At 35.3% G+C, this 144,179-nt stretch overlaps 1 protein-coding gene across 4 annotated transcripts; it reads left to right on the top strand.

Annotated features, from left to right (window-relative positions):
- Positions 1-31,148: 31,148 nt before the first annotated feature.
- On the top strand, positions 31,149-105,187 carry LOC140017006 (uncharacterized). 4 transcript variants are annotated; one of them, XM_072071346.1, is made up of 3 exons: positions 31,149-31,741; positions 34,177-36,612; positions 104,488-105,187. In XM_072071346.1, the coding sequence occupies exons 2-3, from the start codon at positions 36,583-36,585 to the stop codon at positions 105,079-105,081; spliced, it is 624 nt and encodes a 207-aa protein (XP_071927447.1). In that variant the 5' UTR covers positions 31,149-31,741; positions 34,177-36,582; the 3' UTR covers positions 105,082-105,187. The 4 variants fall into 4 exon arrangements, with proteins under 4 accessions (XP_071927447.1, XP_071927446.1, XP_071927450.1 ...); XM_072071345.1 differs by having other exon boundaries at positions 31,171-31,741; positions 33,609-36,612; XM_072071349.1 differs by lacking the exons at positions 31,149-31,741; positions 34,177-36,612 and adding an exon at positions 103,858-104,132 and having other exon boundaries at positions 104,500-105,187.
- Positions 105,188-144,179: the final 38,992 nt, after the last annotated feature.

Genomic DNA, 144,179 nt, shown 5'->3' with positions numbered 1-144,179 from the left:
GCTGGTATCTACCGCCTATCTATTATATGGTCGGTTATACCGCCTACTTTGTGCTAACTTGAGTTTGTCTATTTCCTGACCCGGTCCTAACAAATTGGTATCAGAGCTGGTTGTTATATTTTGCAAGACAGGTTCATCTGGTGGGGCCCGTTCATCTGGTGGGGTCCGTCCATCCTGTGGGGCCCACTCATCCTGTGGGATCCGTTTATCCGTGGGGCCCGCTCACCTTGTGGGCTCCGTTCATCCCTGTGGGCCCGCTTATCTCGTGGAGTCCGCTCACCCTGTGGGGCCCGCTCACGAGACTTGCATATTTGTTTGGCCAGTTTTTTGAGACAAATTTCAAGTTACAGATTTTGTGGCAACAATGACGATAACAAAGACGGTTGTCGAGAAATTCGACAGGAATGTCAACTTCGGCATGTGGCAGCTCAAGATGGAGGCCATTCTTGTTCAAGACGGAGTTGATTTGGCAATTCAAGGAATTGAGAAAAAGCCAGAAGATGTGACAGATGCAAATTTTGCTGAGATGGATAAGAAGGCAAGATCCAGTATTATCCTAAATCTCTCCGACGAGGTATTGCGTGAGGTAGCAACGGAGACTTCGGCCAAGGCTATGTGGGATAAATTGAAAGCCTTGTATATGAAGAAGACAGTCGAGAATCGGCTATATTTGAAGCAGAGTTTGTACATGCTTCGGATGTCTGAAGGTACATCTATACTCTCCCATCTTAATAAATTTGATTCTATTATTATGGATTTGGAGAATATAGATTCGAAAATTGATGATGAAGATCAGGCCCTATTACTTTTGTGTTCCCTTCCCCAGTCTTTTAAGCATTTCCGTGATACTATGATATATGGAAAGGAAACAATTTTGTATCGGGAAATTAAATCTGCGTTAAAATCTAAAGAGCAGATAGATAGGGATATTACTGGGGAAACTAGTGGGAGTCAAGCTGATGGCTTGTTTGTTCGGGGTAGATCTGAAAAAAGAAACACAGAAAATAAAAGTAGATCCAAGTCCAGACATAAAAATGTGGTGTGCAATTATTGTAAAAAGAAGGGCCATGTTATCTCTGATTGCTTTAAATTGAAAAATAAAGAAAAGCAAAAGGGGAAATTTGTTGAGAGAAATACAGAATCCGCTGAAGCTAGTATTGCCGTTGATGAGAATGATGGAACTATTTTCTGTGCAACAGAAAATAATTTTAGGTCTAACAATGAGTGGATTTTAGATTCGGGTTGTTCATATCATATGTGTCCCAATAGGGACTGGTTTTCAACATATGAACCAACTGAAGGTGGAGTTGTCTTAATGGGCAACAACACTGTTTGTAAAGTTGTTGGTAAAGGTACAATCCAGATTAAAATGTACGATGGTATTGTGAGGACGCTCACAAATGTTAGACATGTTCCAGATTTGAAGAAAAATCTCATCTCTTTGGGCACTCTTGAGTCTATCGGGTGCAGGTATTCAGGTGGAGATGGAGTTCTCAAAATCACTCGAGGAGCTCTTGTTGTTATGAAGGCACACAGATCTGGTACTTTGTATATTTTGCAGGGATCTACTGTGACAGGTGCTGCTGCTGTTTCAACATCATCTTTGTCAGATACTGACATCACCAAATTATGGCATATGCGTTTGGGGCACATGAGCGAAAAAGGCTTGGGCATACTGAGCAAAAGAGGACTTCTTTGTGGACAAAATACCGGTCCATTGGAATTCTGTGAACATTGTATTTTTTGGAAGCAGAAAAGAGTCAGCTTCAGTTCACCAGCAATTCACAAGACAAAAGGTACTCTTGATTACATTCATTCAGATCTATGGGGTCCTTCTCGTGCTCCTTCTAAAGGTGGTGCCAGGTACATGTTGACTTTCATTGATGACTATTCAAGGAAAGTTTGGGTCTATTTTCTTAAGCATAAAAATGATGTTTTCCTAACTTTCAAGCAATGGAAAGTTTTAATTGAGAAACAAACAGGAAAACATGTTAAGCGGTTGAGAACAGATAATGGCATGGAATTTTGTGAAGGTGAATTTAATGAATTTTGTAAGAATGAAGGAATTGCTCGGCATCACACCGTCAGGATGACGCCTCAACAAAATGGTGTGGCCGAACGTATGAACAGAACGCTTTTGGAGAGAGCAAGATGTATGATCTCCAATGCAGGGTTGACAAACGACTTTTGGGCAGAGGCGATCAATATGGCCTGTTATATTGTCAACCGTTCTCCTTCTGCATCTCTTGATTTCAAAACTCCTGAGGAAGTTTGGTCAGGTACTCCTGCTGATTACTCCAATTTAAAAGTTTTTGGGTGTCCAGCATACATGCACGTGAATGATGGAAAATTGGAGCCTAGGCCTAAAAAGTGCATTTTTCTTGGATATGCTTCTGGGGTGAAAGGATACAGATTATGGTATCCTGATCCCAAATCCCCAAAATTTGTAATCAGTAGAGATGTTACTTTTGATGAATTATCTATGTTATCTTCCAAGAAGGAGTCTTCTAGTTCTTGTACTACTGATAGTACACAGAAGTAGGTGGAGCTTGATATTGGCAGTTCTGGTCCTTCTCAATCCAAATCTTCTATTCAGCAAGTGCCAGTAGATGCACCTGAATCTACTGTTGAAGATAGTTCAGAAGAAGATGAGTATTCCATAGCCAGAGATAGAGCAAGGAGGGACATTCGACCACCACAAAGATATGCAAATTTAGTTGCATATGCTTTGTCTGTTGCAGAAGAAACTGATGCAGTTGATGAGCCTTCCACCTATTTAGAAGCAGTTTCTTGTGATGATTCTGCAAAGTGGTTGATTGCGATGAATGAAGAAATTGAATCTCTTCATCAGAATGAAACTTGGGTTCTTGTAAAGCCGCCGTCAGCTAAGAAAATTATTGGTTGCAAGTGGGTTTTCAAGAAAAAGGAAGGTATTCCAGGGGTTGAAGATGCAAGGTATAAAGCACGATTGGTTGCAAAGGGCTATAGTCAGGTACAAGGTGTTGATTTTAATGATATATTCTCACCTGTTGTTAAACATAGCTCTATTCGTGTTTTGCTTGCTTTAGTTGCCATGTATAATTTGGAGTTAGAGCAACTTGATGTTAAGACAGCTTTCTTACATGGCGAACTTGAAGAACAAATTTATATGAGACAACCCCAGGGTTTTGAAATTAAAGGTAAGGAAGACCATGTTTGCTTGTTGAAGAAATCCTTATATGGATTGAAACAGTCTCCAAGACAATGGTATAAAAGGTTTGATTCCTTTATGTTGGGTCATGGTTATTTGAGGAGCATGTATGATAGCTGTGTTTACTTCCGGAAGTTAAATGATGGTTCTTTCATTTATTTGCTGCTTTATGTTGATGACATGCTCATTGCTGCCAAGAATTTGTCAGAAATTCACACCTTGAAACTGCAGTTAAATAGTGAATTTGAAATGAAAGATTTAGGAGCAGCGAAGAAAATTCTTGACATGGATATCAATCGAGATCGAGGAGTAGGAAAGTTATTTTTGACCCAGAAAAATTACCTTGAGAAAGTCTTGGAACGTTTTGGCATGAAAGATACTAAACCAGTATCTACTCCTCTTGCTAGCCATTTTCGGCTATCTGCTGCTCAATCACCAAAATCAGATGAAGAGGAAGATTATATGGCACGGGTTCCTTATTCCAGTGCAGTCGGCAGTATTATGTATGCAATGGTTTGTACTCGTCCAGATATTGCACAAGCAGTCAGTGTTGTTAGCAGATATATGTCTTGCCCTGGTAAAACACATTGGCAGGCTGTGAAATGGATTCTCAGATACTTGCGAGGTACTTCAAATGCATGTTTGGAGTTTGGAAGAAATAATAATACTTTGGTTGGTTTTGTAGACTCAAACTATGCTGGAGATCTTGACAGGAGAAGATCGCTTTCAGGCTATGTATTTTGCATTGGCGGTTGTGCTGTTAGTTGGAAAGCTACTCTACAACCTGTCGTAGCTTTGTCTACTACAGAAGCAGAGTATATGGCTGTGACCGAGGCAATCAAAGAAGCCTTGTGGTTGAAGAGTTTATTTAGCGAGCTAAGTCTATATCAAGGTGTTACTGATATTCACTGTGATAGTCAAAGTGCCATACACTTGACTAAAGATCAGATGTATCATGAGAGGACGAAACACATTGATGTGAAGTATCACTTCATTCGGAATATCATTGCTGAGGGAAAAGTCCTTATTCAGAAAATCAATACTAAGGACAATCCAGCCGATATGTTTACGAAACCTCTTCCAGTTTACAAGTTCAAGCAGTGCTTGGTTTTGGTTGGTGTTCATTGTTCGTGATTTCGGCCCATTGGGGCTTATGTAGCGAAGGTGGAGAAGATTTGTCGATGTTGGGACCACGCCAAGGTGGAGATTTGTTGAATGTGGCATTTGTCCCACATCGGACAAAGCCAGAGGAAGACGGCTCATCAGGGCCTATAAATATATGGCCTTGGTGGTGAAGACATTTGCACCATTCAAGAGAGTTATATGGGCTATTAGCTTCTTGAGTCATCTAGCCCATTCAGTTTGAGTTTAGGAATATTTTCTAAACTCTTTTATAAGTGCCTTATTGGCCTAGGAACCACTTTCCTACGGCTTTTATATTTCTTATTCATAGTAGAAATATTGCTCCTCCCTCGCCCGTGGACGTAGGTCAATTTGACCGAACCACGTAAATCTTTTGTGTCTTTTATTTGCTTTGTTATCCGTCTTTATATGGTCGGTTTTACCGCCTAATTATTATATGGCTGGTATCTACCGCCTATCTATTATATGGTCGGTTATACCGCCTACTTTGTGCTAACTTGAGTTTGTCTATTTCCTGACCCGGTCTTAACAAATTGGTATCAGAGCTGGTTGTTATATTTTGCAAGACAGGTTCATCTGGTGGGGCCCGTTCATCTGGTGGGGTCCGTCCATCCTGTGGGGCCCACTCATCCTGTGGGGTCCGTTTATCCGTGGGGCCCGCTCACCTTGTGGGGTCCGTTCATCCTTGTGGGCCCGCTTATCTCGTGGAGTCCGCTCACCCTGTGGGGCCCGCTCACGGGACTTGCATATTTGTTTGGCCAGTTTTTTGAGACAAATTTCAAGTTACAGATTTTGTGGCAACAATGACGATAACAAAGACGGTTGTCGAGAAATTCGACAGGAATGTCAACTTCGGCATGTGGCAGCTCAAGATGGAGGCCATTCTTGTTCAAGACGGAGTTGATTTGGCAATTCAAGTAATTGAGAAAAAGCCAGAAGATGTGACAGATGCAAATTTTGCTGAGATGGATAAGAAGGCAAAATCCAGTATTATCCTAAATCTCTCCGACGAGGTATTGCGTGAGGTAGCAACGGAGACTTCGGGCAAGGCTATGTGGGATAAATTGAAAGCCTTGTATATGAAAAAAACAGTCGAGAATCGGCTATATTTGAAGCAGAGTTTGTACATGCTTCGGATGTCTGAAGGTACATCTATACTCTCCCATCTTAATAAATTTGATTCCATTATTATGGATTTGGAGAATATAGATTCGAAAATTGATGATGAAGATCAGGCCCTATTACTTTTGTGTTCCCTTCCCCAGTCTTTTAAGCATTTCCGTGATACTATGATATATGGAAAGGAAACAATTTTGTATCGGGAAATTAAATCTGCGTTAAAATCTAAAGAGTAGATAGATAGGGATATTATTGGGGAAACTAGTGGGAGTCAAGCTGATGGCTTGTTTGTTCGGGGTAGATCTGAAAAGAGAAACACAGAAAATAGAAGTAGATCCAAGTCCAGACATAAAAATGTGGTGTGCAATTATTGTAAAAAGAAGGGCCATGTTATCTCTGATTGCTTTAAATTGAAAAATAAAGAAAAGCAAAAGGGGAAATTTGTTGAGAGAAATACAGAATCCGCTGAAGCTAGTATTGCCGTTGATGAGAATGATGGAACTATTTTCTGTGCAACAGAAAATAATTTTAGGTCTAACAATGAGTGAATTTTAGATTCGGGTTGTTCATACCATATGTGTCCCAATAGGGACTGGTTTTCAACATATGAACCAACTGAAGGTGGAGTTGTCTTAATGGGCAACAACGCTGTTTGTAAAGTTGTTGGCATAGGTACAATCCAGATTAAAATGTACGATGGTATTGTGAGGACGCTCACAAATGTTAGACATGTTCCAGATTTGAAGAAAAATCTCATCTCTTTGGGCACTCTTGAGTCTATCGGGTGCAGGTATTCAGGTGGAGATGGAGTTCTCAAAATCACTCGAGGAGCTCTTGTTGTTATGAAGGCACACAGATCTGGTACTTTGTATATTTTGCAGGGATCTACTGTGACAGGTGCTGCTGCTGTTTCAACATCATCTTTGTCAGATACTGACATCACCAAATTATGGCATATGCGTTTGGGGCACATGAGCGAAAAAGGCTTGGGCATACTGAGCAAAAGAGGACTTCTTTGTGGACAAAATACCGGTCCATTGGAATTCTGTGAACATTGTATTTTTGGGAAGCAGAAAAGAGTCAGCTTCAGTTCACCAGCAATTCACAAGACAAAAGGTACTCTTGATTACATTCATTCAGATCTATGGGGTCCTTCTCGTGCTCCTTCTAAAGGTGGTGCCAGGTACATGTTGACTTTCATTGATGACTATTCAAGGAAAGTTTGGGTCTATTTTCTTAAGCATAAAAATGATGTTTTCCTAACTTTCAAGCAATGGAAAGTTTTGATTGAGAAACAAACAGGAAAACATGTTAAGCGGTTGAGAACAGATAATGGCATGGAATTTTGTGAAGGTGAATTTAATGAATTTTGTAAGAATGAAGGAATTGCTCGGCATCACACCGTCAGGATGACGCCTCAACAAAATGGTGTGGCCGAACGTATGAACAGAACGCTTTTGGAGAGAGCAAGATGTATGATCTCCAATGCAGGGTTGACAAACGACTTTTGGGCAGAGGCGATCAATATGGCCTGTTATATTGTCAACCGTTCTCCTTCTGCATCTCTTGATTTCAAAACTCCTGAGGAAGTTTGGTCAGGTACTCCTGCTGATTACTCCAATTTAAAAGTTTTTGGGTGTCCAGCATACATGCACGTGAATGATGGAAAATTGGAGCCTAGGCCTAAAAAGTGCATTTTTCTTGGATATGCTTCTGGGGTGAAAGGATACAGATTATGGTATCCTGATCCCAAATCCCCAAAATTTGTAATCAGTAGAGATGTTACTTTTGATGAATTATCTATGTTATCTTCCAAGAAGGAGTTTTCTAGTCCTTGTACTACTGATAGTACACAGAAGCAGGTGGAGCTTGATATTGGCAGTTCTGGTCCTTCTCAATCCAAATCTTCTATTCAGCAAGTGCCAGTAGATACACCTGAATCTACTGTTGAAGATAGTTCAGAAGAAGATGAGTATTCCATAGCCAGAGATAGAGCAAGGAGAGACATTCGACCACCACAAAAATATGCAAATTTAGTTGCATATGCTTTGTCTGTTGCAGAAGAAACTGATGCAGTTGGTGAGCCTTCCACCTATTTAGAAGCAGTTTCTTGTGATGATTCTGCAAAGTGGTTGATTGCGATGAATGAAGAAATTGAATCTCTTCATCAGAATGAAACTTGGGTTCTTGTAAAGCCGCCGTCAGCTAAGAAAATTATTGGTTGCAAGTGGGTTTTCAAGAAAAAGGAAGGTATTCCAGGGGTTGAAGATGCAAGGTATAAAGCACGATTGGTTGCAAAGGGCTATAGTCAGGTACAAGGTGTTGATTTTAATGATATATTCTCACCTGTTGTTAAACATAGCTCTATTCGTGTTTTACTTGCTTTAGTTGCCATGTATAATTTGGAGTTAGAGCAGCTTGATGTTAAGACAGCTTTCTTACATGGCGAACTTGAAGAACAAATTTATATGAGACAACCCCAGGGTTTTGAAATTAAAGGTAAGGAAGACCATGTTTGCTTGTTGAAGAAATCCTTATATGGATTGAAACAGTCTCCAAGACAATGGTATAAAAGGTTTGATTCCTTTATGTTGGGTCATGGTTATTTGAGGAGCATGTATGATAGCTGTGTTTACTTCCGGAAGTTAAATGATGGTTCTTTCATTTATTTGCTGCTTTATGTTGATGACATGCTCATTGCTGCCAAGAATTTGTCAGAAATTCACACCTTGAAACTGCAGTTAAATAGTGAATTTGAAATGAAAGATTTAGGAGCAGCTAAGAAAATTCTTGACATGGATATCAATCGAAATCGAGGAGTAGGAAAGTTATTTTTGACCCAGAAAAATTATCTTGAGAAAGTCTTGGAACGTTTTGGCATGAAAGATGCTAAACCAGTATCTACTCCTCTTGCTAGCCATTTTCGGCTATCTGCTGCTCAATCACCAAAATCAAATGAAGAGGAAGATTATATGGCACGGGTTCCTTATTCCAGTGCAGTCGGCAGTATTATGTATGCAATGGTTTGTACTTGTCCAGATATTGCACAAGCAGTCAGTGTTGTTAGCAGATATATGTCTTGCCCTGGTAAAACACATTGGCAGGCTGTGAAATGGATTCTCAGATACTTGCGAGGTACTTCAAATGCATGTTTGGAGTTTGGAAGAAATAATAATACTTTGGTTGGTTTTGTAGACTCAAACTATGCTGGAGATCTTGACAGGAGAAGATCGCTTTCAGGCTATGTATTTTGCATTGGCGGTTGTGCTGTTAGTTGGAAAGCTACTCTACAACCTGTCGTAGCTTTGTCTACTACAGAAGCAGAGTATATGGCTGTGACCGAGGCAATCAAAGAAGCCTTGTGGTTGAAGAGTTTATTTAGCGAGCTAAGTCTATATCAAGGTGTTACTGATATTCACTGTGATAGTCAAAGTGCCATACACTTGACTAAAGATCAGATGTATCATGAGAGGACGAAACACATTGATGTGAAGTATCACTTCATTCGGGATATCATTGCTGAGGGAAAAGTCCTTATTCAGAAAATCAATACTAAGGACAATCCAGCCGATATGTTTACGAAACCTCTTCCAGTTTACAAGTTCAAGCAGTGCTTGGTTTTGGTTTGTGTTCATTGTTCGTGATTTCGGCCCATTGGGGCTTATGTAGCGAAGGTGGAGAAGATTTGTCGATGTTGGGACCACGCCAAGGTGGAGATTTGTTGAATGTGGCGTTTGTCCCACATCGGACAAAGCCAGAGGAAGACGGCTCATCAGGGCCTATAAATATATGGCCTTGGTGGTGAAGACATTTGCACCATTCAAGAGAGTTATATGGGCTATTAGTTTCTTGAGTCATCTAGCCCATTCAGTTAAATATTTTAGGCTCTCTTGTTTTGAGTTTAGGAATATTTTCTAAACTCTTTTATAAGTGCCTTATTGGCCTAGGAACCACTTTCCTACGGCTTTTGTATTTCTTCTTCATAGTAGAAATATTGCTCCTCCCTCGCCCGTGGACGTAGGTCAATTTGACCGAACCACGTAAATCTTTTGTGTCTTTTATTTGCTTTGTTATCCGTCTTTATATGGTCGGTTTTACCGCCTAATTATTATATGGCTGGTATCTACCGCCTATCTATTATATGGTCGGTTATACCGCCTACTTTGTGCTAACTTGAGTTTGTCTATTTCCTGGCCCGGTCCTAACATTGACAAGTTTTAGGGGAGAACCCCAAAAAAAACAAAAAAGTACATTTGCTCCCCCTATTTACTGGTAGCTTTTTAACTTGTGCTTTCCCCCACCGTTGCGTTTGTCCTTTTCTTTTCAACTTCATTTTATTTTTCATTATTTTTATTTTGTGCTTTTTTTTCTTTAGTTCTAAAATATTTAATTGGGAATCAACAAATTTTATTCTTAAAGATAACATGTCTGTCTGATGGTGTATATGAGATTCAGCATAATATGTAACTGGGTTCAGGTACCATAATAGTTTGGAAAATGCCGTGGACATTTTTAAAGTCAAATTTCAATAACTTTCATTACTGAATCAATTTTCTACTGTAATTACTCTCGGTTGTTCCTGGCAACATTCAACTGTGTATTTACCGATCTAGTCTACATAATACTGCAAGATTAAAAATGCAGCCATCAAAGCAAGTTCCATCAAATCTCTAGCTCAAAAAAAAAATGTAACAGCCATGAATTTATTTACTGGTTTTTACTGACTAAACAGCATTAACGAGTTTCCAATAGAAAAATAAAGCACTGACATGTTGAGATCCGAGATATTAAAGTCTTAGGTTGAAATTCCCTCTCTACTTCTTGTCTCCAAGCCATCCCCTTTTGAAAACAACCAACAAAAAAAAAAAGGTTTTTTTAAGCACTGAAAAAGAATGCTAAAGCATAGTTGTTCTGTATATGAAACATTGTCCTGCAGATTTGACTTCCAATTTTCAGCCTTTGCATTTTTTCGGATGAGGAATTTCTTCTTGCTCTTCTACTCTCATATTGAGTTCAACATTGTCGGTGCTAAGTTTAGTTATCATCAAGAGTTAACCTTATGTTCTCCAAACCGGTTCCTAAATTTTAGTGGCGGATCTAGAAAATTTCTTAAGTGGGGAACTTTTTAACTCATCTCTAAAATCTTTTTTGCTAAAAATGAAATTTTCAAACACTGTTTTGTACGCTTCAGACTGCATAAGGATCCTTGCAAAGCATTCCCAAGTGTACTATTCCAAAATTCAAAACTTTAAATTGATTTTAACAATAAATCAACTTTTTACAAGCGTAGGAGCAAAACAATAGTAAAAACAATGTTACTGACAATATAAATAAACGAGCTCAAATTCTTTTAGATATTGACTTGGTAAATGAGTTTTTAGATTTAGGCTATGTTTTGTAAAATTTAAATTTAAAATCTGAAATTTGAATCTATTAAGTTATTGAGTTGTCAAATACTAAATCTGATACATTTGAATATATATCACAATAAGTGACAAACGAATGGCTAATTATTTATTTTTTAGAGCAAGTTTCATTTAAAAAATTTAGTGCAATTTAATTAATTTAGATATTCGATTTTTGTCTATCAAACACATCTAAACATATTAAAATGTAAATTTATTAAGTTTAGGTATTGAATTCAATTATTAAATAGGGACTTAATGTTGAGATAATAAACATGAACCACTGGGTTACTAAAAGAGAATAAAGAATTTACTCTAAGGTTTCTACACTATAATATCATCCAATTACAGCATAATAGAGGTATAGGTTAATATCTGCTAACTACATGCACAAATATAATTGATATGCAAAGGCCGCGAATATATTATTGAGAAGTTTGAAACGTTTTTTTTTTCCAACACAGTGGGTATTTGGACCCATGGACTGATTACCGTACGGCCCAACTAATCCCACTGCGGGTTGGGAGCGGCTCGCCCCAAGCATCACCAGCCACGGTAGAACGGGAACTCGATCCCGGGACGTGACTCTCCCCCATCTGGGACTACAACCACTGAACCAAACCCCGAGGGGCTTGAAACGTTAAATAAGATATGCATGAGAATACCTATTCAACGATTTTATTTATTTTTTCCTTTTTTTTCTTTCTTTTCCTTTCCTTTCTCTTAATCTACGAAGGTTTCCTTTACTTGAAGAATTTTTTTGCTTGAGCGAAAGGAAGGAGGGAAAAGAAAAAGAAAGATTGATATTCCTCCTTTTATCTTTTTCCTCCTCTATGAAAGTTTCCTTTCTCTCAATCTATGAAAGTTTCCTTTTCTTTTATATAGAAGAATTTCCTTTTCAATTTGTCATGTTGGCCGAAAGAGTGATTAACGAATGAATGGTGTTGAAGATTTCCTTAAAAGCTTGCACAATTACACTTGAAGCAAACCTCTTAGTTTCCATTTTAGCCCTAAGACTTGCATTCATGGAAATAAAAACTAGAAAGTATGAAAGAAACCAGATGAATAAAAATATTCTTCGAATATGGCAATTCCCAAAGACTTAACAATAAATAAAGAAAGAACCATAATATGTCGTGGAAAATTAATAACACAATAAATTAGAGATTCAGTTTACTAAAATACAAAATTAAAACACTTATCTCTTACCCTTTTCTTGCAACCTTTTTTCTTTCCTTGTTCAAAAAAATCCCAAACTTCCATTTTCTTTCCCCAGTTGCTCCTCAACTTCAGTATAAACATACATCAATGATCATACATATCATTAATAGCTTTTTCTTTCTGAGTATTTTCTTTTATTTTGCAATTGCTATTGCAATGAACAAGCCATCTAATTCTAGCCCTTACTCACCTGGCTATAGATTTGATACAGATGATCAAATATGATTGTATTACTTGAAGCAGAAAATTTTCAACGAAAGTGTGGCAGACATAATTCCAAACGCCAGAGTCTATGATGTCAACCCTGAGGACCTCCCATTTGGTAATGTGTCTAATTGAACAAATATTCATATATGCTTCATTGCTAGTAGATTAGCATCCAGTTTGTTTTGGTTGGTTCTTCTGATAATAATTAAAAACAAAAACAAAACATACATGCATTAACTTCATATAGGGCTTGTTCTCAACTGATTTTTTGGACATGTTTTTAATTTGTAATTTAAGAAAATCATTATTGATGTGATATTCTCAAGTGCTTTCTCTAAAATCCTTTTACTTCTCAATTGCTTTTTTGGATACAAATTTTGGCATTTTACAAAATAAGATTTTGCCAAAAAAATTAAAAACCATTAAGAACATGCCTGTTTGATTTGATTGGCTTTTCTCATGAAAATTAAAGAAAATAAATAAACACTTGCATCAACTTGGTATATGCATGGATAATAGTTTTAATTCATAAAGTTGATGGACTCTGTACCATGTGCATCAAAATTTGTATCTTTTATAAAGTACAGGATCATAAAGTTATCGTTAACGGGCAAATACTAAATAAGGCCTAATTACCAAATTATGCTGTCATGCATGTTTGGTTTTATCTTTGGCATGTGAAGAGGAATGTTTTAGGTACTAATTTTTAGAGCTTTTATTCTGTGAATTTATACTTGTATCTTCTGGATTAAAAGAACAAGAATTTTAAGCAAACATGGACATTCTAATGTCATCAGCGTACTTGATTAATTCATTGCTTAGTCTTCTGTAGAATTCATGCTTATTTAATTCCAACCATTATAAGAGAGTTTCTTAGACGCAAAGACAATGTAATATAGCTTGTTACTGTTAACTTATGTTTACCATTCATATGAATGATAGTACATTTGTAAGGGCAAAATTCACTAATTGTATGCATTTATCTCTCTATTCGAGTTCCTAAAATTTTTCTCTGAGATTTATAGCTTTTGCCAAATTGAAAGGTATTGTGATTTTTGGTGTTAAAAGAATTTGTTATGACTGAATTGGTTTGTTATTAATATTTTTCGTTCTGTGCTTCATTCAGTGGTTGCATACAGGGAACATTTATTTGTTTCCCTGACAAAAACTAAAAGTTGAAATATTTTTTGAAGTCTTGAAACTTTATCCTAAATTCTGTTTGCTCCAAGACTTTTTTAATTTCTTTGAACTACATACACCCATTGCAACCCCAGGCACATGAGATGTCCTGCATTTGGTATTCAAGATTTTTTTGGCTTAACCTTGTACTTCTATTTGAAATTCTATTACGTGTCCCAAAAATTTTTATTAATACGTAAAATAACAGAATAAATTGCATAACAAAGAATTAAAAGAATGAAAACTGAAATTTAAGTAGTCTAAAAAAATCTGAGGATTTAATATGGATAGTTACGGGTCTAGATCATAGATTCTCTTTTACAGGTTTAATAAGCAACCCTAATCTAGAATTCTTCCGCCTTTTTTTTCTTTTATTCTTCTTTTCTCATTCCTGCTGAAAAATTACTGGAAAAACCTCGTGAATATTGACGGGTTTTTTACATACGTGCAAGCTAAAAAATACCGAATTACACCCGTTCACTGCAAGTATACAGATCAACTAGTAGTTTAGGGTATATATCGGGTCGATCCCACAAGGAAGAGTGAACAATTACCGGTATTACTAAAGCTTCTCTATTATTTAGACTATCAATAAATTATAACAAATTTAACCTACTGAAATTATACAAAATAACAAATAAAAGCTCCTTAGGTTGTGGTATCCCTAACTATTCATGCAAGTGCTATATTTGGATCATTGAGTACTACATCTAAGCTAGTTATGGTGTAATTTCCTTATGCATTTGAATCCTACTTTCGTAGTGAATCAATTATACTAATAACCAATCCATACCTATTTTCATGGTTATGAAATTAGCTACAAGTTCATTTCTTCAATGAAATTACATGAAATTAATCACCAAAACCCCATAGGTGCACCTCTACTCTCGTGAGTGTACTCCCCATGTTTAGCACTTATTGAACTAATGTTAAATCTCAATTTTCATTGCAGAAATAACACCTTAGATAATCACAATTAATGGTACCAGATTAATCATGATTTAAAGAGCCAAAGTGCTAAATAACTTGCTCAAATACTAGCAGTTAAATAGCCAAATAATAAATACTAACAATCATAGGAAGTTCAACCAAACCCAAGGCATAAACTTTAGAAACACATAATAGACATAAATTCCAGAACTTGCATATTAACTAAATTTGGAATTAAGTACAAAAGATAAAGAGTTGGAAAGGAATGTAACCCATGTCACTTGAGCTCATCACCTTGCCTTCTTCATCTCCATCTTAATCCTAGTCTAGCAATATACAAGAATAGATGAACTACACTAACTAAACTATCCTACACTAAGGAAATGAAAGAACTACATTTCTGCACTTCAAGTTCTCTCCCCCGTATGTCCTGAATGAATGAATGTCAGACCACCCAAATGTCTCTGCATATAAACTGATGAAGAGCTCTTCTCCAGTCAAATTTTGCTGCTATGATTCTTCAAATCTCCTTTTGTTAAGATAGTCAAAAACCATTGTTTTTGACTTGAAAATAAGCCACCTTTATTGCCCTTTTGTCTTCTGAAGCATGTGCACCGAATTCTCTTGCAGATTGTAGTTGGAAAGTAGTTTGAACATAAGAGAATTGACTGAGCAAATTGCAGAATCGCAGCCAGAAAACGCGCCTATACAAAACGCGGTTACAAGTCACGTTTTGTGCACTCGCGTATTCACTTTTTCCTTACTTCAACTGCGATTTTCTCTATCATAAAGGCTGAACTGGCTTTTGTGCAAAACACCAAAATTGTAGCCCTTTGAGTTAGCTTTCCAATGCTTCAAGAATCATCCAAATCGGAGCTTTGTATACTGAGATATGATCAAAATACTAAACACTAGTCGGAACTCTGTTTTCCACTTTGGACAGCTGAGTTGAATTTCGGTATTTCAACTTTTGGACTATGAAAACGGCTGAATTGGACTTTTATGTCTTCATACCAAATGTAGATCTCTTTCTTAGCTTTAAATTGGTATAAAGATCACCTCAATCCGATCAGTGTATCTCCATATATAGTCGAAATACTGAAGAGTGTCAAAACTGTCTTGACTTGCATTTCCTTTCTTAAACGTTTTTCACTTCATTTTTCTTTTTACCACTTTGAATTCATCACCAAATCTCTATTTTTCACTTCACTTGACATCCTTTGGTGGTTGAATCATCATTCCTGCATAAAAATGAAGTTTTTACTATTAAAATCAATAGAAATGCAATATTAGCCATTTTAACATAAAATGTAGTTTTTTACCAAAACCTTAGTTATTTTAGTTATAAAACTAAATAATCAAACCAAAATTAACTAATAAAACACACTAAAAATACGTAAAATAAACCCTTGTCAAATACCCCCACACTTGAATCATTGCTTGTCCTCAAGTAATAAGAAATACAAACCAACAATGATCCAAAAGTTGAAAATAAACATATGTAGCATTTCAACTTCATTTCCTCAAAACAAAGTAAATAACCATTATGCAATTATTCAATTAAGTTCAAGTACTCATAATATCAAGTAAAGGAGAGCCAATTATACCGTAATTATAACAGGTTCAAATCCATTTTTCATCCTTACCCAATCTTACAAGTAAGTAACTCATATGGTCAATAATATGCTTTCTAAACCCATGATCATCTTCTTATTTAACTTAAAGAGGGATTTATTTATATAATATAGCTAATATTACTTAAGTTGTGAAAGTATATTTTTACGCGAGGATCAACATTTTTAGATGAAGATCACCGGTTACTCAACACTTCACATACTCAAGTTGCTTTGCATACTCTTAATTCAAGTACCGTTTTACGCGAAAGTCGACATTTGTAGATGAAGACTCCCAGTTACTAAGTACAAGAATCATTGGAGTAGAATAAATAAATTTTTTTTTTCTTCTTTTTTTTTCACTTTTTTTTTCTTTTTTTCTTTTTACAGCAAAGATAATAATAAATTCCTCAAAAGAATAATCATGAGAAGAGTATTGCACTTATTGACCATATTTATCACTTAACTTATAAAATCAAATAAAGCGAAGAAATTTCATCAAATATGCAAAAAAATATAGGCATAATTTTCTCCACTTTAAAAGATATACTTTCCTACAAATGCAAAAATTATAATCACATAATAGTCATTTCCAAGTTAAATGAGAAAAGAAGTGCTTAAACCACATATATTTATCTCAAATGTAGAAGGAATTTGAACTACTAATGGTATGGAACTTTGTTACCCCTTTGGATGAAATTTAAATTTTTAAAATTTTTGGGGCAAATTTGCAATTTTGGACAAGATGTTAGAAAAATTTTGAATTTTAACACAAGTCCAATATTTGCAACTAATAATTCAATCACATACAATGTATATAATCTCAATTCTCCCCCCACACTTAACATGCACATTGTCCTCAATGTGTAAAAAGAAAAATCAAGATAAAGAAAAGTAATACTCCCCTATTGTTGCGATTGAATATGAAGCTTCAAAATCCATTGTCCGTGTATCTTCAGTGCTTCATAAGTTCCATTTGGTAACCATTAGTGATATAAACCTAAAAATGGAAAATGAGAAACAAAAGTGATAACAAAGGCTCAAGACATCAAAACGGCGATCCGTAACTTCAAGCCCTTGTTTTGGTGATGTACCTATAAAAAATACACAATAAGCAACTCAAGGTACAAGAAAATATATGAGGAAAAGAAGAAAAAGAGAACCAAGGAACCTGCATTTTTTCTTTAAAAAAAAAAAATGCTCAGAAAACGTGAGTAGAAACGCGCCTTTAACTCGCGGTTTTGAAGGCGCGTTTCTTCCCAAAAGTTGCAGTACTGAAAACGCGGTTCTGTGAGAAAACGTGACTTGAAGTCGCGTTTTTATTGGCACGTTTTCATCTTTGATCCAGGCAACAAAACGCGACTTCCTTCAAAACGCGATTTAATGTCGCATTTTAATGGCGCGTTTTCTGTTTTGCAGGTGCAGAATTGGAAACGCGATTCTGTGAACACGCGACTCAGAGGCGCGTTTTCTTGAGAAATGCGTTTTCTGCTGCGAATTTTAACAGAAATTCAACTTTTGAAAATTTACAAATAATTCCCCAATCACTCAAAATGCATCATAAATCATTTGTTTGTAAAATTTATCAATGTGCACACATGTAAAACATTAAAAACATGCATTTTAGCCCCTTTTAACGGATCAAAAACAACAATTACTCAAATCGAGGGGTTGAGTTCCTTGATCAAATTTCGCCTTTTTCACCTCATTTGGTCACTTTTGCTTCCATTTCCAATACCTACAAATGAAAAATAACAAAATAACTCAAACACATACTTTAAACATAAAATCACCCCAAAATAACATAAACTTAAACAAACATTGGGTTGCCTCCCAATAAGCGCTTCTTTAAAGTCAATAGCTTGACTATTTCACCTCATTTTTCAAGGAGGCTTAGTTAACGAATAATCCACCATTTTTGGTCGTGGTGGATCATTAAATGGTGACTTTATAGCAAAAGTCACATGATCTAATGATAGGAGAAATGGAATTGACTTACCTATCCCAAGTGTTTCATAAATATTACCTTGAATATGCACCACTTGAGAACTTACCAACGGAAATGCCATGAGAGTATCCTGGGCAGCAATACCCTTAGAACCTATACTTTCAATGCACTCCTCAAGAGGGGTGAAAAATGAGTCATTAAAACTCACCTCTTGAGGCTCAAAGTTAGTTCCAAAGATATTATCATGTGAAATGGATATTTGCTCATTAAAACACAATTGAAATTCATCATTTTCATCAAAATGCAACCCATTTTCACATACAACATTCCCACCATTCATGCTAGGATCATTTTGCAAATTATTAGAGGAAATAACTTCACACAATGCATTTACACTTAGGAGTTTAGATATTCATGTGGGTGGCTTGTTATTGTTGGAAAATTTTGAATGTGGGCTCTATGAACTCTCACTCTTGGGTTGATAGCTGATTTGGTGCTTAATGATGGATTTAATATTGGTTTAGTGCTCAAAATGGTAGATTAATAGTGCATAGCTAGTATAAACTTCAAGGAGTGCATGAAAGAAAAAGTTCCAATTCTGCCCCTGTTTTGATCGTGCCCCTTTTTGTAAAATTTTGAGGGTTTAATGACTTGTATATGATGTTTATATATTTTATGGATAATGTACAAAATTTCATGGAAAAATATTGAGGTTTGGTGGTCAAAGGAATTATTTTCGTGAAGCTAGTAAACCTGGAAACTGTTCCCGTAATGCTCAGACCAGCTTTCTTGTTTTGTCCATAACTCTATGCTCCAATGTCGAAATTGAGTGCCATAAGCGGCATTTGAAACTAGACATTCCCAAATTTCCAACGGTATAAAATGAACGTTCTGGTTCCATGTGTGTGAGCCGAACCAACCATTTAAAGTTGGTTGTTCTGTTTCTCTGTTTTCCTGGAATGAAATGCTAAAGCTGCGACTTGAGCTCGAATTCGAGCTAGTTGTGTGCTGAATTTCAGAATGATTTCTTCTGTGAAATTATAGCTCTATGGATCTATTTTCTAACGCCATAAACTATGCTCAATTCTGAGTTAAATTGAGTGAGTTGTGATCAAAATATGGAGCCTGCCTGCTCTTGAAAACCCTTACTTTTGGACAGAATTGATGCAAGGCTTGGTGTAGACTTGCTAATTGAATTTCTTGGTGTTAATCACCCAAAAATGTTGTTTTGGGATGCCCTTAGACCTTTTCTATGTAAATGGACCATGTTTGAGGTACCCTCTAGGTTAAACATTTTGAAAACGGCACAACGGAACTTACAAGTTAAATTGCCTTGGAAACTTTGAAACTTTGGTGATTTAGTTCACCAACTTCCCGTGCATATTTATTCATGAAATTTGGTAGAGGAGTAACCCTCATATGGTAGTATGTCCATACCAAATTTGGTGCTATTCCAAAGACGTTTCAATGTTCAATCAAACTTCCAAAGTTCATGATTTAAGCTGAAAAACCCTTGTTTATCAAGGAAATTTTGGTAACTTTGGGTCACCATATATCGGTGCTCAAAACTCCATTTATCATTCTGCTTGTTTTGTTATACTCTTGGATTGCAACTCTAATAGAGTTTAAAATTTCAAAGGCTAGTTCAAATTGAGTGAAATTTGTCGAATTTCCAAAGTTGGCCAAAAACCAACTTAAAACTACCTTGGTAACTCAAGTTACCAACTTTGAGCCAAAATTTGAGTGCCTTCCACTTAGATTCATGGAAAGGTGTCTTCTAGGAAATTTTAGTACTTTGGAAGACGTTTCTAACGGTGCCAAATTTACCAATTTTTGACTTGTATAAAATAAGTTATGATTTTTCAAAGATTGCACCAAAAATCGAAAACTTTGGAACTTTCAAAAGAAATCCGCGCGGGAACTATTCTACCAGAATCTGGCCTTGAATCCGGCCAGTTTCTGGCCAAATTAGCGGCCTGATTGGTGATGGGATTTTAAAAAAAAATGGAGGCTAGCCACTGCCTCCAACCCGGCCAAGAATCCGACCGGATATCCGGCTAGGTTTCGTCCGGATTGTGACGTGGCCCGCCTCCTTCTGATTCCAATTGTTCGTTTTGCAATCTTTTTACTCGTACTTGCTTCCATCTAATGATTTCAAGAATAAAAATCTGATTTTACTCGAGTCTTGTACCCTTTTGTGAATCCAACTTAAAGACAAACTCAAACGAAATTACCAAAATATTTCCAAACCCTACTCATGTTCAATCTTTCTCACAACTTGGGGACCTGTAGTAATGGTCTACTATTCGTTGTTCAGGCACGCACGAGGACCTCAAGAGGATCCTACGGTGGAAGTTTGAACTCTCGGTTGAATCTACTTGCTCGCATAACTTGGTGAATGTCAAGTGTGTGTCTACTTGAATTCTATGGACTCGATTCATGCTTGGCTTGTCGAATTACATGCTTAGCCTCCTTGGTTTTGAAAAAAAAATGGAGTCGGGTGTGTACTTTATCGCACTCGTTCTCATTTGAAACAAATGACTCATGCTTAACATGATTTACCTAGTTTACATGACTTGAAATACCTGCCTAGACCTGTCGAATGCTTTATTACATGACATGGTGTGCTATGGCTGCATACGTCATTGGAGTGAATCTCCTCGACACTTACATGATACATGGGAGATGCCCAAACTCATAGGCTGACCTTGGGACTCAAGCCGGTATGGGCTTGGTCGGAAACCTTGGGGAGCCATGAGAATCACATGATAAGGTTGATCTATTTGAGAGATCTTGCTTGGCATACTCGTGGAGTATAGCCTTATAAATGTCGTGCGGGTCTGAAGCGATGTAGGGTGGACGGATGAGAAATAAGCGGTGATCTACGGTTTGGAAATATCAACCCGGTTGACGGAGAGTCATCGCGGGAAGATATACGAATGAACTGGCAAAGCAAGTGGAACTTAGCTCCTGAGAGCTACTATATCCTTGAATTGTTTCTGTTTACATTTCGTTGGCTTTATGAATTACTTGTAATTTATCACTTGAACTATTATTTGGGCTTGTTACCTAAACAACATGCTTGCATGTGTGTTCTTGGCCTCACGAGCATTTTGCTCACCCTGTAGATTTGTTTTCTTTAACAGGATTGGACTTGGAGAAATGTTGGAGAAACCCCTCTTGGCATACTCTTGTTTTAGGGTTTCCGTTGCACTTTGGGGCTAGACTTGTGATTGATGTATATTTTGAATATTGATGTATTTCGAGGTCCCGATGTAATGATTGGGCAGATGTTGAATATTGATAAGCTTGAATGCTTACGCACTGATTGTATTTATGATATTTAATCGTAACGTCTAGTATTGTATTAAGGTTGGACGGAAATTGCTTGAGTCCTGGCGAGAGCTGGGCAGGCGTCCCGCGGATACCCTTTCGTTCGCCTTAGGGAGAAGTGGGGGCGTCACAGTTGGTATCAGAGCTTAGGCTTTAGATCTCTGTAGTGTATCCTAGGCTTAAACGTTAAGGATGCCGGACTGTGGAATTGGATTGAAAGTTAAGTGACTGCTTCTGAAAATGAAAATTAGATACTAGGTTCGAATTAGTGGATGAGAAGGAGTCTTGATATGGTGTGATACATGTGGGATAGTATGAAGTGATCAAATCTTGTTTATTTAGTGTATCTGGACCTACCTGAGCTTTTACTCTGGAGTGTAAACTATAGAAGGTAATGGTGATATTAAATTGTCTTGGGGGCACCTTCCGGTGGTCCACTATCGAGAGAGTGACCTAAGAGAGCATTGGAGAAATGGTCCGATTTGCTGGACTAGGATTTCATGTGAATTTCAAAGGACTTGCTCGAGCCCAAATAGTGGGGTGTTAATAGTGGTCAATCATTGGAAGTGACTATCCGAGGAAACTAGAGTGATTCGAAGGGATGATCGAGAACTGAGGACAATTGCGGATGCCTAGACTACTAGAATTCCTGAAATTGAAATTGAAATACTTAAGGAGCGAGGGAGACAAAGGCTCCTAGTGAGAAGCTTCAAAAGCTAAGAACCGACTTGTTAGGGTAGTGCCCGAAATTAAAGACATGATAGATGAGTCGGTGGCTGGGTGTGTTACCTTGGTTGAATGAGTGAAGAATGACAAGATATTCGATAAGGGACATGAGATCTAAAACTCCTAGTGCTAGAAATGAAATTGATCCTATGGAGGTAGTGAAGACTTTTGGGTTCTGCCAATCACTAATTTAGTGATTTAAACTATTTTAATAGTTTTTACCAAAGATAGACAGGGTGACGCTCGCTTAAAGGCCATTGTATTTTGTGTTTGGTTTCAATATGTTTCCTACCTTTTGAGGCAATTAAACATTTCTCATGACATGTTTGACCTTACTGCTTTATGATTTCAAATCCATGATTGGAGTTATACGTATTTGCAATTATCTTAGCGTCTTCCCTTTTATTCTCATATTTGTTTAGCGTGATTAAAGTCTCACTTTTCAAACTTCGTTTAGGTGCATTCATTTCATGCCATGTTTATATGACTGTTAAAGTTATGAGTGGCCAAATAAGTAAAAAGGGACCGAGGGCAAGGGGTTAGGCCACCCCCAAGCTCCAGGGGATAATTAGGGAACGATTACTGGATTGAACCGAAACCCTAGAAATGAAGGAAAACACCTACATAGCTCCCACTATTGACCATACGACTGATATCCTAGAACGGTTGGTTGAGTACCAAAGCTCTGAACCAATAAGCCAACCTAAGAACCAGGAGAGGTGTGAAAATGAAATGATTCTTGAAGGTCGTCTATCTAGGTTTCATGGGGGACCTAACCTTGAAACAGTAAGATTGATTTGAAAGGATACAATAAGGCACTAATAGGACTACGAGATTTTGATCACTTTTCGAACAACTTCATAGACAAGTATCGAAGATTGAAGTAAGACATGAAAAACTTTATATCAAGGAATAAAGTCCCCGTATCTGGTTGTAATTGGAATTAATGGTAGTGATTTTATGGAGACTTAAGAACTCACCCATGTTTGGCAGAGAATAGCTAAGATTTATATTTCGGGGTGACCTATAAACAAAAGAATGAAAGAATAATCTGGCTCGAACTTCCATTATGCATAGCTACTCTTTTGATCCTTTGATTTGCTTGGCAGGTTAGCATTTGACTTAAGCCAACTAGTAAGATGACAACTTTGGAAGAAATGCGTAAGGAATTGGACCTTCTTCGAAATGAGGTAGAATTTCAAAGAAAATTGGCTGACTACTGGGAAGGATGGTGGAAACAAGAATATGCAAAGAAAATTGAATTACTACGCCAGAATGTAGAATTAGAGAAGAAATGCAAAGAAAATCCTCGAACTGGCCAAGCCGCCACTTCTCATGCAAATTGTGGATACTGCGGCAAGGTTAACCACGTTGAGGTCGAGTGCTGGATGAAGCAAAGAAAGTGTTTAGGGGGCAGCAGTACCAAGCATAAGATTTCGGATTGCCCTAGAGCTTTTAAAAAGAGGAAGTACTCAATAGCCAACTAGGTCCACCGCAAAGCGATCAAGTGCCAGATGGGAGTAATTAGTACTAATGGCTATGAACGGGGTCCTAGTAGTGAAGGTTTCACAGATTGAGATGGTTTGACTTCACTTGAGGAATAGAGGTTGTAGTTTTACCCTAGACTAGGCTAGCACCTTTGGAGGTTGTGATCTTTTGAAAAAGAGAAAAGTCTTTTGTTGTTTTGTATCCTGGTAACTTGACATGTTTTGTTACAATCCTGTCGTTTCTCCTTTTCCTTTTGAGAGGATTTGATAAACCTCTTCCAACTAGATGTAATTATTATGATCTTTATGACTCATGAAAATTTACGTAGCTTTTAATTGTTTTTATGACTTACACGTATGTTTAAATCCTGCCCCACGCCCTTAGAATTATAATAAGACACGAATGGTATTGGATGTGATCGAGATTTTGCTTGAGAATATAGACCACCTGAGGTCTTGATAGTGACTAGAGATCGGGACCGAAGTAAGGACTTAGCGTTGAAATGGGATTCAATGTTTGAAATGCCAATTTGAGATATTAAAATTGGTGGATTTGAGTTAGTGAAAGGAAATAATTAATGGATTCAATGTGCCTAACGATTAAGGACTAGATATCGTATTTGGAATGAAGGCTAGAAGCTATGTATTTATAGATTATAGAGTCTGGAGCGATGTGACCATTAAGAACAACTACCCTTTTGTCTTACATGGATAAGAATTCGATAATTTGTAAGGAGTCGTGATCCTATTTAAGTTGGATTTAAAGTAGAGATATTACCCATTTGGGAACCCTAGGAACTAATGTGGTTAATACCGCTTTCAAATTAAGACATGGACACTCTAAAATTTTCGATACACCCTTCGAGTTGACAGATGCAATAGAAGCATTTATGGACCCAAGGTATCGGAGTTAAACCGTATTTGGACAAATCGGTGGAGGCATTTATTGATGATATATCGATATACTCTAGTGTTTGAGAAGGTCATGAAAGACACTTGATGGTAGTTTTACGAACCTCGAGAGAACGCCAACTTTTGTTAAGTTCAATAACTGTGAGTTCGATTGGAAGAAATAGTCTTTCTAAGTTATACAGTATCTAAGGAAGGAATTATTATTGACTCAACTAAAATGAAAGATTGCATAAGAGAAAATGACCAGAAAAGCATATTGAAATTTGGAATTCTCGGAGTTAGCCGAATACTACCTTTGGTTTATCAAGGATTTTTGTAAGAGTGCAAGACTTGACAAACCATTTGAGATTCTAAATGTAAGGGAAAATCTTGAGATGAAGAATGTTAATCGGTGTACATGTGTAGGAGGTAATTTTGTGATTTACACAGATGATTCAAAGGATGGTTTAGAATGTATATTAATAAAACATGATAAGGTGATTGTATATGCCTCTAAGAAGTTAAAATATTACGAGAGGAAGTAGCCAACTCCTGATTGGGAGTAAATAACTACAATATTTGCCTTAAAGAAGTGAAGATATTGCCTATATGAGATAGACATGAGGCCAATTAAGTTGCTCTATGACTCGGAAGTTAAAATGCCTATTGAAGAAAAAAATCAAGGTTTGATTGCTAGTCGAATGAATGGAAATTGTCAAGTATAAGTTGGAAAAACGTAAGTTGGTGATCGATCTGATAGGCTTAACCATGAAGGAAATGATATTTTCTCAGGTGTGAATTTCGAGGACGAAATTCTGTTAAGGAGGGGAGGATGTGAGGACCCGAAAAATTTCTTATTTTTATCGAATATTAATGGTTTAATTAAGTATTTATCCACCTGTTTTCCCCAAATAATTTATTACGACCATTTTAAATCCATTCGTATGGAATAATGTCTTCATTATGCTTTTAAAACGTCCCGTTAACAACTTCAATTTTCAGAGGATTGTTTAGGTGAGAAATAATAAACACGAGTGTTTCAAGGTGATATTATATTCGAGAGTATGATTATCCTGGGAAAATTAAGAACGGACAATAGCAGATTAAGAAAAGTTAATCGAGAATTAAAGGTGAATAAGTTCTAAGTGAGCATATACTACTCATGCGTGGATAGTTTTCCAAAAGATGCATGGATACAAATTTATTGGAGATTTGAGGAGTTAATACTCGACTCATGTGAGAACTCGTAAAACTCCTATTAAAACCCTATTTTGAGCTTATTTAATTATTTACTTGTTCATTTATTCCGAGTATTATTTTCTAGACCTATTGAACCTAATTACGTGGAAATATAGCTTCATTATATTTTTAAAGTGATTTGTTTTAAAAATTAATTTCCGGGAGCGCGTTTAGTGAGAACAGTGAATAGTGCTTGGAAATTTTACCCGATTGAGAGTACAATAGGCTAGGAATATTACAGACTTATACAATGGACCTAAATTAGGTATTTTAACGATTAAATACTCAAGTGATAGTTATTAGTAATATCGTTATAAGGATTTCTTGGAAGTTTCGCGTTATCGCGCTTAAATTGGTGGTACGCGTTTTAACACGCGCAATTTTAATTGAGAGACTTTAGACCCTTATTTTGTGACGAATAAGAGTGAATAATATTTACATGAATATAAGTGCATTAGAGGTTTAGTGTACTAATGAAACAAATGCGAGAGAAATCAAGCCCAAACGCACCCTACGCGCACTATTGAGAGTTGACTTTTGCTCCGTTTTACACCACACAAATGAAGCTTCTCTTGGAAGCTAAAATTGAATCAACTCTCTCTCTCTTCCTCACTAGAGCAGCCGGCCAAAGGGGAGCAAAGAATAACACCCAAGTTCTTCCATTTTCTTCTTCATTTCCCGCACCAAACTTGCACCATTTCACATCAAATTTTCACCACACTTAGCTTGTTACTTGGAGAGTTCATCTAGCTATCAAAGGAGCTCACTTACCACGGTTTTCTTGGAGTTTCAAGGGACCGAAATTCTGCTCTTGTACACCCACCAAAGTAGGTAATGATCCAAAACTCTAATTTTGGCCTATGGAGGTTGTTTTACACTTAGGAGTTTAGATATTCATGTGGGTGGCTTGTTATTGTTGGAAAATTTTGAATGTGGGCTCTATGACCTCTCACTCTTGGGTTGATAGCTGATTTGGTGCTTAATGATGGATTTAATATTGGTTTAGTGCTCAAAATGGTTGATTAATAGTGCATAGCTAGTATAAACTTCAAGGAGTGCATGAAAGAAAAAGTTCCAATTCTGCCCCTATTTTGATCGTGCCCCTTTTGTGAAATTTTGAGGGTTTAATGACTTGTATATGATGTTTATATATTGTATGGATAGTGTACAAAATTTCATGGAAAAATATTGAGGTTTGGTGGTCAAAGGAATTATTTTCGTGAAGCTAGTAAACCTGGAAACTGTTCCCGTAATGCTCAGACCAGCTTTCTTGTTTTGTCCATAACTCTATGCTCCAATGTCGAAATTGAGTGCCATAAGTGGCATTTGAAACTAGACATTCCCAGATTTCCAACGGTATAAAATGAACGTTCTGGTTCCATGTGTGTGAGCCGAACCAACCATTTAATGTTGGTTGTTCTGTTTCTCTGTTTTCCTGGAATGAAATGCGAAAGCTGCGACTTGAGCTCGAATTCGAGCTAGTCGTGTGCTGAATTTCAAAATGATTTCTTCTGTGAAATTATAGCTTTATGGATCTATTTTCTAACGCCATAAACTATGCTCAATTCTGAGTTAAATTGAGTGAGTTGTGATCAAAATATGGAACCTGCCTGCTCTTGAAAACCCTTACTTTTGGACAGAATTGATGCAAGGCTTGGTGTAGACTTGCTAATTGAATTTCTTGGTGTTAATCACCCAAAAATGTTGTTTTGGGATGCCCTTAGACCTTTTCTATGTAAATGGACCATGGTTGAGGTACCCTCTAGGTTAAACATTTTGAAAACGGCAAAACGGAACTTACAAGGCAAATTGCCTTGGAAACTTTGAAACTTTGGTGATTTAGTTCACCAACTTCCCGTGCATATTTATTCATGAAATTTGGTAGAGGAGTAACCCTCATATGGTAGTATGTCCATACCAAATTTGGTGCTATTCCAAAGACGTTTCAATGTTCAATCAAACTTCCAAAGTTCATGATTTAAGCTGAAAAACCCTTGTTTATCAAGGAAATTTTGGTAACTTTGGGTCACCATATATCGGTGCTCAAAACTCCATTTATCATTCTGCTTGTTTTGTTATACTCTTGGATTGTAACTCTAATAGAGTTTAAAATTTCAAAGGCTAGTTCAAATTGAGTGAAATTTGTCGAATTTCCAAAGTTGGCCAAAAACCAACTTAAAACTACCTTGGTAACTCAAGTTACCAACTTTGAGCCAAAATTTGAGTGCCTTCCACTTAGATTCATGGAAAGGTGTCTTCTAGGAAATTTTAGTACTTTGGAAGACGTTTCTAAGGGTGCCAAATTTACCAATTTTTGACTTGTAGAAAATAAGTTATGATTTTTCAAAGATTGCACCAAAAATCGAAAACTTTGGAACTTTCAAAAGAAATCCGCGCGGGAACTATTCTACCAGAATCTGGCCTTGAATCCGGCCAGTTTCTGGCCAAATTAGCGGCCTGATTGGTGATGGGATTTAAAAAAAAAATGGAGGCTAGCCACTACCTCCAACCCGGCCAAGAATCCGACCGGATATCCGGCTAGGTTCCGTCCGGATTGTGACGTGGCCCGCCTCCTTCTGATTCCGATTGTTTGTTTTGCAATCTTTTTACTCGTACTTGCTTCCATCTAATGATTTCAAGAATAAAAATCTGATTTTACTCGAGTCTTGTACCCTTTTGTGAATCCAACTTAAAGACAAACTCAAACGAAATTACCAAAATATTTCCAAACCCTACTCATGTTCAATCTTTCTCACTACTTGGGGACCTGTAGTAATGGTCTAATATTCGTTGTTCAGGCACGCATGAGGACCTTCAAGAGGATCCTACGGTGGAAGTTTGAACTCTCGGTTGAATCTACTTGCTCGCATAACTTGGTGAGTGTCAAGTGTGTGTCTACTTGAATTCTATGGACTTGATTCATGCTTGGCTTGTCGAATTACATGCTTAGCCTCCTTGGTTTTGAAAAAAAAAATGGAGTCGGGTGTGTACTTTATCGCACTCGTTCTCATTTGAAACAAATGACTCATGCTTAACATGATTTACCTAGTTTACACGACTTGAAATACCTGCTTAGACCTGTCGAATGCTTTATTACATGACATGGTGTGCTATGGCTGCATACGTCATTGGAGTGAATCTCCTCGACACTTACATGATACATGGGGGATGCCCAAACTCATAGGCTGACCTTGGGACTCAAGCCGGCATGGGCTTGGTCGGAAACCTTGGGGAGCCATGAGAATCACATGATAAGGTTGATCTATTTGAGAGATCTTGCTTGGCATGCTCGTGGAGTATAGCCTTATAAATGTCGTGCGGGTCTGAAGCGATGTAGGGTGGACGGATGAGAAGTAAGTGGTGATCTACGGTTTGGAAATATCAACCAGGTTGACGGAGAGTCATCGCGAGAAGATATACGAATGAACTGGCAAAGCAAGTGGAACTTAACTCCTGAGAGCTACCATATCCTTGAATTGTTTCTGTTTACATTTCGTTGGCTTTATGAATTACTTGTAATTTATCACTTGAACTGTTATTTGGGCTTGTTACCTAAACAACGTGCTTGCATGTGTGTTCTTGGCCTCACGAGCATTTTGCTCACCCTGTAAATTTGTTTTCCTTAACAGGATTGGACTTGGAGAAATGTTGGAGAAGCCCCTCTTGGCGTACTCTTGTAAATTTAGTGTATCTGGACCTACCTGAGCTTTTACTCTTAAGTGTAAACTATAGAAGGTAATGGTGATATTAAATTGTCTTGAGGGCGCCTTCCGGTGGTCCACTATCGAGAGAGTGACCTAAGAGAGCATTGGAGAAATGGTCCGATTTGCTGGACTAGGATTTCATGTGAATTTCAAAGGACTTGCTCGAGCCCAAATAGTGGGGTGTTAATAGTGGTCAATCATTGGAAGTGGCTATCCGAGGAAACTAGAGTGATTCGAAGGGATGATCGAGAACTGAGGACAATTGCGGATGTCTAGACTACTAGAATTCCTGAAATTGAAATTGAAAGACTTAAGGAGCGAGGGAGACAAAGGCTCCTAGTGAGAAGCTTCAAAAGCTAAGAACCGACTTGTGAGGAGCTAGTTGTGTGCTGAATTTCAAAATGATTTCTTCTGTGAAATTATAGCTCTATGGATTTATTTTCTAACGCCATAAACCATGCTCAATTCTGAGTTAAATTGAGTGACTTGTGATCAAAATATGGAACCTGCCCTGCTTTTGAAATCCCTTACTTTTGGACAAAATTGATACAAGGCTTGGTGTAGACTTGCTAATTGAATTTTTTCGTGTTAATCTCCCACAAATGTTGTTTTGGGATGCCCTTAGACCTTTTCCATGTAAATGGACCATGGTTGAGGTACCCTCTAGGTTAAACGTTTTGAAAACGGCAAAACGGAACTTACAAGGCAAATTGCCTTGGAAACTTTGAAACTTTGGTGCTTTAGTTCACCAACTTCCCGTGCATATTTATTCATGAAATTTGGTAGAGGAGTAACCCTCATATGGTAGTATGTCCATACCAAATTTGGTGCTATTCCAAACCCGTTTCAATGTTCAATCAAACTTCCAAAGTTCATGATTTAAGCAGAAAAACCCTTATTTATCAAGGAAATTTTAGTAACTTTGGGTCACCATATCTCGGTGCTCAAAACTCCATTTATCATTCTGCATGTTTTATTATACTCTTGGATTGCAACTCTAATGGAGTTTAAAATTTCAAAGGCTAGTTCAAATCGAGTGAATTTTGCCGAATTTTCAAAGTTGGCCAAAAACCAACTTAAAACTACCTTGGTAACTCAAGTTACCAACTTTGAGCCAAAATTTGAGTGCCTTCCACTTAGATTCATGGAAAGGTATCTTCTAGGAAATTTTAGTACTTTGGAAGATGTTTCCAACGGTACCAAATTTACCAATTTTTGACTTGTAGAAAATAAGTTATGATTTTTCAAAGATTGCACCAAAAATCGAAAACTTTGGAACTTTCAAAAGAAATCCGCGCGGGAACTTTTCTACCAGAATCCGGCCTTGAATCCGGCCAATTTGTGAGAACCCGAGAAAATTATGTGTACACCTTAAAATTATTTTTATTTTATTTACTTTGATATTAGAAAAATTATACATAAACAGTTACGTTAAATGCCTAATTGGACCCCCATAAATTGAGAAGTTAGAAAAAAATAAATAAATTCAACAAGTACATGTCTAATAAGTTTTTTTTAAAGATAAATGTGTCAAAATCAATGTAAGAAATTTTTAAGGTAAATGCAAATTAGAACACACGAAATTTTGGGTCAAGGTATGAGACAATAAAATTACGGACTCGTGGCAAACAAATGAACTAAATTAAAAGACCAAACCAACCTTAGAATTTTGGTTAAATTACCATGCAGCCATCACACACGAGCTATCAGAATTTAGAAGCCAACCGAGAGAAAGGAACACACTTAATTGAACCGAATGCAAGCTCTGTTAGACTAAGCGGTGGAAATGAAACTAGCTGAGATTTGGGGCGGTGAGTGACTCTCATTTGGACAGCTGCCGAAGTGAACCTGCTACCAAAATTGCTGAGTAAGCAGTGACCGAATGAGAGCTGGAATGATCAGCACCGAATGAAGAGGTTTGAGTGGTCGGCTGAGTGAAGGAAATATGTTCATTTCTCTTCTTACCAACCCAGTATTAGAAACCAAACTGAGGGAGAGTTTCGGTCACACCATGCATTTCCAAATACCACCGAGTGAGAGGAAACAGAGAGATTGAGGAAAGAAAGCAAGATAGAGAGAGTGAGAGCAAGACCGAGAGAAACTAAGACATATTGCTCTCATCTCAGTACACAATCAAAAGGGAGAAAAGGAAGCATTTCTGATTTTCTCTTGCTTCCAGTGCAACCGAAAGAGTGAGGAGGAGAGAGTTAGACAGTGTTAGCTGCATTCATCTAGCTTGTGACCTTAGAACGGCGAGCTAAGAGCGAGTACAAAGAGGTGAAACCAGTCTGCAACTCATGCATCAACTGCATCAGTGAGGGAAAAGAGTGAGAGCTGGTGCAATCTGGCGGAACCGAAGCTTAAAAACTGGAGCAGTCTGCAACTGTTGAATTCTAAAGGAAAGAGGTAAAAAAAAAATTGTGCAACAAACTCCTACTTATTTAGTATAATTAAATGCCTAAGCTGCATGTTAAATTTTAACTAGGAAAAATGAGTTTTAGTTGAGGAAACTGAATAGCTGCTCGAAAGAAAAGTAGTTAGGAACCGAGAGGAGTAAGCTGGAAATGATAGAAATAGCTGCTGGAATTCTTTCCACTTCAACCGAGAGAAGGGAGAGAAACTTACCAGGTTTCTTTACGAACTTTGGCTCTAAAAATTCCACCTTGAAACCTGATTTGTTGCATAGTATGTTAGCTGCAGCTTGCATGGAAGATTGGTATACAACTAAAAACACTTTGAAGAGCTTCATGTTGTATAATTAGCTGCTGCATGCGTTTCTTTCAATTTGGCCGAGTAGAAGGCCTGGTTCAGCTATGGTTTCGGCTCCTTGACTGTTCCCTGCAAAACCTTAGCTTCTAAACTGACTTACAGAGTTGAAACCCTGTACTAATGCCTCTAAACTTTAACCAGAAAAACAGGAATGAGTAGGAACTAAACTGAGTGATGAAGGGGGGAACAAGTTCACTGATTGCAGGATGTCGGCCGAGGGAATGAAGCAGAATGTGCTTCTGTCCGGCCATTTTTGACCCTGAAAATGCGAGAAATGGGTATCGATATCTTCATAAGAAATGTAGGTCTATATCTTAGCTTCGAAACGCTATAAAATTTGCCTCAATCCGATAAGCGTAACTCTAGTTATGATCGAAATACCGGAGGATGGCAAAGCTGCCTTTCTCGTTGCCTTTCGTTTTGTTTCCGAATGCACTTTGCTAAGATGCTAGCCGTGAGGAACTAGTTTTAACCAGCATTTCTTCTAATTTCCAACCTGTAAGCTTTTATAAATGATAGCTATGATTGTTCTGAGAATTAACGGCTATGTCCATGAGTAGAGTTAAACTAAGACGATTGAGTGAAAAACTCACGATAGTTATATACGAAAAGTAGCCTCTAATTATTTAATATTGTCTTCACAAATATTTTAAAGGCTATAAAATTTGAGTGACTGGTGTAGTGGAATAAAATCTAATTACCAAATAACCTAGGGATTCATTAATTAAAAAGGGACCAATGGAGTACTTGTAAGCCTTAATTCTAGAATCTTGAGTGGAAAATGATTTAATTCTAAACTAAATATTTTATAAATTATTAACTCGAAAAATACGTATGTATCTTGATTTAAGATAATAAAGTCAAGGAGTTTCGAACTAAATTGGAAAATAAATATTGGGGTATAAATATCGCGTATATTTTGCATTTAGGGTCAAACTTGATTTTAATAGTTTAGACAATAAAATAGAATAAATATTGAATATGTTATAGTTATATTTAAAGTCAAACCTAATTCAAATGATTTAATTGATCAAGTGATATTGTAAGTGTGCATGACTATAAGCCGTGTGTGTACTTTGTCACACCGGCTGAACTGGGCCCCAAAACCCTCTGTTCAACGGACTATTCGAGTTAGAAAAGGGTTTGGTCGGATAGGACGGTAGCTTTGGATAAGTGTTTCGATATGCTCGAGTATTATCACGGAGTAGCAGATTACCAATATTGATATGGTCATCTAAGTGAGGGAAGTGTTTACTGTTTTGGAGGTTATAAGGAGGAGTTCGGCGGAGTGTGTAGTGCATTGAAGTGGCTCTAATGCGAGCACCGTATCCTTTAAAAGTGATTGTTTAGTGAAGTGTTTCCTCAATTGTTTAATGAAAGTGATTGTACAGTGAAATTTGCATTACTTGCTTAATTGTACCGATTTCAGTGTTTATTAAATGTTACTTGCTCGGCAAACCTCACTGGGCTTTAGCTCAACCTTTTAGCTTTGTTTTCCTTATAGGAGTTGGAGATTGAAAAGTGATCCGATAAAATTGGAAAGTTATTTTGGGAAGATCCATCACTATGTGTATATATTGAATCTCCTCGACACTTACATGATACATGGGGACGCCCAAACTCATAGGCCGACCTTGGGACTCGAGCCGGCATGGGATTGGTCGAGAACCTTGGGGAGCCATGAGAATCACATGATAAGCTTGATCTATTTGAGAGATCTTGCTTGGCATACTCGTGGAGTATAGCTTTATAAATGTCGTGCGGGCCCAAAGCGGTGTAGGGTGGACGGATGAGAAGTAAGTGGTGATCTACGGTTTGGAAATATCAACCCGGTTGACGGAGAGTCATCGCGGGAAGATATACGAATGAACTGGCAAAGCAAGTGGAACTTAGCTCCTAAGAGCTACCATATCCTTGAATTGTTTCTGTTTACATTTCGTTGGCTTTATGAATTACTTGTAATTTATCATTTGAACTGTTATTTGGGCTTGTTACCTGAACAACGTGCTTGCATGTGTGTTCTTGGCCTCACGAGCATTTTGCTCACCCTGTAGATTTGTTTTCTTTAACAGGATTGGACTTGGAGAAATGTTGGAGAAACCCCTCTTGGTGTACTCCTGTTTTAGGGTTTCCATTGCACTTTGGGGCTAGACTTGTGATTGATGCATATTTTGAATATTGATGTATTTCGAGGTTCCGATGTAATGATTGGGCAGATGTTGAATATTGATAAGCTTGAATGCTTACGCACTGATTGTATTTATGATATTTAATCGTAACGTCTAGTATTGTATTAAGCTTGGACGGAAATTACTTGAGTCGTGGCGAGAGTTGGGCAGGCGTCCCGCGGATACCCTTTGGTTCGCTTTAGGGAGAAGTAGGGGCGTCACAGTAATTTAAGTACTTAAGTCTGAATTTGCTGAGATTCATTCAATCAAATAAATTTAATAACTTGCTAAATTTGAGAATTGAATTATAAAATTTGATTATATGTATATTATATAGTTTAATACCAATACTATGTTTTACTATTGAATCGCATTAATTCTGTATATATCACTTGTTAATGTTGCTAAAATGAAATGCCAATATGATGAAAAGAGAATTTGCATGTGTATTTATGTATGCAAATGTGTCCTTGAAAAGAAATATTTGTGTTTTTATGTGTATAATAAACAAATTATGTTTGAAAATGTGTTTGACAAAATAACGTGCATATGTGCATGATTATGTGTGTGTGTGTGATTATGTGTGTGAGTCTATATGTATATGTATGAAAGCGTGTGAGGAGAAAGATAGTGTGCGAGAGAGAGAGAGAGAGAGAGAGAGAGAGAGAGAGAGAGAGAGAGAGAGAGTGTGTGTGTGTGTGTGATTGTGTGTGAGATTGTATATGTATATTTATGAAAGTGTGCGAGGAGAGAGAGAGTATGGGTGTGTGCATGAAAATATATCATTATGTGAAATTAAAATAATTTTGAATGAGTAGTATTATCACACTGGTATAAACATTCAGCAAATTAAGTTATCTACCTTTCGGTTAAAATGTTATAAAGAAATTAAGTGGGTCTTAATTATTAGGGATTAGAAAATTTTGTTATCAAACAAACTTAATAGAAAAATCAATTAATGCATTAAATTTAAGTACTTAATGGATTTATCAAAAAATCTGGTCTCAATATTAATAAATTTAAAATTACTGGCCTGAGTTTGGATCATGTGAATCCAACTTAGTCCTTTCCTATTGATATGCTAAGGAAAACCAAGAATGTTTCCCTAAGATTGAGTCTAAAACTAAAGGACAAAAGTTGTCCATAGCTCAAATTCAATAGTATGAAAATGAATAACTAAACAAAATTTTCAAGAAATAACAAGGAAAAAGAAGAAAACTAGGAGGTTGCCTACATAAAATTCATCCGTATGGTGCTTTAGCTTTTAATAAAAGTAATACAATTAAAGGGAAAAGATTTTAGATCCCAAGGTTGTAGATAAAATAAAAATTGATGAGTGGAGACAATATCTGTACGAATTTTACGAGTAAAAAAAAAGTGCAATATGAAAATGTCCAAAGATGAGGACAACCCCTATGGAAAAGTATTAAATTTAAAAATAATAAGTTGCAGAAGGAGACGCAAGACCGTAGGAGTTGATGGATATTAACATATTTGTTTCTTGCACCCTACCATCGCCCGCCCCGCCCCGCGGCGCCCATTTTCCTTACATTAGAAGCAATGACAGAAAAACCTTTGAAAGAATGTAAGGGGCAAAAAATTAAAAGATGATTGCAGGCCAAGAAAATAAGGAGCACATTGATGTCGTAATAACACTTTTTCTTTTAATTTTCTGGGGTCCACTTTTAGCCCAATTCGCGGGACAGGTGGGATGAAAATCCATAAGAGAGGATTCTAGAAAATGTAAAAGGAGAAAGAATTTTGATTGATTAGGGAAATAAAAAAAGATCAAACAATATGTCAAATTTACGCTTTCTTGCTCTTTGGCAGCAGAATCAGTGCCAAAATTTTAGGAGTTTATACTGTAATCTAAATTTATTTCGAGAATCAAGAATCATGGCTAATATTTTGTCAAGAGGGAAGACAAGAAAATGGGCCAAGACTAGGATTGGACCAATACACCTACACCAATCCACTTTTCTTTTTTTCTCTCTCTTTCCCTTGGAGATTGATTCATGTTGCCTTTCTTACTTTCATTGCTGTTAAATAGCCATTTGCAGAAATGATTGTTGCCCAAGTTTCTTTTCCGTGAAATTAATTCATTAGCAAAGTTGAGATACAGATATATAGAAATTAACCACAATTAGATTGTGTAAATATTCTATTACAGCACAAGCCTAAGATTTGGTTCACTATTTATATACGTGGATTACCGCAGCCTACATTCTCTTGTGCCTCATTCGTTGTCTCCCTAGAGCCCTTGAAAACTCTTCTTTCAAGGGTTCTTCCAGAACTTCCGGGCATCCCACCATGAAGTACTCCTTCAAACTTCTTCGTAAGGTAAATAAATAGGATTCAATCTTCTACATGACTTTATGTTGGTTAAGCATGGTTTTAAATGGATGTGCTCGTTATTGAATCGATGCTTTTTTTTTTCTCTGTTCACAGAAATTTCTTAGTTTTAAAAAAGACGAAGTTTGTCTTTTTTGTTTGCTTCTTGAATTGCCATCACTCAATATATTTAGAAGCAGTATATAATATTTTGTATTCAACTTAAAATTATGCTGAACTTTATGATTAGAAACTTTAGCACAATAACTATAGTTTCGTCATAAATCCACCCGTCTTTGTTTTTCCTTTTTTTTCCTTGTCTGAAATCCACCCTTGTCATCAATGCATAAAGTTGGATCTATAATAAATTGTGGTAGTTGGCTTGGTAAATCAGAAAAATCAATTTTCTTGTTCAAAGTTCCGAGTTTTTCTTTTTACTTTCCAATAACAAATTAAATTATAACTTTTTTCCAGTTGCAATAGTGTATAATATTGTTGATCCATTCCACAATCTCTGATCATCATTTTTTCCCCTTTTATTGTATCATGATCCCCCATTGAAGTGTGCAAAGAAGTTCTTGAGCAAAATAAGGATGGCCAAGTCTCGCGCAAGCAAGAATCATAAGGCAAAAGCAGCACCGCCATTGCCTCCGCCCACACCTCGGGCTGCTCCACCGTCTCCACCACATGAAGAAGAGGTTCACGTTCAGGTTCAGGTTCACAATGGAGAACATGAACTGTGCAGGGGCGGAGACTGCAATTGCCTCAGTGAATTTTTTGGCAAACTGTGGACAATCCCGGGAATGAAAAGTGTTGGTGCTGTCAACATGGCAAAGCCAGGAGATCGTATTGATGTGGAAGAATTCTTTGACAAAATAGAGAACTCCAGAACTGGAAAGTATTGAAGTGGTCAGCATGGGGAATTCGGGAGCTCATATGGATGATGAACAGATTCTGCTGCCACTGTCCATGCCTCTAGTTGCTCCACCATCTCTGGCACCAGCTTCACCAAGTGAAGAAGACGATCATCCGGACGATGGACCGGTCGACTGCGATCGCCTCGGAGAATTTATTGACAAACTGTGGACAATTCCAGGGATGCACAACATCGAAACTTTCAATCTGGATAAATCGGGTTTCCAGATTCCTGGTTAATGACCTAAGTGTGTGGTGGCTACTTATGAGAACCCTATTATCTTTATTGATTGGTTTTTCGCATTCTTTTGGTAATAATTTTACTGGTGGATGATTTTTTCGTGGGAAGTTCATTTGCTTTCTTAGGTACTACGTATCACGTTATTGTTTTCTTGGATGAGAATGCAATAAGAGTTTTTACTCACTTTCTTTGGATTTCCTGATGGAGGTTTTCTTAAAATAAATTGATTACTACTTACCTTAATTTTTTCTTGCTTGAAAATGCAATTAGGGTTTTTATCTACTTTATTTGGATTGTAGTGTTTGTTGTTTTATAGCACTTGTTGTTGCCATATTAGGATCTTATGGGTCTTTGTTTTCACACATTATGTTTGGTTTCGTATAACGATTATACCGATTAGCGCGAAGGTCTTTTACTTAAAAAAAAAAAAATGTGCTTAGGCACTTGATATAGGAAAAAAAAAAATTATACCGATTAGCGCTTTCAAAATGATTTAAAATATGTCAGGAAAAAAAAAAGATGATTGTAAATACATATCTTGCCCTCCACCAAACATCACCAAGAAAAAAAAACCACTGTCTTGTTTTTTAATCAATAAAATAACATAAGTAAGCTAAGAATTTTTTTGGGTTCATTTTTGGCTAGGAATATCTTTTCCTTATGAAGGCCAATTTTATTAGTCCTGTCCATGTCTTGTCCATGTTTTTTAATCGTATACTGAGATTTGTAGCGTAGAATGTAAGGATGGGAAGTGTCTAGGAAATGTCTTATTAGTGTTTTTCCTTTGACTAGCTGCTGGCTAATTAAACTTCTTTTTTTCTGATTTTAAATTGTAAATCTTTTCCCTTGCTAAAGTTAACTTTTGTTAGTTAAATTATTTCCCATTTCAATTTCGGTCTCAGTTCTTTCGCCTCATAGACGTTATATCATCATGGCGAATTCTTTTTCATGATGGTATATTGTTTCCTTCACTGGGTCAACACACCTTGGGAATGAAAAAATGACACAAGTAGACTAGTTATACGTATATTTTACACAAATCCTACTTAGGTTATTCAAACTTGATTATAATTGATAAGTGACTAATTTACGTAATAATTGTATGACATTTTATATTATTTTTAGTCACTTTGGGTATATTATTGGAAGAAAATGATTCATTTTGGCTATAATTGGTGAAAAATGCTTTTAAGTGATTAAATGAGGTTTTTATCACTTTTTACGTGGATTTTGTGTATTTTGACAGTTTTGACACATTTTCGTATTTCGGCTATAACTTGAGTTACAATGATCGGATTGAGATGATTCTTGAACCCATTTGAAGATAAGAGATATATCTACAACTTTGGTGAAGACATCCGAATCCAGTTTGAAGGTTTTCAAAATCAAAAAGCCGAATTACATTAGCTAATTTCTGTTGGTCGAAGCTGAAACAGGGCAATGAGCAGACAAGGGTATTTCAGTCATATCTCAGCCTACACAGATCCAAATGAGGTGATTCTTGATGCATTGGAAAGATAACTCAAAAGGCTACAACTTTCGTGTTTTACACATGAGCTGGTTCAGCCTCTAACATCAAGAAAAGATCAGTTGAAGTTGGGCCAAAAACAGAGCAAGTGATCCACACTCGGATCCACTATTCATCCGAACCCTCGGCTGTTTCTGGGTTAGTGGATCCGAGGCACTGTAGCAGCTCGGATCACTGGTCAGAAAAGGCTGCTTTATACGCGTAAAACTCAATTTCACCTCTACCAACTCACATGTGATGCTAGACATGTGAGAAACATTCCCAGCTGTAAAAGGGAGTTGAAAACATCATTTCTTGACCAACCTTTCATCATTAAATAGCCAAATTCATTGCAAAAGGAGTAGAAAAATTCATTGCAAGAGAGAGGATCCAAGAAGAGAGCAAGAGAGACATACGGGAGAAGCTTGAAGTCTGCAGAAATGTAGCTCTTTCATCTTCCTAGTATTAGTTTTGCTTAGTATAGAGTAGTATAGTTCAACCATTCTTGTTTATTATCTAGATTAGGATGAAGATGGAGGATGAAGATGGCAAGGAAGAAAGTTCATGTGACAAGGGTTGTATTCCTTCCAAACTCTTTATCTTTTGTATTTGATTCCAAGTTTAGTTAATATACAAGTTCTGGATTTCGTGTGTAATATGTGTTTTTAAAGTTTAAGCCTTGGGTTTGGTTGAACTTTCTATGATTGTTAGTGTTTATTATTTGGTTATTTGATTGCTATGATTTGAGCAAGTTATTTAGCACTTTGGCTTCTTAAATCATGATTAATCTGGTACCATTAATTGTGATTATCTAAGGTGTTGTTTCTGCAATGAAAATTGAGATTTAACACTAGTTCAAGAAGTGCTAAACATAGGGAGTACACTCACGAAAGTAGAGGTGCACTTATGTGGTTTTTAGTGATTCATTTCATGTAATTTCATTGAAGAAATGAACTTGTAGCTAATTTCATAACCATGAAAATAGGTATGGATTAGTTATGAGTATAGTTGGTTCACTACGAAAGTAGGTTTCACATGTTTAAGGAAATTACACCATAACTAGCCTAAATGTAGTATTCAATGATCCAAATGTAGCACTTGCATGAGTAGTTAGGGATACCACAACCTACGGAGCTTTTATTTGTTATTTTGTATAATTTCAGTAGATTAAATTTCTTATAATTCATTGATAGTCTAAATAATAGAGAAGCTTTAGTAATACCGGTAATTGTTCACTCTTCCCTGTGGGATCGACCCGATATATACCCTAAACTACTAGTTGACCTGTATACTTGCAGTGAACGGGTGTAATTCGGTTTTTTAACTTGTACGTATGTAAAATACCCGTCAAGTTTTTGGCGCCGTTGCCGGGGAAGATTTGGCAATATCGGTGTGAAGAGCAACTTTATTAGTTTAGACATATTATTAGTTACACTGTGAATGTTATTTTCTGTGTTTTATATGTGTATGTGTTTTATCACCTATTCTTCTTACTAATTTTGCTCTTAAGTTGTTTAAAGGCAATTGTAGGTGATGAGAAGGATAGGTCAATTTGGAGGACAATGCTTGAGAAGTGGAAGATTGGAAATGGATGGTTACCAAGTGCAAAGCTCCTTCAACAGAGGTAACCAAGAATTTACTGAATGTATATCTTTTGAAGATGGTTTAAGGTGCTTAAAGGCTAAATTTGATGTTATGATGTTACAAGTTCAAATGGACACAATTATGCATGAAATTGAACAAAGGAGGAATGCTAATGTTTTTAATTCTTATCAAGTGATTTGTGACTTGTGTGGAGGATATCATGCTACTAATACATGTATGCAAGCACAAAATGTGGATTATTATGATGAATTAGAGCATTACAATCCTTGTTTTGATCAATATAGTGCTAATTGGAGCAATTCTCCTGCTTATGGTTGGAATAATCAATGTACTTATAGTGATAATTCATGTTTTTATGATTACCAACCTGAAAGTGTCCAATATGAATCAAAACCATCTTGGGAGTTGGCAATAGAGAAGTTAGCTAATACACCTCTACCTTGGGAGTTAGAAAGTGAACCATTAGCTAATGATTCTAATGCATCTTGGGAGCTAGCTGTAGAAAATTTTTCTAATCAATTTGATTTAGCATTAGAAAAGCTAGCAAATGCAACTTCAGATCGTTTTGATAGGATTGAGGAAAGAATAGATGAATTAGCTTCTCACTTTGGTAGAATACATGAGCAATTGAATGTATTGTGTGAAGTTATTTCTTCTAATAATTTGCAAAATGATCCTAGCATGAATGGTGGGAATGTTGTATGTGAAAATGGGTCGCATCTTGATGAAAATGATGAATCTCAAGTGTGTTTTAATGAGCAAATATCCATTTCACATGATAATATCTTTGGAACTAACTTTGAGCCTCAAGAGGTGAGTTTTAATGGCTCAATTTTCACCCCTCTTGAGGAGTGTATAAAAAGTACAGGTTTTAAAGATATTCCTGCCCAAGATACTTTCATGGCATTTCATTTGGTAAGTTCTCAAGTGGTGCATATTCAAGGTAATATCTATGAAACACTTGGTATAGGTAAGTCACTTTCATTTCTCACATCATTAGATTATGCGGATTTCGCGATAAAGCCACCTTTTAATGATCCACCACGGCCTAAAATGGTGGATTATTCGTTAACTAAACCTCCTTGAAAAATGAGGTGATATAGTCAAGCTAATGACTATAAAGAAGCGCTTGTTGGGAGGCAACCCAACGATTTCTTGTTTTTAGTAAGTTTTGGTTGTTTGATTAATGTTTTTGTGTGTTTTGTAGGTAGCAATGACAAGGAATCATGCGAATTATTTCAAGTGCAAAGGAGTTTATAAGGAGTGGAGACTAATGCGAAAAAGGGAAGCTTAACCTTTATTTTTTGAGTTTTACAATGCTTAATTTTATGTTATGAGGTTAAGTTAGTCATTTGAATGAAGTTGAAGTGCATTCAAGTGTTTAAATGTGTTCATGACCTATTTGCACTCTTTTGAACCATTTGAGCACCATCATGTGCTTTGGAAGTGTCGAGGGGACTATTTAATCCAAGAACTTCAACCCTCAATTTGGATTCTACATGTTTTTTATTTGATTTGAGGTGTTGAGATTCATGTTTAAGTCACTTTCCATGTGTGTAAAGTGTTGAATTGTTCAAAATTTCATTGTAGAGCACGAATTAGAGAGTGTGTTTCAAGTTGGGGCCAAACTGAAAATTGCAGAAATTTCTGCAATAAATGCAGAATCCACGGATCCGAGCTCGGATCCATATGGATCCAAGGCCTCGGATCCACTTCTGCAATCAGAATTTTTTTTTTTTTCCTCTCTTCTTCAACTTACACACGCACTCACACCTAAAACACACACTACTCACTAAACTCACTCTTTTCACCATCCAATCTTCAAACCAAGTATACCAAAACACTCCTTTTTCACTTGAGAGATGATTTCATAGCTAAAAATTCTTCAAAAACAAGTCTAAATTCGGATTTGAGCTTAGCAAGAACAAGGGTTTCAAATTTTTGAACTATCCATTTGAGGCCGAATTGGAGTGAAAATTTTGGGGGTTTCTTCACCATTTGCATCCATAATCATCAACCAACAAGTTTGAGGTAACAAATCTTCACCAAATGTTGTCATTTGAATTTTGCCAATTTTTATTTTTTTTTATTTTTTGGGGCAATTTCGAATTTTTTTCATTTTGTGAAGTTTGGTGCTTTAGATTGTGCTTATTGAACTTATTGATGATTATTGGTGATGTTTAACTCATGAGTTTGTAATTATTTGGTGAATTTTTGCTAAATTTATGCCTAATTTGGCTTGGTGACAAAGTTGCATATTAAGTGGCCAATGTAGCATTTTAATTAGCTTTGTGGGAGTTTATGATATTCATGTGAGTAATTTAGATTACCTAATGAATGAAAAGGGGCTTGGTTGAATAATTTCTTGAATTCTTAGGTAATTCTAAAAGAAAAGGTGAATTGAAGATGACCTTAATTGATGAAATTCATAAATGCGCTTATAATCCTTGTGGTTCAATGGTTTCTAGTATTTCATGAATTCTCAAGAAGGTCATTTATATTTTGGCTTGGTGTGTTCGCCTCCATTTTGAGATTGCTTTTGTACTTGCGGGGATTTGATCATTGATGACAAAATGTATAAATGGAACTTATTTTGTTCATGATTGTGGATTTTTTTGTGTGAAATTAGCTTCCCTTTGCTTTGGATACTAATGCATATATTTGATTAGCAAAGATTAGCTCATTTCATGTTTTTATCCCTTGAACATTGTATGGTTCCACATGCTTGATCATTTTTCCTTTTTCCTTGAATTGCATGATTTTGTTGATTGCAACCTTTTATTTTTAAGAAATTTATTTGTTTTGATTTTGTCTTTTTCAGGGTGCAATAAGTGAACTCTCCACTCTTTCTTAAATACAGTTGGAAATTCATCACTTGGACATGGATTCGGATTGCGCAAGTTCAATTGAGCAGTATTTTCTTTTACTCTTTATTTATTTTCCTTTTCTCACATTGAGGACAATGTGAAGTTTAAGTGTGGGGGAGGAAATTATTGAACTTGCATTTTAAGCCTATGTGATGATATTTTGTGGATTTAAATGCTTAGAAATGTTGGAATTGTGTTTGAAATGTTTGCCATGTGGATAATTTGCTTGAAATTGGGTTTGTTGGCAGGGAGTTTTCATCCATTTATAAGGAGAAACTCTGTGAAATTTTTTCTAAAATCTTTTCCAATATTTCACTATGGCCCAAAAGTTCTTCAAATTCTTGCATTTTCATTCAAAAAGGGCTAATTGTTCCAACCTTATTCTTCCAATTGTTGAAATGTTATATGTATTTTGGAAGGTTTAGCCCTCATTTAACTTGGAAATGGTTATTACGCAATTAGAATTTTTACATTTTAGAAAGTATATTTGGTAAAATGAGGAAAATTATGCCTATGATTTTACATGTTTAATGAGATTTCTTCTCTTTACTTAATTTTGCAATTAAGTGATTGATATAGTCGATAAAGGTTATATTCCTCCTTTGATTATTCTTATATATTTTCTAAAAGGGAATATCTATTTATTGTCCTTTATTTCTGAAAAAGAAAAAAAAAGTAGAAAAAAAAAAGAAAAAAAAAAGAGAAAAGAAAAGAAAGTAAAAATTGTTCTACTCCAATGATTCTCGTACCAAGTAACCGGGGGTTGGCATCTACAAATGTCAACATTCGCGTAAAAAGGTACTTGAATTAAGAGTATGCATTAGCAACTTGAATAAGTGAAATGTTGAGTAACCGGGGATCTTCACCTAAAAGTGTCGATTTTCGCGTAAAAAGGCATTCTCACTATTTAAGTAAATATTAGTATGAATAAATCCCTCTTAGTTATAGAATTTTGAGAAAAAGATGATTATAGGAGGAGGAAAGCTATAAATTGACTATGTGATTTGCTTATTTGTAAAATTAAGTTAGGGTAAGAGATTAAGTTTAACTTGTTGAATTTAGGGTATAATTATCTTTCCTTTACTTGATATTATGAGTATTTAGTGTAAATTGAATAATTGTATAATGATTATTTTCCAAGTCTTGAGGAATTAAATTGGACAAAGTGCATATATTGTTTCACCTCTTGAATCATTTCATTTGATTATGTGTGAATTGCTTGAAGACAAGCAATGATTTAAGTGTGGGGGAGTTTGATAAGTGACTAATTTACGTAATAATTGTATGACATTTTATATTATTTTTAGTCACTTTGGGTATATTATTGGAAGAAAATGATTCATTTTGGCTATAATTGGTGAAAAATGCTTTTAAGTGATTAAATGAGGTTTTTATCACTTTTTACGTGGATTTTGTGTATTTTGACAGTTTTGACACATTTTCGTATTTCGGCTATAACTTGAGTTACAATGATCGGATTGGGATGATTCTTGAACCCATTTGAAGATAAGAGATAGATCTACAACTTTGGTGAAGACATCCGAATCCAGTTTGAAGGTTTTCAAAATCAAAAAGCCGAATTACATTAGCTAATTTCTGTTGGTCGAAGCTGAAACAGGGCAATGAGCAGACAAGGGTATTTCAGTCATATCTCAGCCTACACAGATCCAAATGAGGTGATTCTTGATGCATTGGAAAGATAACTCAAAAGGCTACAACTTTCGTGTTTTACACATGAGCTGGTTCAGCCTCTAACATCAAGAAAAGATCGGTTGAAGTTGGGCCAAAAACAGAGCAAGTGATCCACACTCGGATCCACTATTCATCCGAACCCTCGGCTGTTTCTGGGTTAGTGGATCCGAGGCACTGTAGCAGCTCGGATCACTGGTCAGAAAAGGCTGCTTTATACGCGTAAAACTCAATTTCACCTCCACCAACTCACATGTGATGCTAGACATGTGAGAAACATTCCCAGCTGTAAAAGGGAGTTGAAAACATCATTTCTTGACCAACCTTTCATCATTAAATAGCCAAATTCATTGCAAAAGGAGTAGAAAAATTCATTGCAAGAGAGAGGATCCAAGAAGAGAGCAAGAGAGACATACGGGAGAAGCTTGAAGTCTGCAGAAATGTAGCTCTTTCATCTTCCTAGTATTAGTTTTGCTTAGTATAGAGTAGTATAGTTCAACCATTCTTGTTTATTATCTAGATTAGGATGAAGATGGAGGATGAAGATGGCAAGGAAGAAAGTTCATGTGACAAGGGTTGTATTCCTTCCAAACTCTTTATCTTTTGTATTTGATTCCAAGTTTAGTTAATATACAAGTTCTGGATTTCGTGTGTAATATGTGTTTTTAAAGTTTAAGCCTTGGGTTTGGTTGAACTTTCTATGATTGTTAGTGTTTATTATTTGGTTATTTGATTGCTATGATTTGAGCAAGTTATTTAGCACTTTGGCTTCTTAAATCATGATTAATCTGGTACCATTAATTGTGATTATCTAAGGTGTTGTTTCTGCAATGAAAATTGAGATTTAACACTAGTTCAAGAAGTGCTAAACATAGGGAGTACACTCACGAAAGTAGAGGTGCACTTATGTGGTTTTTAGTGATTCATTTCATGTAATTTCATTGAAGAAATGAACTTGTAGCTAATTTCATAACCATGAAAATAGGTATGGATTAGTTATGAGTATAGTTGGTTCACTACGAAAGTAGGTTTCACATGTTTAAGGAAATTACACCATAACTAGCCTAAATGTAGTATTCAATGATCCAAATGTAGCACTTGCATGAGTAGTTAGGGATACCACAACCTAAGGAGCTTTTATTTGTTATTTTGTATAATTTCAGTAGGTTAAATTTCTTATAATTCATTGATAGTCTAAATAATAGAGAAGCTTTAGTAATACCGGTAATTGTTCACTCTTCCCTGTGGGATCGACCCGATATATACCCTAAACTACTAGTTGACCTGTATACTTGCAGTGAACGGGTGTAATTCGGTTTTTTAACTTGTACGTATGTAAAATACCCGTCAATAATCGTATTCATAGGTGGTAATTTTTGACACGTGCAAATAGGACACAAACATGATCTAAAAATTGAACAAAATATGGTAAAGAACAATTTGTATAAAAAATAGGTCAAAACAAACACGATACACAAATAAAATGAGTTGTAATGGATCAATCCATGGGTTGACATGACTAATTTGTTACTAACATGTTAAAATATTTTTTTAAAAAAATGATACTCGTATTTCCTTCTAAAACTACACCAAAAAAAATAGATAGTTTCACTTGTAAATTTAAAGTTTAAGAACTAAAATAATAAAATTAACCAGGTTTATATAGTATTTTTATAGCATTATTGAAAATCCAAACTCCACAAATCCACGTATACAACTTTTGTGATTTCAATTTTTTGCTTTTTGCTTTCATTCTTCTTTTGTCAAATTCATGAATACGCAATCTCTATGATTTTAAATATTTAATTCCCGCCTTCATCCTTCATCCTCAAATTGCCGAGAACTTTCCTTTGGATCAATTATTTCTTATCTATTCTTCTTTCTTTTGTGATTAAAAATTCTTTTCTAGGCTAATTTAGTACTCTCAACTCATTTTTTTGGAGATATTCTTACATATACTATTCTTCCCTTGCATGATTTTGCCTATTCAATTCTTTGAAAGTTTTTCTTTCTTTGTGAAATAAAAACAAAATTAACTCTTTTTTTTTTTGTATTTTTAATGAGGTGATAATGCATTCAAAACTCATATAGGTAATATTTAATGAAAAGTTACAACTGAAAAGATTAAAAGAAGAACATTTTTTTTTTAAAAGAGACTCATGTTTTACTCTTTACATATAGTGATTTTTATGCAAAATATTAAATGGGTCAAACTGGCTTAAAACACAAAATGACACTCCAATAAGCAGATTTTAATATGAATACGACATGAAAATCAAATATGGCATATATATAAAAGTTTGGACTCGTTTAACATGAACATGGTTATGACAGGACATGAACAAGACCCAACGTGAGTCTAAGTAACTTGGTTCATTTAAACCTCTACTCCTACTATTATACACGAGGAGCCAAGAGCAAGCGTGTGGCAAAGAAATTATATATTATTTATTATACAGCTTCCTAAAAAGTTGTAGCCCAAAAAAATGAAAGGTTTTTTTTCTAACGGGTGTCCATAAGACACTCATTAATATACATAATATTCACCTAATCAATTATGTATATACATATACTAACAATTGTTATCCTCCTCAACTTTTATCTACTTTCCCTCTTTAATCTTATCAACCCTATCTTGCATTTATTTACTTTTTTAAATTAATCTTATATTTTAAAAAAAATATGATATCTGAAAATATATCTTAACAATTGCCCATGGGCACCCGTTGGACAAACCCAAAATGAGATGAAATCCTCAAAAATTTTAAAATGTTAAAAACACGTGGGTTCAAAGTACGAGCTTCAAATTTTCTGTTTGAACTGCTTATCTACATGGATGTCATATTAGTTGTATAATAGTACACACATAAAATATTATTCTACTAATGTACAAGCTTATAGTGCAGTTTTAGATAAACCTCTAGTAATCACAATTGCTATTCCCCATGTTGGCACTGTAATTGTTGAATTGACACCCAAGAGATTTTGGACTTGATAATGCTCTACAAAATTAAATAAAGGTCCCTACATGAAGAATAAGTTTACAGCTCCTAGTTGTGTCGCCAATTAAGTTCCTGCAATCAATAAGAAAATTTAACTAATTTGTATGTCCTCAGGAATTAAAAATGGGAAGTTGCCATGCCCTCATTTAATTTTGAATTTAATTTTGGTGTACTACCAAATGGGCTTGAACATAATGAATGAAAAAAATGCAGGTTTGAGTTCCAACCATTTGCCTTAGGCTTCTCGAGAAGAACGATTTCCCCTTGTTCTTTTATCCTGTTACAGTCTCTCAAAGGCGAGTATAGTTGCCATGCCCTCATTTTTCCAGCATCATGAAGTCTTAATATTTTTGGTAGAAATGTTTAAGAAAAAGCCCTTGCATGAGGCACTGCTCTCTTTGTGTTTTTTAGTGTTTCTATATTTGCTCTATTGTATAAGTACAACTTTTTTACCCGTAAGTACAACCATTTTTTCCCCTACGTACAACATTTTTTTTTCTTTTTTTTTGGAAAAATTCCAAATAGATTGTAGCACTTAAAATGACACTAGAAAAGCCCTGGTTCCTTGGTTGCTTCATAAGTATGGGCTCCTGGGGAGTTTCTTTTAGTTTAGCATAAATGCATAATTGGAGAAAAAATAAATAAGCAATACAAATAAGTAGAAAAAGAATCTAGAACAAAAGATTGTAAAGGAAGAACAGAACTATAGAGGCAATATCTTGACAAGTTTTAGGGGAGAACCCCAAAAAAAAAAAAAAAAAAAAATGCGGCCATCAAAGCAAGTTCCATCAAATCTCTAGCTCAAAAAAAAAAATGTAACAGCCATGAATTTGTTTACTGGTTTTTACTGACTAAACAGCATTAACGAGTTTCCAATAGAAAAATAAAGCACTGACATGTTGAGATCCGAGATATTAAAGTCTTAGGTTCAAATTCCCTCTCTACTTCTTGTCTCCAAACCATCCCCTTTTGAAAACAACCAACAAAAAAAAAAAAGGTTTTTTTAAGCACTGAAAAAGAATGCTAAAGCATAATTGTTCTGTATATGAAACATTGTCCTGCAGATTTGACTTCCAATTTTCAGCCTTTGCATTTTTTCGGATGAGGAATTTCTTCTTGCTCTTCTACTCTCATATTGAGTTCAACATTGTCGGTGCTAAGTTTAGTTATCATCAAGAGTTAACCTTATTGACGGGTATTTTACATACGTGCAAGCTAAAAAATACCGAATTACACCCGTTCACTGCAAGTATACAGATCAACTAGTAGTTTAGGGTATATATCGGGTCGATCCCACAAGGAAGAGTGAACAATTACCGGTATTACTAAAGCTTCTCTATTATTTAGACTATCAATGAATTATAACAAATTTAACCTACTGAAATTATACACAATAACAAATAAAAGCTCCTTAGGTTGTAGTATCCCTAACTACTCATGCAAGTGCTATATTTGGATCATTGAGTACTACATTTAAGCTAGTTATGGTGTAATTTCCTTATGCATTTGAATCCTACTTTCGTAGTGAATCAATTATACTAATAACCAATCCATACCTATTCTCATGGTTATGAAATTAGTTACAAGTTCATTTCTTCAATGAAATTACATGAAATTAATCACCAAAACCCCATAGGTGCACCTCTACTCTCGTGAGTGTACTCCCCATGTTTAGCACTTATTGAACTAATGTTAAATCTCAATTTTCATTGCAGAAATAACACCTTAGATAATCACAATTAATGGTACCAGATTAATCATGATTTAAAGAGCCAAAGTGCTAAATAACTTGCTCAAATACTAGCAATCAAATAGCCAAATAATAAACACTAACAATCATAGGAAGTTCAACCAAACCCAAGGCATAAACTTTAGAAACAAATAATAAACATAAATTCCAGAACTTGCATTATAACCATAGTTAAGAATCCAATACAAAAGATAAAGAATTGGAGTAGAGATAACCCATGTCACTTGAGCTTCAACTCCTCCTTCTTCATCTCCATCTTCATCCTAATCTAGCTATTATACAAGAATGGATTAACTACACTTACTACACTATCCTACACTAAGGAAATGAAAGAACTACATTTCTGCACTTCAAGTTCTCTCCCGTATGATGAATGAATGAATGAATCTCTGTCTCTGCATATAAACTGATGAAAATTTCCTCTTCTCCCAGTCCAAATTTGCTGCTATGATTTTTCAAATCTCCTTTTGTTAAGATAGTCAAAAACCATTGTTTTTGACTTGAAAATAAGCCATATTGTCTACCATTTTGTCTTCTGAAGCATGTGCACCGAATTCACTTGTAACTTATAGCTGGAAAGTAGTCTGAACACAAGAGAATTGACTGAACAAATTGCAGAATTTCGGCCAGAAAACGCGCCTACACAAAACGCGGTTACAAGTCACGTTTTGTGTACTCGCGTATTCACTTTGGCCTTTCTTCATCTGCGATTTTCTCTATCATAAAGGCCGAACTGGCTTTTGTGTAAAACACAAAAGGTGTAGCCCTTTGAGTTAGCTTTCCAATGCTTCAAGAATCATCCAAATCTGAGCTTTGTAACCTGAGATATGATCGAAATACTAAACACTGGTCAGAGCTCTGTTTTCCACTTTGGACAGCTGAGTTGAATTTCGGTATTTCAACTTTTGGACTATGAAAACGGCTGAATTGGACTTTGATGTCTTCATACCAAATGTAGATATATCTCTTAGCTTCAAAATGGTACCAAGATCACCTTGATCCGATCAGTGTAGCTCCAGATATAGTCAAAATACCAAAACATGTCAGAGTTGTCAAACCTGACTTTTCTTGATTCAAATTGCATTTTTCCTTTTTACACTTCATATTTTATTTTCACCACTTTAATCCATCTTCAATCATCCAAATATCTTCTCAATGCACTTCATTTGATGATTGAATCATTAAACCTACAAAATATGAAGTTTTTACCATAAAAATCCATAAAATGCAATGTTTAGCCATTTTAACATAAAATGTAGTTTTTTACCAAAACCTTAGTTATTTTAATTATAAAACTAAATAATCAAACCAAAATTAACTAATAAAATACACTAAAAAATACGTAAAATATATTCTTATCAAATACCCCCACACTTGAACCATTGCTTGTCCTCAAGCAATAAGAAATACAAACCAACAATGATCCAAAATTTGAAACTAAACATATGTAGCATTTCAACTTCATTTCCTCAAAACAAAGTAAATAACTATTATGCAATTATTCAATAACCTCAAGTACTCATAATATCAAGTAAAGGAGAGCCAATTATACCGTAATTATAACAAATTCAAATCAATTTTTCATCTTTACCCAATCTTATAAGTAAGTAACTCATATGGTCAATAATATGCTTCCTAAACCCATGATCATCTTCTTATTTAACTTAAAGAGGGATTTATTTATATAATATAGCTAAATATTACTTAAGTTGTGAAAGTATCTTTTTACGCGAGAATCAACATTTTTAGATGAAGATCACCGGTTACTCAACACTTCACATACTCAAGTTGCTTTGCATACTCTTAATTCAAGTACCGTTTTATGCGAAAGTCGACATTTTTAGATGAAGACTCCCGGTTACTAAGTACGAGAATCATTGGAGTAGAATAAATCTTATTTTTTTTTTCTTTATACTTTTTTTTTCTTTTTACAGCAAAGATAATAATAAATTCCTCAAAAGAATAATCATGAGAAGAGTATTGCACTTGTTGACCATATTTATCACTTAACTTATAAAATCTAATAAAGAGAAGAAATTTCATCAAATATGCAAAAAAATATAGGCATAATTTTCTCCACTTTAAAAGATATACTTTCCTACAAATGCAAAAATTATAATCACATAATAGTCATTTCCAAGTTAAATGAGAAAAGAAGTTTCCAAATCACATATATTTATCTCAAATGTGGAAGAAATTTGAACTACTAATGGTATGAAACTTGTTACCCCTTTGGATAAAGTCGAAAAAATTGAAACTTTTTGGGGCAAGTTTGCAATTTTGGACAAGATTGTAGAAAAATTTGAATTTTAACACAAGTCCAATATTTGCAACTAATAAGTCAATCACATATAATGTATATAATCTCAATTCTAGCTCAAAAAAAAAAAAATGTAACAGCCATGAATTTATTTACTGGTTTTTACTGACTAAACAGCATTAACAAGTTTCCAATAGAAAAATAAAGCACTGACATGTTGAGATCCGAGATATTAAAGTCTTAGGTTGAAATTCCCTCTCTACTTCTTGTCTCCAAGCCATCCCCTTTTGAAAACAACCAACAAAAAAAAAAGGTTTTTTTAAGCACTGAAAAAGAATGCTAAAGCATATTTGTTCTGTATATGAAACATTGTCCTGCAGATTTGACTTCCAATTTTCAGCCTTTGCATTTTTTCGGATGAGGAATTTCTTCTTGCTCTTCTACTCTCATATTGAGTTCAACATTGTCGGTGCTAAGTTTAGTTATCATCAAGAGTTAACCTTATGTTCTCCAAACCGGTTCCTAAATTTTAGTGGCGGATCTAGAAAATTTCTTAAGTGGGGAACTTTTTAACTCATCTCTAAAATCTTTTTTGCTCAAAATGAAATTTTCAAACACTGTTTTGTACGCTTCAGACTGCATAAGGATCCTTGCAAAAGCATTCCCAAGTGTACTATTCCAAAATTCAAAACTTTAATTTGATTTTAACAATAAATCAACTTTTTACAAGCGTGGGAGCAAAACAATAGTAAAAACAATGTTACTGGCAATATAAATAAACGAGCTCAAATTTTTTTAGATATTGACTTGGTAAATGAGTTTTTAGATTTAGGCTATGTTTTGTAAAATTAAAATTTAAAATCTGAAATTTGAATCTATTAAGTTATTGAGTTGTCAAATACTAAATCTGATACATTTGAATATATATCACAATAAGTGACAAACGAATAGCTAATTATTTATTTTTTAGAGCAAGTTTCATTTAAAAAATTTAGTGCAATTTAATTAATTTAGATATTCGATTTTTGTCTATCAAACACATCTAAACATATTAAAATGTAAATTTATTAAGTTTAGGTATTGAATTAAATTATTAAATAGGGACTTAGTGTTGAGATAATAAACATGAACCACTGGGTTACTAAAAGAGAATAAAGAATTTACTCTAAGGTTTCTACACTATAATATCATCCAATTACAGCATAATAGATGTATAGGTTAATATCTGCTAACTACATGCACAAATATAATTGATATGGAAAGGCCGCGAATATATTATTGAGAAGTTTGAAACGTTAAATAAGATATGCATGAGCATACCTATTCAACGATTTTATTTATTTTTTCCTTTTTTTTTCTTTCTTTTCCTTTCCTTTCTCTCAATCTACGAAGGTTTCCTTTACTTGAAGAATTTTTTTGCTTGAGCGGAAGGAAGGAGGGAAAAGAAAAAGAAAGATTGATATTCCTCCTTTTATCTTTTTCCTCCTTTCCTTTCTCTCAATCTATGAAAGTTTCCTTTTCTTTTATATAGAAGAATTTCCTTTTCAATTTGTCATGTTGGCCGAAAGAGTGATTAACGAATGAATGGTGTTGAAGATTTCTTTAAAAGCTTGCACAATTACACTTGAAGCAAACCTCTTAGTTTCCATTTTAGCCCTAAGACTTGCATTCATGGAAATAAAAACTAGAAAGTATGAAAGAAACCAGATGAATAAAAATATTCTTCGAATATGGCAATTCCCAAAGACTTAACAATAAATAAAGAAAGAACCATAATATGTCGTGGAAAATTAATAACACAATAAATTAGAGATTCAGTTTACTAAAATACAAAATTAAAACACTTATCTCTTACCCTTTTCTTGCAACCTTTGTTCTTTCCTTGTTCAAAAAAGATCCCAAACTTCCATTTTCTTTCCCCAGTTGCTCCTCAACTTCAGTATAAACATACATCAATGATCATACATATCATTAATAGCTTTTTCTTTCTGAGTATTTTCTTTTATTTTGCAATTGCTATTGCAATGAACAAGCCATCTAATTCTAGCCCTTACTCGCCTGGCTATAGATTTGATCCAGATGATCAAATATGATTGTATTACTTGAAGCAGAAAATTTTCAACGAAAGTGTGGCAGACATAATTCCAAACGCCAGAGTCTATATGATGTCAACCCTGAGGACCTCCCATTTGGTAATGTGTCTAATTGAACAAATATTCATATATGCTTCATTGCTAGTAGATTAGCATCCAGTTTGTTTTGGTTGGTTCTTCTGATAATAATTAAAAACAAAAAAAAAACATACATGCATTAACTTCATATAGGGCTTGTTCTCAACTGATTTTTTGGACATGTTTTTAATTTGTAATTTAAGAAAATCATTATTGATGTGATATTCTCAAGTGCTTTCTCTAAAATTTTTTTTACTTCTCAGTTGCTTTTTTGGATACAAATTTTGGCATTTTACAAAATAAGATTTTGCCAAAAAAATTAAAAACCATTAAGAACATGCCTGTTTGATTTGATTGGCTTTTCTCATGAAAATTAAAGAAAATAAATAAACACTTGCATCAACTTGGTATATGCATGGATAATAGTTTTAATTCATAAAGTTGATGGACTCTGTACCATGTGCATCAAAATTTGTATCTTTTATAAAGTACAGGATCATAAAGTTATCGTTAACGGGCAAATACTAAATAAGGCCTAATTACCAAATTATGCTGTCATGCATGTTTGGTTTTATCTTTGGCATGTGAAGAGGAATGTTTTAGGTACTAATTTTTAGAGCTTTTATTCTGTGAATTTATACTTGTATCTTCTGGATTAAAAGAACAAGAATTTTAAGCAAACATGGACATTCTAATGTCATCAGCGTACTTGATTAATTCATTGCTTAGTCTTCTGTAGAATTCATGCTTATTTAATTCCAACCATTATAAGAGAGTTTCTTAGACGCAAAGACAATGTAATATAGCTTGTTACTGTTAACTTATGTTTACCATTCATATGAATGATAGTACATTTGTAAGGGCAAAATTCACTAATTGTATGCATTTATCTCTCTATTCGAGTTCCTAAAATTTTTCTCTGAGATTTATAGCTTTTGCCAAATTGAAAGGTATTGTGATTTTTGGTGTTAAAAGAATTTGTTATGACTGAATTGGTTTTGTTATTAATATTTTTCGTTCTGTGCTTTATTCAGTGGTTGCATACGGGGAACATTTATTTGTTTCCCTGACAAAAACTAAAAGTTGAAATATTTTTTGAAGTCTTGAAACTTTATCCTAAATTCTGTTTGCTCCAAGACTTTTTTAATTTCTTTGAACTACATACACCCATTGCAACCCCAGGCACATGAGATGTCCTGCATTTGGTATTCAAGATTTTTTTGGCTTAACCTTGTACTTCTATTTGAAATTCTATTACGTGTCCCAAAAATTTTTATTAATACGTAAAATAACAGAATAAATTGCATAACAAAGAATTAAAAGAATGAAAACTGAAATTTAAGTAGTCTAAAAAAATCTGAGGATTTAATATGGATAGTTACGGGTCTAGATCATAGATTCTCTTTTAAAAGGTTTAATAAGCAACCCTAATCTAGAATTCTTCCGCCTTTTTTTTCTTTTATTCTTCTTTTCTCATTCCTGCTGAAAAATTACTGGAAAAACCTCGTGAATATCCTTGGATTATGATAATTTTTTAAATGATGTGCAGATAGCTATAAACACGGAGATGGGAAGACATGGTTTTTTTATACCATAAAGCCAAATCACCAGGTCATGGCAGGCAATGGATATTGGATCGGAGTCTTCCAACTGAAGAGATTGCTATAAGGGGAAATGTGTCTGGTTTCAGGAAAGAGTTGGTATACTGTGATAGTTGAAGGCAAAAGACTAATTGGTTCATGCATGAATACAGCATAGACCCTAGTGAGATTGCACATGCTGCCCTTGAAGAAAATGATAGGCGAGAGGTGATAATTTTCTTTCTAATTCAAATGCAATTGCCTATGCATAGTCTAATTCCCTCAATTGCTAAGTGATCGATTAATTAAAAAATTTTAGCCAGTACTTTTTTTTGGGGGGGGGGGGGGGGGGGGGGGGGGGAGGCATGGGGGGATGGCGTACCACAGCATGCATAAATAATCAGGACTACATTTGTAGGGGTTGTTCTTGGTTAATGTAGAACTTGCAAAAAATTTAATCAGATTTAGTTAGAAACTATTCATGGGTAGATTTTAGATTTTAACTTTTTATCTTATTTACAAATATAATATTTAGGGATGAAAGAAATCGATGACATAAAAAAACTGATTTTTCAAAGTCAAAGCCCAAAATCAAGTAAAAACGACAAACACCCAATACTAGTGGTATATTATAAGTAAGTGTTATATTGCTATTATTTTATATTGTCATTATTCTTGCAGGCATTGAATATTGTGATTTGTAAGATATTTCGCAAGGGTGCCTCCAGGCGTTCATCCAATGCTGGCTCATCCAGGAGGGGCTTATGATATGATAACTAGATGAAACGTTCCATTGAATCTTCTTTTTCACTTTCTAACTAGTATTCTATTTTGGCTTCAACTGGATATTGGTGCTAAGAGATCGGTGAAATTTTTGTTATGATACCAACATTTGGCTGGTTACTTTCACATTTGGTAAATTCTGTGTTAACCATAAATTTTATATTGTTTTCTAATTTTGTTGCGTTTACATTTACAAAACCAATCACGTTTAGATTTATGATATTTGGCCATGTGTGTATGTGCATTATTAACAATTAACAAATAATGAGCAAGAATTCGATTATTTAGATTTGATGTCTGAACATTGAAACAGATGAGGGATAAAATTGATTTGGCATTAAAGCAGTTGCAACAGATGAGGATTAAGCTGCCTCCTGTGCATCTTTTTTTTCCCTATTCTTAAGGGCTGCTTTTATTTTTCATCTTTTTTGCTGCAAAGATTTATTTCTTTGTGGGTAATTTCTTTATTTGAGTGGTAAATTAACTATAAAGTGTGATAATTTTTTTATTTGAGTGGGCAAACACTGGGTTTGTTTGTTGCCTTATTTATAATTTCATCCCCGACTTGATTATTTCTTTAGTCCTTACTGGTTTCAAAAGATGCGTGGACTTTGTTCCCCATATGATAAGCCTGTTCCCAAGTCACACATCACCCCGCCTTGGGGGGCGGGGAATGTTAAGAGACTGAATGTTTCACATTGATATTTCAAGAATTTCCAACCACATTAATAAGATCTTGGAATATTTCACTCACAGTAAATTAGTTTTGAGATGAAAATTCAAGTTCTTTGTCATGATATTTGTGCGGCTCTTGAGTTTGTCTGATACCCGATTTATAGTTTATATTTTAACTTGTGATTTGGTTTTAGTTTAACTTGTGAGTTGGTTATTTCTGTACTGGTTTTGAGGGAATTGCTTTAAGGTCACGAGATAATAATGTTGCTATCTTACTAGTAGTTATTAGATTTAGTAAAAAGTGAATTCGCCTTTTTTTTTCCTATTACCATGGCGCTTTTTAATTATTAGCGGCTGATCTTTTGCCCTATCTAGTGTTCCTTATTCCCTTAAGCGTATTTGGTCCCAAGAGTTACTTTAAATTTTGGGGAAATTTTTTGGTCATGACTCAAAGATTTTGAATGGTGATGCATTTCCACAACTAAAAATTATATAACAATCATGAATACTCTAAACATTCGTACTTCTACTGTTCTTGTTTGCAAATCTAGGGTCGATTCCTCCCTCGTCTTTGGACTACATTTTTTACCACCAGTATATATGAATAGTTGATGGAGAAGCAATATTGTAAGAAATATGTACAATTAATTTGACGGAGCAACTTAAAGAAAAAATTACAGGCATCAAATATGTGAAAATTATGTTAATAAGCTAGAAAAATCTGAGTTGATATTTAGTAATTTAAGCTGTACCAATAAAATACGCCCAAAACTTATGGAAGCATCTTTTACTGAAACTTCATGCCTTCCTTGCAAGCCAAATTTTATTTGAAAAGAAGGGGGAAAAAATGGTGCACTGTAGTTCTCCGGGAAATGCTTAAGTTTAAAGTGTAATGACCCCATCTTCCCTAGGGTGTACCTCAGGGTTTAACGGACCGCCTGTCCAACTCTTGTCAGAGCTCGTTCATTCGTTTCAAACAAAATAAGGTATAACCTCGAGAATAAGGAAAATAACAGTTCCCAAACTTGGATCATATACATACATACATTTCTATCTCAAACAGTAATACAATCCCAAATAAAACAAAAGTTAATACATTAAACCCTAACCAAGCACTAGCGCAAGTATAATCGCAAAATTCAAAAGAACTAGACTAGGCTAGTCTGTACCAGTCTCACGCTCTCGCTCGCATCCCCTGTAAGGAAAACAAAACTAACGGAATGAGCTAAAAGCCCAGTGAGGTTCCTATACACATAATCGAGCAATTAAATCCAGGACATTAATCATTTGATAGCAAATAATCCAGAAAACATTTAACATATAAAAGCAATAATAACCCACTCATTAAAAGGATACATACTCACGAGGAGCCATTCGTTCATTCGTTCGCCAAGCATTTTCCTTATTCCTCCAACATTAGAAAACATTTGCAAGTGAAAACTCCTCCAATGTTCTTGACATTCATTCATTCATTTCATTTCCCCGCCACTAGCCAATTCTCTGGCCAGTCTCTATCAATTTTCGTGGACATACTCGAGTATACCAAATATTATCCCAAGGTCACCAATCGCTCGACCGAGTCCGCTTATGGCTCGAGTCGATTGGCAACGAAGGGCAACGGTCCAGTTCAGCTAAAAGGCTTACATTCATGCATAAGTAGCATTTAATCATTTAATCATTGAAAATTTCACATTCATTTAGGTCGAGTGCGATAAAGTACACACTCGCCTAGCAAAATTCATTTTTTAGCAATCACTGAAAACATTTAACATATAATTAAACATTCACAACAATCCACAATGTCATTGGAAACATAACGTACAAAGAACACTCACCCGTTTAAGCAAAGTAACGTCCAAATTTCCTTCCGGATAATACCCTCAACTACTGACAAACCCTAAGAATAACCAACAGAAAATATTATGGTTCAACCATCCAAAGTTTAGGTGAATCAAAGAAAATCCGAATAACTATTAGTACAATGTATAAAGATGATTTCTGGAGTAAAAAGAGTACATTTAGACCAAAGGACATGAGTAAAATATTTGTAAAACTCATGCTCGTTCTTAAAACTTTTGAAATCTCCATTTGAGTCGAAGTGACGAGGAAAATGTATTTCTATTAGTCGTTACTTTCATTTTTTCAAGGGTACAAGTTTCGGCCGAACTCTAGCTTATATACCTCTACAAAAGAGGACTCGAATAACCTAGACAATTCGAGTTAGATTCGTCCTCATATCCTTACTCAAGTCGCGAGTATATCTACCTAACCCTCGAGTGAAAATTTGGGCAGCACGCCCTTTGTGTTTACCTATTTTTCAGCCATTTATGGCTTCATTATTTTTCTCAATTCAGCCCCAAAATCTAACACAAATAATCTTACCACAATAGCCTTTCAATAGGTTCAATGTCATTCAATTACAAAACAATGCTAGCAAATTGATCGGAACTAATGTATAAGACAAATAACAAAATAATAGGTTTGACGTCTCTTAGCGTTTTGGTCACAACTGAAGTTACGCTTATCGGATTGGGGTGTAATTTATACCGTTTCGAAGCTAAGCCAAAGGGTTACAAATTTCATGAAAACAACTCAACCCAGTTCACAGTTGATCCAGGTCGAATTTGCAGATTACAGAACCAGAATTTCATTGTCAGTCTGGTTATCAGCACTGGGTTTAAATAGCAATAACTCAAACTATAAAATTCCGATTGAAGCGTTTTCAGATGCGTTGGAAAGGTAAAATGTAGGGCTAAAATTTTTAATTTTTTGGCCAAATGCTGATTTGATACGGATCAAAATGAAAAACGAAACCAAAAATGTGAAATCTCAAAACTGCCCACGGAAAAGAACATCTGGCAGTCAGGGGTATTTCAGTCATTTTACATGATACAGTGCTCCGATTGAGGTGAAATTTTACAGGAAGCTATATAACACCATTTCCTACAACTTTTATGTTTTGATCTAAGCCTAATTCAGCCTCTAACATGGACGAATGAAGCTGGTCAGAAGCAGGGTAGAATTCTCTACTAAAGCTGGAAAATTCTTAGTTGGGAGCTAAAAGGCATATTAAAGCTAGAAATCTTCATATCAGCTCTCTCAAGTCTATAACAAAGCTGGATATAACCATCTCATGGCTGGAAAAATATGAATCAAAGCTAGAAAAGTTCCACTAACTTCACAACCCATGAAATTTTCCATAGAATCTACCACAAGCAATCATTAAATCTACTAAAATGCAAGTTAAAAGTGAAGAGATGGTTTCTAAACATGATTACCTTTAAACTCTATGAAAAGAGCAACCATAAGCTTCCTTGTCTCCCCAACTTTCTCCACCAAAAGTCTTCTTCCTTCCTTAGAGTCACTTTCTATGGTTTGGATTACAAGCTTAGGATGAAATCTTGAAGATTCAAGCAAGGGTTGAAGTTGTAGTATGAAGTGCTCTTCCTTGTTTTTCCTCTCACCATTTTCGGTCAAGACAAGGAGAAATGGAGCATCTTGGTCGGCCAAAACAAGAAGAAAATGAAGACATCTTTGTCAAATTTTTGTTTTAGGAAAGTTAAAACAAGTTGGTTAAAGTCCAACTTCTATAGGTTTCATGACACTTGGCTTTTTCTAGACTTTTCTCTTATTTCTTTTGGTCAAAAATTGTGGCTAATTTAAGAGATATTTTAGGGTTAATTAACTGAAATACAAGCAAGGCTATTAAGGTAATAAGATAGTGTTCAAGTGTTGCACTCACTCGGTAACAAACGGTACCCGTCAGTTCCAACCGTTTTTCCTTAACTCGCACGTACTAAGGTTTTCACTTATAATTCACTAACTTATTATTATGACTTCTAATCTGTAAGGCCCAAAGACAACCTAAGAGGGGGGTGAATTAGGTTGATTAAAAACTTAATTGAGTTTATGCACTTTTTCCTTAATAAAAAATTTACCTTCTTTTCTAATAGTGATCAATCAAGTAAATTTAAAGAAGAGAACAATGTTGATCAGAATTAAGAATATATATAAGCAATGAGAATTTTATTAAACAAAAAGAATAAGATAGAGTATCAAACCGACTGTCTACCAAGCTTTCCTCAAACTTGAAGACCAATCACAAGGATGAACACCTTCTTTTTGATGAAAAGAAATCAACTCAATGTACAATGGAGAGATCACTTCCTCCTTGCCCCAAGCCTCACTTAGTCAAACTAGGAAGTTTTACTATCGCTCAGATAACCCTCAACAAAGCTACACTATTGAAAATTTCAAACACAAGAGAAGTGCTTACAAGAAATTCACACCACTTGGAGAACAAATCTTGCTTAGGAGACTATTTTCTAGCTAAAATATCTCTTGAGATCTTGTAAACAAAGTGTGCAAAAAGTTCCTTCATGGTTCAGAATCGTTTGTATTTAAAGGGGACCAAAAATGAGTTTCATTAATGCTTCCAACGGATAGAAGGCAGATGAAGAGTTAGCTAGCCGTTGGGGCTGTCGGACGTCCGACCGATTATTCATCGTCCGAAAAATCAGCCAAGTTGTCGTTCGGACGTCCGATGGGATTTTATCGTCCGACAGATTCTGCGTCCGAACGTCGTCAGAGAGTCATCAAAACTTTGCGAAATTTTTAGGACGTCCGACGCGATCGATGTGCATCCTAAACGTGCGTCCGATCCTCCCGGACGTCCGATGCTTCCTCACGAGCGTCCGACAGAGTTTCTTTCTTGATGTCCTTCATCCTTTCGGACGTCCGACAGCTTCCTTTCGGACATACGACATGAGTGCCCTGATTTTGCTTCTTCTTTTGGTTGATTTTCTTTCCTTGACACCTTTGTACCTGATTCTCTAAAAAGCAAAACATTTATATTTGAAGAGAATTAGATAAACATTTCAAAGTGCTTTGTGATCATCAAAATCAAGAATAACATTCTCCCCCTTTTTGATGATGACAAAACAATGGTTTGAAATGAAATATGATGATTACAAATTACATGGATTTTTTTTTTGAATACTGGCAATTGGGCTAGTTCATATAGTGATTCCTTATAATGATAATGAATGTATTTGGATAGGTTGGAGATTGTTTAAAAATATTATTTGAAATAATATTGTAGTATTTTTTTTAATAATGTGATGCATGTGAAATAAAAAACATAATTAGGAATATAAAAAATAATTAAAAAATGTGTTTGCAGCATCAAATTTTTTTTTTGTGCAAATAAAATCTGTATCCAAATAGGCCCAATGTTAGAGGAAGATCCTTTATATTTGAGGAACAATTCAGACATGCCTTTATTATTTCTTTTAATTTGAAATCATCATCTAGAAAGTCGATAATAATCTAAAGATTAACGGAATACATCTTTTAATGGACTCAGTACATTATATGCTTATTTTATACACTCTGAAAAATAGTCACAAATACAACACCCAACAATAAATGAAATAAGTGATTGCGTCTTTTTAAGGGCTAATTTTTGCCATTGTTAGGTCAAATGATCCGTAAGTTTATGAGATCAAGCAAGTTTTGGTTCACCACAAAAGAGGAATATTTTATTTCAATGTTAACATAAATATAAAATGATTTTCTAATATAGTAAAGAACTGACTTCACGATAAATTGGATTACCTTGAATTAGTCAATGGTTTATCGTCAAAATGAAATAGTCAACGTTCTCTAAATACAGCCCTCAGGGGCTTGGTCTGGTGGTTGAGGTTGCTGAAGATGGAGCTTCAGGTCCCTGGTTCGAACCTTGCTGCCAGCAAGTTGCTGAGGGTGGTGAATAGTCTGCGGGGTCCACTCCCTGCGGGACACACCTAAAAAAAAAAAAAGTACCAAAAAAAAAAAAAAAAAAAAAAAACGTTCTCTAAATACGAAATCTCTATGTTTGATGCTTTGACATGAGAAAACCCAAATTCGATTTGGTTAATTGGTTCGTGGCACTGAGCAAACGAACTAGAAAACAGGCAGCTGAACCTATTTCACAAGAATCAATTCGTCGTTGAAAATGGAATAATACAATATTGGAAGCTCTTTTATCCACAATCGAATTTCAACCAGTATTCCTGACCAATCTCTAATTCCTTTATTTGATTTTGTTCGTTTTTTCTATAACCTATCCTCCGCCTTTCATGTATAATAATTTGATCAAGTATCGGTTACCAAGTAATTGGACATGATTCAGCTCACCCACTCATTTAGCATGACGTTCATAACAAAGTCCTAATGTCCGAGCTACACCCTAAATAGGTACACAAGTTGGCTAGAGAAAGTATATATAAATAAACAAACTGAATTGGACATCACGAAATTCTAGGAGGTTCATTCTAAGAAAAAGGGGGGAGATAGCACATATTTGTAGTCAAATTACGATAACAAGAAAGAAACAACTTTAAGTCATTAGGAGACTCTGGTCCTTTTAGTCTTCGTATTCTATTCACTATTGATTATTGATGATTAGATCCATTTTCCGCTACTGGGTTAGAATTGCTCTTCCCACTTAGTCGGTTGATGGTCCATCATGGTCTTCATGAACGGCAGGTAGATGATAGAATTTCGACCAACGAAAAACTAAACTTGCCCCCCAAAGAAATATTCCATTTACCTTCATGCTCTTAACATTCCAAACAATTTTTCTAGTTTTCCTACTTAAGAACTCAGACGGGAAAAAAAGGGCTTAGAACTTTTGTAATGGCTGCAAATCTCGAATCCCAAATTTTCGAGCCCAAAATTAGGTTTCAAAAAGGGTAAAATCAGGGTTCAAGAAGGGGATTGGCTGTTAGCATCTTTCATATCTCATGCTTCAAATGTGTATTTCGAGGACACTTGAATTATGGTTGGGATGTAGGTTGTTTGAAGGGCTTTTTGCCGATTGATTTGGTAAATACCATATCAAAGCTGCGTTTAGATCTTGATGAAGAGGATAAAATGGTCTGGCTACCGTCTCCTATGGGAGAGTTTTCCATCACTTATGCGTGGAGTGCCTTGCGGCCAAGGAAGGATTCAACCATGATTCATCAGATTGTTTGGTGTCCAATCCTCTCGCTAAAGCTGTCTTTCTTTGCTTGGTGATTGGTTAGTAATTATCTTCCTGTGGAGTTGAACCTAAGAAGGTTTGGGGTACGCTTGGCGTCTAAATGTCTGTGCTATAACTTGGAAACAGAGGGGTGTTCGTATCTTTTTTTGTCCTACCCTATTGGTCGACAGGTATGGGAGCATTTTGGAAAATGTTCGGCTTGTACAATTTGAGCTTCAACACTGTCTCTGCTATGTTTCGGGCCCGGTTGTTATCCGTTCCAGGGTCCAGTAAAGTTCATATTCGGATGGCAATGACCGTAATTATTGGCTGGTTCTTGTGGAAGGCTAGGAACCATGCATATTTTCAAGACATTAAAGTGTTTGTCAGGTAGATTATTATGCAAATTGATAGTTATCTGCATCAGTTAGGCATTGCTGGAATTCTTCACCAGCAATTTTTCGTGGGGAGGTAGATTATAAGTTCAAAGACTACGCTCCCTGAAGACAAAAAAGGGTCTGCTGTCCGGTAATTTGTTGGACAAAGCCTCCCTTCAACTATGTTAAACTTAATACAAATGCTAGTGTGCGTAATGGAAAGGCCTTTGGAGGCGGGATTTTGAGGAGTCATGAAGGTACTTTGATAGCTGCTTTTTACAAAGAATTTGGCGAGTTTGATGTCTTGCAAGCGGAGGGATTGTCTTTGCTTTATGGTCTCCAACTCTGTACTCAGCGAGAGGTTGGCAACCTGCTAGTCGAAGTGGATTTAAAAACATTGGTGACCTTAGTTAATTCACCTGCTATAGGTCGATGGCCGCTGTGTAATTACATTCATCAGATTTGTTGGCACCTACTCTTGTTGTCAGCGTCATTTACTCATGTGTTTCAGGAAGCAAATCCAGTGGCAGATGCATTGGCAAGCTTGCAACTCGATGCGGACAGGGTATTTACTACAATTCGGCAACTTCCAGATAAGGTCCGATCCCTAGTATATATGGACTGTATTTCTTTTCCTTTTGTGCGTAGTAGGGTTATCATAAGGTAGCTCCACTATTTTGTTGTTTTAAGCCAGGTATGAGTCCTTAAAGTTTTGTAATTTTTATACTTTAAATAAATTGGGACTGGCATCCCTCCCCCGTGAATAGGGTTCGCAAAAAAAAAAAAACTATAGGAGAGATACCTAAAAGAAATTGATTGTTTAGGGAGGTAATGTAAAAGGAATGAGAATTTCTCATAACATAGGAGGACAATATAAAAGGAAAAGGGTATTTTTTTTCAAAAAAAAAAATTGAGGGAGCGCAATTATAATAGAAACATAAAAATTTGTAAAAATTTCAAGGCTATATTTCAATTTCAAAAATTTCTCAACATAATATGGCTCCGCCACTAGCGTTAGTGGTCCAATTTAAACTTGAAAGATAAATTTACCTTACATAATTATGTGAACTATCAAATTCCGAAAGGCTCTCTTAAACTTTTCACCCACCACTATGACGACTACTCAAGGTAAGAGAGAACTTATCTTTCTCATCTAGTGTTTTCTTAAATTATTTTCTAAACTTATAGAGATGAACTAATTAAATGCATTGATTAACAATGTGCATGTATTTAAAAATATTTGATATTTATTTCCAAATATATCCCAAGAAAAGACAGGCTAAGTTTTCTAGCTTGGAGGCTGTAATTTTGATGAAATAGCTATCATGAATATGATGGCAAAAACAATGTGTTTATATGTGCAAATATTTGGTACAAAATTGTTCATTTTTATCTCTGCCTTCTTCTGAGTGTATAATTACTAACGTGTCTTTGTCAGAATTTTAAGGATATTGAGAGAGAGAGAGAGAGAGAGAGAGAGAGAGAGAGAGAGAGATTTTGTGTATGCTTGATGGAAAAGAAACAAAAAAGAAGGGACCATGGATATGTAGACCGTGAAGGGACCGTGAATTTAAACTTAATGTGTTCAAATTTTAATATATTCAGACATGTTTGATAACTAAAACTAGAATATTTGAATTTATTAAGTGGTATTGAATTTTTCAGACAAAATTTGCTCTAAAAAATAAGTGATATACACTCAAATATATTAATTGAATACTTAATAATTCACTCATTTAATGGATTCAGATTTCAAATTTCAGTTTTCATATTTCAGTTTTATCCAACTCACCCTAAGTTCAGGGACAATTAACATTTTACTTAGTTGATTCAATCAGCAGTGAATCGACTTAGAATACATTGCAAAAATTTGATAACTTGAGAGTTTATGGCACTGAAATTAATTCTTTGTTGGGTAATTTACAACCCAAAAAAAGTTCATGTGGGTACTTTGCAATTAATTCAAATAGAAAATGAGTGCATCCAATATTTTAGATGAAAAATTGTGTTTTACGTAAATTCTCAAAAAAAAAGAAGAAGAAATTTAAAAACGTAAAGTTCAAACAATTCAACGAGCCAGACACGTAAGAACATAAGTAAATGTCCACAAAAGTTAAACCAAAAAAAGGCCTCGCAGAACTGCAAGTATTAAAAAGTGTTATTAAGTTGATTTATATTGGCTCTTTACTTTTCACTAATTGCAAGAGATGAACTTTTCTCTATTCTTATGCTTCTAAAATAGGGGTTAATTATATTTCTAAATGTAATTAACCCTTTATTTTTTGGAATATACAAGGAGAAACGACACTTCCATTGCCTTTATTTAAATTCCATTACCTTCATGACTAAATTGGCATCAACCTTAACAAGTTTCTAACTATGGGAAGTGTGATTTTCATGCCAATTAGTAGGGGTGGGCGCGGGTCGGGTACCCGTCTCATTCACCATTTGACTGACCGACCCGCACCTTGCGGGTTAGCCATTTTCTGACCCTTACTTGCCCCGCATATTAGTGGGTACCCGATTATAGGATATCCGCTGAGATAGGGTCGGATCAGCGGGTATCCGCCCAACCCCATTTATCATTTAATTTTTAAAAAAATAAATTATACTAATTTAATTTTATATTTTACACATTCATCTAAGATTTAATAATTTTTTTTCTCGAAAAAGGTTTCCCACTAAGAAACAAGCATGTGAAGAGAATATAAGATAAAGGCAAAAAATTAAAAGAATTCAAAATCAATAAAAGTTTGAAATAAGTAACACAATTTTTAATATATATGTTCCACATTAATTAAACTTTTTTCTATAAAATATAAGATCATGACCTCTACAAATGAATTTTGTAAATAAACTACAGTCTCTCATATTTGTAATGCAATTTGTTCAATAAAATTACTTATTTAGTTCTAAATTATTATTTTATAGTGTGTGTGTATAAAAATAAAAATAAAAAATTTATATATGCGGGGCGGATCGGGTACCCGCGGGTTTTTAATTATGTGACCCTAACCCGCCGCGAATCTTAGCGGGTACCCGACCCTCTTTTGATCCGATCAAATAATAAAAATCGGATATCCTAATTTTCGGATCGGATATGACAGGTTTTCGAGTTAGCGGATAATTTTAATTAGGCCTTAACAATTTTGGAACCTTAACAAGTTTCTAAATAGGCTTAATTATATTTCTAAATGTAATTAACCCTCTAGTTTTTGGAAAACACAAGGAGAAACGACACTTCCATTGCCTTTATTTGAATTCCATTATTTCCATGACTAAATTGGCATCAACCTTAACAAGTTTCTGACTATGGAAAGTGTGATTTTCATGCCAATTAGGCCTTAACAATTTTGGAACCTTAACAAGTTTCTAAATAGGGGTTAATTATTTCTCAATGTAATTAACCCTCTATTCTTTGGAAAACACAAGAAGAAACGACAATTCCATTGCCTTTATTTAAATTCCACTATCTTCATGACTAAATTTGGCATAAACCTTAACAAGTTTCTGACTGATAAGTGACTAATTTACGTAATAATTGTATGATATTTTATATTATATTTAGTCACTTTGGTTATATTATTGGTAGAAAATGAATCATTTGGCTATAATTGGTGAAAAATGCTTTTAAGTGATTAAATGAGGTTTTTATCACTTTTTACTTGGATTTCGTGCATTTTGACAGTTTTGACACATTTTCATATTTCGGCTATAACTGGAGCTACATTGATCGGATTGAGATGATTCTTGAACCAATTTGAAGATAAGAGATAGATCTACAACTTTGGTGAAGACATCGGAATCCAGTTTGAAGGTTTTCCAGGCCAAAAAGCTGAATTACAGTAGCCAATTTCTATTGGTCGAAGCTGAAACAGGGCATTGAGCAGTCAAGGGTATTTCAGTCATTTTGCAGCCTATACAGATCCAAATGAGGTGATTCTTGATGCATTGGAAAACTAACTCAAAGGACTACAACTTTTATGTTTTTGTCAAGAGTTAAATCAGTTTCTATCATCAAAAAATGTTCAGCTGAAGTTGAGGCAAAATTGGAGCATCAGTGAAGTTTGAACCGAAAGTGCACAAAAAGTCACTGTAGCAATCCGGCCAGAAATTGGCCGGATTTATGGCCGGATTGTGGTAAGAAAAGGCTGTTCTCTATGCGGACAACTTGTTTTCAACTCCAACAAGTCACAGCTAATGCTAGACATATGAGAACCACTTTAAAGCTGTAAAAGGGAGGTGTAAGCCTCATTCCTTGACCACCTTTATCTTTATATAGTCAAAACAATTGCAAGATTGAAGGAGAGATCATACAGGAGAAGCTTGGAAGTGCAGAAATGTAGCTCTTCCATTTTCTGTGTGCTAGATTAGTTTAGTATAGAGTAGTATAGCTCATCCACTCTTATATATTGGCTAGATTAGGATGAAGATGGAGATGAAGAAGGAGTAGTTGAAGCTCATGTGACAAGGGTTATCTCTTCTCCAACTCTTTATCTTTAGTACTTGATTCTAAGTTTAGTTAATATACAAGTTCTGGATTTTATGTTATTCACGTGTCTCTAAAGTTTATGCCTTGGGTTTGGTTGAACTTCCTATGATTGTTATTATTTATTATTTGGCTATTTGATTGTTATGATTTAAGCAAGTTATTTAGCACTTTAGTTCTTTAAAATCATGATTAATCTGGTACCATTAATTGTGATTATCTAAGGTATTGTTTCTGCAATAAAAATTGAGATTTAACATTGGTTCAAGAAGTGCTAAATATAGGGAGTACACTCACGAGAGTAGAGGTGCACCTATGTGGTTTTAGTGATTAATTTCATATAATTTCATTGAAGAAATGAACTTGTAACTAATTTCATAACCATGAGAATAGGTATGGATTAGTTATAAATATAGTTGATTCACTACGAAAGTAGGTTTCATATGCATAAGGAATTACACCATAACTAGCCTAGATAGTAGTACTCAATGATCCAAATATAGCACTTGCATGAGTAGTTATGGATACCATAACCTAAGGAGTTTTCATTTGTTATTTTGCATAAGTTCAGTAGGTTTAATTTCCTATAATTCATTGATAGTAAAATAATAGAGAAGCTTTGGTAACACCGGTGATTGTTCAATCTTCCTCGTGAGATCGACCCGATATATAATCTAAACTACTAGTTGACCAGTATACTTGCAGTGAAATGGGTGTATTTCAGATTTTTTAACTTGTACATATATTAAAAACCCGTCAAGTTTTTGGCGCCGTTGCCGGGGAAGATTTGACAATATCAGTGTGAAGAGTAATTTTATTAGTTTAGACATTTTTTTAGTTATAGGGTGAATGTTATTTTCTGTTATTTTAGTGTTTAATGTGTGTGTGTGTTTTATAACATATTCTTCTTACTAATCTTGCTCTTAAATTGTTTAAAAGCAATTTTAGGTAATGAGAAGGTTAGGTCAATTTGGAGGCCAATGCTTGAGAAATGGAAGATTGGCAATGGATGGTTACCAAGTGCAAAACTCCTTCAATAGAGATAACCAAGAAATTACTGAAGATATGTCTTTTGAAGATGATTTGAAGTGCTTAAAGGCAAAATTTGTTGGTCTCATGTTACAAGTTCAAATGGACACAATTATGCATGAAATTGAGCAAAAAAGTAATGTTAATGCTTTTAATTCTAATCATATAACTTGTGACTTCTGTGAAGGTTATCATGCTACTAATACATGTATGCAAGCACAAAAAGTTGATTATTATGATTAATTAGAGCATTACAACCTTATTTTGATCAATAGAGTGCTAATTGGAGCAATTCTTGTGTTTATGGTTGGGACAATCAATGTACTAATAGTGCTTCTTCTTGTCTATATGATTACCAATCCGAATGTGTCCACTATGAATCAAAACTATCTTGGGAATTGGCAATAGAGAAGTTAGCTAATGCACCTCTACCTTGGGAATTAGAAAGTAAACCATTAGCTAATGATTCTAATGCATCATGGGAGCTAGCTGTAGAAAATTCTTCTAATCAATTTGATTTAGCCATAGAAAAGCTAGCAAATGCAACCTCCAACCGTTTTGATAGGGTTGAGGAAATGTTAGATGAATTAACTTCTCACTTTGGTAGAATACAAGACCAATTAAATGCATTGAGTGAAATTATTTCCTCTAATGATATGCAAAATGACCCTATTATGAATGGTAGGAATGTTGTATGTGAAAATGGATTGCATTTTGATGAAAATGATGAATCTCAATTGTGTTTCAATGAGCAAATATCCATTTCACATGATAATATCTTTGGAACTAACCTTGAACCTCAAGAGGTGAGTTTTAATGACTCATTTTTTACCCCTCTTGAGGAATGCATTGATAGTATAGGTTTTAAAGGTATTGTTGCCCAAGAATGTCAAGCAGACGTTCCTTTGGTGAGTTCTCAAGTGGTGCTTATTCAAGGTAATATCTAAAAAACACTTGAGATAGGTAAGTCACTTTCATCTCTCACATCATTAGAACATGTGACTTTTACTATAAAGTCACCCTTCAATGATCCACCACGGCCTAAAATGGTGGATTATTCGTTAACTAAGCCTCCTTGAAAAATGAGGTGAAATAGTCAAGCTAATGACTATAAAGAAGCGCTAGTTGGGAGGCAACCCAATGATTTCTTTTTTTTAGTAAGTTTTAGTTGTTTAACTAATATTTTTATGTGTTTTGTAGGTTGCAATGACAAGAAATCATGCTAATTATTTCAAGTGCAAAAGAGCTTATAAGGAGTGAAGACCGATGTGAAAAAGGGAAGCTTAACCTTGTATTTTTGAGTTTATAATGCTTAATTTCATGTTGTGAGGTTAAGTCAGTCATTTGCATGAAGTTGAAGTGCATTCAAGTGTTTAAATGTGTTCATGATCTATTTGCACTCTTTTGAACCATTTGAGCACCATCATGTGCATTGGAAGTGTCGTGGGGACTATTTGATCCAAGAACCTCAACCCTAAATTTGGATTCTACATGTGTTTGATTTGTTTTGAGGTGTTGAGATTCATGTTTAAATCACTTTCCATGTGTGTGAAGTGTTGAATTGTTAAAAATTTCATTGTAAAGCACGAATTGGAGAGTGTGTTTCAAATTGGGGTCAAACTGAAAATTGCAGACACTTCTACAATAAGTGTAGATTCAATGGATCCGAGCTCTGATCCATATGGACCCGAGGCCTCAAATCCACTTCTGCAATCAGAATTTTTTTTGCAGCACAATCCGGCCAGAAATCCGGTCAAATTTTGGCCGGATTCACCGCCGGATTAACAGGGGAGGGCGAAAAAATTTTTTCCAGCTCATTGGCCAGAATCCGGTGGCAGCTCTTCATCTTCAAGAACGGATTCCTCATTTCTTCTTTCCCTTCTCCTTTAACCTGTACACACACTAACACCTAAAACACATACTACTCACTAAACTCACTCTTTTCACCATCCAATCTTCAAACCAACTTCACCAAAACACTCCTCTTAACCTCAAGAGTGGATTTCATAGTTCACATTTTTTCAAAAACAACTCTAAAGTGGTTTCAACCTTACCATTAGTTAGGGTTGCACCTTCTTGAATTACTCAATTTAGGCCAAACTGGAGTAAGTTTCTTGGGGGTTTTCACATCATATTCATCACTAAACATCATCAAACCATTTTGAGGTAACAAATCTTCACCAAATTTTGTCAATTGAACTTGCCATGATTGAATATTTTCTACTTTTAGGCAATTTTTAATATGTGAAGTTATGTGTATTTATTTGAGCTTATTGAAGCTATTGGTGATTGTTAGTAATAGATACATCTTGTGGTTTGCATTTATTGTCTTTATTTGGTGAATTTTTGCTAGTTTTATGCTTAATTTGGTTTGGTGATAAAGTTGCATATTACGTGGCCAATGTAGCATTTTAATTAGTTTTGTGGGAGTTTATGATATTCATGTGAGTAATTTAGATTACCTAATGAATGAAAATGTGCTTGGTTGAATGATTTTTTTGAATTCTTAGGTAATCGTAATTGATGAAATTCATAAATGCACTTATAATCCTTGTGGTTCAATGGTTTTTAGTATTTCATAAGTTCTCAAGAAGGTCATTTATAATTTGACTTGGTGTGTTTGCCTCCATTTTTTAGATTACTTTTATACTTGAGGGAACTTGATCAATGATGACAAAATATATGAATGAAAATTACTTTGTTCATGATGGTGGACTTATTTTGTGAAATTAGCTTCCCTTTGCTTTGGATACTAATACATATATTTGATTAGCAAAGATTAGCTCATTTCATGTTGTTATCCCTTGAACATTGTATGGTTCCACATGCTTGATCATTTTTCCTTTTTCTTTGAATTGCATGTTTTCTTCTTGTTGATTGCAACCTTTTATTTTTAAGAAGTTGTTTTATTTTGATTTTGTCTTTTTCAGGGTGCAATAATTGAACTCTCCATTCTTTCCCAAATAAGGTTGGAAATTCATCACATTGCCACGGATTTGAATAGCGCAAGTTCATATGAGCAGTATTTTCTTTTACTCTTTATTTATTTTCCTTTTCTCATATTGAGGGCAATGTGAAGTTTAAGTATGGGGGAGGGAAATATTTGAACTTGCATTCTGATGCATGCCATGTGATGATATTTTGTGGATTTAAATGATTAGAAATGTTGGAATTGTGTTTGAAAATTTTGCCATATGGATAATTTGCTTGAAAATGGGTTTGTTGGCAGGGAGTTTCGTCCATTTATAAAGGAAAACTCTGTCAAAGTTTTTCTAAAACCCTTTCTAATATTTCATTATGGTCCAAAAGTTCTTTAAATTTTTGCATTTTTATTCAAAAAATGGCTAATTTGTTCCAACTTTAAATGTCTAATTCTTCCACTTGTTGAAACTTTATATGTATTTTGGAAGCTTTAGTTTTCATTTAACTTGGAAATGGTTATTATGCAATTAGGATTTTTTGCATTTTAGAAAGTATATCCAGTAAAGTGAGGAGAATTATGCCTATAATTTTACATGTTTAATAAGATTTCTCCTCTTTACTTAATTTTGCAAGTGATTGATATAGTCAATAAAGGTTATTGACGGGCGTATGTATACATATAACATTAAGCTCATCCTAATCAAGTTTTACATTTATAAACTGCTAAATACCCCACATATGATTTATTGCAAGTATACGAATCGTGAACGAGTATAGGGTATTAAGGGTCGATCCCACAAGGAAGATTGCAATTACCGGCACTAATAAAGCTTCTCTATTATTTAGATTATAAATGAATTATAACAAGTAAAACCTACTGAACTTATGCAAAGAAAATAACAAATGAAAGTTCCTTAGGTTGTGGTATCCCTAACTACTCGTGCAAGTGCCATATTTGGATCATTGAATACTACTATCTAGGCTAGTTATGGTGTAATTTCCTTATGCATATGAAACCTACTTTCGTAGTGAGTCAACTATACTTATAACTAATCCATACCTATTCTCATGGTTATGAAATTAGCTACAAGTTCATTTCTTTGGTGAAATTACATGAAATGAATCACTTAAAACCACATAGGTGCATCTCTACTTTCGTGAGTGTACTCCCTATGTTTAGCACTTCTTGAACCAGTGTTAAATCTCAATTTTCATTGCAGAAACAATACCTTAGATAATCACAATTAATGGTACCAGATTAATCATGATTTAAAGAGCCAAAGTGCTAAATAACTTGCTCAAATCATGGCAATCAAATAACCAAATAATAAACACTAATAATCATAGAAAGTTCGATCAAACCTAAGGCATAAACTTTAAAGACGCATATTGAACACAAAATCCAGAACTTGCATATTAACTATTCTTAAGAATCTGATACAAAAGATAAAGAGTTGGAGAAGAGATAACCCATGTCACTTGAGTTTCAACTCCTCCTTCTTCATCTATATCTTCATCCTAATCTAACCAATATACAAGAATGGATGAACTACACTTACTCTATACTAAACTAACCTAATACTCAGAAAATGCAATAGATACATTTCTGCACTCCAAGCTTTCTCCCGTATCTCTCTCTATTCTTCCTCAATCTTGCAAGTTTGGCTATATAAAGATGAAAGAAGTCAAGAAAATGAGGCCTACACCACCCTTTTACAGCTGCAAAATAGTTCTCACATGTCTGGCATTGCATGTGACTTGTTGGAGGTGAAAATAACTTTTCCGCATAAAGAGCAGCCTTCTCTGACCACAATGCGGCCAGAAATCTGGCCAAGTTCCGGCCGGATTACTACAGTGACATTTTGGTGCACTTTTGTTAAATTTCCAGCTCTGCTCCGATTTTGTGTCAACTTCAACTGAACTTTTCTTGATGATAAAAGCTGATTTAGCTCTTGACAAAAACATAACACTTGTAGTCCTTTGAGTTAGATTTCCAATGCATCAAGAATCACCTCATTTGAATCTATGTAGGCTGAGAAATGACCAAAATACCCTTGACTACTCACTGCCCTGTTTCAGCTTCGATCAATAGAAATTAGCTACTGTAATTCAACTTAACTTGGAAAACCTTCAACTGAATTCAGATGTCTTCACCAAAGTTGTAGATCTATGTCTTATCTTTAAATTGGTTTAAGAATCATCTCAATCCGATCATTTTAGCTCAAATTATAGCCGAAATACAAAAATGTGTCAAAACTGTCAAAATGCACAAAATCCAAGTAAAAAGTGATAAAAACCTCATTTAACCACTTAAAAGCATTTTTCACCAATTATAGCTAAAATGATTCATTTTCTTCCAATAATATACCCAAAGTGACTAAAAATAATATAAAATGTCATACAATTATTACGTAAATTAGTCACTTGTCAAACTCCCCCACACTTGAACCATTGCTTGTCCTTAAGCAATTCAAGAATCATCCAAATCGGAGCTTTGTAACCTGAGACATGATCGAAATACTATCACCTAGTCAAACCTCTGTTTTAACTTCCGACCACAGAATGCAGCTTCTGTATTCCGACTTTTTGTCCATGGAAATGGCAGAATTGGATTTCGATGTCTTCATACAAATTGTAGATCTCTTTCTTAGCTTTAAAATGGCATACAGATAAGTGTAGCTCCAGATATGGTCAAAATACCGAAGAGTGTCAAAACTGACTTGTATTGCATTTCCTCACTTGAACGTTTTTCACTTCATTCTTCTTGTTGCCACTTGAATTCATCACCAATTATCTACTTTTCACCTCATTTGACATCCATTGGTGATTGAATCATCATTCCTATATAAAAATGAAGTTTTTACCATTAAAATCACTAAAAATGCAATACTATCCACTTTTACCAAAAATATATAATTTTACCAAAAACCTCTTTATTTTAATTATAAAACTAAATAATCAACTCAAAATTAACTAATAAAATGCACTTAAGATTACGTAAAATAAACTCTTATCAAATACCCCCACACTTGAATCATTGCTTGTCCTCAAGCAATAAGAAATACAAACCAACAATGATCCAAAATTTGAAAATAAACATATGTAGCATTTCAACTTCATTTTCTCAAAACAAGGTAAATAACTATTAAGCGATCATTCAATAACCTCAAGTACTCATAATATCAAGTAAAGGAGAGCCAATTATACCATAATTATAACAAGTTTAATTCAATTTTTCATCCTTACTTAATTTCACGAGCAAGTAATTCATATGATCAATAAAATGCTTCCTAAACGCATGATCATCTTCTTATTTAACTTAAAGAGGGATTTATTTATATAATATAGCTAAGTATTACTTAAGTTGTGAAAGTATCCTTTTACGCGAGGATCGACTTTTTTAGATGAAGATCACCGGTTACTCAACAATTCACATACTCAAGTTGCATTGCACACTCTTAATTCAAGTACTGTTTTATACGAAAGTCGACATTTTTAGATGAAGACACCCTGTTACTAAGTACAAGAATCATTGGAATAGAACAAATCTTATTCTATTTTTGTCTTTTTCGTTTTTTTTTCTTCATTTTTTTTTCATTTTTTTCATTTTTCATTTTTTTATTTTTATTTTTTTTAAAGTAAAGATAATAACATTCCCTCGAAAGCATAATCATGAGAAGAGTATTGCAATTATTGACCATATTTATCACTTAACTTATAAAATCCAATAAAGAGAAGAAATTTCATTAACTATGCAAAAAAAAAAAATAGGCATAATTTTTTCCACTTTACAAGATATACTTTCCTACAAATGCATAAATTAAAATCACATAATAGTCATTTTCAAATTGAATGAGAAAATAAGTTTCCAAGTCCACATATATTTATTTCAAAAGGATAAGTGACCAAATTTTATTTATTTATTATGATTATTATATATATATATATATGTAGAAGGTTTTGGAAAAATTTTGACAGAGTCTCCCCTTAAAACTGGACTAAACTCCCTGCCAGCAACCACAAGAAACAAATTGGAAGCACAAGAAATATAACTAACATCAAACACAACTAAAATCACAAGTACTACACATTTCTTCCCCCACACTTAGAATACACATTGTCCTCAATGTGTAGGGAAAGAAAAAAACAAAAGAAGAAAAGAAAAGAAAGAAGTACTTCCCAAGGCAATGGCTGAGATCCTTATCAGCCATTAATCACGAACCACTGCCAAAATACAAGTACCTACCAAACAAATAAAATGAAGTTAAACAACTTAATTTTCACAAGTTAAGACAATCAGGCAAGCAAATCGAGCAACAAAAGATAGCATCTGCAGTGCGCCAAGTCAGTCATCCCCCTCGGCATCATCGCCATCCTCTGCATCATGATTGGGCGGTGGATGAATGCCCAAATGATCTTCAATTCGGCTTAGACGATTCCTAATGGCAGCAAACTGGTATACAAAGTCATCCATATGGTCAAAAAGTCGCTGCCAATTATTCTGTGGCGGAGGAAGAAGTGGTGCTGAAGTAGATGTTCCAGCTTCATCGCGACCATGTCTAGCCTTTTGTCGCCGCTCCTGAACAGGGCGTGGAACGTTCCCCGTGCCAATACCAAGCCGGCGGAGAGTAGTAAGAGTCATTTCAGCTCGTGGAGGAACATTCTCCAGCCTCATGCCTTCCAACCGAACCTCAAAACGCGGGAAGATTAAAGTCAGTAGACAAGGAAATGATAATTTGAAAGAAGTTGTCTTACGCCTCACCGTAGAACGAATGTGGCTAATGATGATGTTGGGCAATGAAATTGGAGCATACGGCGAGGTTCGGTTATGGAACATGTAATCCAAGAAATAGATATCGCTCTTGCGGACCTCCATGTGCCCTGTCTTCTTTGGGATGACATTGTGAGCCATCATATAAATGATAAGACGATGACGAGGATCGAAGACATTCGCCACTATAGTCTCCTTCCTTGTAGAGCGAAAAGGTTGGTACTCGAGACCAAACCTAGCCATGGCCAACGAGGGATCCCACCTCCTATTCGGGGGAACAAACTCCTTCTTCAAATCTACTGGACGTCCGTCATCCATACACCCCAAAATAGCGGCCAAATCTTGACGTGACAAGGTGATTCGTCTTCCACGCACCCAGGACTCAACTATTTCTCCACTATGGCGCGCCTTACTTTCAATGTTGGCGTAAAACTCGCGCACCAAGTCGGGGTAGTAATAGTTTGGTAGGGTGAGAATCGGAGCCCATCCTAGCTGAGCAAAAGCATCTGAGATGTTGTACATCATCTCAACTGGTGGACTGACGTGCATCTCAAACAAAAACCCCAAATTAGCACGCGCCTCATGCCACTCCTGATTCCTGCGAGTGTTGAACCTAGCACTGTCAAATACCAATTTTCCCGCTCCACGGGAGGTGCCCTCACCAGGTCGACGGTTAACTGGTAGAGGAGAAGGTGAATTCTCCTCCTCAGTCACCTCCATCTCCTCATCAACCTCCCTCTCCTCACTACTAGAGGATGAAGGTATCACACGCCTTCCCCTTGGCATAGTACCTAAAAGAAAATATTGCAATTAACCACATGTATTTTGACACAATTCACAATTTGGCAATGAATATCCTAAAATGATCCAAATAATCTCCAATTTGTACCTTCAAGTGATAATTCGTCCAATAACTAATGTAAAGGACCGAACAAGACGAGCCATAATTCATGCCAAAAATTGCTCAAAATCACCAATTAAAACAAGATATGGAATAATTATAACCCAATTAGTGAAAATAGCAACAATTATGATTATAACTATTTAGAATTAACAATAATAATAAGCTTTTAGCTATGATCATGTTTAGGCAAAAATTAAACCAATTAACTCACCAAATCAACCAAATTACTCACTATACACAATGCACATGCTAAAATATCATCAACTAACCATTCTTAACCATAATTAATCATCACCAATAGCTCAAAAACATCCTAAATCCATTTTTCAATTTCCCCCAAATATAGCAATTGTGAATTTTAAATCACTACGAAACCAATAAATTGCTACATTTAAACATATAAACATGCTTAAACAATCTTAACAAGCATGAATAAAATAAAAAAATAGTCATAAATATCATCAAATTTTCGAAATTAAAAGATGTCAGATAGCTCAGGATAAAAAAATATGACTTTCTAAAATCAAAAGATTTGATGAAGAAACTTACCTCAATCACGTAGAAGGAAGTTTGGTGATGCTAAAATTGCAAAAAGCCCTATGAAACAACCTCCAATTGACCTCCAATTGAAGAAATTAGAGTTGAAGAACCCTAACCTTCAATCCTTCAAAAACTGAATTTGAGGTGTTTTTCTTGGATTTTAATCAGTTAAAAAGGTTGTATGAAGCTCAAAAGGTGTTGGCGTGATGATTTCTAGCAAGATTATGGAGTAAAAATGAAGATTTGTGAGTTGGGTAGAAAGGAAGAGAAAAAACGCGCCTGGAAAATGGAGAAGAGAAGAAGAAATGAAGCTGAAATCGCGTTTCTGGAGGTTATATTCGGACACATAAAACGCGACTGAAAACGCGCCTTCAACTCATGTTTTCTAAGTCGCATTTCCTGCACAAATCTTGCAGGAATGAAAACGCGACTGTGTAGGTAAACGCGACTTTGAGTCGCGTTTCTAAAGTCGCGTTTTTGAATCTTGATCCAGGCTTGAAAACGCGATTTTTCTGAGAAACGCAACTTAGTTTCATGTTTTGAAGCGCGTTTTATTCAGTCTCGTTGCAGAATTTGAAACGCGTTTCGATGAAAACGCGACTCGGAAGCGCGTTTTCATGCTAGGTGCATTTTCTTCTGCAATTTTTTTGCAGAAAATGAACTTTGAAAAATTACCATTGGTACCCCAATCACTCAAAATGCATCATAAATCATTTGTTTGTAAAATTTATCGATGTGCACACATGTAAAACATTAAAAACATGCATTTTACCTCTTTTAAACAGATCAAATAACCTTGTAACGCAAATCGAGGATTGAGTTGCTTGATCAAAGTACACTTTTTTTTACCTCAAATGGTCATTTTTGCTTCCAATTGCCAACCCTATACCACAAAAACAACAAATTAACTAAAACACTTATTCAAACCACAAAATCACATCAAAATAACATAAGGTACTAAAATATTGGGTTGCCTTCCAACAAGCGCTTTTGTTTATAGTCGTTGGCTCGACTACATCACCTCATTTTTTTTCAAGGAGGTTTAATTAACGAATAATCCACCATTTTTGGACGTGGTGGATCATTAAATGGTGACTTTATAGCAAAAGTCACATGATCTAATGATGTGAGAAATAGAAGTGACTAACCTATCTTAAGTGTTTCATAGATATTACCTTGAGTATGCACCACTTGAGAACTTACCAAATGAAATGCCATAAGAATATCTTGGGCAGCAATACCCTTAGAACCTATACTTTCAATGCACTCCTCAAGAGGGGTGAAAAATGAGTCATTAAAACTCACCTCTTGAGGCTCAAAGTTAGTTCCAAAGATATTATCATGTGAAATGGATATTTGCTCATTAAAACACACTTGAGATTCATCATTTTCATCAAAATGCAACCTATTTTCACATACAACATTCCCACCATTCATGCTAGGATCATTTTGCAAATTATTAGAGGAAATAACTTCACACAATGCATTCAATTGCACATGTATTCTACCAAAGTGAGAAGCTAATTCATCTATTCTTTCCTCAATCCTATCAAAACGGTTGAAAGTTGCATTTGCTAGCTTTTCTATTGCTGAATCAAATTGATTAGAAAAATTTTTACAGCTAGCTCCCAAGATGCATTAGAATCATTAGCTAACGGTTCACTTTCTAACTCCCAAGGTAGAGGTGCATTAGCTAACTTCTCTATTGCCAACTCCCAAGATGGTTTTGATTCATATTAGACACTTTCACGTTGGTAATCATAAAAATATGAATTATCACTATAAGTACATTGATCATCCCAACCATAAGCAGGAGAATGGCTCCAATTAGCACTATATCGATCAAAACAAGGATTGTAATGCTCTAATTTATCATAATAATCCACATTTTGTGCTTGTATACATATATTAGTAGCATGATAACCTCCACACAAGTCACAAATCACATGATAAGATTTAAAAGCATTAACATCCCTCCCTTGCTCAATTTCATGCATAATTGTGTCCATTTGAACTTGTAACATCATAACATCAAATTTAGCCTTTAAGCACCTTAAACCATCTTCAAAAGACATACATTTAGTAAATTCTTGATTACCTCTATTGAAGGAGCTTTGCACTTGGTAACCATCCATTGCCAAACTTCCATTTCTCAAGCATTGTCCTCCAAATTGACCTACCCTCCTCATTACCTAAAATTGCTTTTAAACAACTTAAAAGCAAGATTAGTAATAAGAATAGGTGATAAAACACATACACATATAAAATACTAAAATAATAGAAAATAACATTCACAGTATAACTAATAATATGTCTAAACTAATAAAGTTACTCTTCACATCGATATTGCCAAATCTTCCCCGGCAACGGCGCCAAAAACTTGACGGGTATTTTACATACATGCAAGTTAAAAAACCGAATTACACCCGTTCACTGTAAGTATACATGTCAACTAGTAGTTTATGGTATATATCGGGTCGATCCCACAGGGAAGAGTGAACAATTATCGGTATTACTAAAGTTTCTTTATTATTTAGACTATCAATGAATTATAACAATTTTAACCTACTGAAATTATACAAAATAACAAATGAAAGTTCCTTAGGTTATGGTATTCCTAACTACTCATGTAATTACTATTTTTGGATCATTGAATACTACATCTAAGCTAGTTATGGTGTAATTTCCTTATGCATTTGAATCCTACTTTCGTAGTGAATCAATTATAATAATAACTAATCCATACCTATTCTCATGGTTATGAAATTAGCTACAAGTTCATTTCTTCAATGAAATTACATGAAATTAATCACCAAAACCCGATAGGTGCACCTCTACTCTCATGAGTGTACTCCCCATGTTTAGCACTTATTGAACTAATGTTAAATCTCAATTTTCATTGCAGAAATAACACCTTAGATAATCACAATTAATGGTACCAGATTAATCATGATTTAAAGAGTTAAAGTGCTAAATAACTTACTCAAATCATGGCAATCAAATAGCCAAATAATAAGCACTAACAATCATAGAAAGTTCAACCAAACCCAAGGTATAAACTTTAAAGACACATATTAAACATAAAATTCAGAACTTGTATATTAGCTAAACTTGGAATCAAATACAAAAGATTAAGAGTTGGAGAAGAGATAACCCTTGTCACATGAGGTTCAACTCCTTCTTCTTCATCCATCTTCATCCTAATCTAGCTAATAAACAAGAATGGATGAACTAACTAGCTAAACTATCCTACAATAAGGAAATGGAAGAACTACATTTTTACACTCTTCAAGCCTCCTCTGTATCTCTCCTGACCTCCCAAATGTCTCTGCATATAAACTACTCCAAAGCTCATTTTCCACTGGTCAAACTTTCCACACTTGATTTCCAAATATGAAATTGTTAAGATAGTCAATAACCAATGTTTTGACTTGAAAATAAGCTACCTTGTCTGCCCTTTTGTCTTGTGAAGCATGTGCACCGAATTCCCTTGCAACTTATAGCTGGAAAGTGGTATGAACACAAGAGAAATGGCTGAGTAAATTGCAGAATTTCGACTACAAAACGCGCCTACACAAAACGCGGCTATAACTCGCGTTTTCTCTACTCGCATTTTTACTTTGGCCTTGCTTCAACTGCGATTTTCTCCATGATAAAGGCCGAACTGGCTTTTGTGCAAAACACAAAAATTGTAGCCCTTTGAGTTAGATTTCCAATGCTTCAATAATCATCCAAATCAGAGCTTTGTAGCCTGAGATATGATCGAACTACTATCACCTAGTCAAACCTCTGTTTTAACTTCCGACCACAGAATGCAGCTTCTGTATTCCGACTTTTTGTCCTTGGAAATGGCAGAATTGGATTTTGATGTCTTCATACGAATTGTAGATCTCTTTCTTAGCTTTAAAATGGTATAAAGATCACCTCAATCCGATAAGTGTAGCTCCAGATATGGTCAAAATACCGAAGAGTGTCAAAACTGACTTGTATTGCATTTCCTCACTTGAACGTTTTTCACTTCATTCTTCTTGTTACCACTTGAATTCATCACCAATTATCTACTTTTCACCTCATTTGACATCCATTGGTGATTGAATCATCATTCCTGTATAAAAATGAAGTTTTTACCATTAAAATCACTAAAAATGCAAAATTATCCACTTTTACCAAAATATATAATTTTACCAAAAACCTCTTTATTTTAATTATAAAACTAAATAACCAACTCAAAATTAACTAATAAAATGCACTTAAAAATACGTAAAATAAACTCTTATCAGGGATCGACCCGATATATACCCTAAACTATTAGTTGACTTGTATACTTGTCGTGAAACGGGTGTATTTCGGATTTTTTAACTTTTACGTATACTAAAAACCCATCACTAAATATGGAAAGTGTGATTTTCATGCCAATTAGGCCTTCTTCTAAACAAAAGCTTGAATAAAATAATTATGTGACCAAGTTGACTTCCCAACAGGAAGAGATTCATGCTTCAACTTAAGTTGGTTAGTCTATATATCGTGATTATTATCAATTATAAGGCAAAAGTAATGTTTTGGTTGGCTTTTTAAATCTCTAACCTTTTTGTTTATGGAACCTACTTATAATATTTACTAAATGAGATTCCCTAAAAATACTTACAGTTTTCACTAAATGCACATATATACTTTCCACCATTACTATTCTAAATTACAACCAAACTATAAAATTATATTCAAAATCAACGCAGTTAAGGATTTTTTAGTATAATTAAATTTTGAATAGTTGTATAATATTGGTTTAAACCGTGATTGTCTTGCAGATCTTTTTCTAGATAAATATCATAACTTCATTAAATATCAATGATAGAAATCATATCAAATATACACACATACACAACAAGTCTAAAGCACAAATACCTCGAGACAAAAATAAAAAATTACACTTGAAACTGCAAACATACTCAAAAGTCAGATAAAATGCTCATAGTAAAAAACATCCATACATGTATTCAACCATCAGATGTGCTAATTATTTATTTAAAATTGGTTATTAGATTGTATTTCTATTATCTTTGGATTTCATATATATTTTTTTCGGTTTTTAATTTTATTTTTAAATCATTGGGTACCTAGACCCATGAGCATCTAAATCTGCGTTTTCTTTTTCGTTACTAATGAGGTTTTATGGAGTGTTTGATGAAATTGAAATCTGAAATCTAAAAATTGAAATTTAAGTACTTAAGTCTGAATTTGCTGAGATTCATTCAATCAAATATGTTTAATAACTTGCTAAATTTGAGAATTGAATTATAAAATTTCATTATATGTATATTATATAGTTTAATACCAATACTATGTTTTACTATTGAATCGCATTAATTCTTTAAATATCACTTGTTAATGTTACTAAAATGAAATACCAATATGATGAAAAGAGAATTTGCATGTGTATTTATGTATGCAAACGTGTCCCTGAAAAGAAATATGTGTGTTTTCATGTGTATAATAAACAAATTATGTTTGACAAAATAACGTGCATATGTGCATGATTATGTGTGTGTGTGATTGTGTGTGAGAGTGTATATGTATATGTATGAAAGTGTGTGAGGAGAAAGATTGTGTGCGTGAGAGAGAGAGAGAGAGAGTGTGTGTGTGTGTGTGTGTGTTGTCGCGCCCCATTTTCTGATAAATAAATAAATGGTTTAAAAATGTATTTTTTGATTCAATTTGTGATTGGAAAATGAATTGTGATTTAAAAGAAAAATGGGTCTAAATGGGGGTTTGAGAATGCGACGATTTGACCCAAAATTATAGTTTAAAAAGGGTTTTTGAAATAAAAAATCGGAGTCGCCACTTGGTAATGAGTTAAGGTATACCAAGTCACCTAAAAAAAATGAATTTTTAAAGAAAAGAAAAAAATAGGAAAAAAAAGTAGTAAGAAACCCCTTTTAAACGACTCCTAGTCCACGTAAACCAAAGAAAAAGGTTCGGGAGTCACATTTGACAAAGGGGAAGGCAAGGATAAAATCCAAGGCACCCCTTTGACCTAGCCAAGGCTAGTTGCATGATTTAATCAAAGATTTTCTTGTTTTAACCAAAGAATTTATTACATTTGGATGCACTACATGAATGCAAACCCTAGACCTAGGGGTATTGGGGGAAATTTCTCTTCAAAGGTTGAGTGGTACCAATCACATTAATTGTGAAGCCCAATAACGATCCTTTGAAGAAGTCACGAATAATGCGAGTGGGATGCAAATGAATGGAATGCATATATGCAATGTGAAGACATGAGTTTGAAAAAGTAATAAAAGGCAATAAATATGTAAATGAAAATGTGCACGTGAGTGGGCAAAGTACGGTATGTGAAATGATAATATGAAGTGCATGTGTGCAAGTGATGATAAAAGTGTTCGTGTAGAAGTGAAGAAACATAAAGGTGCACGTGTGGAAAATGGGAGAAAAAATGAAAGTGTGATGAGGGTATAAAATGGTAGAGTGGATTTAAAAATGCATGAGTCTAGGGAATTCATGCATATTGGGTACAGGGAGACCTAAATCGTGACTCAATTTGCCCTTTTATAGAGGGAATACAAGCGTGCTAAGGCTTAGAAAAAGCCACACTCGTCTATATCCCATATTTAAGGGGACTCTCAAGCAAATGAACCCTATAACTAGCATGAAATGCAAAAATCCTAAAATGGAGGGAAAAGGGGTTCGGGGGGCATGCAAAATGATAAAACTAAAAAGAATGCATGACATGTAATGAACATGCAAACATGTACTAACGAGGGGAAATCCCTAAGGGTCTAGCGTTGGACTAGCCCATTCTATGAATTCCGACTAGCGTTGGACTAGTGGAAACGTACATTCATCCATCACATTCATTCAAGCTATGGAAAGCGAGTAGACATGTCAAACACTTATAAACACATAGCACATAACATTTAGCATGCTCGACTAGATGCAAGGTCCTAACAAAGCAAATTAACACGTAGTAACTAAGCATGCAAGACACATAAGACAATTAAAACCCTAACTATTACATTTGCTAGCTAGGCACATGACTTCGATAGGTCTTCATTGAATGCTCCTCCAAGCCCTATCTATTACATTAGGGAGACCCTACTACAATCTAAAAGGGGGAAAAGGAATAAAATAATTAAATCCCTAACTATTACAAGCCAAAAGGTGTACACATACCCCATAAAGAATAACTTAAATAAAAAAGTAAAAGTAAATGAAGTAAATGAAAGGAATTAAAGAAAAATAAGGGAAGCAAGTAGACATGCAATTTTCACGTAGCACGTTGGATCACATAGGGGAGACAAAAAAGAAAAAAAAAGTTATACCTCCCTTGAGTTGGAGCTCTAATGGGGTGAAGTCACTTATTTATCCTCCAAAATAAAAGAAATGGTCAAGGTACCAATTTATTTGGAAAAATTAAAGAAAATAGGCAAACACAAGCTCATTTAGACACAAAATTCACAAATTCATGCAATTAAGCACCACCTTAACAAAACATGGTCATTAATGAAAGCAAACAAGCAATCGAGTTGAAAAATTGAGGCTACCAAGGACTCAATTGTGAACATTAACCAAGCACTCAAGCCTAAATAAACATTTTTAGGAACTTCAAGGGCCCAAAAGCAAAGAAAAGGTCAAGTAAAGGTTAAAATGCAACTACTTCTAGGACCAAATTGCAAGAAATCAGAACATGATTGAGCCATAGTACGATAAAGGAAGACTTGGGGGGTTGGAATGTAATTTTCTGAAAATTTTCCATGCAACTCATGCAATCCACGAAGAGAAAGGCAAACTTCTGCAACATTTGGCATTCCAGCCTTCAGCAACCAAAACAAACAATCGAACGCAGTTGGCTTTGAAAACCAATTTTTTGATCAAAATCATAGCGTGGAACTAGGCCACAAGACTCATAATTGTAATCATCAAACATCAAAATTTGGTTGCAGGATTCAACAAGGAACTGGAATTGACCGAAAGGAAAAGAAGAAAAAAAAAATGCAGCAAACTTCATGCAGTTCGGTACTTCAACCAGTTTTTGAAACATAAACAAACCCAAACACAATTATTACCCAAGCTTCCCACTTTGTATCATGAAACCTGTAGACTTAGACACCAAGATGGTCAAACAACAACATGCAAAATCTGAACAACTCCAGCAACTTAAAACATTTCGGCAACAAGAAGAAACTCTCGACAGCCAACTAAAACTTGAGGGATTCCAGCAACCTTGTGCGGCCAAATTTAAGGATCATTTCAAACAAGAACCAGCTGCAAGCTTATCCTTAAGACGGCACACTAAATATACCAGGGAGAGGGAGATCAGCCAAACGTGGGGAGAGGCTTGCAAATTCAGTTTTACTTTCGATAGTAACTCTCCACTAGTTTCTGAGTTTTCTGCAGAAGCTTATTTATCTAGAATGTTGTTTGAGCCTGATTTATGTGGCTTCAGCCCAAGAACACATGACCTCAACATTAATCACCCAATTTTTCTTTCAAACACAAGATTAAGTGATTCAGTAGGCGATGAAACTCACTCAGTGAACTGTCGCGAGGAAACAGCAAAAACAGGAGCAATGAAATGCAGATTTTCTTATTTCAGGCAAGACTTCCGGATATCATCCCATGTTAAAGCAATTCATTGGATAGATCAAAACAATAAAGGTGACCCAAACACACACAAAGCAGCAGAAAACTAAAAGGAAAGCAGCAAGGGACACAAGACATTTTATGCACCAGGGAAACCTTACAAGATTCTGATTTTTATATCCGCGGCCTATCGAATCAACAAACAACTTGGAGCAAACTCTTCACCGATCATTAACCATCAGATTTTATATCCTCAAGACAAGATTAAACAACAGATTTTTCGACAACACTCAAGCCATTCGACTGCCACAGGAATCAGAACAGCAAAGTATGTCCATAAACAAAACACAGCAAGATCTTTGGCATACTTAGATAAGGTCTAAGCTCACACTAGAAACATAAGGCCAAAGAGGTTACCTTTGTTCTGGCCGCCACTTCCTTTCTCTCCTTGCCGACGTTTTCTGTCATGTTTTCCAGGTTCCCTCTTCTTTGTTCAGCTGCAAAATTTTCTCTCGGTCGAAGGATTCTCAGCTCCTACCTCTCTCGCTGTTTTTCTTTCGTTTCCGTAGCTTTCTTCTTACCAAAGCTCCCTCTTTTCTCTCCTTTTTTAGTCGCCCTTTGCCTGCCCCCCGAAACTCTAGATCTCTCTCGTGATTTCCTTACCTAAAACAGCCACCATCCACAGCCCCCTGGTTTTCTTTTCTTAGCCGCCGTCCCGAACTCTCTCTGGTTTCTGTTTTCAATCCCTCCTCCCTGTTTCGTTCTTTCTGGCTTTTACAAAAAGGCCCTAAACCCTTGGCTCTCGTTTGGTTTTTTGCTCCAGCAACCGTATGCTCTTCTCTGATTTCTCTCCTTTGCTGTCTAAGGAAAAACCTCTCCTTTCAGCCGTGGTTGTTCTCGATTTTCTTTTGCTTCTTTCTGATCTCTTTTTTTTTCCTGTTTGCAGCCGCCAACTTTCTGCCCCTCTGTTGCGGCTGTTACTCTCTTTTTCTCTTTATACCTGGACTTTCCAACCCTAAAACAACTCAGTATATTTTCATATTTGCAGCCAAAGGAGCCGTCTCAACCTTTCTTTGCAAGCTGCAACAAAACGCAGCTTCATGCCGCGTTTCTGTGTTTTCTGCTTTTTTTCTTCTTTTTTTTTAATCTTTTCAACTAATTAATTAATTAAACAAAATTGATAATAATAATAATAATAATAATAACAAAAACAACTTAATTAACATTGGATAAAAATAAATAAACTAGAAACAACAAAGTGCAACTTTTCATTTTTCCTTTTTTTCTTTTTCATTTTTCTCATTGTTTTGTTTTTGTTTTTTTTTCTTTTCTTTTTTTTTCCTTTTCAAAGAAAACTAAAGCCTATTTTTTTAATGTTTTTTCCCTTTTTTTCTTTTTTGTAGAAACTCTACGCTAAAACTTAAAAATAAAAAGAAAAATAATAAAATAAAAACTAACTAAAAAAACTAAAACTAAAAGGTGAATAAAACTAAAATGACAAATAAAAACTAAAATAAAAAGCAAATGAAATAAACAACTAAAAGGGCAAAACGAACAATAATGAACTAAAATGCAAATAATCTAAAACAAAATCATGACATTAACAAAAATCAATAGATAAGAATGCAACATACAAATTATTTAAAATTTGGTGTCTACAGTTTGCCCCTCTTTGTCTGAGTTTTGGAAAAACTTGAGACAAAGAAGTAGACACCAAATACTTACCTGCATTATTCGGTTGCGAATGATTCCAACGATTGCCGCCCTTGAAACGAGAACTGATCTCTTTATCAAAATGTTGAGAACTGGGATTGACCCAAATAGAAATTTAAACGGGACTAACCCGAACAAGAATTTAAAACGGGACTGACCCGAACAAGAATTTAAAAATGGGACTGGCCCGAACAGGAATTTAAATGGGATAGACCCGGACAGAAATTTAAATGGGATAGACCCAGACAGAAATTTAAATGGATAGACCCACGGATAGACTCGGACAGAAATTTAAAACGGGACTGCCCCGAACAGGAAATTTAAAACAGGATAGACCCGAACAGGAATTTAAAACGGGACTGGCCCGAACAGAAAATTTAAAATCATGGGACTGACCCGAATAAAACAAAAATCATGGGACTGACCCGAATAAAACTTAAATCATGGGACTGACCCGAACAAACTTTTAATCATGAGACTGACTCGAACAAGTTTTTAATCATGGGACTGACTCGAATGAGCTTTTAATCATGGGACTGACCCGAATAAGCTTTTAATCATGGGACTGACCCGAATAAACTTTTAATCATGGGACTGACCCGAATAAACTTTAAAATCATGGGACTGGCCCGAACAGGAATTTAAACGGGACTCACGCTAGTGGGGACTGACCCACGGCTAGCAGCGGGGGAAAATGAAATGCTCACTAGTGGGACTGACCCACGGCTAGTGACGATGCAAAATGAAAATGCGGGTATGTATGAAAAAAACTGTATAAGACTTTATTTGAAAATTTATCCAAAGATTTGCCCCAGTAATGAATTGGTCAGTGGGATTAAACCTGAACCTGCCATGATAATCGGCCAGTGGGATAATACCCGATCCTGCCGAGGTTGGCGGGATGAAACCCGGTCCCAACGAGATATGAACGGTCAGCGGGATAAAATCCGATCCTGCCGAAATTGGCGGGATGAAACCCGGTCCCAACGAAGTAAGCGGTCAGCGGGATAGAACCCGGTCCTGCCGAGGTTGGCGGGATAAAACCCGGTCCCAACGTGATGTTTGAGATGTTGGTGGCACGAAATCCAGACCCAACATGATCTTGTGAACAAGAAATTGAATTTGATTTGCCAAGAAACAAGAATTTAAACTTTGATGATTTTTTTTTTTTCGATAAAATCTTTTTCAAAAATAATTTGCCCCCAATATAGGGTCCTTTTCCCTTCTTTCTTCTCTTTCTTCGGCATCGGCCTTCCACATCACCAGATGCTTTTTCGTCGATTTCAACTATGAATACCTGCACAAGTGGTTCATCAAAGTATGACATGCATTCAAATTTCTTATTTGGAAAGAATAGCGTGATTGGTTTGACATCCTCAAATATATTACAAAAATTTTGCCCCAGTGTAGGCCTATTTAATTGCACAAAATTTGTTTGAATGACCCTCCATTTATTTGAACAAGGTAAGCAATTTCTTTTCCTAACATATCATGTGAAGAAAATTGAATGTCTTGCTTAAACTCATATAGCACATTTCATGATGAATTTCTCAAAATAATGCCAAATTACGAAAGATTTCATCCCCGCTTTAGCATCAATGCTTTGGGTGATGGGTTACCATTTCTTGTTGGTTCATCTTTCAGGACCAATCGAGTGACTTTATTTTTGAAATGGCTAAGGAAATGGGAGGTCAGAATCTATCTCATTCTTGCGCCCAAATCGTATCTAACCCATTCAATATCATATCTTAGTGAAAGCAAAGAGTTTGTCACCCTTATTTCTTAAGAAAACTTAGTCAACGTATAAGTTTTATAGGCTTGCAACAAATGGGTAGGAACGATAGCTAAACCTGTGAAAACTGGTTATACCCCCATGATCACAAATGATTGATGGATTTCTTACGAGCATAATCCTCACTTTGGATTGTCATGAAGGAATAAGTCAACGATGGACTTTATTAGCTTGTAATTTGGCTTGAAAACGATAGCTAAAGAATAAAACTTTCAAGGACATTGCACCGAATATCGCATTTTTCCAAAATTGCCCCTATTTTGAACTCAAAAGATCTCAGACTTTGTTTGCATTTTTCTCATCACTCACCAAGGACTTCAGCGTCAAATTTTCTGCATTTTCTTGCATTTACTTTTCTTGCTTTGCTTTTTGCCTCTTTTTCCTTTCCCTTAACTTGGTGGATTTTCACCTGGTGAGTAGCGTCAAACCCATACCCAAGCAATTCAGAAATACAGCTAAAATTTTCGGCATCAGAAATTTTCTTGACAAGGCCATTGCAAAGAACAGAAGTCAGGACTTTCGGCTTTTGTAATGGGGTCTGGTGGGGTGTTTAGAAAAGTTAAGGCTTGAAGGCAGATTTCAAGAGTGGTTTAAATAATCTGAGATCGCATTGTTGTGCCAACCCTATTTTAGGGCTAAATCAGAATTTGCCCCAGTTTATGCTCAATTGAGGCTTTTTCTCTTTCATTTTATTTCTTTTGATTTTTCGGCCTTCTGCCATTCTTTTGAACTTTCACAAAATTTGCCCCAGTTTATTTTTGAACTGAGGTTCTCTTTTCTTCTTTTGTCTTTTTTATTTTGTTGCATTATCACTTTTCACTTCTTGAAACTTTTCCAACTCAAACTTGCCCCAGTGTGGGGTTTGCGATTTTCAGGGGTTGCCAAATGAAGTATTTTATTCTGAAGGCTCAAAAGGGATAACTAGGGATAGAATGCTTGACCGGAAAAGAAGAGGGCCTGACCTTTGTTCCGTTCCTTACAATAACTCTGAAAGAAAACTTTCATTAATGCGAAACTTCTGGCATGTATCTGAATTAACTGACTGAGGAAGACTCTCCATAAGTGGTTCGTCGGACAAACCCTTCCCTTTTCCCTTTTTCCAAAATTGAAGCCCAGCTAGATTCAAATTTCTCCAATTTGTGATTCCCTCTTTTTTTTCTTTTTAGCATTTTTTTTCTTCTTTTTTTTTTTTCAAAATTCCCCAATCTCCTTCCCCAATGTGGGGTGCGATCATATGTGCACTTGAAAAGAACCACCAATTTTTAGCTCAAATGAGGATGCAAGGGATGATCAGTGTTTAGGTTGTTAGAAACGATTGCCAAAGTATCATTCTTACACCTCATGACAACCAAAGTAACGAGATGGTCATTGAAAATCCATTCCTTTTTTATATTCGAAAATTTTCCAATATAGGGTAGTGATCATTAGGGCTCTTATTTGAAACGAAATTACTCTTTCAAAGGCTCAAATGGGAGAGCAAATGATAAAATGTGTATAGGTAGAGAAACGAATGCTCAAGGTATCATTCCAAATTTTCAAAACAAACAAGAATAATGCACATTTTTACTTTCATTTAGATGTGAGTTGAACCGGATTAGACACCTTGAACATTTTCAAGCAAAAGTTGCCCCAATTTATCAATCAATGTGACTGATTTTATTTTTTGGGTTAAATGAAGGAGAAAAGGTATCTCATTGGGCCTTTTGAGTGATCATTCACCTCTTTTCTGAGCATTCTTATTGTGTAGTTTGGATCACCAATCTAGTGTATGTAAGGATTTTAGAAAGCATACACTTGTGAATTTTCAGGCTAGAGGTTGAAAAAAATCTCAATTTGGTCTTATTTCTTAAAATTCATCATGAAATCTCCAATGACCAAAAGAATGCAATGTACATGAATATACACGAAACAATAATTGTCCAAAAATTTTATTACTGAAAAAGTTTGAAACAAAAATTCTCGTTCAATTATGATACAAATGAGAATAGAAAACTTCTAAAGAGCTCCACATATATACCCTTTTTGTCTCATTTTCTTTTGACACAAAAATATATTAACAAGTCAAATATACAGAATTTTCCTTGAAAGCAAGTATGAAATCTCTTAGAAGCTCTTAGCCTAGAGCTTTCAGATGGATCTTTCATGTTTCCACTGTTGGATCTGCCCAAGAATCAAATAATACTTTCCAAAACTTTATCGGATCAAAAATTGTTATCCAATATAGGGAAATATTTTCATCTTATTGAAATATTTTTTATGAATGCAGGGGAGGGGGGAAACAAAAGAAAAATACCCCGAGTTAGTAAACAAGAATATAAAATCGGTATGCATGTCCTATGGGGGAACCCTTTTATGCCAAGGGTAGGCCTAGCATGAAAATGCAATCCACTAGAGTAGGCACCATACCATACCTGATGAATCCGATCAACTCATTGAGTGAAAAATAATTTTGAAAATTTTGGTCAATTAGAGAGACGAAAGACATTTATCAAAATGAGGACAACGTCCGAATGAATTGATCATAAAAGCACGGGTTTGACCTTGACGAACTTCCTATCGAAGAGATTGGAATTCATTGACAAAATTTTCTCAGTGAAACACGGGTCAAAACCCCAACTGATCAAATGGCTGGATGTAATGGATGGCTTTCTCAAAATCAACTATGTTTCCCAATTTGAAATTCGACCTTGAAACCCTAATTAGTCAAATGGGTTGAATGAAATTGACAATTTATTTAAAATCGACCGCATTACCCTAAAAAAGGAAACGAGTCAAATGAATTGAGTGAAATTTAAAAACTTACTCAAAATTGACCGAATCATCCTAAAAAGGAACTCGATCGAATGACATTGAGAATTTTATTCAAAATTGACCGGATCGCCCTAAAAGGGTAAATTGGTCAAACAAATTGACGATTTATTCAAAATCGACCAGGTGACCCTAAAAAGGGTAAATTGGTCAAATGATGGTCTATTCAAAATTGATTATGAATTGACAAAATGGATCGATTTAGTCGGCCGGCCATTGGTGGTTTCAGAAAATTAGTCTATGAGCCTTCTAAAATCACGATTTGGCCTCAATTTATTCATCGTCTCAACAGGAGGAATCATTTGTGAATTTCTTCAAATTAATGTCCTTTAAGCAAGGGATTTTTACCAATTTTGATAAAATGGCCAAAAAGTGATTATTAGACGCTCATATTCCAAAGATCAATCTATGAAAATGATCGGATCCTACCTTACCTTGTGCCCTACCCCTTTGGATGGTACAAAATGTAAACATGCAAGTCTCACTGGATTAAGTATCCGAGACACAAGGTGGCTTATTCCTAAACACGGGATTCCCTATGTGGCATTCCCTTTCTATGGTTTATGCATGATGCCATTTATTAAAATAATGTAAATATGTGACAAATATGGCCTAAAGGGCATAAATAATGCATCGGGGGGCAAAAGGTCTAAAATGAGATGTACTTATTGAAAATTAAGTGTAATAACTGAAATTTAAACATGTGAGTTATCTAGTGGGTAAGTCACTAAAAGAGAGCCAAAGAGGCCTCTTATTTGCTAAGGCACATGAATGCAAGCCAAGAAAACAAAAGAATGGTTAGTGCAATTGATAGTACACATAACATATTAGGAGCAATTAAAAAAAGCAATACAATAAAAACAAATAAAAGGGGTGGAACCCCTTCCCTCGTGCCTAATGTGCTTAAAAGAGGGTGAGGTTGACTCTAACCTAGGAAAATGCTAACATGGATGCATGAGGCTGGGGTTCACTAATGCGACTAGACTCGATAAGGTTTAAAAGGTCCCCAAGCCTTCAGACCCAAAGGCCAAGGGTCATCACTCCCAAGGCCTTCGATCGGTGGCTCGAGCGATCCCTTAGGTAGCACACCATCCGCCTACCCAAGGCAATCAATCCTAATCCTACAAGGCGGTGTGGGGTAGCGCCCACGAAAATAAAATAAAATGGGATAACAATAAGTAAACGTGCATGTATGAAGTGTTCCCTATTTTGAGGGAAAGGGTTGAAAACCATGCGAGGCTCTAAAGGTCCCCCCCAAATGCAATGCAAGCGCGAGATAAACAAGTAAACATACATCCAATCAACCAATCATACATGCGTGAGTGAGGGAGTAATTAATACGCGCGAAATGCAAAATCCTAAAAAGAAAAAATGCAACCCTAAAACACCCAAATGTGATATATGAAAAGGTTAAAAGAAAAACAAGGTTGATTAAATCAAATTTGCTCGGACTCTCAAATTTCCCCAGTGGAGTCGCCAACTGTCGCGCCCCATTTTCTGATAAATAAATAAATGGTTTAAAAATGTATTTTTTGATTCAATTTGTGATTGGAAAATGAATTGTGATTTAAAAGAAAAATGGGTCTAAATGGGGGTTTGAGAATGCGACGATTTGACCCAAAATTATAGTTTAAAAAGGGTTTTTGAAATAAAAAATCGGAGTCGCCACTTGGTAATGAGTTAAGGTGTACCAAGTCACCTAAAAAAAAATGAATTTTTAAAGAAAAGAAAAAAATAGGAAAAAAAAGTAATAAGAAACCCCTTTTAAACGACTCCTAGTCCACGTAAACCAAAGAAAAAGGTTCGGGAGTCACATTTGACAAAGGGGAAGGCAAGGATAAAATCCAAGGCACCCCTTTGACCTAGCCAAGGCTAGTTGCATGATTTAATCAAAGATTTTCTTGTTTTAACCAAAGAATTTATTACATTTGGATGCACTACATGAATGCAAACCCTAGACCTAGGGGTATTGGGGGAAATTTCTCTTCAAAGGTTGAGTGGTACCAATCACATTAATTGTGAAGCCCAATAACGATCCTTTGAAGAAGTCACGAATAATGCGAGTGTGATGCAAATGAATGGAATGCATGTATGCAATGTGAGGACATGAGTTTGGAAAAGTAATAAAAGGCAATAAATATGTAAATGAAAATGTGCACGTGAGTGGGCAATGTACGGTATGTGAAATGATAATATGAAGTGCATGTGTGCAAGTGATGATAAAAGTGTTCGTGTACAAGTGAAGAAACATAAAGGTGCACGTGTGCAAAATGGGAGAAAAAATGAAAGTGTGATGAGGGTATAAAATGGTAGAGTGGATTTAAAAATGCATGAGCCTAGGGAATTCATGCATATTGGGTACGGGGAGACCTAAATCGTGACTCAATTTGCCCTTTTATAGAGGGAATACAAGCGTGCTAAGACTTAGAAAAAGCCACACTCGTCTATATCCCATATTTAAGGGGACTCTCAAGCAAATGAACCCTATAACTAGCATGAAATGCAAAAATCCTAAAATGGAGGGAAAAGGGGTTCGGGGGGCATGCAAAATGATAAAACTAAAAAGAATGCATGACATGTAATGAACATGCAAACATGTACTAACGAGGGGAAATCCCTAAAGGTCTAGCGTTGGACTAGCCCATTCTATGAATTCCGACTAGCGTTGGACTAGTGGAAACGTACATTCATCCATCACATTCATTCAGGCTATGGAAAGCGAGTAGACATGTCAAACACTTATAAACACATAGCACATAACATTTAGCATGCTCGACTAGATGTAAGGTCCTAACAAAGCAAATTAACACGTAGTAACTAAGCATGCAAGACACATAAGACAATTAAAGCCCTAACTATTACATTTGCTAGCTAGGCACATGACTTCGATAGGTCTTCATTGAATGCTCCTCCAAGCCCTATCTATTACATTAGGGAGACCCTACTACAATCTAAAAGGGGGAAAAGGAATAAAATAATTAAATCCCTAACTATTACAAGCCAAAAGGTGTACACATACCCCATAAAGAATAACTTAAATAAAAAAGCAAAAGTAAATGAAGTAAATGAAAGGAATTAAAGAAAAATAAGGGAAGCAAGTAGACATGCAATTTTCACGTAGCACGTTGGATCACATAGGGGAGACAAAAAAGATAAAAAAAGTTATACCTCCCTTGAGTTGGAGCTCTAATGGGGTGAAGTCACTTATTTATCCTCCAAAATAAAAGAAATGGTCAAGGTACCAATTTATTTGGGAAAATTAAAGAAAATAGGCAAACACAAGCTCATTTAGACACAAAATTCACAAATTCATGCAATTAAGCACCACCTTAACAAAACATGGTCATTAATGAAAGCAAACAAGCAATCGAGTTGAAAAATTGAGGCTACCAAGGACTCAATTGTGAACATTAACCAAGCACTCAAGCCTAAATAAACATTTTTAGGAACTTCAAGGGCCCAAAAGCAAAGAAAAGGTCAAGTAAAGGTTAAAATGCAACTACTTCTAGGACCAAATTGCAAGAAATCAGAACATGATTGAGCCATAGTACGATAAAGGAAGACTTGGGGGGTTGGAATGTAATTTTCTGATAATTTTCCATGCAACTCATGCAATCCACGAAGAGAAAGGCAAACTTCTGCAACATTTGGCATTCCAGCCTTCAGCAACCAAAACAAACAATCGAACGCAGTTGGCTTTGAAAACCAATTTTTTGATCAAAATCATAGCGTGGAACTAGGCCACAAGACTCATAATTTTAATCATCAAACATCAAAATTTGGTTGCAGGATTCAACAAGGAACTGGAATTGACCGAAAGGAAAAGAAGAAAAAAAAAATGCAGCAAACTTCATGCAGTTCGGTACTTCAACCAGTTTTTGAAACATAAACAAACCCAAACACAATTATTACCCAAGCTTCCCACTTTGTATCATGAAACCTGTAGACTTAGACACCAAGATGGTCAGACAACAACATGCAAAATCTGAACAACTCCAGCAACTTAAAACATTTCGGCAACAAGAAGAAACTCTCGACAGCCAACTAAAACTTGAGGGATTCCAGCAACCTTGTGCGGCCAAATTTAAGGATCATTTCAAACAAGAACCAGCTGCAAGCTTATCCTTAAGACGGCACACTAAATATACCAGGGAGAGGGAGATCAGCCAAACGTGGGGAGAGGCTTGCAAATTCAGTTTTACTTTCGATAGTAACTCTCCACTAGTTTCTGAGTTTTCTGCAGAAGCTTATTTATCTAGCATGTTGTTTGAGCCTGATTTATGTGGCTTCAGCCCAAGAACACATGACCTCAACATTAATCACCCAATTTTTCTTTCAAACACAAGATTAAGTGATTCAGTAGGCGATGAAACTCACTCAGTGAACTGTCGCGAGGAAACAGCAAAAACAGGAGCAATGAAATGCAGATTTTCTTATTTCAGGCAAGACTTCCGGATATCATCCCATGTTAAAGCAATTCATTGGATAGATCAAAACAATAAAGGTGACCCAAACACACACAAAGCAGCAGAAAACTAAAAGGAAAGCAGCAAGGGACACAAGACATTTTATGCACCAGGGAAACCTTACAAGATTCTGATTTTTATATCCGCGGCCTATCGAATCAACAAACAACTTGGAGCAAACTCTTTGATAAGTGACTAATTTACGTAATAATTGTATGATATTTTATATTATTTTTAGTCACTTTGGTTATATTATTGGAAGAATATGAATCATTTTGGCTATAATTGGTGAAAAATGCTTTTAAGTGATTAAATGAGGTTTTTATCACTTTTTACTTGGATTTTGTGTATTTTGACAGTTTTGACACATTTTCGTATTTCGGCTATAACTTGAGCTACAGTGATCGGATTAAGATGATTCTTGAACCAATTTGAAGATAAGAGATAGATCTACAACTTTGGTGAAGACATCTAAATCCAGTTTGAAGGTTTTCCAGGTCAAAATGCCGAATTACAATAGCAAATTTCTACTGGTCGAAACTGGAACAGGGCAATGAGCAGGTAAGGGTATTTCGGTCATTTCTCAGCCTACACAGATCCAAATGAGGTGATTCTTGATGCATTGGAAAGCTAACTCAAAGGGCTACAAGTTTTATGTTTTGGTCAAGAGCTAAATAAGCTTTTATCATCAAGAAAAGTTCAGTTGAAGTTGAGTCAAAATCGGAGCACAGCTGGAAATTGAACCAGAAGTGACCAAATGGTCACTGTAGCAATCCGGCCGGAATTTGGCCGGATTTGTGGCCGGATTTCTGGCCGGATTGTGGTCAGAGAGGTCTGCTTTTTACGCGGAAAACTCAATTTCACCTCCACCAACTCACATGGGATGCTAGACATGTGAGAAACATCTCCAGCTGTAAAAGGAAGGTGGAGGCCTCATTTCTTGACCATCTTTCATCATAAAATAGCCAAGATTGCAATAGAAAGAGAAGATGTAGATAGGAGAGATTGGAGTTCATAGCAGAAAGAAAAATAGAGGGAGATACGGGAGAAGCTTGGAGTCTGCAGAAATGTAGCTCTTTCATCTCCCTAGTATTAGTTTAGCTTAGTATAGAGTAGTGTAGCTTTTCCATTCTTGTTTATTATCTAGATTAGGATGAAGATGGAGGATGAAGAAGGCAAGGAAGAAAGCTCATGTGACAAGGGTTGTATTCCTTCCAAACTCTTTATCTTTTGTATTTGATTCCAAGTTTAGTTAATATACAAGTTCTGGATTTTGTGTGTAATATGTGTTTTTAAAGTTTATACCTTGGGTTTGGTTGAACTTTCTATGATTGTTAGTGTTTATTATTTGGTTATTTGTTTGCTAAGATTTGAGCAAGTTATTTAGCACTTGGGCTCTTTAAATCATGATTAATCTGGTACCATTAATTGTGATTATCTAAGGTGTTGTTTCTGCAATGAAAATTGAGATTTAACACTAGTTCAAGAAGTGTTAAACATAGGGAGTACACTCACGAAAGTAGAGGTGCACTTATGTGGTTTTTAGTGATTCATTTCATGTAATTTCATTGAAGAAATGAACTTGTAACTAATTTCATAACCATGAAAATAGGTATGAATTAGTTATGAGTATAGTTGATTCACTACGAAAGTAGGTTTCAAATGCATAAGGAAATTACACCATAACTAGCCTAAATGTAGTATTCAATGATCCAAATGTAGCACTTGCATGAGTAGTTAGGGATACCACAACCTAAGGAGCTTTTATTTGTTATTTTGTATAATTTCAGTAGGTTAAATTTGTTATAATTCATTGATAGTCTAAATAATAGAGAAGCTTTAGTAGTACCGGTAATTGTTCACTCTTCCTTGTGGGATCGACCCTTAATACCCTATACTCGCTCACGATTCGTATACTTGCGATAAATCGCGTGTGGGGTGTTTAGGAATTTATAAATGTAAAACTTGATTAGAATGAGGTTAAATTGATATGTATACCCTGCGCACGTCACTCTTCACCGATCATTAACCATCAGATTTTATATCCTCAAGACAAGATTAAACAACAGATTTTTCGACAACACTCAAGCCATTCGACTGCCACAGGAATCAGAACAGCAAAGTATGTCCATAAACAAAACACAGCAAGATCTTTGGCATACTTAGATAAGGTCTAAGCTCACACTAGAAACATAAGGCCAAAGAGGTTACCTTTGTTCTGGCCGCCACTTCCTTTCTCTCCTTGCCGACGTTTTCTGCCAAGTTTTCCAGGTTCCCTCTTCTTTGTTCAGCTGCAAAATTTTCTCTCGGTCGAAGGATTCTCAGCTCCTACCTCTCTCGCTGTTTTTCTTTCGTTTCCGTAGCTTTCTTCTTACCAAAGCTCCCTCTTTTCTCTCCTTTTTTAGTCGCCCTTTGCCTGCCCCCCGAAACTCTAGATCTCTCTCGTGATTTCCTTACCTAAAACAGCCACCATCCACAGCCCCCTGGTTTTCTTTTCTTAGCCGCCGTCCCCAACTCTCTCTGGTTTCTGTTTTCAATCCCTCCTCCCTGTTTCGTTCTTTCTGGCTTTTACTAAAAGGCCCTAAACCCTTGGCTCTCGTTTGGTTTTTTGCTCCAGCAACCGTATGCTCTTCTCTGATTTCTCTCCTTTGCTGTCTAAGGAAAAACCTCTCCTTTCAGCCGTGGTTGTTCTCGGTTTTCTTTTGCTTCTTTCTGATCTCTTTTTTTTTCCTGTTTGCAGCCGCCAACTTTCTGCCCCTCCGTTGCGGCTGTTACTCTCTTTTTCTCTTTATACCTGGACTTTCCAACCCTAAAACAACTCAGTATATTTCCATATTTGCAGCCAAAGGAGCCGTCTCAACCTTTCTTTGCAAGCTGCAACAAAACGCAGCTTCATGCCGCGTTTCTGTGTTTTCTGCTTTTTTTTCTCTTTTTTTTTAATCTTTTCAACTAATTAATTAATTAAACAAAATTGATAATAATAATAATAATAATAATAACAAAAACAACTTAATTAACATTGGATAAAAATAAATAAACTAGAAACAACAAAGTGCAACTTTTCATTTTTCCTTTTTTTCTTTTTCATTTTTCTCATTGTTTTGTTTTTGTTTTTTTTTCTTTTCTTTTTTTTTTCCTTTTCAAAGAAAACTAAAGCCTATTTTTTTAATGTTTTTTCCCTTTTTTTCTTTTTTGTAGAAACTCTACGCTAAAACTTAAAAATAAAAAGAAAAATAATAAAATAAAAACTAACTAAAAAAACTAAAACTAAAAGGTGAATAAAACTAAAATGACAAATAAAAACTAAAATAAAAAGCAAATGAAATAAACAACTAAAAGGGCAAAACGAACAATAATGAACTAAAATGCAAATAATCTAAAACAAAATCATGACATTAACAAAAATCAATAGATAAGAATGCAACATACAAATTATTTAAAATTTGGTGTCTACATGTGTGTGTGAGAGAGAGAGTGTATATGTATATTTATGAAAGTGTGTGAGGAGAAAGAGAGTATGGGTGTGTGCATGGAAATATATCATTATGTGAAATTAAAATAATTTTGAATGAGTAGTATTATCACACTGGTTTAAACATTCAGCAAATTAAGTTATCTACTTTTCGGTTAAAATTTTATAAATAAATTAAATGGGTCTTAATTATTAGGGATAAGAAAATTTTGTTATCAAACAAACTTAATAGAAAAATCAATTAATGCATTAAATTTAAGTACTTAATGGATTTATCAAAAAATCTGGTCTCAATATTAATAAATTTAAAATTACTGGCCCTGACTTTGGATCATGTGAATCCAACTTAGTCCTTTCCTATTGATATGCTAAGGAAAACGAAGAATGTTTCCCTAAGATTGAGTCTAAAACTAAAGGACAAACATTGTCCAAGGAATATAGTTCAAATTCAATAGTATGAAAATGAATAACTAGACAAAATTTTCAAGAAATAACAAAGAAAAAGAAGAAAACTAGGAGGTTGCCCACATAAAATTCATCCATATGGTAGCATTAATAAAAGTAATACAATTAACGGGAAAAGATTTTAGATCCCAAGGTTGTAGATAAAATAAAAATTGATAAGTAGAGGCAATATCTGTACGAATTTTAGGAGTAGAAAAGAAGTGCAATATGCCAAAGTCCAAGATGAGGACAACCCAAAGTCCAATATCTGTACGTAAGACTGTAGGAGTTGATGGATATTAACATCTTTGTTTCTTGCATCCTCCTCCCCTCTCTCCCCCCGGGGGGGCGCGGCGCCCTTTTAACTTAGATTCGAAGCCATGACAGAAAAACCATTGAAAGAAAGTAAGGGGAAAAAAAATTAAAAGATGATCGCAAGCCAAGAAAATAAGGAGCACATTGATGTCGTAATAACACTTTTAGCCCAATTCGTGGGACAGGTGGGATGAAAGCCCATAATAGAGGATTCTAGAAAATGTAAAAGGAAAAAGAATTTTGATTGATTAGGAGTGATATATTATCGGAGTTGAAGTGAAATAGGGAAATAAAAAAAGATCAAACAATATGTCAAATTTACGCTTTCTTGCTCTTTGGCAGCTGAATCAGTGCCAAAATTTTAGGAGGATACAACTTTATACTGTAATCTAAATTTATTTCGAGAATCAAGAATCATGGCTAATATTTTGTGAAGAGAAAAGACAAGAAAATGGGCCAAGACTAGCATTGGACCAATACACCTACAATGTTTCTTTTTTCTCTCTCTTTCCTTGGAGATTGATTTATGTTGCCTTTCTTACTTTCATTGCTGTTAAATAGCTATTTGCAGAAATGATTGTTTCTTTTCCGTGAAATGAATTCATTAGCAAAGTTGAGATACATATATATAGAAATTCACCATAATTAGATTGTGTAAACATTCTCTTGCAGCTCAAGCCTAAGATTTGGTTCACTATATATATACAAGGATTTCCGCAGCCTATATTCTCTTGTGCCTCATTCGTAGTCTCCCTAGAGCCCTTGAAACTCTTCTTTCAAGGGTTCTTCCAGAACTTCCGGGCATCCCACCATGAAGTACTCCTTCAACCTTCTTCGTAAGGTAATAAATAAGATTCAATCTTCTAAATTTTACGTGACTTTATGTTGTTTAAAAATGGTTTTAATTGGATGTGCTCGTTATTGAATCGATGCTTTTATTGAACTTTATCATTAGAAACTTTGGCACAATAACTGTAGTTTCGTCATAAATCTACCCTTAATTGAGGTAGTTGGCTCGGTAAATGAGAAAAATTAATTTTCTTGTTCAAATTTCCTTGTTTTTCTTTTTACTTTCCAATAACAAATTAAACTATAAATTTTTTTCCAGTTGCAATAGTGAATAATCTTTGTTGATCCGTCCCAAAATCTTTGATCATCATTTTCCCCTTTTATTGGTGCATGATCCCCCATTGAAGTGTGCAAAAAAGTTCTCAAGCAAAATAAGGATGGCCAAGTCTTGCGCAAGCAAGAACCATAAGGCAAAAGCAGCACCGCCATCGCCTCCGCCGACACCTCGGGCTGCTCCACCGTCTCCATCACATGAAGAAGAGGTTCACGTTCAGGTTCAGATTCACCATGGGGAACATGAACTGTGCAGGGGAGGAGACTGCAATTGCCTCGGTGAATTTGTTGGCAAACTGTGGACAATCCCAGGAATGAAAAGTGTTGGTGTTTTCAACATGGCAAAGCCAGGAGATCGTATTGACGTGGAAGAATTATTTGACAAAATAGAGAAAATTCCAGAACTGGAAAGTATTGAAGTGGTTAGCATGGGGAATTCGGGAGACCATATGGATGATGAGCAGATGCTGCTGCCACCGTCCATGCCTCTAGTTGCTCCACCATCTCTGGTATCACCTCCACCAAGTAAAGAATACGATCAGCCAGAGGATGGACCGGTCGACTGTGATCGCCTCGGAGAATTTATTGACAAACTGTGGACAATTCCAGGGATGCACAACATCGAAACTTTCAATCTGGATAAATCGGGTTTCCAGATTCGTGGTTAATGACCTATGTGTGGTGGCTACTTATGAGAACCCTATTTTCTTTGTTGATTGGTTTTTTGCATTCTTTGGGTAATAATTTTACTGGTGGATGATTTCTTCGTGGGAAGTTGATTTGCTTTCTTAGGTACTACGTATCACGTTATTGTTTTCTTGGATGAGAATGCAATAAGAGTTTTTACTCACTTTCTTTGGATTTCCTGATGGAGGTTTTCTTAAAGTAAATTGATTACTACTTACCTTAATTTTTTCTTGCTTGAAAATGCAATTAGGGTTTTTATTTACTTTATTTGGATTGTAATGTTTGTTGTTTTATAGCACTTATTGTTGCCATATTAGAATGTTATGGGTCTTTGTTTTCACACATTATGTTTGTTTCGTGTAACGATTATACCGATTAGCACTTTCAAAATGATTTAAAATATGTCAGGAAAAAAAAGATGATTGTAAATACATATCTTGCCCTCCACCAAGCATCACCAAGAAAAAAAACCACTGTCTTGTTTTTTAATCAATAAAATAACATAAGTAAGCTAAGAATTTTTTTGGGTTCATTTTTGGCTAGGAATATCTTTTCCTTATGAAGGCCAATTTTACCTCATTTTGTCGTTTGTCCATGTTTTTTTAATCGTATACTGAGATTGTAGCGTAGAATGTAAGGACGGGAAGTGTCTAGGAAATGTCGTATTTTTCCTTTGACTAGCTTAAACTTCTTTTTTTTTTCTGATTTTAAATTGTAAATCTTTTCCCTTGCTAAAGTTAACTTTTGTTAGTTAAATTATTTCCCATTTCAATTTCAGTCTCACTTCTTTCGCCTCATGGACGTTATATCATCATGGTGAATTCTTTTTCATGATGGTATATTGTTTCCTTCACTGGGACAACACGCCTTGGGAATGAAAAAATGACACAAGTAGACTAGTTATACGTATATTTTACACAAATCCTACTTAGGTTATTCAAACTTGATTAAAATCATATTTAAAGGTGGTAATTTTTGACACGTGCAAATAGGACACAAACATGATCTAAAAAATTGAACAAAATATGGAAAAGAACAATTTGTATAAAAAATAGGTCAAAACAAACATGATACACAAATGAAATGAGTTGTAATGGATCAATCCATGGGTTGACATGACTAATTTGTTACTAATATGTTTAAATATTTTTTTTAAAAATGATACTCGTATTTCCTTCTAAAACTACACCAAAAAAATAGATAGTTTCACTTGTAAATTTAAAGTTTAAGAACTAAAATAATAAAATTAACCTGGTTTATATTGTATTTTTATAGCATTATTGAAAATCCAAACTCCACAAATCCACGTATACAACTTTTGTGATTTTAATTTTTTGCTTTTTGCTTTCATTCTTCTTTTGTCAAATTCATGAATATACGCAATCTCTATGATTTTAAATATTTAATTCCCGCCTTCATCCTTCGTCCTCAAATTGCCGAGAACTTTCCTTTAGATCAATTATTTCTTATCTATTCTTCTTTCTTTAGTGATTAAAAATTCTTTTCTAGGCTAATTTAGTACTCTCAACTCATTTTTTTGGAGATATTCTTGCATATACTATTCTTCCCTTGCATGATTTTGCCTATGCAATTCTTTGAAAGTTTTTCTTTCTTTTTGAAATAAAAACAAAATTAACTCTTTTTTTTTGTAGTTTTAATGAGGTGATAATGCATTCAAAACTCATATAGGTAATATTTACTGAAAAGTTACAACTGAAGAGATTAAAAGAAGAACATATATATTTTTTAAAAAGAGACTCATGTTTTACTCTTTACATATAGTGATTTTTATGCAAAATATTAAATGGGTCAAACTGGCTTAAAACACAAAATGACACTCCAGTAAGCAGATTTTAATATGAATATGACACGAAAATCAAATATGGCATATATATATATATATATATATATAAGTTTGGACTCGTTTAACATGAACATGGTTATGACAGGACGTGAACAAGACCCAACATGAGTCTGAGTAACTTGGTTCATTTAAACATCTACTCCTACTATTATACACGAGGAGCCAAGAGCAAGCGTGTGGCAAAGAAATTAGATATTATTTATTATACAGCTTCCTAAAAAGTTGTAGTCCAAAAAAATGAAAGGTTTTTTTTTTTCTAACGGGTGTCCATAATGCACTCTTTTTTTTTTTTTTTTTTTTATGGAAGAGAAACTTCATTACTCATGCTGCGAAAAGGACACAAAACACCCAACGACCTATCTAACCCTACTTCTACGAACACTCGGAAGGCCCAACCGGTCAAGTGTGAGATCACCTCTCACCAATCTAGGCAACTCCCCGAACGCCTCACACGTTGAAGTTATCCCAGAGTCCACCCAACATTTGAAAGTCTGTCTGCAGGCTTATTCGCTTCCCTAAAGCAATGGGAGATCTATCTAATAAATCGTCTAGTGTCCAACAGTTCCTGTACTTCCCTTTGCAACTGCCATGGGCGCTGTGCTGAGCCTCGAATAATCTGAACGAGCACCAAAGAATCCGATTCTACGTGCAAATCTCGGTACCCCCGATCCAAAGCCAACCGAACCCCATAAAGAAGTGCCTTCACTTCTGCATGTAGACTCGTTAGCTCCCCAAAGAAGCACGAGTACCCTAGAAGAAACCTCCCTTCGCCACACCGAATCACTCCTCCTCCTCCACTCATGCCAGGATTACCCCTAGAGCAAACATCGGAGTTTAGCTTCACCACCGACTGAGCCGGGCATCTCCACCGAACGATTAGCACATGATATCTCCTTACCCATCCAACCACAGCAGCAAAGAAGCTCGGCCACTCATGTCCAGGGATAGTAGTATGCTTAAATTTGAGATGAAACAGGTCCCGTAGATCCCCAAAGATGCTGTGACAGATGAGTACAGCAGGCAGAAGCTGACCCTCAAACACAAATTCATTTTGCATTTTCCACAAGTTCCAACAGATCAGAGAACGCAATAACCGAAGGATATACTGAAGATATTGGTTCCGACTCGGTTTCAACCACCAACTAATTACCTTATGTTGTATCGTAGAGGAAGCACTAAACCCTCCAACCACCACTTCAAAATGCTCCCAGACTCTGCGTGCAACCTCCCCAGTGCAAAAGATGTGATCTAGTGTCTCCTGGCAAGGGTTTGAACAGCAAAAGCATCGAGACGGGCCGTGCACCCCAAGCTTCTGTAAGCTATCCATTACTGGCAGTCTGGCACCCAACACCCGCAGCATGAAAAAGGAAATGTTAATCGACAATCCCTGGAGCCAAATTGAGGAGTACAGGCAAGAACTGTTGCCAACTCCTCGAGCAATTTGGTAGGCCGACGCTATGGAGAACTCTCCTGAGGTACTGGGAGACCAGACCATTTTGTCGGAGTGTGCACTAGAGGGAGGATCAACTTTCAAAATCTGTCCCACCCACCAGCTGGGCAGTACAGCGCTTAACCGCTGCACATTCCACTGTCCATGCTCGACGAAGTCGGAGACCATCGCTTCCTGGAAGGTATCCACTTGACGACATAACGGGCCATGCCCTAACCAATTATCATGCCAAAAGCTTACAGATCCGCTGAACAGAACCCAGCGTATCTGCTGCTCCGCATCCCCCTGAATAGATATCATTCGCTTCCAAGTCCACGAACACCCTTGGACGACGTCTGCAAAGCAAGGGTGAGAGCCGGGGCAGTACTTGCAATGCATAAACTCAGCCCATAAGGACTGCCGCAGCTTGAACTGCCACCATAATTTCATTGAGAAAGCCTCAAACACATGCTTCAATGACCGTAAACCTGCACCTCCCCTGGCATACGGCTTGCATAACTGCTCCCATTTTATCCAGTGGAATCGCGGCCCACCCTCAGAGGAGCCCCACAAGAAGGCAGCAAAGATCCTCTCCAACATCCCTAAGATGGCTTTGGGAGGAGTTGATGCCGCAAGCATATGGATAGGCATAGAAGATAACACACTCCGGATTAGGACCAACTTACCACCGTGCGACAACAACCTCCCTTTCCACGATAGCACACTACTTATAATCGAATCACAAATGTCCGAGAAATAACATTTCTTCCTCCGCCCAACGTATAAGGGGCAACCCAAGTACTTAACCGGAAACTCCCTGGATTGGAACCCAGTGATGTCACCAACCATTCGTTTCCTCCTTCTGGGGCAATTACCATGAGACAAGAAACAGCTTTTATGGTGATTCACCTGCTGTCCTGAAACCGAAGCATAATCGTCAAGCACCTTCATCACCAAACGCACCGACCTCTTCAGCCCACTAGCAAAGATGATCACATCATCAGCATATGCCAAATGGGTAACATTTGGGCGCCCCTGTGAGACCCTAAAAGGCCTAAAGTTCCTGGAATACAGCAGCGAATTCAAAAGGCGAGAGAGGACTTCGGCACTGATCACGAACAGAGCTGGAGAAATAGGATCCCCCTATCGCAGCCCACGACTAGATTTGAAGAAACCTTGTGGCGCACCATTGACTATAACCGAAAACCACACGTTCGAAATCAGTCTCCAAATCATATCAATCCACATCTCTCCAAACCCAAACCTACGTAACACTTGTAACAAGAAAGGCCAAGAGACTCTGTCATAAGCCTTGGCCATATCCAACTTTAGCACCACATTTCCCCCTCTATTCGCCCGCCGACTCTCAGATACCAACTCCTAGGCCAACAAAAAATTATCAAAAATCTGCCTGCCCTTGACAAAACCACTTTGTTGCGGCGAGATAACACTCGGAAGCACCTTTGCCAGGCGAACCGCCAAAAGTTTCGAGATAACTTTATTGACGAGGTTACAAAGACTTATCGGTCGAAATTGACTAAAGTCTTGAGGAAAATTGACCTTGGGAAGCAGCACAATCAACGTCGAGGAAATACTCTTCGGCAACTCATGCCCACAAAAGAAGCTAAGCACTGCTTCACATAAATTGTCGCCCACCACCTCCCACGCAAAGGTAAAGAACATACCTGTAAAACCATCTGGACCAGCCGCACTCTCCCCATCCATCGCAAATACCACCTCCCTTATCTCATCGCGAGATGGATCATGCACGAGGTCAGCGTTTTGGGCATCAGAGACAACCTTAGGAATCACGTCCAATATATTCGAAGGCCCCCCGACAGGCTCAGCCGTGAGCAAGGCTTTAAAGAACTCCACTGCGACTGCAGAGACCTGACCTTCATCCGATATCCACTCCCCTTGGCCATTCTTAATTCGATGTATGATCGACTTAGCTCTTCTCTCCGCCACTACCGAATGAAAGTACTTTGAGTTTTTGTCCCCATCCTTAAGCCATTTAACCTTTGCCTTTTGCTTCCAATACCCTTCTTCCCTTGCCAAAGCCCTCCTCAATTCAGCCCGAGCTTCCTGAAGTGCGACCCAATGCGGCTGAGACGGCTCGTTGTCAAACGCATCCTTAGCAAATGCAACTGTGTCCTCGGCCTGCTTCACCGCATCAAAAATATTACCAAACTCCTCGCAGTTTAGCAGCCAAATGTTGTAATGGCCATCCAGGACAAGGAACTGCCCAACTTTTCCTAATGACATCCAGCAGCTCAAGCTTGGACGTCCAAATGTTCAAGAATCTAAAGGGTTTAGGCTTGTTATCGAGCCTTGTCGAAGTCGAGAGTAGAAGGGAAGTGTGATCCGATGGCTCCCTTCCTAGATGTTGAACCCGAAAATGACCCCCCGAGAGGAGAGCCGTCTGATTAACAATCATTCGGTCTAGACGTTTCCAAATTCGAGCCAATCCCCCCTATTATTACACCATGTAAAGGGGGACCCCGAAAAACCAGCATCAAAAACACCAGCCATTGACATGAATGTTCTAAACTCCACTCCTTCCTCTGGTCGGCAGGGTACGCCGCCCCGCTTTTCCTCCGCGCTAACTATGACATTGAAATCCCCTACCAACATCCAAGGGGACTCCACCGGATTTTCCGCTAATAATGCCGACCAAAGCAAGGTGCGTTCCTGCTCAGTGCATTTTGCATGGATAAAAGAAAAATAAACTGGACCTAATAGAAGCTGAGAGGTAATTTTAAGAGACAAGTGCAGAGAGGACTCTCCCACAACGCTACAAATAAATGAGTTCCGATAAAACACCCAACTAGAACCCTCATTATTCACAATCCAACTATCCATCTTGAGCCGCGTTCCAATCACATGAATATACATAATGCACTCATTAATATACATAACATTCACCTAATCAATTATGTATATACATATACTAATAATTATTATCCTCCCCAACTTTTATCTACTTTCCCTCTTTAATCTTATCAACCCTATCTTGCATTTATTTACTTTTTTAAATTATTCTTATATTTTAAAAAATATGATACTTGAAAATATATCTTAACAATTGCCCCTGGGGCACCCGCTGGACAAACCCAAAATTAGATAAAATCCTCAAAAATTGTAAAATGTTAAAAACACGAAGTACGAGCTTCAAATTTTCTGTTTGAACTGCTTATCTATATGAATGTCATATTAGTTGTATAATAGTACACACATAAAATATTATTCTACTATTATACAAGCTTATAGTGCAGTTTTAGATAAACCTCTAGTAATCACAATTACTACTCCCCATGTTGGCACTGTAATTGTTGAATTGACACCCAAGAGATTATGGACTTGATAATGCTCTACAAAATTAAATAAAGGTCCCTACATGAAGAATAAGTTTACAGCTCCTACTTGTGTCGCCAATTAAGTTCCTGCAATCAATAAGAAAATTTAACTAATTTGTATGTCCTGAGGAATTAAAAATGGAAAGGTGTACACCCCAAAATTGAATTTAATTTTGGTGTACTACCAAATGGGCTTGAACATAATGAATGAAAAAAATGCAGGTTTGAGTTCCAACCATTTGCCTTAGGCTTCTCGAGAAGAACGATTTCCCCTTGTTCTTTTATCTTGTTACGGTCTCTCAAAGGCGAGTATAGTTACCATGCACTCATTTTTCCAGCATCATGAAGTCTTCATATTTTTGGTAGAAATGTTTAAGAAAAAGCCCTTGCACGAGGCACTGCTCTCTTTGTGTTTTTTAGTGTCTATAATAATTTCTATATTTGCTTTCTTGTATAAGTACAACTTTTTTACCCGTAAGTACAACCATTTTTTTCCCTACGTACATCATTTTTTTTTCTTTTTTTTGGAAAAATTCCAAATAGATTGTAGCACTTAAAATGACACAAGAAAAGCCCTGGTTCCTTGGTTGCTTTATAAGTATAGGCTCCTGGGGAGTTTCTTTTAGTTTAGGATAAATGCATAATTGGTGAAAAAATAAATAAGCAATACAAATAAGTAGAAAAAGAATCTAGAACAAAAGATTGTAAAGGAAGAACTGGACTATAGAGGCAATATCTTGACAAGTTTTAGGGGAGAACCCCAAAAAAAACAAAAAAGTACATTTGCTCCCCCTATTTACTGGTAGCTTTTTAACTTGTGCTTTCCCCCACCGTTGCGTTTGTCCTTTTCTTTTAAACTTCATTTTGTTTTTCATTATTTTTATTTTGTGCTTTTTTTCCTTTAGTTCTAAAATATTTAATTGGGAATCAACAAATTTTATTCTTAATGATAACATGTCTGTCTGATGGTGTATATGAGATTCAGCATAATATGTAACTGGGTTCAGGTACCATAATAGTTTGGAAAATGCCGTGGACATTTTTAAAGTCAAATTTCTATAACTTTCATTACTGAATCAATTTTCTACAGTAATTACTCTCGGTTGTTCCTGGCAACATTCAACTGTGTATTTACCGATCTAGTCTACATAATACTGCAAGATTAAATGCGGCCATCAAAGCAAGTTCCATCAAATCTCTAGCTCAAAAAAAAAAAAAATGTAACAGCCATGAATTTATTTACTGGTTTTTACTGACTAAACAGCATTAACGAGTTTCCAATAGAAAAATAAAGCACTGACATGTTGAGATCCGAGATATTAAAGTCTTAGGTTCAAATTCCCTCTCTACTTCTTGTCTCCAAGCCATCCCCTTTTGAAAACAACAAACAAAAGAAAAAGGTTTTTTTAAGCACTGAAAAAGAATGCTAAAGCATAGTTGTTCTGTATATGAAACATTGTCCTGCAGATTTGACTTCCAATTTTCAGCCTTTGCATTTTTTCGGATGAGGAATTTCTTCTTGCTCTTCTACTCTCATATTGAGTTCAACATTGTCGGTGCTAAGTTTAGTTATCATCAAGAGTTAACCTTATGTTCTCCAAACCGGTTCCTAAATTTTAGTGGCGGATCTAGAAAATTTCTTAAGTGGGGAACTTTTTAACTCATCTCTAAAATCTTTTTTGCTCAAAATGAAATTTTCAAACACTGTTTTGTACGCTTCAGACTGCATAAGGATCCTTGCAAAGCATTCCCAAGTGTACTATTCCAAAATTCAAAACTTTAAATTGATTTTAACAATAAATCAACTTTTTACAAGCGTAGGAGCAAAACAATAGTAAAAACAATGTTACTGACAATATAAATAAACGAGCTCAAATTCTTTTAGATATTGACTTGGTAAATGAGTTTTTAGATTTAGGCTATGTTTTGTAAAATTAAAATTTAAAATCTGAAATTTGAATCTATTAAGTTATTGAGTTGTCAAATACTAAATCTGATACATTTGAATATATATCACAATAAGTGACAAACGAATAGCTAATTATTTATTTTTTAGAGCAAGTTTCATTTAAAAAATTTAGTGCAATTTAATTAATTTAGATATTCGATTTTTGTCTATCAAACACATCTAAACATATTAAAATGTAAATTTATTAAGTTTAGGTATTGAATTAAATTATTAAATAGGGACTTAGTGTTGAGATAATAAACATGAACCACTGGGTTACTAAAAGAGAATAAAGAATTTACTCTAAGGTTTCTACACTATAATATCATCCAATTACAGCATAATAGATGTATAGGTTAATATCTGCTAACTACATGCACAAATATAATTGATATGGAAAGGCCGCGAATATATTATTGAGAAGTTTGAAACGTTAAATAAGATATGCATGAGCATACCTATTCAACGATTTTATTTATTTTTTCCTTTTTTTTTCTTTCTTTTCCTTTCCTTTCTCTCAATCTACGAAGGTTTCCTTTACTTGAAGAATTTTTTTGCTTGAGCGGAAGGAAGGAGGGAAAAGAAAAAGAAAGATTGATATTCCTCCTTTTATCTTTTTCCTCCTTTCCTTTCTCTCAATCTATGAAAGTTTCCTTTTCTTTTATATAGAAGAATTTCCTTTTCAATTTGTCATGTTGGCCGAAAGAGTGATTAACGAATGAATGGTGTTGAAGATTTCCTTAAAAGCTTGCACAATTACACTTGAAGCAAACCTCTTAGTTTCCATTTTAGCCCTAAGACTTGCATTCATGGAAATAAAAACTAGAAAGTATGAAAGAAACCAGATGAATAAAAATATTCTTCGAATATGGCAATTCCCAAAGACTTAACAATAAATAAAGAAAGAACCATAATATGTCGTGGAAAATTAATAACACAATAAATTAGAGATTCAGTTTACTAAAATACAAAATTAAAACACTTATCTCTTACCCTTTTCTTGCAACCTTTGTTCTTTCCTTGTTCAAAAAATATCCCAAACTTCCATTTTCTTTCCCCAGTTGCTCCTCAACTTCAGTATAAACATACATCAATGATCATACATATCATTAATAGCTTTTTCTTTCTGAGTATTTTCTTTTATTTTGCAATTGCTATTGCAATGAACAAGCCATCTAATTCTAGCCCTTACTCGCCTGGCTATAGATTTGATCCAGATGATCAAATATGATTGTATTACTTGAAGCAGAAAATTTTCAACGAAAGTGTGGCAGACATAATTCCAAACGCCAGAGTCTATATGATGTCAACCCTGAGGACCTCCCATTTGGTAATGTGTCTAATTGAACAAATATTCATATATGCTTCATTGCTAGTAGATTAGCATCCAGTTTGTTTTGGTTGGTTCTTCTGATAATAATTAAAAACAAAAAAAAAACATACATGCATTAACTTCATATAGGGCTTGTTCTCAACTGATTTTTTGGACATGTTTTTAATTTGTAATTTAAGAAAATCATTATTGATGTGATATTCTCAAGTGCTTTCTCTAAAATTTTTTTTACTTCTCAGTTGCTTTTTTGGATACAAATTTTGGCATTTTACAAAATAAGATTTTGCCAAAAAAATTAAAAACCATTAAGAACATGCCTGTTTGATTTGATTGGCTTTTCTCATGAAAATTAAAGAAAATAAATAAACACTTGCATCAACTTGGTATATGCATGGATAATAGTTTTAATTCATAAAGTTGATGGACTCTGTACCATGTGCATCAAAATTTGTATCTTTTATAAAGTACAGGATCATAAAGTTATCGTTAACGGGCAAATACTAAATAAGGCCTAATTACCAAATTATGCTGTCATGCATGTTTGGTTTTATCTTTGGCATGTGAAGAGGAATGTTTTAGGTACTAATTTTTAGAGCTTTTATTCTGTGAATTTATACTTGTATCTTCTGGATTAAAAGAAAAGAATTTTAAGCAAACATGGACATTCTAATGTCATCAGCGTACTTGATTAATTCATTGCTTAGTCTTCTGTAGAATTCATGCTTATTTAATTCCAACCATTATAAGAGAGTTTCTTAGACGCAAAGACAATGTAATATAGCTTGTTACTGTTAACTTATGTTTACCATTCATATGAATGATAGTACATTTGTAAGGGCAAAATTCACTAATTGTATGCATTTATCTCTCTATTCGAGTTCCTAAAATTTTTCTCTGAGATTTATAGCTTTTGCCAAATTGAAAGGTATTGTGATTTTTGGTGTTAAAAGAATTTGTTATGACTGAATTGGTTTTGTTATTAATATTTTTCGTTCTGTGCTTTATTCAGTGGTTGCATACGGGGAACATTTATTTGTTTCCCTGACAAAAACTAAAAGTTGAAATATTTTTTGAAGTCTTGAAACTTTATCCTAAATTCTGTTTGCTCCAAGACTTTTTTAATTTCTTTGAACTACATACACCCATTGCAACCCCAGGCACATGAGATGTCCTGCATTTGGTATTCAAGATTTTTTTGGCTTAACCTTGTACTTCTATTTGAAATTCTATTACGTGTCCCAAAAATTTTTATTAATACGTAAAATAACAGAATAAATTGCATAACAAAGAATTAAAAGAATGAAAACTGAAATTTAAGTAGTCTAAAAAAATCTGAGGATTTAATATGGATAGTTACGGGTCTAGATCATAGATTCTCTTTTAAAAGGTTTAATAAGCAACCCTAATCTAGAATTCTTCCGCCTTTTTTTTCTTTTATTCTTCTTTTCTCATTCCTGCTGAAAAATTACTGGAAAAACCTCGTGAATATCCTTGGATTATGATAATTTTTTAAATGATGTGCAGATAGCTATAAACACGGAGATGGGAAGACATGGTTTTTTTATACCATAAAGCCAAATCACCAGGTCATGGCAGGCAATGGATATTGGATCGGAGTCTTCCAACTGAAGAGATTGCTATAAGGGGAAATGTGTCTGGTTTCAGGAAAGAGTTGGTATACTGTGATAGTTGAAGGCAAAAGACTAATTGGTTCATGCATGAATACAGCATAGACCCTAGTGAGATTGCACATGCTGCCCCTGAAGAAAATGATAGGCGAGAGGTGATAATTTTCTTTCTAATTCAAATGCAATTGCCTATGCATAGTCTAATTCCCTCAATTGCTAAGTGATCGATTAATTAAAAAATTTTAGCCAGTACTTTTTTTGGGGGGGGGGGGGGGGGGGAGGCATGGGGGGATGGCGTACCACAGCATGCATAAATAATCAGGACTACATTTGTAGGGGTTGTTCTTGGTTAATGTAGAACTTGCAAAAAATTTAATCAGATTTAGTTAGAAACTATTCATGGGTAGATTTTAGATTTTAACTTTTTATCTTATTTACAAATATAATATTTAGGGATGAAAGAAATCGATGACATAAAAAAACTGATTTTTCAAAGTCAAAGCCCAAGCCCAAAATCAAGTAAAAACGACAAACACCCAATACTAGTGGTATATTATAAGAAAGTGTTATATTGCTATTATTTTATATTGTCATTATTCTTGCAGGCATTGAATATTGTGATTTGTAAGATATTTCGCAAGGGTGCCTCCAGGCGTTCATCCAATGCTGGCTCATCCAGGAGGGGCTTATGATATGATAACTAGATGAAACGTTCCATTGAATCTTCTTTTTCACTTTCTAACTAGTATTCTATTTTGGCTTCAACTGGATATTGGTGCTAAGAGATCGGTGAAATTTTTGTTATGATACCAACATTTGGCTGGTTACTTTCACATTTGGTAAATTCTGTGTTAACCATAAATTTTATATTGTTTTCTAATTTTGTTGCGTTTACATTTACAAAACCAATCACGTTTAGATTTATGATATTTGGCCATGTGTGTATGTGCATTATTAACAATTAACAAATAATGAGCAAGAATTCGATTATTTAGATTTGATGTCTGAACATTGAAACAGATGAGGGATAAAATTGATTTGGCATTAAAGCAGTTGCAACAGATGAGGATTAAGCTGCCTCCTGTGCATCTTTTTTTTCCCTATTCTTAAGGGCTGCTTTTATTTTTCATCTTTTTTGCTGCAAAGATTTATTTCTTTGTGGGTAATTTCTTTATTTGAGTGGTAAATTAACTATAAAGTGTGATAATTTTTTTATTTGAGTGGGCAAACACTGGGTTTGTTTGTTGCCTTATTTATAATTTCATCCCCGACTTGATTATTTCTTTAGTCCTTACTGGTTTCAAAAGATGCGTGGACTTTGTTCCCCATATGATAAGCCTGTTCCCAAGTCACACATCACCCCGCCTTGGGGGGCGGGGAATGTTAAGAGACTGAATGTTTCACATTGATATTTCAAGAATTTCCAACCACATTAATAAGATCTTGGAATATTTCACTCACAGTAAATTAGTTTTGAGATGAAAATTCAAGTTCTTTGTCATGATATTTGTGCGGCTCTTGAGTTTGTCTGATACCCGATTTATAGTTTATATTTTAACTTGTGATTTGGTTTTAGTTTAACTTGTGAGTTGGTTATTTCTGTACTGGTTTTGAGGGAATTGCTTTAAGGTCACGAGATAATAATGTTGCTATCTTACTAGTAGTTATTAGATTTAGTAAAAAGTGAATTCGCCTTTTTTTTTCCTATTACCATGGCGCTTTTTAATTATTAGCGGCTGATCTTTTGCCCTATCTAGTGTTCCTTATTCCCTTAAGCGTATTTGGTCCCAAGAGTTACTTTAAATTTTGGGGAAATTTTTTGGTCATGACTCAAAGATTTTGAATGGTGATGCATTTCCACAACTAAAAATTATATAACAATCATGAATACTCTAAACATTCGTACTTCTACTGTTCTTGTTTGCAAATCTAGGGTCGATTCCTCCCTCGTCTTTGGACTACATTTTTTACCACCAGTATATATGAATAGTTGATGGAGAAGCAATATTGTAAGAAATATGTACAATTAATTTGACGGAGCAACTTAAAGAAAAAATTACAGGCATCAAATATGTGAAAATTATGTTAATAAGCTAGAAAAATCTGAGTTGATATTTAGTAATTTAAGCTGTACCAATAAAATACGCCCAAAACTTATGGAAGCATCTTTTACTGAAACTTCATGCCTTCCTTGCAAGCCAAATTTTATTTGAAAAGAAGGGGGAAAAAATGGTGCACTGTAGTTCTCCGGGAAATGCTTAAGTTTAAAGTGTAATGACCCCATCTTCCCTAGGGTGTACCTCAGGGTTTAACGGACCGCCTGTCCAACTCTTGTCAGAGCTCGTTCATTCGTTTCAAACAAAATAAGGTATAACCTCGAGAATAAGGAAAATAACAGTTCCCAAACTTGGATCATATACATACATACATTTCTATCTCAAACAGTAATACAATCCCAAATAAAACAAAAGTTAATACATTAAACCCTAACCAAGCACTAGCGCAAGTATAATCGCAAAATTCAAAAGAACTAGACTAGGCTAGTCTGTACCAGTCTCACGCTCTCGCTCGCATCCCCTGTAAGGAAAACAAAACTAACGGAATGAGCTAAAAGCCCAGTGAGGTTCCTATACACATAATCGAGCAATTAAATCCAGGACATTAATCATTTGATAGCAAATAATCCAGAAAACATTTAACATATAAAAGCAATAATAACCCACTCATTAAAAGGATACATACTCACGAGGAGCCATTCGTTCATTCGTTCGCCAAGCATTTTCCTTATTCCTCCAACATTAGAAAACATTTGCAAGTGAAAACTCCTCCAATGTTCTTGACATTCATTCATTCATTTCATTTCCCCGCCACTAGCCAATTCTCTGGCCAGTCTCTATCAATTTTCGTGGACATACTCGAGTATACCAAATATTATCCCAAGGTCACCAATCGCTCGACCGAGTCCGCTTATGGCTCGAGTCGATTGGCAACGAAGGGCAACGGTCCAGTTCAGCTAAAAGGCTTACATTCATGCATAAGTAGCATTTAATCATTTAATCATTGAAAATTTCACATTCATTTAGGTCGAGTGCGATAAAGTACACACTCGCCTAGCAAAATTCATTTTTTAGCAATCACTGAAAACATTTAACATATAATTAAACATTCACAACAATCCACAATGTCATTGGAAACATAACGTACAAAGAACACTCACCCGTTTAAGCAAAGTAACGTCCAAATTTCCTTCCGGATAATACCCTCAACTACTGACAAACCCTAAGAATAACCAACAGAAAATATTATGGTTCAACCATCCAAAGTTTAGGTGAATCAAAGAAAATCCGAATAACTATTAGTACAATGTATAAAGATGATTTCTGGAGTAAAAAGAGTACATTTAGACCAAAGGACATGAGTAAAATATTTGTAAAACTCATGCTCGTTCTTAAAACTTTTGAAATCTCCATTTGAGTCGAAGTGACGAGGAAAATGTATTTCTATTAGTCGTTACTTTCATTTTTTCAAGGGTACAAGTTTCGGCCGAACTCTAGCTTATATACCTCTACAAAAGAGGACTCGAATAACCTAGACAATTCGAGTTAGATTCGTCCTCATATCCTTACTCAAGTCGCGAGTATATCTACCTAACCCTCGAGTGAAAATTTGGGCAGCACGCCCTTTGTGTTTACCTATTTTTCAGCCATTTATGGCTTCATTATTTTTCTCAATTCAGCCCCAAAATCTAACACAAATAATCTTACCACAATAGCCTTTCAATAGGTTCAATGTCATTCAATTACAAAACAATGCTAGCAAATTGATCGGAACTAATGTATAAGACAAATAACAAAATAATAGGTTTGACGTCTCTTAGCGTTTTGGTCACAACTGAAGTTACGCTTATCGGATTGGGGTGTAATTTATACCGTTTCGAAGCTAAGCCAAAGGGTTACAAATTTCATGAAAACAACTCAACCCAGTTCACAGTTGATCCAGGTCGAATTTGCAGATTACAGAACCAGAATTTCATTGTCAGTCTGGTTATCAGCACTGGGTTTAAATAGCAATAACTCAAACTATAAAATTCCGATTGAAGCGTTTTCAGATGCGTTGGAAAGGTAAAATGTAGGGCTAAAATTTTTAATTTTTTGGCCAAATGCTGATTTGATACGGATCAAAATGAAAAACGAAACCAAAAATGTGAAATCTCAAAACTGCCCACGGAAAAGAACATCTGGCAGTCAGGGGTATTTCAGTCATTTTACATGATACAGTGCTCCGATTGAGGTGAAATTTTACAGGAAGCTATATAACACCATTTCCTACAACTTTTATGTTTTGATCTAAGCCTAATTCAGCCTCTAACATGGACGAATGAAGCTGGTCAGAAGCAGGGTAGAATTCTCTACTAAAGCTGGAAAATTCTTAGTTGGGAGCTAAAAGGCATATTAAAGCTAGAAATCTTCATATCAGCTCTCTCAAGTCTATAACAAAGCTGGATATAACCATCTCATGGCTGGAAAAATATGAATCAAAGCTAGAAAAGTTCCACTAACTTCACAACCCATGAAATTTTCCATAGAATCTACCACAAGCAATCATTAAATCTACTAAAATGCAAGTTAAAAGTGAAGAGATGGTTTCTAAACATGATTACCTTTAAACTCTATGAAAAGAGCAACCATAAGCTTCCTTGTCTCCCCAACTTTCTCCACCAAAAGTCTTCTTCCTTCCTTAGAGTCACTTTCTATGGTTTGGATTACAAGCTTAGGATGAAATCTTGAAGATTCAAGCAAGGGTTGAAGTTGTAGTATGAAGTGCTCTTCCTTGTTTTTCCTCTCACCATTTTCGGTCAAGACAAGGAGAAATGGAGCATCTTGGTCGGCCAAAACAAGAAGAAAATGAAGACATCTTTGTCAAATTTTTGTTTTAGGAAAGTTAAAACAAGTTGGTTAAAGTCCAACTTCTATAGGTTTCATGACACTTGGCTTTTTCTAGACTTTTCTCTTATTTCTTTTGGTCAAAAATTGTGGCTAATTTAAGAGATATTTTAGGGTTAATTAACTGAAATACAAGCAAGGCTATTAAGGTAATAAGATAGTGTTCAAGTGTTGCACTCACTCGGTAACAAACGGTACCCGTCAGTTCCAACCGTTTTTCCTTAACTCGCACGTACTAAGGTTTTCACTTATAATTCACTAACTTATTATTATGACTTCTAATCTGTAAGGCCCAAAGACAACCTAAGAGGGGGGTGAATTAGGTTGATTAAAAACTTAATTGAGTTTATGCACTTTTTCCTTAATAAAAAATTTACCTTCTTTTCTAATAGTGATCAATCAAGTAAATTTAAAGAAGAGAACAATGTTGATCAGAATTAAGAATATATATAAGCAATGAGAATTTTATTAAACAAAAAGAATAAGATAGAGTATCAAACCGACTGTCTACCAAGCTTTCCTCAAACTTGAAGACCAATCACAAGGATGAACACCTTCTTTTTGATGAAAAGAAATCAACTCAATGTACAATGGAGAGATCACTTCCTCCTTGCCCCAAGCCTCACTTAGTCAAACTAGGAAGTTTTACTATCGCTCAGATAACCCTCAACAAAGCTACACTATTGAAAATTTCAAACACAAGAGAAGTGCTTACAAGAAATTCACACCACTTGGAGAACAAATCTTGCTTAGGAGACTATTTTCTAGCTAAAATATCTCTTGAGATCTTGTAAACAAAGTGTGCAAAAAGTTCCTTCATGGTTCAGAATCGTTTGTATTTAAAGGGGACCAAAAATGAGTTTCATTAATGCTTCCAACGGATAGAAGGCAGATGAAGAGTTAGCTAGCCGTTGGGGCTGTCGGACGTCCGACCGATTATTCATCGTCCGAAAAATCAGCCAAGTTGTCGTTCGGACGTCCGATGGGATTTTATCGTCCGACAGATTCTGCGTCCGAACGTCGTCAGAGAGTCATCAAAACTTTGCGAAATTTTTAGGACGTCCGACGCGATCGATGTGCATCCTAAACGTGCGTCCGATCCTCCCGGACGTCCGATGCTTCCTCACGAGCGTCCGACAGAGTTTCTTTCTTGATGTCCTTCATCCTTTCGGACGTCCGACAGCTTCCTTTCGGACATACGACATGAGTGCCCTGATTTTGCTTCTTCTTTTGGTTGATTTTCTTTCCTTGACACCTTTGTACCTGATTCTCTAAAAAGCAAAACATTTATATTTGAAGAGAATTAGATAAACATTTCAAAGTGCTTTGTGATCATCAAAATCAAGAATAACATTCTCCCCCTTTTTGATGATGACAAAACAATGGTTTGAAATGAAATATGATGATTACAAATTACATGGATTTTTTTTTTGAATACTGGCAATTGGGCTAGTTCATATAGTGATTCCTTATAATGATAATGAATGTATTTGGATAGGTTGGAGATTGTTTAAAAATATTATTTGAAATAATATTGTAGTATTTTTTTTAATAATGTGATGCATGTGAAATAAAAAACATAATTAGGAATATAAAAAATAATTAAAAAATGTGTTTGCAGCATCAAATTTTTTTTTTGTGCAAATAAAATCTGTATCCAAATAGGCCCAATGTTAGAGGAAGATCCTTTATATTTGAGGAACAATTCAGACATGCCTTTATTATTTCTTTTAATTTGAAATCATCATCTAGAAAGTCGATAATAATCTAAAGATTAACGGAATACATCTTTTAATGGACTCAGTACATTATATGCTTATTTTATACACTCTGAAAAATAGTCACAAATACAACACCCAACAATAAATGAAATAAGTGATTGCGTCTTTTTAAGGGCTAATTTTTGCCATTGTTAGGTCAAATGATCCGTAAGTTTATGAGATCAAGCAAGTTTTGGTTCACCACAAAAGAGGAATATTTTATTTCAATGTTAACATAAATATAAAATGATTTTCTAATATAGTAAAGAACTGACTTCACGATAAATTGGATTACCTTGAATTAGTCAATGGTTTATCGTCAAAATGAAATAGTCAACGTTCTCTAAATACAGCCCTCAGGGGCTTGGTCTGGTGGTTGAGGTTGCTGAAGATGGAGCTTCAGGTCCCTGGTTCGAACCTTGCTGCCAGCAAGTTGCTGAGGGTGGTGAATAGTCTGCGGGGTCCACTCCCTGCGGGACACACCTAAAAAAAAAAAAAAAGTACCAAAAAAAAAAAAAAAAAAAAAAACGTTCTCTAAATACGAAATCTCTATGTTTGATGCTTTGACATGAGAAAACCCAAATTCGATTTGGTTAATTGGTTCGTGGCACTGAGCAAACGAACTAGAAAACAGGCAGCTGAACCTATTTCACAAGAATCAATTCGTCGTTGAAAATGGAATAATACAATATTGGAAGCTCTTTTATCCACAATCGAATTTCAACCAGTATTCCTGACCAATCTCTAATTCCTTTATTTGATTTTGTTCGTTTTTTCTATAACCTATCCTCCGCCTTTCATGTATAATAATTTGATCAAGTATCGGTTACCAAGTAATTGGACATGATTCAGCTCACCCACTCATTTAGCATGACGTTCATAACAAAGTCCTAATGTCCGAGCTACACCCTAAATAGGTACACAAGTTGGCTAGAGAAAGTATATATAAATAAACAAACTGAATTGGACATCACGAAATTCTAGGAGGTTCATTCTAAGAAAAAGGGGGGAGATAGCACATATTTGTAGTCAAATTACGATAACAAGAAAGAAACAACTTTAAGTCATTAGGAGACTCTGGTCCTTTTAGTCTTCGTATTCTATTCACTATTGATTATTGATGATTAGATCCATTTTCCGCTACTGGGTTAGAATTGCTCTTCCCACTTAGTCGGTTGATGGTCCATCATGGTCTTCATGAACGGCAGGTAGATGATAGAATTTCGACCAACGAAAAACTAAACTTGCCCCCCAAAGAAATATTCCATTTACCTTCATGCTCTTAACATTCCAAACAATTTTTCTAGTTTTCCTACTTAAGAACTCAGACGGGAAAAAAAGGGCTTAGAACTTTTGTAATGGCTGCAAATCTCGAATCCCAAATTTTCGAGCCCAAAATTAGGTTTCAAAAAGGGTAAAATCAGGGTTCAAGAAGGGGATTGGCTGTTAGCATCTTTCATATCTCATGCTTCAAATGTGTATTTCGAGGACACTTGAATTATGGTTGGGATGTAGGTTGTTTGAAGGGCTTTTTGCCGATTGATTTGGTAAATACCATATCAAAGCTGCGTTTAGATCTTGATGAAGAGGATAAAATGGTCTGGCTACCGTCTCCTATGGGAGAGTTTTCCATCACTTATGCGTGGAGTGCCTTGCGGCCAAGGAAGGATTCAACCATGATTCATCAGATTGTTTGGTGTCCAATCCTCTCGCTAAAGCTGTCTTTCTTTGCTTGGTGATTGGTTAGTAATTATCTTCCTGTGGAGTTGAACCTAAGAAGGTTTGGGGTACGCTTGGCGTCTAAATGTCGGTGCTATAACTTGGAAACAGAGGGGTGTTCGTATCTTTTTTTGTCCTACCCTATTGGTCGACAGGTATGGGAGCATTTTGGAAAATGTTCGGCTTGTACAATTTGAGCTTCAACACTGTCTCTGCTATGTTTCGGGCCCGGTTGTTATCCGTTCCAGGGTCCAGTAAAGTTCATATTCGGATGGCAATGACCGTAATTATTGGCTGGTTCTTGTGGAAGGCTAGGAACCATGCATATTTTCAAGACATTAAAGTGTTTGTCAGGTAGATTATTATGCAAATTGATAGTTATCTGCATCAGTTAGGCATTGCTGGAATTCTTCACCAGCAATTTTTCGTGGGGAGGTAGATTATAAGTTCAAAGACTACGCTCCCTGAAGACAAAAAAGGGTCTGCTGTCCGGTAATTTGTTGGACAAAGCCTCCCTTCAACTATGTTAAACTTAATACAAATGCTAGTGTGCGTAATGGAAAGGCCTTTGGAGGCGGGATTTTGAGGAGTCATGAAGGTACTTTGATAGCTGCTTTTTACAAAGAATTTGGCGAGTTTGATGTCTTGCAAGCGGAGGGATTGTCTTTGCTTTATGGTCTCCAACTCTGTACTCAGCGAGAGGTTGGCAACCTGCTAGTCGAAGTGGATTTAAAAACATTGGTGACCTTAGTTAATTCACCTGCTATAGGTCGATGGCCGCTGTGTAATTACATTCATCAGATTTGTTGGCACCTACTCTTGTTGTCAGCGTCATTTACTCATGTGTTTCAGGAAGCAAATCCAGTGGCAGATGCATTGGCAAGCTTGCAACTCGATGCGGACAGGGTATTTACTACAATTCGGCAACTTCCAGATAAGGTCCGATCCCTAGTATATATGGACTGTATTTCTTTTCCTTTTGTGCGTAGTAGGGTTATCATAAGGTAGCTCCACTATTTTGTTGTTTTAAGCCAGGTATGAGTCCTTAAAGTTTTGTAATTTTTATACTTTAAATAAATTGGGACTGGCATCCCTCCCCCGTGAATAGGGTTCGCAAAAAAAAAAAAACTATAGGAGAGATACCTAAAAGAAATTGATTGTTTAGGGAGGTAATGTAAAAGGAATGAGAATTTCTCATAACATAGGAGGACAATATAAAAGGAAAAGGGTATTTTTTTTCAAAAAAAAAAATTGAGGGAGCGCAATTATAATAGAAACATAAAAATTTGTAAAAATTTCAAGGCTATATTTCAATTTCAAAAATTTCTCAACATAATATGGCTCCGCCACTAGCGTTAGTGGTCCAATTTAAACTTGAAAGATAAATTTACCTTACATAATTATGTGAACTATCAAATTCCGAAAGGCTCTCTTAAACTTTTCACCCACCACTATGACGACTACTCAAGGTAAGAGAGAACTTATCTTTCTCATCTAGTGTTTTCTTAAATTATTTTCTAAACTTATAGAGATGAACTAATTAAATGCATTGATTAACAATGTGCATGTATTTAAAAATATTTGATATTTATTTCCAAATATATCCCAAGAAAAGACAGGCTAAGTTTTCTAGCTTGGAGGCTGTAATTTTGATGAAATAGCTATCATGAATATGATGGCAAAAACAATGTGTTTATATGTGCAAATATTTGGTACAAAATTGTTCATTTTTATCTCTGCCTTCTTCTGAGTGTATAATTACTAACGTGTCTTTGTCAGAATTTTAAGGATATTGAGAGAGAGAGAGAGAGAGAGAGAGAGAGAGAGAGAGAGAGATTTTGTGTATGCTTGATGGAAAAGAAACAAAAAAGAAGGGACCATGGATATGTAGACCGTGAAGGGACCGTGAATTTAAACTTAATGTGTTCAAATTTTAATATATTCAGACATGTTTGATAACTAAAACTAGAATATTTGAATTTATTAAGTGGTATTGAATTTTTCAGACAAAATTTGCTCTAAAAAATAAGTGATATACACTCAAATATATTAATTGAATACTTAATAATTCACTCATTTAATGGATTCAGATTTCAAATTTCAGTTTTCATATTTCAGTTTTATCCAACTCACCCTAAGTTCAGGGACAATTAACATTTTACTTAGTTGATTCAATCAGCAGTGAATCGACTTAGAATACATTGCAAAAATTTGATAACTTGAGAGTTTATGGCACTGAAATTAATTCTTTGTTGGGTAATTTACAACCCAAAAAAAGTTCATGTGGGTACTTTGCAATTAATTCAAATAGAAAATGAGTGCATCCAATATTTTAGATGAAAAATTGTGTTTTACGTAAATTCTCAAAAAAAAAGAAGAAGAAATTTAAAAACGTAAAGTTCAAACAATTCAACGAGCCAGACACGTAAGAACATAAGTAAATGTCCACAAAAGTTAAACCAAAAAAAGGCCTCGCAGAACTGCAAGTATTAAAAAGTGTTATTAAGTTGATTTATATTGGCTCTTTACTTTTCACTAATTGCAAGAGATGAACTTTTCTCTATTCTTATGCTTCTAAAATAGGGGTTAATTATATTTCTAAATGTAATTAACCCTTTATTTTTTGGAATATACAAGGAGAAACGACACTTCCATTGCCTTTATTTAAATTCCATTACCTTCATGACTAAATTGGCATCAACCTTAACAAGTTTCTAACTATGGGAAGTGTGATTTTCATGCCAATTAGTAGGGGTGGGCGCGGGTCGGGTACCCGTCTCATTCACCATTTGACTGACCGACCCGCACCTTGCGGGTTAGCCATTTTCTGACCCTTACTTGCCCCGCATATTAGTGGGTACCCGATTATAGGATATCCGCTGAGATAGGGTCGGATCAGCGGGTATCCGCCCAACCCCATTTATCATTTAATTTTTAAAAAAATAAATTATACTAATTTAATTTTATATTTTACACATTCATCTAAGATTTAATAATTTTTTTTCTCGAAAAAGGTTTCCCACTAAGAAACAAGCATGTGAAGAGAATATAAGATAAAGGCAAAAAATTAAAAGAATTCAAAATCAATAAAAGTTTGAAATAAGTAACACAATTTTTAATATATATGTTCCACATTAATTAAACTTTTTTCTATAAAATATAAGATCATGACCTCTACAAATGAATTTTGTAAATAAACTACAGTCTCTCATATTTGTAATGCAATTTGTTCAATAAAATTACTTATTTAGTTCTAAATTATTATTTTATAGTGTGTGTGTATAAAAATAAAAATAAAAAATTTATATATGCGGGGCGGATCGGGTACCCGCGGGTTTTTAATTATGTGACCCTAACCCGCCGCGAATCTTAGCGGGTACCCGACCCTCTTTTGATCCGATCAAATAATAAAAATCGGATATCCTAATTTTCGGATCGGATATGACAGGTTTTCGAGTTAGCGGATAATTTTAATTAGGCCTTAACAATTTTGGAACCTTAACAAGTTTCTAAATAGGCTTAATTATATTTCTAAATGTAATTAACCCTCTAGTTTTTGGAAAACACAAGGAGAAACGACACTTCCATTGCCTTTATTTGAATTCCATTATTTCCATGACTAAATTGGCATCAACCTTAACAAGTTTCTGACTATGGAAAGTGTGATTTTCATGCCAATTAGGCCTTAACAATTTTGGAACCTTAACAAGTTTCTAAATAGGGGTTAATTATTTCTCAATGTAATTAACCCTCTATTCTTTGGAAAACACAAGAAGAAACGACAATTCCATTGCCTTTATTTAAATTCCACTATCTTCATGACTAAATTTGGCATAAACCTTAACAAGTTTCTGACTGATAAGTGACTAATTTACGTAATAATTGTATGATATTTTATATTATATTTAGTCACTTTGGTTATATTATTGGTAGAAAATGAATCATTTGGCTATAATTGGTGAAAAATGCTTTTAAGTGATTAAATGAGGTTTTTATCACTTTTTACTTGGATTTCGTGCATTTTGACAGTTTTGACACATTTTCATATTTCGGCTATAACTGGAGCTACATTGATCGGATTGAGATGATTCTTGAACCAATTTGAAGATAAGAGATAGATCTACAACTTTGGTGAAGACATCGGAATCCAGTTTGAAGGTTTTCCAGGCCAAAAAGCTGAATTACAGTAGCCAATTTCTATTGGTCGAAGCTGAAACAGGGCATTGAGCAGTCAAGGGTATTTCAGTCATTTTGCAGCCTATACAGATCCAAATGAGGTGATTCTTGATGCATTGGAAAACTAACTCAAAGGACTACAACTTTTATGTTTTTGTCAAGAGTTAAATCAGTTTCTATCATCAAAAAATGTTCAGCTGAAGTTGAGGCAAAATTGGAGCATCAGTGAAGTTTGAACCGAAAGTGCACAAAAAGTCACTGTAGCAATCCGGCCAGAAATTGGCCGGATTTATGGCCGGATTGTGGTAAGAAAAGGCTGTTCTCTATGCGGACAACTTGTTTTCAACTCCAACAAGTCACAGCTAATGCTAGACATGTGAGAACCACTTTAAAGCTGTAAAAGGGAGGTGTAAGCCTCATTCCTTGACCACCTTTATCTTTATATAGTCAAAACAATTGCAAGATTGAAGGAGAGATCATACAGGAGAAGCTTGGAAGTGCAGAAATGTAGCTCTTCCATTTTCTGTGTGCTAGATTAGTTTAGTATAGAGTAGTATAGCTCATCCACTCTTATATATTGGCTAGATTAGGATGAAGATGGAGATGAAGAAGGAGTAGTTGAAGCTCATGTGACAAGGGTTATCTCTTCTCCAACTCTTTATCTTTAGTACTTGATTCTAAGTTTAGTTAATATACAAGTTCTGGATTTTATGTTATTCACGTGTCTCTAAAGTTTATGCCTTGGGTTTGGTTGAACTTCCTATGATTGTTATTATTTATTATTTGGCTATTTGATTGTTATGATTTAAGCAAGTTATTTAGCACTTTAGTTCTTTAAAATCATGATTAATCTGGTACCATTAATTGTGATTATCTAAGGTATTGTTTCTGCAATAAAAATTGAGATTTAACATTGGTTCAAGAAGTGCTAAATATAGGGAGTACACTCACGAGAGTAGAGGTGCACCTATGTGGTTTTAGTGATTAATTTCATATAATTTCATTGAAGAAATGAACTTGTAACTAATTTCATAACCATGAGAATAGGTATGGATTAGTTATAAATATAGTTGATTCACTACGAAAGTAGGTTTCATATGCATAAGGAATTACACCATAACTAGCCTAGATAGTAGTACTCAATGATCCAAATATAGCACTTGCATGAGTAGTTATGGATACCATAACCTAAGGAGTTTTCATTTGTTATTTTGCATAAGTTCAGTAGGTTTAATTTCCTATAATTCATTGATAGTAAAATAATAGAGAAGCTTTGGTAACACCGGTGATTGTTCAATCTTCCTCGTGAGATCGACCCGATATATAATCTAAACTACTAGTTGACCAGTATACTTGCAGTGAAATGGGTGTATTTCAGATTTTTTAACTTGTACATATATTAAAAACCCGTCAAGTTTTTGGCGCCGTTGCCGGGGAAGATTTGACAATATCAGTGTGAAGAGTAATTTTATTAGTTTAGACATTTTTTTAGTTATAGGGTGAATGTTATTTTCTGTTATTTTAGTGTTTAATGTGTGTGTGTGTTTTATAACATATTCTTCTTACTAATCTTGCTCTTAAATTGTTTAAAAGCAATTTTAGGTAATGAGAAGGTTAGGTCAATTTGGAGGCCAATGCTTGAGAAATGGAAGATTGGCAATGGATGGTTACCAAGTGCAAAACTCCTTCAATAGAGATAACCAAGAAATTACTGAAGATATGTCTTTTGAAGATGATTTGAAGTGCTTAAAGGCAAAATTTGTTGGTCTCATGTTACAAGTTCAAATGGACACAATTATGCATGAAATTGAGCAAAAAAGTAATGTTAATGCTTTTAATTCTAATCATATAACTTGTGACTTCTGTGAAGGTTATCATGCTACTAATACATGTATGCAAGCACAAAAAGTTGATTATTATGATTAATTAGAGCATTACAACCTTATTTTGATCAATAGAGTGCTAATTGGAGCAATTCTTGTGTTTATGGTTGGGACAATCAATGTACTAATAGTGCTTCTTCTTGTCTATATGATTACCAATCCGAATGTGTCCACTATGAATCAAAACTATCTTGGGAATTGGCAATAGAGAAGTTAGCTAATGCACCTCTACCTTGGGAATTAGAAAGTAAACCATTAGCTAATGATTCTAATGCATCATGGGAGCTAGCTGTAGAAAATTCTTCTAATCAATTTGATTTAGCCATAGAAAAGCTAGCAAATGCAACCTCCAACCGTTTTGATAGGGTTGAGGAAATGTTAGATGAATTAACTTCTCACTTTGGTAGAATACAAGACCAATTAAATGCATTGAGTGAAATTATTTCCTCTAATGATATGCAAAATGACCCTATTATGAATGGTAGGAATGTTGTATGTGAAAATGGATTGCATTTTGATGAAAATGATGAATCTCAATTGTGTTTCAATGAGCAAATATCCATTTCACATGATAATATCTTTGGAACTAACCTTGAACCTCAAGAGGTGAGTTTTAATGACTCATTTTTTACCCCTCTTGAGGAATGCATTGATAGTATAGGTTTTAAAGGTATTGTTGCCCAAGAATGTCAAGCAGACGTTCCTTTGGTGAGTTCTCAAGTGGTGCTTATTCAAGGTAATATCTAAAAAACACTTGAGATAGGTAAGTCACTTTCATCTCTCACATCATTAGAACATGTGACTTTTACTATAAAGTCACCCTTCAATGATCCACCACGGCCTAAAATGGTGGATTATTCGTTAACTAAGCCTCCTTGAAAAATGAGGTGAAATAGTCAAGCTAATGACTATAAAGAAGCGCTAGTTGGGAGGCAACCCAATGATTTCTTTTTTTTAGTAAGTTTTAGTTGTTTAACTAATATTTTTATGTGTTTTGTAGGTTGCAATGACAAGAAATCATGCTAATTATTTCAAGTGCAAAAGAGCTTATAAGGAGTGAAGACCGATGTGAAAAAGGGAAGCTTAACCTTGTATTTTTGAGTTTATAATGCTTAATTTCATGTTGTGAGGTTAAGTCAGTCATTTGCATGAAGTTGAAGTGCATTCAAGTGTTTAAATGTGTTCATGATCTATTTGCACTCTTTTGAACCATTTGAGCACCATCATGTGCATTGGAAGTGTCGTGGGGACTATTTGATCCAAGAACCTCAACCCTAAATTTGGATTCTACATGTGTTTGATTTGTTTTGAGGTGTTGAGATTCATGTTTAAATCACTTTCCATGTGTGTGAAGTGTTGAATTGTTAAAAATTTCATTGTAAAGCACGAATTGGAGAGTGTGTTTCAAATTGGGGTCAAACTGAAAATTGCAGACACTTCTACAATAAGTGTAGATTCAATGGATCCGAGCTCTGATCCATATGGACCCGAGGCCTCAAATCCACTTCTGCAATCAGAATTTTTTTTGCAGCACAATCCGGCCAGAAATCCGGTCAAATTTTGGCCGGATTCACCGCCGGATTAACAGGGGAGGGCGAAAAAATTTTTTCCAGCTCATTGGCCAGAATCCGGTGGCAGCTCTTCATCTTCAAGAACGGATTCCTCATTTCTTCTTTCCCTTCTCCTTTAACCTGTACACACACTAACACCTAAAACACATACTACTCACTAAACTCACTCTTTTCACCATCCAATCTTCAAACCAACTTCACCAAAACACTCCTCTTAACCTCAAGAGTGGATTTCATAGTTCACATTTTTTCAAAAACAACTCTAAAGTGGTTTCAACCTTACCATTAGTTAGGGTTGCACCTTCTTGAATTACTCAATTTAGGCCAAACTGGAGTAAGTTTCTTGGGGGTTTTCACATCATATTCATCACTAAACATCATCAAACCATTTTGAGGTAACAAATCTTCACCAAATTTTGTCAATTGAACTTGCCATGATTGAATATTTTCTACTTTTAGGCAATTTTTAATATGTGAAGTTATGTGTATTTATTTGAGCTTATTGAAGCTATTGGTGATTGTTAGTAATAGATACATCTTGTGGTTTGCATTTATTGTCTTTATTTGGTGAATTTTTGCTAGTTTTATGCTTAATTTGGTTTGGTGATAAAGTTGCATATTACGTGGCCAATGTAGCATTTTAATTAGTTTTGTGGGAGTTTATGATATTCATGTGAGTAATTTAGATTACCTAATGAATGAAAATGTGCTTGGTTGAATGATTTTTTTGAATTCTTAGGTAATCGTAATTGATGAAATTCATAAATGCACTTATAATCCTTGTGGTTCAATGGTTTTTAGTATTTCATAAGTTCTCAAGAAGGTCATTTATAATTTGACTTGGTGTGTTTGCCTCCATTTTTTAGATTACTTTTATACTTGAGGGAACTTGATCAATGATGACAAAATATATGAATGAAAATTACTTTGTTCATGATGGTGGACTTATTTTGTGAAATTAGCTTCCCTTTGCTTTGGATACTAATACATATATTTGATTAGCAAAGATTAGCTCATTTCATGTTGTTATCCCTTGAACATTGTATGGTTCCACATGCTTGATCATTTTTCCTTTTTCTTTGAATTGCATGTTTTCTTCTTGTTGATTGCAACCTTTTATTTTTAAGAAGTTGTTTTATTTTGATTTTGTCTTTTTCAGGGTGCAATAATTGAACTCTCCATTCTTTCCCAAATAAGGTTGGAAATTCATCACATTGCCACGGATTTGAATAGCGCAAGTTCATATGAGCAGTATTTTCTTTTACTCTTTATTTATTTTCCTTTTCTCATATTGAGGGCAATGTGAAGTTTAAGTATGGGGGAGGGAAATATTTGAACTTGCATTCTGATGCATGCCATGTGATGATATTTTGTGGATTTAAATGATTAGAAATGTTGGAATTGTGTTTGAAAATTTTGCCATATGGATAATTTGCTTGAAAATGGGTTTGTTGGCAGGGAGTTTCGTCCATTTATAAAGGAAAACTCTGTCAAAGTTTTTCTAAAACCCTTTCTAATATTTCATTATGGTCCAAAAGTTCTTTAAATTTTTGCATTTTTATTCAAAAAATGGCTAATTTGTTCCAACTTTAAATGTCTAATTCTTCCACTTGTTGAAACTTTATATGTATTTTGGAAGCTTTAGTTTTCATTTAACTTGGAAATGGTTATTATGCAATTAGGATTTTTTGCATTTTAGAAAGTATATCCAGTAAAGTGAGGAGAATTATGCCTATAATTTTACATGTTTAATAAGATTTCTCCTCTTTACTTAATTTTGCAAGTGATTGATATAGTCAATAAAGGTTATTGACGGGCGTATGTATACATATAACATTAAGCTCATCCTAATCAAGTTTTACATTTATAAACTGCTAAATACCCCACATATGATTTATTGCAAGTATACGAATCGTGAACGAGTATAGGGTATTAAGGGTCGATCCCACAAGGAAGATTGCAATTACCGGCACTAATAAAGCTTCTCTATTATTTAGATTATAAATGAATTATAACAAGTAAAACCTACTGAACTTATGCAAAGAAAATAACAAATGAAAGTTCCTTAGGTTGTGGTATCCCTAACTACTCGTGCAAGTGCCATATTTGGATCATTGAATACTACTATCTAGGCTAGTTATGGTGTAATTTCCTTATGCATATGAAACCTACTTTCGTAGTGAGTCAACTATACTTATAACTAATCCATACCTATTCTCATGGTTATGAAATTAGCTACAAGTTCATTTCTTTGGTGAAATTACATGAAATGAATCACTTAAAACCACATAGGTGCATCTCTACTTTCGTGAGTGTACTCCCTATGTTTAGCACTTCTTGAACCAGTGTTAAATCTCAATTTTCATTGCAGAAACAATACCTTAGATAATCACAATTAATGGTACCAGATTAATCATGATTTAAAGAGCCAAAGTGCTAAATAACTTGCTCAAATCATGGCAATCAAATAACCAAATAATAAACACTAATAATCATAGAAAGTTCGATCAAACCTAAGGCATAAACTTTAAAGACGCATATTGAACACAAAATCCAGAACTTGCATATTAACTATTCTTAAGAATCTGATACAAAAGATAAAGAGTTGGAGAAGAGATAACCCATGTCACTTGAGTTTCAACTCCTCCTTCTTCATCTATATCTTCATCCTAATCTAACCAATATACAAGAATGGATGAACTACACTTACTCTATACTAAACTAACCTAATACTCAGAAAATGCAATAGATACATTTCTGCACTCCAAGCTTTCTCCCGTATCTCTCTCTATTCTTCCTCAATCTTGCAAGTTTGGCTATATAAAGATGAAAGAAGTCAAGAAAATGAGGCCTACACCACCCTTTTACAGCTGCAAAATAGTTCTCACATGTCTGGCATTGCATGTGACTTGTTGGAGGTGAAAATAACTTTTCCGCATAAAGAGCAGCCTTCTCTGACCACAATGCGGCCAGAAATCTGGCCAAGTTCCGGCCGGATTACTACAGTGACATTTTGGTGCACTTTTGTTAAATTTCCAGCTCTGCTCCGATTTTGTGTCAACTTCAACTGAACTTTTCTTGATGATAAAAGCTGATTTAGCTCTTGACAAAAACATAACACTTGTAGTCCTTTGAGTTAGATTTCCAATGCATCAAGAATCACCTCATTTGAATCTATGTAGGCTGAGAAATGACCAAAATACCCTTGACTACTCACTGCCCTGTTTCAGCTTCGATCAATAGAAATTAGCTACTGTAATTCAACTTAACTTGGAAAACCTTCAACTGAATTCAGATGTCTTCACCAAAGTTGTAGATCTATGTCTTATCTTTAAATTGGTTTAAGAATCATCTCAATCCGATCATTTTAGCTCAAATTATAGCCGAAATACAAAAATGTGTCAAAACTGTCAAAATGCACAAAATCCAAGTAAAAAGTGATAAAAACCTCATTTAACCACTTAAAAGCATTTTTCACCAATTATAGCTAAAATGATTCATTTTCTTCCAATAATATACCCAAAGTGACTAAAAATAATATAAAATGTCATACAATTATTACGTAAATTAGTCACTTGTCAAACTCCCCCACACTTGAACCATTGCTTGTCCTTAAGCAATTCAAGAATCATCCAAATCGGAGCTTTGTAACCTGAGACATGATCGAAATACTATCACCTAGTCAAACCTCTGTTTTAACTTCCGACCACAGAATGCAGCTTCTGTATTCCGACTTTTTGTCCATGGAAATGGCAGAATTGGATTTCGATGTCTTCATACAAATTGTAGATCTCTTTCTTAGCTTTAAAATGGCATACAGATAAGTGTAGCTCCAGATATGGTCAAAATACCGAAGAGTGTCAAAACTGACTTGTATTGCATTTCCTCACTTGAACGTTTTTCACTTCATTCTTCTTGTTGCCACTTGAATTCATCACCAATTATCTACTTTTCACCTCATTTGACATCCATTGGTGATTGAATCATCATTCCTATATAAAAATGAAGTTTTTACCATTAAAATCACTAAAAATGCAATACTATCCACTTTTACCAAAAATATATAATTTTACCAAAAACCTCTTTATTTTAATTATAAAACTAAATAATCAACTCAAAATTAACTAATAAAATGCACTTAAGATTACGTAAAATAAACTCTTATCAAATACCCCCACACTTGAATCATTGCTTGTCCTCAAGCAATAAGAAATACAAACCAACAATGATCCAAAATTTGAAAATAAACATATGTAGCATTTCAACTTCATTTTCTCAAAACAAGGTAAATAACTATTAAGCGATCATTCAATAACCTCAAGTACTCATAATATCAAGTAAAGGAGAGCCAATTATACCATAATTATAACAAGTTTAATTCAATTTTTCATCCTTACTTAATTTCACGAGCAAGTAATTCATATGATCAATAAAATGCTTCCTAAACGCATGATCATCTTCTTATTTAACTTAAAGAGGGATTTATTTATATAATATAGCTAAGTATTACTTAAGTTGTGAAAGTATCCTTTTACGCGAGGATCGACTTTTTTAGATGAAGATCACCGGTTACTCAACAATTCACATACTCAAGTTGCATTGCACACTCTTAATTCAAGTACTGTTTTATACGAAAGTCGACATTTTTAGATGAAGACACCCTGTTACTAAGTACAAGAATCATTGGAATAGAACAAATCTTATTCTATTTTTGTCTTTTTCGTTTTTTTTTCTTCATTTTTTTTTCATTTTTTTCATTTTTCATTTTTTTATTTTTATTTTTTTTAAAGTAAAGATAATAACATTCCCTCGAAAGCATAATCATGAGAAGAGTATTGCAATTATTGACCATATTTATCACTTAACTTATAAAATCCAATAAAGAGAAGAAATTTCATTAACTATGCAAAAAAAAAAAATAGGCATAATTTTTTCCACTTTACAAGATATACTTTCCTACAAATGCATAAATTAAAATCACATAATAGTCATTTTCAAATTGAATGAGAAAATAAGTTTCCAAGTCCACATATATTTATTTCAAAAGGATAAGTGACCAAATTTTATTTATTTATTATGATTATTATATATATATATATATGTAGAAGGTTTTGGAAAAATTTTGACAGAGTCTCCCCTTAAAACTGGACTAAACTCCCTGCCAGCAACCACAAGAAACAAATTGGAAGCACAAGAAATATAACTAACATCAAACACAACTAAAATCACAAGTACTACACATTTCTTCCCCCACACTTAGAATACACATTGTCCTCAATGTGTAGGGAAAGAAAAAAACAAAAGAAGAAAAGAAAAGAAAGAAGTACTTCCCAAGGCAATGGCTGAGATCCTTATCAGCCATTAATCACGAACCACTGCCAAAATACAAGTACCTACCAAACAAATAAAATGAAGTTAAACAACTTAATTTTCACAAGTTAAGACAATCAGGCAAGCAAATCGAGCAACAAAAGATAGCATCTGCAGTGCGCCAAGTCAGTCATCCCCCTCGGCATCATCGCCATCCTCTGCATCATGATTGGGCGGTGGATGAATGCCCAAATGATCTTCAATTCGGCTTAGACGATTCCTAATGGCAGCAAACTGGTATACAAAGTCATCCATATGGTCAAAAAGTCGCTGCCAATTATTCTGTGGCGGAGGAAGAAGTGGTGCTGAAGTAGATGTTCCAGCTTCATCGCGACCATGTCTAGCCTTTTGTCGCCGCTCCTGAACAGGGCGTGGAACGTTCCCCGTGCCAATACCAAGCCGGCGGAGAGTAGTAAGAGTCATTTCAGCTCGTGGAGGAACATTCTCCAGCCTCATGCCTTCCAACCGAACCTCAAAACGCGGGAAGATTAAAGTCAGTAGACAAGGAAATGATAATTTGAAAGAAGTTGTCTTACGCCTCACCGTAGAACGAATGTGGCTAATGATGATGTTGGGCAATGAAATTGGAGCATACGGCGAGGTTCGGTTATGGAACATGTAATCCAAGAAATAGATATCGCTCTTGCGGACCTCCATGTGCCCTGTCTTCTTTGGGATGACATTGTGAGCCATCATATAAATGATAAGACGATGACGAGGATCGAAGACATTCGCCACTATAGTCTCCTTCCTTGTAGAGCGAAAAGGTTGGTACTCGAGACCAAACCTAGCCATGGCCAACGAGGGATCCCACCTCCTATTCGGGGGAACAAACTCCTTCTTCAAATCTACTGGACGTCCGTCATCCATACACCCCAAAATAGCGGCCAAATCTTGACGTGACAAGGTGATTCGTCTTCCACGCACCCAGGACTCAACTATTTCTCCACTATGGCGCGCCTTACTTTCAATGTTGGCGTAAAACTCGCGCACCAAGTCGGGGTAGTAATAGTTTGGTAGGGTGAGAATCGGAGCCCATCCTAGCTGAGCAAAAGCATCTGAGATGTTGTACATCATCTCAACTGGTGGACTGACGTGCATCTCAAACAAAAACCCCAAATTAGCACGCGCCTCATGCCACTCCTGATTCCTGCGAGTGTTGAACCTAGCACTGTCAAATACCAATTTTCCCGCTCCACGGGAGGTGCCCTCACCAGGTCGACGGTTAACTGGTAGAGGAGAAGGTGAATTCTCCTCCTCAGTCACCTCCATCTCCTCATCAACCTCCCTCTCCTCACTACTAGAGGATGAAGGTATCACACGCCTTCCCCTTGGCATAGTACCTAAAAGAAAATATTGCAATTAACCACATGTATTTTGACACAATTCACAATTTGGCAATGAATATCCTAAAATGATCCAAATAATCTCCAATTTGTACCTTCAAGTGATAATTCGTCCAATAACTAATGTAAAGGACCGAACAAGACGAGCCATAATTCATGCCAAAAATTGCTCAAAATCACCAATTAAAACAAGATATGGAATAATTATAACCCAATTAGTGAAAATAGCAACAATTATGATTATAACTATTTAGAATTAACAATAATAATAAGCTTTTAGCTATGATCATGTTTAGGCAAAAATTAAACCAATTAACTCACCAAATCAACCAAATTACTCACTATACACAATGCACATGCTAAAATATCATCAACTAACCATTCTTAACCATAATTAATCATCACCAATAGCTCAAAAACATCCTAAATCCATTTTTCAATTTCCCCCAAATATAGCAATTGTGAATTTTAAATCACTACGAAACCAATAAATTGCTACATTTAAACATATAAACATGCTTAAACAATCTTAACAAGCATGAATAAAATAAAAAAATAGTCATAAATATCATCAAATTTTCGAAATTAAAAGATGTCAGATAGCTCAGGATAAAAAAATATGACTTTCTAAAATCAAAAGATTTGATGAAGAAACTTACCTCAATCACGTAGAAGGAAGTTTGGTGATGCTAAAATTGCAAAAAGCCCTATGAAACAACCTCCAATTGACCTCCAATTGAAGAAATTAGAGTTGAAGAACCCTAACCTTCAATCCTTCAAAAACTGAATTTGAGGTGTTTTTCTTGGATTTTAATCAGTTAAAAAGGTTGTATGAAGCTCAAAAGGTGTTGGCGTGATGATTTCTAGCAAGATTATGGAGTAAAAATGAAGATTTGTGAGTTGGGTAGAAAGGAAGAGAAAAAACGCGCCTGGAAAATGGAGAAGAGAAGAAGAAATGAAGCTGAAATCGCGTTTCTGGAGGTTATATTCGGACACATAAAACGCGACTGAAAACGCGCCTTCAACTCATGTTTTCTAAGTCGCATTTCCTGCACAAATCTTGCAGGAATGAAAACGCGACTGTGTAGGTAAACGCGACTTTGAGTCGCGTTTCTAAAGTCGCGTTTTTGAATCTTGATCCAGGCTTGAAAACGCGATTTTTCTGAGAAACGCAACTTAGTTTCATGTTTTGAAGCGCGTTTTATTCAGTCTCGTTGCAGAATTTGAAACGCGTTTCGATGAAAACGCGACTCGGAAGCGCGTTTTCATGCTAGGTGCATTTTCTTCTGCAATTTTTTTGCAGAAAATGAACTTTGAAAAATTACCATTGGTACCCCAATCACTCAAAATGCATCATAAATCATTTGTTTGTAAAATTTATCGATGTGCACACATGTAAAACATTAAAAACATGCATTTTACCTCTTTTAAACAGATCAAATAACCTTGTAACGCAAATCGAGGATTGAGTTGCTTGATCAAAGTACACTTTTTTTTACCTCAAATGGTCATTTTTGCTTCCAATTGCCAACCCTATACCACAAAAACAACAAATTAACTAAAACACTTATTCAAACCACAAAATCACATCAAAATAACATAAGGTACTAAAATATTGGGTTGCCTTCCAACAAGCGCTTTTGTTTATAGTCGTTGGCTCGACTACATCACCTCATTTTTTTTCAAGGAGGTTTAATTAACGAATAATCCACCATTTTTGGACGTGGTGGATCATTAAATGGTGACTTTATAGCAAAAGTCACATGATCTAATGATGTGAGAAATAGAAGTGACTAACCTATCTTAAGTGTTTCATAGATATTACCTTGAGTATGCACCACTTGAGAACTTACCAAATGAAATGCCATAAGAATATCTTGGGCAGCAATACCCTTAGAACCTATACTTTCAATGCACTCCTCAAGAGGGGTGAAAAATGAGTCATTAAAACTCACCTCTTGAGGCTCAAAGTTAGTTCCAAAGATATTATCATGTGAAATGGATATTTGCTCATTAAAACACACTTGAGATTCATCATTTTCATCAAAATGCAACCTATTTTCACATACAACATTCCCACCATTCATGCTAGGATCATTTTGCAAATTATTAGAGGAAATAACTTCACACAATGCATTCAATTGCACATGTATTCTACCAAAGTGAGAAGCTAATTCATCTATTCTTTCCTCAATCCTATCAAAACGGTTGAAAGTTGCATTTGCTAGCTTTTCTATTGCTGAATCAAATTGATTAGAAAAATTTTTACAGCTAGCTCCCAAGATGCATTAGAATCATTAGCTAACGGTTCACTTTCTAACTCCCAAGGTAGAGGTGCATTAGCTAACTTCTCTATTGCCAACTCCCAAGATGGTTTTGATTCATATTAGACACTTTCACGTTGGTAATCATAAAAATATGAATTATCACTATAAGTACATTGATCATCCCAACCATAAGCAGGAGAATGGCTCCAATTAGCACTATATCGATCAAAACAAGGATTGTAATGCTCTAATTTATCATAATAATCCACATTTTGTGCTTGTATACATATATTAGTAGCATGATAACCTCCACACAAGTCACAAATCACATGATAAGATTTAAAAGCATTAACATCCCTCCCTTGCTCAATTTCATGCATAATTGTGTCCATTTGAACTTGTAACATCATAACATCAAATTTAGCCTTTAAGCACCTTAAACCATCTTCAAAAGACATACATTTAGTAAATTCTTGATTACCTCTATTGAAGGAGCTTTGCACTTGGTAACCATCCATTGCCAAACTTCCATTTCTCAAGCATTGTCCTCCAAATTGACCTACCCTCCTCATTACCTAAAATTGCTTTTAAACAACTTAAAAGCAAGATTAGTAATAAGAATAGGTGATAAAACACATACACATATAAAATACTAAAATAATAGAAAATAACATTCACAGTATAACTAATAATATGTCTAAACTAATAAAGTTACTCTTCACATCGATATTGCCAAATCTTCCCCGGCAACGGCGCCAAAAACTTGACGGGTATTTTACATACATGCAAGTTAAAAAACCGAATTACACCCGTTCACTGTAAGTATACATGTCAACTAGTAGTTTATGGTATATATCGGGTCGATCCCACAGGGAAGAGTGAACAATTATCGGTATTACTAAAGTTTCTTTATTATTTAGACTATCAATGAATTATAACAATTTTAACCTACTGAAATTATACAAAATAACAAATGAAAGTTCCTTAGGTTATGGTATTCCTAACTACTCATGTAATTACTATTTTTGGATCATTGAATACTACATCTAAGCTAGTTATGGTGTAATTTCCTTATGCATTTGAATCCTACTTTCGTAGTGAATCAATTATAATAATAACTAATCCATACCTATTCTCATGGTTATGAAATTAGCTACAAGTTCATTTCTTCAATGAAATTACATGAAATTAATCACCAAAACCCGATAGGTGCACCTCTACTCTCATGAGTGTACTCCCCATGTTTAGCACTTATTGAACTAATGTTAAATCTCAATTTTCATTGCAGAAATAACACCTTAGATAATCACAATTAATGGTACCAGATTAATCATGATTTAAAGAGTTAAAGTGCTAAATAACTTACTCAAATCATGGCAATCAAATAGCCAAATAATAAGCACTAACAATCATAGAAAGTTCAACCAAACCCAAGGTATAAACTTTAAAGACACATATTAAACATAAAATTCAGAACTTGTATATTAGCTAAACTTGGAATCAAATACAAAAGATTAAGAGTTGGAGAAGAGATAACCCTTGTCACATGAGGTTCAACTCCTTCTTCTTCATCCATCTTCATCCTAATCTAGCTAATAAACAAGAATGGATGAACTAACTAGCTAAACTATCCTACAATAAGGAAATGGAAGAACTACATTTTTACACTCTTCAAGCCTCCTCTGTATCTCTCCTGACCTCCCAAATGTCTCTGCATATAAACTACTCCAAAGCTCATTTTCCACTGGTCAAACTTTCCACACTTGATTTCCAAATATGAAATTGTTAAGATAGTCAATAACCAATGTTTTGACTTGAAAATAAGCTACCTTGTCTGCCCTTTTGTCTTGTGAAGCATGTGCACCGAATTCCCTTGCAACTTATAGCTGGAAAGTGGTATGAACACAAGAGAAATGGCTGAGTAAATTGCAGAATTTCGACTACAAAACGCGCCTACACAAAACGCGGCTATAACTCGCGTTTTCTCTACTCGCATTTTTACTTTGGCCTTGCTTCAACTGCGATTTTCTCCATGATAAAGGCCGAACTGGCTTTTGTGCAAAACACAAAAATTGTAGCCCTTTGAGTTAGATTTCCAATGCTTCAATAATCATCCAAATCAGAGCTTTGTAGCCTGAGATATGATCGAACTACTATCACCTAGTCAAACCTCTGTTTTAACTTCCGACCACAGAATGCAGCTTCTGTATTCCGACTTTTTGTCCTTGGAAATGGCAGAATTGGATTTTGATGTCTTCATACGAATTGTAGATCTCTTTCTTAGCTTTAAAATGGTATAAAGATCACCTCAATCCGATAAGTGTAGCTCCAGATATGGTCAAAATACCGAAGAGTGTCAAAACTGACTTGTATTGCATTTCCTCACTTGAACGTTTTTCACTTCATTCTTCTTGTTACCACTTGAATTCATCACCAATTATCTACTTTTCACCTCATTTGACATCCATTGGTGATTGAATCATCAT

The sequence above is a fragment of the Coffea arabica genome, chromosome 11c (genome assembly GCF_036785885.1).
Source record: "Coffea arabica cultivar ET-39 chromosome 11c, Coffea Arabica ET-39 HiFi, whole genome shotgun sequence".
In the NCBI taxonomy this organism is placed as follows: domain Eukaryota; kingdom Viridiplantae; phylum Streptophyta; class Magnoliopsida; order Gentianales; family Rubiaceae; genus Coffea; species Coffea arabica.
This window is presented reverse-complemented; position numbering and strand designations above follow the sequence as displayed.

Coding starts and splice junctions, on each gene's coding strand:
- LOC140017006 (XM_072071346.1), top strand. CDS start 36,583: ATGAAGTACTCCTTCAAACTTCTTCGTAAG. Junction 36,613..104,487: donor CCTTCAAACTTCTTCGTAAG/GTAAATAAATAG, acceptor CCCCCATTGAAG/TGTGCAAAAAAGTTCTCAAG.